At 47.4% G+C, this 144,179-nt stretch overlaps 1 protein-coding gene across 3 annotated transcripts; it reads left to right on the forward strand.

Annotated features, from left to right (window-relative positions):
• The first annotated feature begins 39,656 nt into the window (after nucleotides 1-39,656).
• ZBTB10 (zinc finger and BTB domain containing 10) lies at nucleotides 39,657-67,805 on the forward strand. 3 transcript variants are annotated; one of them, XM_045581541.1, is made up of 7 exons: nucleotides 39,657-39,670; nucleotides 40,823-41,125; nucleotides 46,935-47,829; nucleotides 59,978-60,076; nucleotides 62,461-62,637; nucleotides 62,806-62,978; nucleotides 63,245-67,805. In XM_045581541.1, exons 2-7 carry the CDS (start codon nucleotides 40,880-40,882, stop codon nucleotides 63,548-63,550), a joined length of 1,896 nt encoding a protein of 631 aa, XP_045437497.1. In that variant the 5' UTR covers nucleotides 39,657-39,670; nucleotides 40,823-40,879; the 3' UTR covers nucleotides 63,551-67,805. The 3 variants fall into 3 exon arrangements, with proteins under 3 accessions (XP_045437497.1, XP_045437496.1, XP_036293185.1); XM_045581540.1 differs by lacking the exon at nucleotides 39,657-39,670 and having other exon boundaries at nucleotides 40,111-41,125; nucleotides 62,461-62,480; nucleotides 62,517-62,637; XM_036437292.2 differs by lacking the exon at nucleotides 39,657-39,670 and having other exon boundaries at nucleotides 40,112-41,125.
• The last annotated feature ends 76,374 nt before the right edge of the window (nucleotides 67,806-144,179 follow it).

Here is a 144,179-nt window from a genome sequence, read left to right on the forward strand (position 1 = left end):
CCTGCGAGCCAGGGACTTTTCTAGGAAGTTCGCACACATTAACTCAGCGTCAACACTCCATCAGCATCCAGCGTTCACTCTGCAAAAGGGGCCATGAGCGAGCTGGGGGCTCCCTCCGCTGCCGCCGCCTGCCCTGCTCCGCCCAGAGGCGGGCCCTGTAGGTCAGTCAGGGGCCCTGGACCCCTCACTTTCAGTTCAGATGGGGGAGGCGTCAGCAAGAGACACAGAGCCTAAGAGGAGAGCGAGGCCGGCATTTCTGCCACTTCCTCTGGACTGAGCAGCTGTCCTGACGTGGGCGCTGGGGTGCTCCCTGACACCACCTCCTCTTCCAGGGGCTCCCCTTCTCCCCGGCCCGGTCAGCACCTCGGCCGCCTGCTCAGCCTCCTGGGGCGGGGACAAGGGTGGCAATGCCGCCTGCTGATGCGGGTCTCCTGGACAGCACCCCAATCTCTGTGAGAAGTCTCTTCATCGCAGGGTCTTGATTTGAACGCTGGGAGCGGAATGCTGCTTCTTGCTGGGACCCACGCTCCGAAGGGCTTTACGACCTTAATATTTCCGTCAACGGCTTATTACTGAGCTTTGTGTTTTTTAAGATAAATTGATGTGCTAAGAACCATAATCTTGTGTTTTAAAAAGCCAAAAGGTTTGTTTCTAATTGTACTAGTTCTCTCTCTCTCTTTGCCTAACAAACAAAACCTTCTCTTTCGTTTGGCTCACACTCAGGGAAAGAGTGTTTGGGGTTTGATGGGGTTAGGGCTTCACCAAAGGAGCCTGGTGCGCTGGGCCTCGGGTTCGCCATGCGTTCAAGCACAAGCCCTGGAATCCTGGAAAGGGTGGTGGGGCCAACTACTCTGCACACTCTAATCACAGGGATGCATCTTAGAACGGACTCTACACAAAAAAGCGATTCTCGCTTAAATGGATGCTGCTCAGCCCCTGGTGCCCCAATGGCCACCGCTTAGCTTCTGGTGGCCCTGAGCTGTGCACACATTCTCCAACTGCTGTTCCATTTCTCCGTCCCTTTTTCCTGAATGAGTTTCCTTTCTCCTTGGAGCACTCACTCTCACAGCGTCACCTGGTGATATTCCGAAATTGTTCAGACACGCACGCTGTCCCGGTGCACACTCTCTGCGTAGGGCCCCAGCCATCTGGGCATAACCACCCTGCTGGGCCTGGGCTCTCCTCGGAAATAGTGCCAGGGTTATTAGTTCCGTGTGTGTGTCTGTGACAAGATAATGGGAACACCCGACAGAGCGGCCGGAGACAGAGTGACGGCTGCACCAGTGCTTCAAATCGACACTCCGGCTGCAGAGCGAGCTCCTGGCCGCCGCACCCGCTGCCTGCCCAGGGCCGCGCGGAGCCGGGCACAGAGGCCGGAGGAGGCCCCACGGGCACAGGTGGAGAAGTAATATTCGTAGACATCTGCGAACCCTCAAACGTCCCTAAAATCTGTTTAGAATAACACGCACTTGCTTCATTATTCTTTACCCGGTAGAAAGAAGTCACGATGAATCCAGCAGCGGGGGTGGGTGGGAGTGGTGATTTCCCACCGAGCGGCTCCCTTCGTTGGAAACCGAGATGTTCCGTGATGCGGGCGCAGCTTTCCTCACGATGAATAATGTACCCGCAGTGGTTTGGAGACGTATAATAAGAGCTCCTGCGTGCCAAAGCCAGCAGTTTGGGATTTATGCCGTTCCTCACTTTCTCGTCCCCGAGCACCAGCCCATCACCAAGCCCTGTGGACTCTGGCCGGCATCCTCGCCCCTTGTTTCCTTCCCCATCTCATGCCAGGGCCTCAATTTAGGACCTAGACTCCCCATGGTCCTTTCCCCGCCCATTGTCATGACAACGGCTTTTCTGAATATCGTTCTGTTCCCGTTTTAAATGTTGCCAACCAGCTCCCAGCCCCTCCTGGTGAAGCCCCATCTCTTCCCATGGCTCCATGTATTCCCGCGACTGCCCAGCTCTGCTCCAGCGCCTCCTCCGCCATCCCCTTCCTCCTCCTCCTCGGCCGGAAGGAACCACACTGCGTTTCCTCCCAAGCCTCGTTCCCGGTGCCTCGGATGGGACCTCACCGCCCGTCACTGGCCATTGTGGTCACTGTCTGTACGCCTGGCTCGGTTTGACTCCCAGGCATTGCCCACCCGGCCTGGCACAACATGGCACGCATGCTTTCAGGACCCATCGCACTCATCAATGCTGCAGAAATGGGCTTTGGCTGAGTCCGACGGTACTCGGCGTGGACACTCTGGAACGTTGCCTAGCACTCATATCGATGCTTCTGAAAGCAATGCTGGGAGTCGAAGCTGTCTCGTCCCCCAGAGCCCTGTGCCGCTGGGGCATCCGCTGTCCGTCTCACGTGCAGAAGTGGCTCCATCTGCCCCTCGGCCTCCTCCCGCGGGGGCGCTGTCTCCGCGTGGCGGGAAGGCCGCTCTGCAGGGTGACTTCCCCCCGCAGCGCAGGGCCAGCTGTGGCCTCTCCGTGTGGCGCTGGGCCTGCCCACTCCCACCGCCTGGGGTCTCGCCTGCTGTTTTGCTTTGTTTGGACTCTGAGTGAGCAGCGTGCCCTCACCCTGGACTTTCCCAACCACCCGGCCGCCTGGCCTCTCCCTGGCCCGGCCGGCCATCCCAGTCACTTCCTCTTAGTCACCCTCCAGTAGGCCAGCAGCGAGGCCGTCCCCGATAAGATCCGGCCGCAGCTCCGTCAGCGCGGTGACGTCTGCCTCTCTAGGGAAGGCACGGCTGGCCGCCAGCTCTGATGTTATTCTGAGAAGAGCGTTCTGGAGGCGCCCCGCCACCGTCCCCAGGTACCGACCCTCCTTGGCACCTGGCGGTCTTGGCACAAGTTCCCGAAGAGGAAGAGGAAACGTAAACACGAAGAGCTGCCTTTTCCTCACACTGGCCCTTCCAAACACTCCCCTTTCTGCGGACACTCAGAGGAGCAGAAGTGGGGTGGCCTCCACAGTGACATTGGGTAGAGAGGTCCGGCTAAGGCAGCATGAGAGCCCGTCCATGCCTCCCTCGCGGTTCCCGTGGCCACAGCGGCTCAGAGCGGCGGGCACACAGGCTTCTCTCTGTGGCCACACGCTGGCTGCGTGTATTGTCTAAGTCCACTCTTGAGATGCCTGGCTTCTTGCTCAAGGTTGGCCACGATTGTTGGCCTCGAAGGGCATAGCGTGGCATTGTCTCATTGTCTCTCACACCTCAGAAGAGGCCAAACAAATCACTTGGTCCTGTCCTAGCCGGTTTGGCTCAGCCCACGGACTGAAGGGTCCCGGGTTCGAGGGCACGTTCCTCGTTGCAGGCTTGGGGCAATTGATGCGTGTCTCTCTCTCATTGATGTTCCTCTCTGTCTCTGCTCCTCCCTCCCACTCTCTCTAAAAACCCAAGGGAAAACACCATGGCATCCTTGGGAGAGGATTAACAAAACCCCACAAAGCACCCTGGTCTCGGTCCGCCACACAGCACAGCTCTGCGGAGAAAGCACTGGCCAGTGCGTTGTTTCATCCCGGCTTTCGCGCTGGTCCCAGCCTTTGGGCCCGGCCTGTGGTTCTAGTTAGTTACTCCGGCCTCGTCACACCTCCCTGGCTCTCTCAGTGAGTGACAAGCTCCCTGCACCCACACAGAGCTTAACGTCCTTTCGCACCGCACCAGCCTGTTTGGGTGCGTGATGACCCTCCAGCTAAGCCCCTGGACACGGCTACACTCGCGTTGTTCCTGGAAGGATCCTTATTCTGTGGGTTCTTTCCAACAGCTTTACTCACACCTGTCCCCCAGCCTTAATTCCTGATCCCTCCTCCTCCTCGGGCACACTCATCGTCCACCCATCGGTGCGAGGGCCCCGGAGACCACACAGGAAGCTCTCCTGCGTCCTGGTCTCCAGTCCGCTCACAGTTCCCGAGTTCACGCTGTGGGACAGAGGAGCAGCACGGTCATTTCTACCCAAAAAAGACCATTTTGGGTAAAATGCATAAAGGAATTTCTACATGGTGGGGACAGTGAGTCACTGCAGAACCAGCAAAGTAGACTCAGCATCTCTGTGCTGGGGAGGAGAGTAGATGTGTAGGTAATAAAAGTAGATGCACAGGTAACACTGACTTCATGGCTGGGATGGGCGGTCTTTGAATCCAGGGGTGAAGACCCGGGCATCGCAGCCAGGCAGGCTGAGGTCCCCCACTCACCTGTCAGGCGACTCACTTATGTGACTGCATCCTTCGGACCTTTAGCATTGAACTGATCTAAGCCTCTGCTTGCTCTTCTATAAAATGGGATTAATACCTTCTTGTTTATTGATTAAATACATAAATCACACACCACACTGAGCACAGGGCCTGAACAGAGTGAGGACTCGATGAACAGCTGTTTCAGAACTAAGGCGCTTTCAATTCATTCAGAGAGTTATCAGACACAGCACCTTGAATGGACCCAATTCGGGAGAGAAGATGAGGTGGGTGTATACACACTTGCGCTCCCCCCCTGACCCCCCCCCCCCCCCACACACACCCCTTCCAGTTCGCTGAGGAATCAGGGACAGAGAAGACAGAAGTGACCTCTCTGGGGAGGCCAGCACCGGCACAAAACACAGAAACTGCCTAGGGCCTCTTCCTGTGTCTCACGGAGTAGGAGGCACAGTCAAGGGCCTTCTCGGGTCCAGACCAGGGCGTCCCGCAAGCAGTGCCCGTGCCCTGCAGCCTTGGAGCCTCTGCAGCGAGCAGGGGAGGCCTCGACGGAAGGTGGGGAGGTGGGGGGGGGGGAGGTGGGGGAGGTGGGGGAGGTGGGGGAGGTGGGGGAGGTGGGGAGGTGGGGGAGGATGGGGGAGGTGGGGGGTGGAGGTGGGGGAGGTGGGGGAGGTGGGGAGGTGGGGAGGTAGGGGAGGTGGGGAGGGTCGGGGGAGGTGGGGAGGTGGGGGAGGGGTGGGGACGGTGGGGGAGGTGGGGGAGGTGGGGAGGTGGGGGGAGGTGGGGGAGGTGGGGGGGTGGGGGAGGTGGGAAGGTGGGGGAGGTGGGGAGGTGGGGGAGGTGGGGAGGTGGGGGAGGTGGGGGAGGTGGGGGAGGTGGGGGAGGTGGGGGAGGTGGGGGGGGGTGGGGGGTGGGGTGGGGGGGGGGGGTGGGGGAGGTGGGGGAGGTGGGGGAGGTGGGGGAGGTAGGGGAGGTGGGGAGGTCGGGGAGGTGGGGAGGTGGGGGAGGGGGGAGGTGGGGGAGGTGGGGGAGGTGGGGGAGGTGGGGAGGTGGGGGAGGTGGGGGAGGTGGGGGGGTGGGGGAGGTGGAAGGTGGGGGAGGTGGGGAGGTGGGGGAGGTGGGGAAGGTGGGATGTGGGGAGGTGGGGGAGGTGAGGGAGGTGGGGGAGGTGGGGGAGAGTGGGGAGGTGGGGGAGGTGGGAGCGTGGGAGGTGGGGAGGTGAGGTGGTAGGTGGGGGAGGGTGAGGAGGTGGGGAGGTGGGGGAGGTGGGGAGGTGGGGGAGGTGGGGGGAGGTGGGGGAGGTGGGGGAGGTGGGGGAGGTGGGGGAGGTGGGGGAGGTGGGGAGGTGGGAGGTGGGGGTAGGTGGGGAGGTGGGGGAGGTGGGGGAGTGGGGGAGGTGGGGGAGGGGGGAGGTGGGGGACTTGTGGGGGAGGTGGGGAGGGGTGGGGGAGGTGGGGGGGGTGGGGGTGGGGGGGTGTGGGGGGTGGGGAGGGTGGGAGGTGGGGAGGTGGGGGAGGTGGGGAAGGTGGGGGAGGTGGGAAGGTGGGGGGAGGTGGGGAGGTGGGGGAGTGAGGAGTGGGGGAGGTGGGAGGTGGGGGAGGTGGGGAGGTGAGGAGGTGGGGGAGGTGGGGGAGGTGGGGAGGTGGGGAGGTGGGGGAGGTGGGGGAGGTGGGGAGGTGGGGGAGGTGGGGGAGGTGGGGAGGTGGGGGAGGTGGGGAAGTGGGGAGGTGGGGGAGGTGGGGGAGGTGGGGAGGTAGGGAAGGTGGGGGAATTAGGGGAGGTGGGGAGGTGGGGAGGTGGGAAGTGGGGAGGTGGGGGAGGTAGGGGAGGTGGGGAAGGTGGGGGAGGCGGGGAGGCGGGGAGGTGGGGGAGGTGGGGAGGTGGGGAGGTGGGGAGGTGGGGGAGGTGGGGGAGGAGGGGAGGTGGCTTGCGGCTGAAATGAAGACCTGGTACGCAGTCCTGGGTGGGGACAAGCTAAGGGGTAGGTCCTCCGCCTGAGGCATTTTAATCAGATGTGCCCATTTCTCCTGTAGATGGAGGCTCTTGCCCTCTCACATACCGCAGTGAAGATTAAAATTGGGGGGGGGGGGCGGCGGGGGGGGGGGAAGGTCAGGGAACACAGTCAGGAATACTGCGATAGGTTTGCACAGTGAGAGTTGATCACTCCACTTGGTGTGGCATACAGTAAGTTACATACATGTTGAATCACTGTATTGTACCCTTGAAAGTAGTATAATATTGTTTGCTACATTTTAAAAAAATGACCATTTTGGGTAAAATGCATAAAGGAATTTCTACATGGAGCAGTTACAGAACCTGAGGCTCTGGAATTGGGAAAATAGGAAGAAAAAAAATAGACTATTCTTTCTCCCTCCAGTGTATCCTGCCCCAACCTGGGCAGGAGACTCCCATACGCTGGAGCGCCCGGTTCCCATCAGGTGGGGTCCAGGCAGCCAGGCTTGGGACGCTCACAGCTCTGCAGTTTCCTTCCCGGCCAGCCACGTCAGGCCCCTCTGACTGCTTCCTGCCTTCGGAAGGACGGCGAGGAGCCGGAGAGCTTGGCCAGGAGAGGGGGCAGTAATGGAGGGGTAACGAGCAATTTGGGGAGGATGCAGTATTGGGCCCAACCAACTAGTGGGTGCCCAAGTGACCCGGGAGCACAGGGTTCAGGTAGAACCCCACAATCATAGAGAAACAGTTTTCCAGCCCTGGGCGTAGGTCCGGAGAAAGCATGGCGCTGCTGTTCTTCTTCACCTTCCTCCTGCAGAAGGAGCCTGGCTGGCGCCTCCTGTGGCCATACCTCCTGGCACCTCCCACCACTGACTGGGCACTGGGTAAGCAGAGAGTGTGGGCTGGCCTGGGAGGCGGTGTAGTGGCTACAGGAAACGAATTCCCGGGGTGTAAGCAAGCCGCACACAAATGAAACTTGTGAACTTGGGCCGTGCCCGTGCTTATATTGTACATATTGATACAGCAGGCTGATGTCTTCAAGTAAGAAAGAGGCAGCTAGAACATCGTTATTCCTGAACTGCCCCCAAACAGAGTACGGGTCTGGATTTTCTACTGCCATTGCCAGAGTTTCTCCTGTATGACTTACAAAAGGTAATGAAGCCCTGGCCGGGTGGCTCAGCGGGTAGCTCAGTCCCGATAGGCCAAGGCTGGTGGTTAGAGCTTTGGGCAGGGCACATACAAGAAACAACTAGTGAGTGCATAAATAAGTGCAACAACAAATCAATGTCTGTCTGTCTGTCTGTCTGTCTCTCTCTCTCTCTCTCTCCCTCCCCAAAGCTATAAAAATTTAAAAAGAAATGAAATGAAAAAGCAGTAGAAATTGATATATCTTGTATTTTTCAAGGATAGTTTCAGTTGTTATTGCATCAAAATGGTTTAGAGTTGTTTAAAGTCAAGTGACCATGCCCTAGCTGGTTTGGCTCAGTGGACAGAGCGTTGGCCTTCGGACTGAAGGGTCCCAGGTTCAATTCTGGTCAAGGGCATATGCCCCTGTTGTGGGCTCCATCCTCAGTAGGGGACATGCAAAAGGCAGCTATCAATAATTCTCTCTCATCATTGATACTTCTATCTCTCTCTCCCTCTAACTTCCTCTCTGAAGTCAATAAAAAGAAAGTCAAGTGACCAATCCCTGAAAAGATCTGATGCAATGCCCCACAAAATAGATGGTTGAATAAATTCACATGTTTATAGAGCTGGACAGCAACACCTATTGGAAATCCTTGCTAGTTATCCAGCTATCCTAAAGATACGTGCTTTCTTTCTTCTAAGTACACCATTGTTTCTCCTTAACTTATTTAGGACAGTGACTGAAAATCCCCAAATGTGCCTGACCCCAAATCCAGCACAAAAATTTCCAGAAAATAATGACATTTATTCAGCATGACCTTTATATCCTGGCTGATCCCTTCATTTTTTTATTGAATTCAAATCAAGGTTACCAAATGTATTAGTTAGTCTGAGTCGGTTTCTAAAGCGCTGCATTACCATGGAAGGCACCTGAGCACCAGGATTTAGGCCAATACCTCACCCTCCCACGGGGCAGGCCTCCCTCCCCGGAGGCCAGGTTACCGTGATCTCTCACCTGGCATTTTGCAGCAGCTTCTGAAATTGGTTTCTTTGCTTCTGCAATCAAGTCTCCACACAATGGTCAAAGTGACATTTTCAAATAAATTAAATTGCACTGAAATAAAATTCAAACTCCTTCCCCGACCAACGGGAGCCCCATGACCTAGCTTAGCTCTTTCCTTGCCCTCCTTCGCTCATTTCCATATGCCAGCCCCACAGGCCTGGCTGTGTTTCTCAGGAAGCCTAGCGTGTCCCCTGCCCAGGCCTTCGGCACTGTCACTTCTGCCAGGAACGCCTGCCTGGCTCCCAGGCCTCACAAATCTGGGCTCTTCCCTGTCTTCTCAGCCATGCCCTGCTCATCTCTGACCCTGTCGCCGGGCCATCCAGTCCCTTTGAGGATGTGACCCCATCTTGTTTCCTTCTGCAATCATTTCACAGGTAGCTGTCTCTCTGTCTTCCCTGCCCACTAGAATTTCAGCTCACCTGGGACCCTGCTCTGTTCTTAGATACCATCCCCGAGCACTGCTCCTGGTGCATAGAGAGTTAATAGCAGTTGAATTCATGATATTTTTTAATTGAAGTTTTTTTGTTTTGTTTTGTTGTTTGCTTTGTTTTTTAGAGAGAGGAAGGAAAAGAGAGAGACAAAGAGAAAAATATTGATCAGTTGCTTCATGCATGTGTCCCGACCAAGATCAAACCCACCACCTTTTGGTGAATGGAATGATGCTTCAACTAACAGTCCATCAGCCAGGGCTGAATTCATGGCATTTTAACTCTTATAAATTACTAGTGGCCCCAGTGCACAAAATTCGTGCACCGGGGAGAGGGGAGAGTCCCTCAGCCTGGCCTGCACCCTCTCACAGTCCGGGAGCCCTTGGGGGAGCAGTGGGACATCCTTAGCGCTGCCACAGAGGCAGGAGAAGTTCCTGCCACCACAGCTGCACTTGCCAGCCATAAGCCTGGCTTCTGGCTGAGCAGCACTCCCCCTGTGGTCAGTGCACGTCATAGCGACCGGTCGTTCTGCTGTTTGGTCAATTTACATATTAGCCTTTTATTATAAATTATATTTTAGAAGAGAAAGAGGCCTTAAATACTATCCTATATAATAACGAAGTAATGTGCAAATTGACCATCATGCCCTCACAAGATGGCTGCCTATGGCCAGGCCTGCAAGGGGGTTAGTGAGGGACAACCAAACAACTGAACAGCAGGCTGCGTGGGGTGACCAAGCCAGCAGGTGGGGCAGTTGGGGCAACCAGGCCAGGAGGGGGGTAGTAAGAGATGACCAGGCCAGTGGGGGGAGGCAGTTAGGGCAACCAGGCTGGTGGGGAGTGCATTTGGGGGCAACTAAGCTGGCAAGGGGGCAGTTAGGGGTGATCAGGCTGGCAGGGGATGGGCAGTTAGGGGCCACCAGGCAGACAGGTGGGTGAGCAATTAGGAGCCAGTGGTCCAGGCCTAAACCTGCCGTCAGACATCCCCCAAGGGGTCCCAGATTGGAGAGGGTACAGGCTGGACTGAGGGTCCCCTTACCCCCTGTACACAACTTCCATGCCCCAGGCCTCTAGTAAAGTATAACTTTTCATGTTGTGGGAAATAAAATTAGATCACAGTAGAGATTAAAACACAGATTTGTAAATTCCAAGGCCAGCTCTAGAATCCCATTCCCCACAAAGCCCTGTTTCCCCTAGCTCTCCAGCTGGCCTGCTCATTTCTCCTTTTCCTTCCTTGTACATTTTTTTCCTAAGCTATTGTTTTGTTCAGGCATCAACACTAACATAATTCATTTTTTCTGGGGATGGCTTTATCGTGAACTCTATGAAGAGTTTGTGGTGCGAGCTGTGAAGAACACCTTATGAAATCAGCCATCGCGTGTGAGAACAGCCTGGCCGCAGTGGCGCTGATACCGGCTGCAGCCAGGAGGGCCGGGCGCGCAGAGCCGGGAATTAGGAACACATTGCTGAAGGTCTTTCTTGCATAATTTCTGTGTCCAGATGTCTATGACATTCGGGTTCTAAAATAGAGTTCCAAATACCACACATTCATGCACATTTTCCAAGAATAATTGGATGGTTTTTGAGTCTTTCTGCTAAGCAAACATCAGGACCAAAGATGGACCCCTCCCCGGGACCAGACTCACTCATTCAGACGCCCGTTCTGGTGTGGAATAAACACAGTTAAAAGGGGGTCGGATTGGGAGCCTTTGAAGTGCTTCTTTCGGAGCCGTCTCTTCCAACTTCGAGCAGCGTAAAAATGGAAAGCCATTTCCATAAACTCCTTCGGCTCCCGCGCTCTGGGAGATTAACCGTTAACAACAGTTCCCACAAAACCCGCTGGTGGGTCCCCACGGCCCAGGATCAAGTCCAGGCTCTCGTGAGGCACAGGCGCCCTGCCGCCTCGCCCTGCGCCGTCTCCCGCGCCCACTGCCTGCAGCCCTCCGGAATCGAAGGGTTGTAATTCCTGGAGCTCAGCACCGTGCCCCAACCCACTCCCACCCCCGACCCCGGCCCTGCACTACCTTCCTGTTAGGTGCCACTTCCTGTAGGAAAGGCTGGAAGCCCCCTGTTGCACAGGTCCTGCTTGGAGCATCCCTCCTCCCTGGACCGTGCTGACTGGAACTGTTCGTGCTGGTCCCGCTGGGCCCTGGACCACTAGACGGAGCTCATCTTTGTCTCCACAGCCTCTGGAAGGAGTTCAATAAAGGTTAAATCAGGAAACAAGGCATTTGCATAAGGAAATGAAATTACAGAAAAGCAAAGGTTCGACTTCAGTGACTGTTACATGCAAGTAACCTCAATCAATGAAAACCACCTAACTCTAAATTTGTTAGAATTTATGGAGAAAAAAGAGTTATACTGCTTATGTTTTTAAAAAAAAAAAAAAAAAATCTCAAGAAGGAAGAAAATGTTTTTACCAAAAAGCTCTTACAATGAATGAAAGATGAAAAGGCAATTTCTAGGGTATGTCATACCATACCAAGATTCCACACAATCTGCTGAAACCGGTTTTGCTCAGTGGATAGAGCATCGGCCTGCGAACTGAAAGGTCCCAGGTTCGATTCCGGTCAAGGGCATGTACCTTGGTTGCGGGCACATTCCTAGTAGGGGGTGTGCAGGAGGCAGCTGATCGATGATTCTCTTTCATCAATGTTTCTAACTCTCTCTTTCTCTCTGTAAAAAAATCAATAAAATATATTAAAAAAAAAAAAAAAAAGATTCCACACAATCTCCCAAACCCTCTATATGGCTTCCACCAATCCCCAGAGAGATGGGGTTCCTCAGAGAGATGAAAGTTGCCCTGGCCAGTGTGGCCAGTCAGTTAAGTCACATAATTCCTGCCTGGGTTGTGGACTCAATCCTCATTTGGGGCCTGCAAGAGGCAGCCCATCAATGTTCTTTCATTCTCTTCCTCTTCCTTCCTCCCTATCTAAAATCAATAAATACACTTTTTAAGCTCAAACCGGTTTGGCTCAGTGAATAGAGCGTCAGCCTGTGGACTGAAAGGTCCCAGGTTCGATTCCAGTCAAAGGCATGTACCTTGGTTGCGGGCACATCCCCGGTGGGGAGTGTGCAGGAGGCAGCTGGTCCATGTTTCTCTCTCATCGATGTTTCTAACTCTCTATCCCTCTTCCTTCCTCTCTGTAAAAAAGCAATAAAATTTATTTTAAAAAATCAATAAATACACTTTTTAAAACATATTTTCTTTAATAATTTCAGAGAGGAAGGAAGAGGGAGGGAGGGAGAGAAACATCAGTGATGAGAGAGAATCGTGGATCAGCTGCCTCCTGCATGCCCTACGCTGGGGATTGAGTTTGCAGCTGGGCCTGTCCCTGACTGGGGATTGAACCTTAGCCTCCTGCGCGGGGCTGACCGCAGCCCTGCAGGACAGAGAAACAGATTTAGACACAGCCTCACTGTGGAGGAGAGGGCTAGGGGTTTGACCAGCTCCAGGGGCCAGAGCAGCCTCGATTGCCTGCCTCCTTAGGCCTTTCATTGGAGTTTTTGTCTTTAGATGCAATCAGTAGGTGAGTAATCTTGGGAGGACACACGTGTTTACATTGTCTGGGGAGTAAGCGTGGGGTTCCGTAAACACCAGGGGGGTGGGAAAGACTGTTAGGAAAGGCCAGGGAACAGTTAGGGGGGCCGCCTTCGGCACTCCCCTAAGTCTCCCCGAAGTCGGAATTCCGATAAACAGGGCAGGCGGCCTTCCACACACTTCCCTTTTACCACAATGTTCTCCTCACAACTTTCCAGTCAAGCCTCCGGTGCTCCCCAGCACTCCTGGTTCATAGGTGGACGCTCAACCACTGAGCCACGCTGGCTAGGCAATAAAAACGTATTTTTTAAAAACTATTGAAATTTATCTTTAACCTTCTCCTGTAGCCTATCTATGCATGTCTAATTCAATGATGACACTATATTAATATTTTAATGTACAGTGATATCTGAGATTAATAAAATGGATATCCACTTAAAGGAATACTTAATGCACAGAACTGGTGTCATTACATTTATTTTCAATACACATATTCAGACATTCACTCAACAAATGTATATTGAGAGCCTCGTACGGACCAGGCCCTGGCATGTACCAGGGAGTCAGCGAACAGGTTAGATGTGGCTCCTGCCCTCGAGGTGTTTACAGTCCAGAGGAAAGACTCAACAGACAAATAACTACGACCAGGGTGAGCCCTGGGGACAGGAAAACAGAGCTGTGTTGGAAAACAGCAGCAGAGAAGGAAGCAGATCACACAAGGCTTTTCCAGGAAAGCTCTGAGGTCTAAGCAGCAGCCAGCATGGAAAGAGGTGAGGGACAGCATTCCAGAGACAGGCGCCGGCAATGCACAGGCCCCGCCAGGAGAGAAGCCCTGTGTGCGGACCTGAAGGGAGTCCGTGAAGGCGGCACCGGGGCAAGGAGGGGGGAGCAGACCCAGACCCCTCGCTGTGGGACTTCAGGGGTTTCCTTCTAATCACAGCGGGAGAACATGGCGAGGGGCAGGCTACTGTCCATCTAATCTACTCAGTCCTGGCTAACGGCGCTGCCTGCGAATGAGCACCTGTGCTTCTCATATACGCGCTCAGGCAATAGTTACACAGATACGGACCTTTCAGAATACAGAAAGAACACTGCCTGCGGAACATTTCCCCAGGCACGAAGGGTATTCTAATACTAGAGGCCCAGTGCGTGATTGAAATCGCATGAGGAGGCACCCTGTGCGGAGCCGGGATCCACGCCTGACTCACAGGGCCCCCGGGCTCCCTGCCTGTGTCCGCTCTGGGCTCCCCTGCCTCTGTCCGCTCTGGGCCCCCAGCCTGTGTCTGCTCTGGGGCCCCCTGCCTCTGTCCGCTCTGGGCCCCCAGCCTGTGTCCGCTCTGGGCCCCCAGCCTGTGTCCGCTCTGGGCCCCCTGCCTGTGTCCACTCTGGGCCCCCAGCCTGTGTCCGCTCTGGGGCCCCAGCCTGTGTCCGCTCTGGGCCCCCTGCCTGTGTCCACTCTGGGGCCCCCGCCTGTGTCCGCTCTGGGCCCCCAGCCTGTGTCCGCTCTGGGCCCCCAGCCTGTGTCCACTCTGGGGCCCCAGCCTGAGTCCGCTCTGGGCCCCCAGCCTGTGTCCACTCTGGGCCCCCAGCCTCTGCCCGCTCTGGGCCCCCAGCCTGTGCCCGCTCTGGGCCCCCAGCCTGTGTCCGCTCTGGGCCCCCAGCCTGTGTCCGCTCTGGGCCCCCAGCCTGTGTCCGCTCTGGGCCCCCAGCCTGTGTCCGCTCTGGGGCCATCTGAGCCGCAGCGCCGGCCCTGGCAGGCCTCCCTGCCTGGGTCTCGGTCTCCGCACCAGGCCTCACCTGAGCAAGCAACCTCCTTTTGTCCAGTCGTAACCCGTTACAGCACATGTGTCAAACACAAGGCCCGCGGGCCAAATCCGTCCCGCCAGGCCTTGCAATGTGGCCCGCACCGCGCTGTCATCACTGCACTCCGCTGCGTTTCCATCACAATGACAGTTTATGACTGTTCAGTAAACCATTCGGCCCGCGATTTAGGCTGGATTTTAGATTTTGGCCCCTTCTCTGATTGAGTTCGACACCCCTACGTTACAGAGTCCCAGCCTAATTTATATAATGCCTGTTTAGATAGCTTGTCTACTGTGTATCAGCAGAAGCTTGGGCCTTCACGGCACCCTTCTCCGCCAACCCCAGATGATACCCACAGAGAACATGGGGCGGCTGAGCTCGGACCCACAGGCAGTGCTGTTTCTCTTCAGCTGGAGGGCACCGGTGGGCACCGGTGCAAACAGCAGCATTTGTCAGCCGGCTGCTGTGGCCGTGAGACGTCCAGGTCTGACCCGAGACTCGGAGCACAAGGTCATGGTGCTGTGCGCTCTGGGTGTATTCTCATTGTTCTCACGTCAGCCCGAGGCCTCCCCACCGAGGGAGGCTGCTTCCATGTCTTCTGCGTGTGGGCAGCTCACACGTGAAGTGAGAAGGTGTGACTTGCATGGACCTTAACGGACACGTGCGGTTCTGAAACGCCTTCCCCCACGGGTGGAGCATGAGTCCTGCAGCCACAGGCCTTTCCCTCCGTGACCCGGGGGGAGAGATTGCAAAGTCGGCTGTCAGCGAAGGCTCGGGGGTCTCCGGAGCTTTGGTGATGTAAGCACTTTTTGGCCGGGTTAAATGTAGGAGGAAAGAAAAATCTGCTGAGTTCGTGTTTTTCGTGGCAATAAGCCAGTTTCCCGCTCCTTGCGCCATGTGCCCTGGGGCACTCGCTGGGACATGGGAATCACCTCCCTGAGGAGAGGCCTGTGGTCTGTGGGGTGGTGAGTGAGACGGTGCTGAGACTGGCCTGCACCCTGACATGCAGAGGATATAAAACTTGGGACTGGAGATGTGGGGATGAGGAACTCCCACCTGGTCAGGCTGGCTCCTGAATCATTATGCAAAGCAGGTTTCTGGAGGGTCCAGGCCAGGGCCCTTTAAGTGCAGGCCCTCCCTGAGCTCAGCTCCCAGGATTCACCCTGAGCGGGGACCAGGGTTCGGGAGGGGCTCTGAGGAGGTGAGCAGAGAGGACTGTGATAGCACACGGGGAGGACTGGGGGCCAGGGAGCCGGGGAAGCTTCCTGGGGGGAAGACCTCTCAACTGGTAGCTGCACAAAGGGATTCCGGCACAGGAGTGGGGGGGGTGGGCTAGAATGGGGAACAAGGAGAGAGAAGGGATGACGCAAAACAGTGAGTGGGAGGTGCATCCAGGATTCAACACGTGCCCTGTCTCCACAAGGTCAGGTGCTGTGTCCTCTAAGTTTATTCTCGTTGCTTGTTCTCAGGTCAGCGGATTTCTGTGCCCGAGGCATTCTCCCCAATGAGGGGGTGGGGGGCATGCTTCCTCATTGGACAGTGGACAGGCTAGAGGCTAGAGATGGGTAGCCAACTAGTTAGAGCTGCATCTGGCTGCCCCAGACAAGTTCAAGGTCAATCTGAGGTCAACGATTTTAAGGAGGAGAACGATCCACCGGGAGGGAGTAGGCACCAGTGTGAAGAAGGCATTGGAGGGTCAGGGGTACAAGAGAAGCCCATAGGAAACTGTTGCGATAACTCAGGGGACAGATAGTGACCGGAATGAACAAAGACAGACTGTGGAGACGGAGAAGTGGGTGGGATTCGGAAGTGAGAATGATGGGACTTGGTTACTGGTTGGGAGGAGCACAAGTGTCCAGGTGGGAAGGGCTGATGGGTGGCGGGTGAGCTCTCTGGGAGGGAGCCCCTGGGCTGGGCCCTCCTCACTGCAGACCAGCTGTGGAGGGAGCGGCGGGGCAGCCAGACGCAGCTCTGACCAGGTGCCACAGCCATGAATCCCCACAGTCCTGCTTTCTGTCTGTGCTCCTGGTGCCTCATCTGGTCCAGCCTTTTCCGGAGAAGAGCGTCCTGTCCGGACCATAAATCAGAGTCACTGTACAACCAGGAGTTAGTGCTTTTCTGGACACACTTTCCCGAGGTGCTGTCCTGAGCTGGGGTCAGAGGGAGGGGATACAAACATCTTCCCCAGCCGCCTCCTGCACACCTCCTACAGGGGATGTGCCCGCAACCAAGGTACATGCCCTTGACTGGAATCGAACCTGGGATCTTTCAGTCCCTAAGCCAAACAGTTATGGCTCCCATTGATTTTATAGAGAGAGAGGATGGGAGGGAGGGAGGAAGGAGACACACACACACACATACACACACACACACACACACACACAAGAGACGGATCGATTGGCTGCCTCCTGCAAGTGCACTGATGGGGCCAGGATAGGATCTAACCTGCAACCCAGGTACATGCCCTTGACTGGGAATTGAACCCAAGGCCCTTTGGTGCTTGGGCCAACACTCTAACCACTGAGCCCACCAGCCAGGGCCCCACTTTTATTGACAACATCTGCCTTTACTTTTCAATTACAGCAGCAATTAGCATTAGTATTTTGCTTGATGAACTACTCTGATTTGAACCCGTGAGGTATTATTCTTCCTTAACAGAGAGGACACTGAGGCTCAGAGAAGCCGAGTGTCTTGCTTAGAAGCATCAGCTTAGGCTGGAAGGAATCCCGGGCCTGAGACTGAGCCTGTGGCCACTCTGGCGGCACTGGCTGCCTCTCCCCTCCCCATGCTCCCCACACCCCGCTGCTGACATGGAGGCCCCGCAGCATCACGGTCAGGGGCGGGTGTGGAGTCAGGGCTTCAGTTCGGGCCTGAACCGTCCCCAGACAACCACCGCGGTCAGAAGGTAGAGCCACCGCCTCCTGCAAGAAGTGGTGTGAAGTGAGGTCTGATCAGAGGGACGGAGGAAGGGGGTCAGGAACAACGGGGAGTTTGGCACAGTCAAGGAATATGTGTGTATGCTTTACAGATAGATATAAAATAACGACGACCTTGCATATCAGAAACCATAGATCGATATCTACCGTAATTGTTTCCCAATTTCCCATTACGAAGGAGACAATGACATTATGTAGCCTATAAATCTCCGTGTTTGAGAGAACACTGGGAGATAGAGAACATGCACTCATCCAAATAGTCAAGCAATGGGGGGGGGGGGGGTGTGTCCTAATGCAGAGGCAGCAATAGCAGAGCGTAATCAGAATTAAAGTGAGGTCTGTCCAAATAAAAGCCTTCAAAAAGAGCATGTCTTTGGGAGAAAGAAGTGTCTTGAAGGCAGCTCTGGTCACGGCATGGAAACTCTTTCTGTCCCTGATGACGTGCTGGGGCCTGCTAGGAGAGTTGGGGCAGTTTCTTGGGGGTGGGGTGTGTATCGGGGACAAATCCAGCTGAAGAGCATAGGAAACACTCACACAGGAAAGCGGGGCTCAGGGTCCCAGCCGCAGCTCGCCGGCCTGTGCTGAGAAGTGCTCTGAAAAAGCCACAGGGAAGGAGCAGGAGCAACACATTAATTCTTGCCATATAAAAATTTTTAAAGAGACACCTGAACTTAAAAACACTACTAGGCAAACATTTATGAAAAGCTTCTCAACCGGAAAATACTTGGCAACTGTGTGAGGAAAGGCAGGTACCATCGCCTGCCTTTGAACAAATGAGTCACAGGATCTTCCTGGGGAGAGGAAGGGGTTGTGGGAGGGGAGGGGAGGAGGGACAGGGAGGGGAAGTGGGGCAGGGAGGGGAGGGGGAACAGGGAGGGGAAGGTGCACAGGGAGGGAGAGGAGGGAAAACTATAGAGGGTTGTGGGGGTTCTTTAAATTGCTGATAATCTATCAAACCTAGATTGCAGAAAGTCTCGATGTTGAAAATGTTAATCCGTGAACTTTGTACAAAGGCTGGGACCTGAAGTAGGCAGATAGGCTGGAATTCGCCATTATTTGGGAGTGGTTAGATATATCAACCTCCTGAAGAATCCAGGGGTAAATAAGAAGCTTTTTATTTTTTTTAATTTTGTTTTGTTTTGGTAGTAAGTATACCTGTTTGTATAGAAGCATATTTGGGTTCATTGAGGCATAGAAAAATTCACTGAGATTAATCTCCTATAATATAATTTATTAATAAAATATCCTAAAATTAAAAATGTATTTCTATGCAATGGTGTCTCTTTTTTTTTTCTTAATCCTTACCCGAGGATGTTTTTCCATTGATTTTTAGGATGGAAGAGAGAGGGAAAGATGGAGAGAAACATGGATGTGTGGGAGACACATCGATTGGTGCCTCCTGCATGCCCCGACCAGGGCCTGGGCTGGGAAGGAGCCTGCACCTAAGGTACGTGCCTTTGACCCTTCGTCTGCAGGTTGATGCTCTACCCGCTGAGCCAAACCGGCTAGGGCTGCAACGGTGACTTTAATCTTCTTTACTCAGTTGTCATTATTTATTTAGATGTAATATACTGAGTCTCAGTAACCTTCAATTCTAGTGCAAATTATGATTCGGTCTGACATTTTCCGTCAACACCTCTGCTTATGCAGCATATACCTCCCGTCGTCTCTTCTGTTGTCTTTGAAGAGCCATTGAAGAGCAAGTTCATCTCTGCATGAGAATAACATGTGAATTATGCTTTGGGTCAATTTATATTCAAATCTGTCACTGATTAAGATTTATGAGAAGAGCTCAATGTTTTTCGTTCAATGCATGTGTCTTGAGTACGTGGACTTCGTGTTGAGGTTTTAAGAACAAGGTAGAGCCCTAGCCGGGTGCTCAGGGAACAGAACTTCAGCTGCAGCCTGAAGGGCCCTGGGTTTGATTCCCAGTCATGCCCAAGTTGCAGGTTAGATCCCCAATGTGGGGTGTGCAGGAGGCAGCCAATCAATGATTCTCTCTCATCATTGATGTTACTAGCTCTCTCTCCCTCTCTCTCTTTCTTTCTGAAATCAATAAAAATATATTTAAAAATAAAGAACAAGGTAGAATTTGTGAAAGGGCTGATTTGGTTGGACAAGACAGGTGATGCAGTACAGACTCCAAGAGCAGATGCATGGAGTCCCATGGCCGGCAGCACGGCTCGGTCAGTGATGGTAAAAGTACAGGCAGCATTTTGTAGTTAGTACAAAGTTTGCTCAGTCTGTTATTTTGTAGGTCTTCACAATTTTTGCCTCAAAAATACACCGTAGATGTGTCTACATCTCTGTCTACACTGCTACCCCTCCGTCTAGGCCTTCATCATTGCTGTCTTGGGTTAGCCTTGGCTTTTGTTTTATTCCATTATCCACACCTCTGTAGAACAATTTAAATCAGATCATGTCACTCCCTGGTTCGAACCCTCTGCTACCCCATGAGCCTTAGATTAACATCCCTAAGTCTTATTATGGACTAGAAGGCCCACCTCCAGCATAAGCACCCCTCCTCCTCCCTTATTCACTTCTCTCTGACTGGGTGCTCAGAATTCCTCCAACAATATAAAGGCAGAATTCTGTACATGCTCATCCCCTACCACCATCCCTAAACTAGCTCCTTATCAGTGCTGGCCAGGATATTGTCATACACGCCCTTTTCTGATGTTTCCTTGTTCTCTTGTTCCCTTCATAACTATGGTCACAGTTTGAAACTGGTTTGCTCATTTTCAGTTTACATGGTCTTCCCCCACAGAGACCCGCTCATCTTGTTCTGATGAGCGTGTGGTACCCAGCGCAGAGCTTGGTGAGTAGTAAGCAATGAAAACTCATCACTTGAGGATTTGCAAATAGATAGGCAATAACTCTATGATAGGGGTGTCGAACTCAATCAGAGAAGGGGCCAAAATCTAAAATCCAGCCTAAATCGCGGGCCAAATGGTTTACTGAACAGTCATAAACTGTCATTGTGATGGAAACGCAGCGGAGTGCAGTGATGACAGCGCAGTGTGGGCCACATTGCAAGGCCTGGTGGGACGGATTTGGCCCGCGGGCCTTGTGTTTGACACATGTGCTCTATGAGGTCCTCTGGCTTTTCAAAGAGGACACAGTGATTTACGGGGATCACATGCCTGTGTAGTGGTAAACGAAATGGTTGAGAAAAGTAATAATAGGAGGAAAGCTGAGTGCATGAAGGGCACAAATAATGAAGCACCTTAAATCTTTTTTTAAATATATTTTATTGATTTTTTTTACAGAGAGGAAGAGAGAGTGATAGAGAGTTAGAAATATTGATGAGAGAGAATCATCGATCAGCTGCCTCTTGCACACCCCCTACTTGGGATGTGCCCACAACTAACGTACATGCCCTCGATAGGAATAGAACTTGGGACCTTTCAGTCTGCAGGACGACTCTATCCACTGAGCCAAACCAGTTTCGGTGGAACTGCATCATTTTGAAGCAAATCCCATACATAATTTCATTTCAGCCATACATTTTTCAGTGCATATCTTGAAAAATAATTTAAAAAAATATTTTTATTGATTTCAGAGATGAAGGGGGAGAGAGAGATAGAAATATCAATGATGAGAGAGAATCATTGATTGGCTGTCACTGACATGCCCCACACTGGGAATCGAACTATCTAAAGCACTTTTAACCCTTAATTTTTTGAATTTTTAAAAATATATTTTATTGATTTTTTTAGAAAGGAAGGAAGAGGGATAGAGAACTAGAAACATCGATGAGAAGAAACATCTATCAGCTGCTTCTTGCACACTTCCCACTGGGAATGTGCCTGCAACCAAAGTCCATGCCTTTGACCGGAATCGAACCTGGGATCTTTTAGTCCGCAGGCTGACGGTCTATCCACTGAGCCAAACTGGTTTCGGCTAATTTTTCGAATTTGAGTGATCATTTTCAGTCGCCCACAGAAGGGCACTTTACTCAATGACCATCTCCGAAACCACAAGTCTTGTGGCGAGATAGAACTAATAACTGGATGGGACCCAATGAACTGTTAACGTGGGGGAGAGGATACGCGTGTGTTTCTCCCCCCGCAGGGCCACCGTGGGTTCTAGTTTGCCAGATTAAACTCTGTCAAGGCATGGCGAGAGACCAATCCTCTTCCAGAAATGAAGAATCTGGGCCCGGGGACGCCACAGCCCCGGAAATGTGTCTTCCCTGGACCCAGACGGCCCCGGAGGGACCTGGGGAGTGATGAAGAAGCTGACGGCGGAGCTGAGCAGCTATCGGAGCACACTCACACTCCGCATCCCAGATAACTCACCACCCCTCCTTTTGTTTCTCTTGTGGTCCGTACAGTTGGAACTGGAGCTGGAGCAGGAAACACTTCACAGACCCTGACATTCTAAAGCAGAACGTTCACCACCTCCCTCTGGCTTCTATATTCAGCAAAAGAAAAAAAAAAGGGGGAGATGGTGGGCAGCACAGGAAACTTGGCTGGAAAGTTGTAAGGAGAACATTCTGGTAAAAGGGAAGTGTGTGGAAGGCTGCCTGCCCTGTTTATCAGAATTCCAACTTGGGGAGACTTAGGGGGACTTAAGGGAGTGCCGAAGGCGGCGCCCCGAACTGTTCCCTGACCTTTCCAAACAGCCTGTGCAGTGCAGACCCCGGGTGTTACTGGAAGCCTATGCCTCATCTCTGGGTGCCCCTGCCTTGAGGAAAATGCAAACACATGTGTCCTCCCAAGATTACTCACCCTGTTGATTGTATTGAAAGATACAAACTATAATAAAAGGCAGGCAATCAAGGCTGCTAGGTCCCTTCAACACAGCATACGTTGTGTTGGAATAATCCATTCATCCATCACTTCCTGAAATCAATAAAAATATATATTAAAAAATAAATCAATAAACATTTCCTCAGGTGAAGATTTAAAAAATCATGTCAATGGTTGAGTAACTTAGAACATAGGGTGCGAATTTTCTCTCTCAACTCATTCAGAAGGCTCATCCCCATCAGTAACTGTGAGCTTTAGATTCAGTATCTCCCGGGAGTGGGTCAACCGAGTTGATTTTGTCATTAATTTATCTTTGAGGCTGTTCTCCAAAGCCTGCACATGGAGCTCACGTTAAGGGAAGAAGCACAGAACAACAAAAGTGTCTACGATTGAAAGCACATTCAGTTCTTCAGGACTATTTCTTACACCCCAGGGGTTCAACCTCACCCCAACACACGCATTCTTCCATTTGTCTTACTGCTGAGTTCAGCTTTTATACCAATCTCTGCCTCTGTCAAGCAAATATGTCATTTACTCTTAGTGATCTAATAATTTCACTATTAATCATTTGACAATGTGATAACAATTAGCAATAGCATCATACGATAGATTTCTTGGGGGCGGGGGCTTTTAAAGTGGCAGGTGAATTCTTCAATTAATTTTTTTAAGTCTCTCATTTTTGTTGACTTTTAAGTCAAATCAAAACTATTTTCTCAGCAGCTTCAAGGAAGAACCACGAACCGATTGCAATGACATGTCAGAACTGTGTGTGGCAACCATGCAGATCAGCACTCACACCATTTCCAAGAGGAACTAAAAATAGACTGTGGGCAATTGTGCAAAATGAGTGGGTAGATAGATTTTTTTTAAGCAGGGTCATGACCTCTGAGGTTTTCTGTTGTCTTCACTGTGATCTGAACCAAATGCTGTTTTCTGTCTTATGGGAGTTGTCCATTCCTAGTCTGCGGCCGCGGCATCGCATAGGCACGAAGGCCTAACGCCTGCTGTTCCCAGTGGCCGGTATGGGCTACCACACCTCCTCGCCTATGCCCCACGCCCACGGCAAACCATTTGCTGCAGCAATACAGAATTCTGATCGCCAACAATTCCAACTTGCACTGGCATTTTTATGATGCAGGACTCTGCTTCAGAATCCTTCTAATCACCTGCTCAGCAACCACTGAATTACTACCAGCTCCTCAGAATGCCACTGCTGGCCACGACCTTCTTTGTCTGCTCGACTTAAGGCGGTATGGAATGGGCTTTCCGTGAATTAGAAGTCCACAGTGGAGTTCACAGTGGAGATAGGCATGCCAGATAAGTAAAATAAAGAAGGCTCCTTCATATTTACAGTGTAATCTGATTTTATAGTGAAAACAAGAAAGGGGAGATGGAAAAAGATACTCTGAACCTCTGGCGTCCTGTGCAAGCACCCGGAGCACAAGGCTCTCACCCGCTCCTGACGTCGACGCAAGTGCGGCCGGGGCCAGAGCACCTCAGCTCACTCCACCTGAGAATCCTCTCTGGATGATACTGAGCGTTATCTCCGAAATGCCATAGCCAACGGGATTTCACGTGAACAGTGCACACAAAAGCATAGCTGGTTCGACTTAAATCGACAAAATACACTGGTGTACTGGAAATCCTGTATTTAACATGGAGCAAATCCAAGCCCAGCACTGGGATATGTAAAACTGTCATATAAGACATTTAAGAAAATGGTTCCATGATACTCAAAGCGAATCTCAAAAGTACAGCCTTCAGAAACGGACTCTACAGCTTAGGGAGGGATGTGGGAGAGTGGAAGGGACGTAGCAGGGAGTCACAGAGATGATTAAAGGGTTGCAAAATAGGAGCCAGAAATTATTTAGACTAAGTTGGAGAAGACTACCAGGTTTCTTAATAACAGTATTCAGGCCTGGGGAGGGCGGTCATACACAAGATGATGCCCAGCTGCTTTCTCCCCCAGCTGGGGAGCGAACGGAGAAATTAACTTTGATCACCGCATGGAAGATTTAAGTTGGATGTAAGAAAGGACTTTTGAGAATGAGGATTATCGGATGAGAAACCTTCTCGTGTGCCTCTTCTTGCACCTGCTCATTAAATGACGCTGTTACACAAACTTCTTTTTTTCATTTGTTTTAAAAAATTTTTATCCTTACCTAAGTATATTTTCCCATTGATTTTATTTATTTGTTTATTTGTTTGTTTGTTTATTTGTTTGTTTATAGTGGAGGGGATGGAGGAGGGAGATACAGAAACTTTGATGTGAGATAGACACATGGATTGGTTGCCTCCCACACGCGCCCCGCCCCTGACTCCCTCACCCCTCACTTATCCAATGCGATCTCCTGTCACTCCCCAAATGCTGTGCTTTTCCGCCTGCTTCTCCAGATGACCCCTGCACTCTCCCCTCCTACAACACGACACCCCTTCGCAGCGCCCATGCTCACCGCCCTCTCCTGCTCCGGGACCTGCGCTCCGGCTTTAGCACTTGGGACCAGTGGCCCTCACTACGAGCTCACGAGTTTCCAGGAGAACGTCCCTTGAACGCTCTTACGGACCAGTTAGTGTAGATGAGAGCCTTTCCCGCCTCAGAGGCAGTAACTGACCATTGAGGAGACACCTGCGTGAAGGCGCGTCCTGACAGAATCTGGTGACTGAAAGTGGCCAGCGTCAGGCTGGACTGGCACTGCCAGCCCCTGCAGCCCTCCCTCCACACCCGCTGCCTGTTCCTGTCTCTGCCGACCCAGCTTCTCCCCCTCCCGCTGCACTGTGAACGCACTGAGAGCACATCATCTCCAGCTCCATTCTGACAGCATTCCTTTGGAGCGGGAAAAAGTCACCACATATATATAGATGTGTGTGTGTGTGTGTGTGTGTGTGTGTGCGCGCGCGCACATACAGTATATGCTTTCACTTATCATGTATTTATCCTATGAGCGCTAGCGGACTTAAGATGCCTCTTAAATAGCTCAAAAGAACTTCAGTATCCAATTCCCAAAAATGAATTCATAATTTTACCCCAAACTTTGTTCTTCTGATGTCACCTGTCACAGTGAATGATGTCAGACACCTAAGAATCATCCTCAACACTTTCCTCTTTTTAATGTCCGTAGCCAACCCATCACCAACTTCTGCAAATCTCCCCTCCCAAACAGCCCCCCAGCGTGTCCATCCTCTCCACCTGGGCCAGCGGCCTCCCAGGCCACGCTCTCATCCCCTCCGGTGGCAGCCTCCATGTCCTCTGGTCCTCTCAGCCATTTCCTACAACCAAGAGGATCCCAAAATGCAAATCCCTCACCTGGCCTCATGCAAAAGCCCTTCAGCAGCTCCCATGGTTCTTTTCAGAGACCACCCTAAAGCCGCTATAGGGCCGGCACACCCACGTCATCTCACGCCCACCTCAGGCCCAGCCTGCTCCCTCAGCTGCCCAGCCTCACACTTGCATGCCTCCTCCCAGCCTGTGCTGAGTCATTGCGCTGCAAGCCTCCCTCCGTTCCCACCCCCCACTGCCTCCCCCGTCCCACACTGCCGGAACACTGTCTTCCTTCTCCACGCCACCCAGGTCACTCCACCAGCCTCCAGAGGCCAGCGGGCACTTTGACCACCCTAAGGGTCCAGTGGAATCTTTCCATCGTAAGCTCCAAAGTGCCATGTCCTCCTTCTCCCCCTCCCCTTCTGTTCACATTTGCTTCTGTGATTTTGGGCTGGGCGCCCTCCTCCCTCAGACTGCTGGCTTCCTGAGAGCAAGAAGCGTGTCTGCATCCTCGTCACCACCCGGTCCTGGCACTGAGGAGGCCCGGGCATGCAGTCAGCGTTCGGGAAGGTGAGTTAACCGGCGGGTTTGTATTTGCCAGGCACTGAGCTGGCCAGATGTGCTTGGCAAAGATCATCTCATTCATTTTCACAACAGCCTTGCGAAGTTCTACCAATCTGTGAGCAACTCCGTTTTGCAGATGAGAGAACAGGGTCTAGAGATGTTGGGCTTTTTCCCAATCTCACACATGAAAACTCACGTCCTCCACAGTGAACTGCGTGTAGGCGGCTGCCGTGCCTTGTGGGCTTCCTGGGGGAAGCTAGCAAGTTAACTCCAGCACATGAGGAGGAAGAAATCTCTGAATCACAAACTGATCATTTGTTTACACCTTGTGAGTGACCCTGAAAATCCTGAAATGTGTAAGCATCACCCCAGGCCGTGCCTGGCTATCTCCGTCGTCGTCCTGATAAACCGAGGCTGTGTTTCCGTCCTCAATCAGGACACGCACGAGGCTCAACCCATGAACCTGTGAATAAGCGAAACAACAAACCTCTCCCTCTCCCCCCTCTCTTTGAAAGCTGTTTCAGAAAAAGAGCCAGCAGCAGGGTGCCACGGTGGTGAGGCTGGGCTGCTCAAACCGAAGAAACAAGGAGGCTGCACCCGGATTGTGCCTGTTCAGTGAGCCGCACTGATCCCGGCCGCCGCACGGCACACGCTGCCCGAGGCCGGCCTGGGACACACCTCTCCAGGCAGAACCTGTGACGTCTTTCACCGGCAGGAAAACATGCTCCGCTGTTGTCCACTCTCTACTGAGTTCCTGTGCATGAGCAGTCCGCCTCCCCAAAGGTACTGAGTTTTCCTTCTCCGCCCACCCTGCCCGGCCCTCCTCCGAGAGCGGAGGCGTCAGCGCACAGCCATCCCTGTGGCTCTTGTTGCAGGAGTAACGCCTGGAGGTTTGAGGACAATCTGAGGTTGGCTGACCTGACCCTGACTTTCAGGAAGAGCCTCGTCCTCGTTCTAGAAGCTGAGGATGTAAAATGGATCATCGCCATCATTTGTGAAATGACTGCACTGTGACAGTGGGACTCTCAGGACCCCCGAGAGGTGTGTGTGTGTGTGTGTGTGTGTTTATTTGGGGGGAGGGGGAGGGGCTGACAGATAAGCCGCCTTCATTTGGTCAAAGCAACAGGAACACATTGATATTAAACGGGACATAAACATCTATTGGAAACACATTTCTTAACTAGTTGAGTTTTTCCCATCCAATCAATGTGCCAAGAATCTGTTTGCCGCGGTGAGAAAGGGGTTGTCATACATTTCGTTCCCCTTTTTATTCTTTTGAATGCGTGCTGAGAACACTTGGTCATAAAAAATTACGGATGACGGGAATAGAAGGGTTTTGTGTCAGCTGTGCCGCATTCTTTAAACTCCTTCCAAGTTATGTGCCAAAGCCCTCAGTGGTCTATCGTCGAAAATTACTTTTAATGATCAACTGACCCTTCACCAGTTTTGTTGAAGGAAAAGCTGGAAAGGAACGGTGAGAGGAGAAGAACGGTGAGGGGAGGAAGGCTGCCTTCTCTGGGGGAGGTGGGAGCAGACAGACTGTGGGGGAGCAGCATTCCCATCAGTGCGGTCTTGGGGTGCAGGGTGCAGATGCAGTCGATCTTGGGGTGAAGGGTGCCAATGCCTTCGCCTCAGCCGTGAGCTGCCCGCCCTCGGCAACGCTTATGCTGCTCCAGGGCTGAGCCCCGTCTGAAGAGACTAGACTGACCCCAAAGTGTTTTCTTTGAAGTTCCATCCAATCCTACGTGCCCTCAGAGCATGTGGGAGAGTCACCCTAACCCTGGGATGGTGGATTTCTTCTGTAAAGGCCCATCTCGTGACTTTAGTTTCTGACATTCCCTCCAAATTCTGGGGGGGGGGGGGGGGGGAGTTACCGAAGGCAGAAGTGGGGCCCTGGTGAGGCTCCGCAGGAAGCTGCCCGGAGGCCCGAGGGGCGTTTCTCCCCAGCACGGGGCCTCTGGGCCTCTGCCCCTTCTCCCCCACGTGGTCCTGCTGAGGCTGGTTTGCATGAGAGTTTATGAAAAAGGTGGGTGAAGTCAAATCTGTGGCAACTGAACAGAGCCTCGGGAATGGACCACTCAGGGAAGTAAACCTGTGAACGCACAGTTCCTGCAAACTAAATAGCTAGATGGATCGCCTACAGAAATCAGTAATTTATGTGTCTTTTCAATAAGAAATAAACATCGAACCCTAACTTCACTGTTCTCATTCTTTGCAACCTATATAAAAATTCATTCTGCAATGAGAATCTATTTTTATACAACTCATATAAACAAAGGAGCTATTTTACTTTTACTTTATCTCTACAAATTCAAGGAGTGAACTCCTATTTGCAATGAACGGAATAGAGAAAAACTGCACTCACAAAATGGTTAGCTATTGTTAAATTTGGAATTTTAAAAGCATATCTTCACATATAAAGCAATGTTTATTCGTGTATATTATAATGGCCTTATAGAAGTTTCAATTGGAATTGTTTTTATTTAGTTTTAATTTTTAAATTTTTCAAAACAACCTTCCTACAACTGTACACTCCATGGAAATGCCTTACATGGAATAACATGCACACATTTAAGACACTTGAACTCTTCCACATTTCTGTGCTACTAGTTTATTCCGTAAAATTCTCATCTACGTTTTTCATCTTTTGTTGAAAGGTCAAGGTTGTGTGTCCCTGGTGGTTGCAAATTTGCGCACTCATTTACCGATTCACCCCACAAATCCTACTGGTCTGCTATGGCAGTCACCGTTACTAAACGCTGGAAACTCAATACTGAGCCAAATCAGAAATGGCCACTGCCCTCCTGAAGCTATCAGTTTATTGAGGGAGCGTGCAATCATCAAGTAATTAATTACACATGTGTAGAGACTGTAACTGTGACAAGTCCTGTGAAGGAGAGTTCAACAAGCTTAGGAGAATCTTCAGCGGGATGCCGGAGCGTGGGGGCCGGGGCGTGATCCTGGAAAGCTGCCCTGAGGAGGGGATCTAGGGATTAACCCGAGGGAGGGAAGAGCTTTGCAGACTGGGAACAGCTTGTGCAAAGGCGGAGGCAGAGGAGGAGTGCTGGGGAAGGAGGGAACCCATCCAGGGGGGCTGGAGTGGTGGAAGGCAGCCAGACCTGCTAGGCTCTGCAGGAAAAAGTGTTTTGATATGTAGACCAACAGGAAATAATTGAAACCTCTGTAGGGTTTTAAGTGTGGGTGGGGTGATAGGACCAGGTTTGCATTTTGAAAAAATTACTGGCTTTGCCATAGGAGTGGATTAGAGGGCAGAGCCAGAGTGTGGGGTTTATTGAGATAGAAACTCCCTTGGACACACGCATGGAAATGTAAGCTTCTGAAAACAGCGTTTTAAAAGGATTGGAATTTTCTAAGAAAAGAAACAACTGGTATTTATCTTTTAAATCTTTTTGTGTTTATTTGGGAGGGGTTAGGGCAAAGCTGCTTCACAGTGAGCGGAGAAAAAGAATGCACTGTATTCCTTCCCAGAAGTCCTGGAAAAACATGTCATCAGCGATCAAAGTTACATTTCCCCTCAAAAATGAAAATAGCTGTATTGGGGTTTTTTTGGATTATATTCAACATAAATTATATTCTGAATGCCAGACAGTACAGAAAGTGTATTAATAAAATTTTCTAAAAACTGCAGTTCTACTCCGGAGACCATGATGGCCTACATTCTGAGGAATGTCGCTGGGAAGCACCTTCAGTGCTTGCATTCACACCACCTATGCATATGCTCTAGGGACCACACCTGTTTTGTTCAGGATCTATGTAAGCCCAGTGCTCAACGAAGTAGGTGCTCAATAAAAATTAATTGGGTGAATTCATTATTCCAATTTTATATGTTAATATAATGCACTTTTCACTCAACAGTTAAGTCTTGGACTTAGATAAATGCCACATCAATCTTTTTTAATGACCAGTCAGTCAGCGATGCATTATAGGGCATGTTCCATATATGTAAATAACTCCACATTGATGGGAGCCCACGTGTTTTAGGCTTATAAACAGTGCTACAGTGAACATCCTTGCACAGACATCTTAACACACCTGTCTAGGATAAATTCCTAGAACTGAATGAAATTGCTGGGAGAGTATATATACAGGTGTCCCCCCAAAGTGTACCAGTTAATAATGCGGATTTTGTAATCAAAGAAAACATGATAATTTCGAGAGAATCATCAAAAGTACCTTATTCAAAGTAATGTCCATTGCTAGCTACACATTTCCCCCATCTTTCAGGAAATTTGTGGATACTGTCCCAATAGAACTTTTCTTGTTTTGAGGCAAACCATTCAGAGACCCAATTTTCCACTTTTGTACATTTTGAAGAGCTGCTCAGAAAGTGCGTGTGCCACTGATCAGAACAAGTGGTAATCTGGAGGAGCAAGGTCTGGTGAATACGGGGGTGGGGTGGGGGGGTGGATTAATACTTCCCAGACAAGATCTTTAACTGGTTTTGAAGTGTGTGGTGGTGCGTTATCATGAAGCAAAATTATTTTGCCATGTCTTCTGGCACATTCCGTTTTACCATCAAAGCGTGGTTCAAATTGATTATTTGTTGTCAGTAACCATCAGTATTAATGGTTTTACCTGGTTTTAGAAGCTCATAATACACCACACCTTTCCTGATCCCACCAAACACATTGTCTTCTTTCTGAAGCAATTTGACCTTGAAGTTGATGTTGATGGTTGTTGACCTGGATCAACCCATGATTTTGTGCATTTGGATTTTCTTTCTTTTTTTAAAAATTTTATTTATTTATTTTTTATTTTTACATATTTTGATTTTTTTTCCCTCCCTCCCTCCCACACATCCCCTCCCTCCCCAGAGTTTTATGTCCATTGGTTGTACTTATATGCATGTATACAAGTCCTTCGGTTGGTCTATTATCTCCCCCAGATCCTCCTCCCCTCCCCGCTGTAATTTGACAATCTGCTTGTTGCTTTACTGTCTCTATATCTATCTTTTGGTTCATCAGTTTATAATGATCTTTATTATCCACAAATGAGTGAGGTCATGTGGTGTTTCTCTTTCATTGATTGGCTTATTTCACTCAGCATGATGTTCTCCAATTCCATCCAGGTTGCTGCAAATTATGAGAATTCCTTCTTTTTAATGGCAGCATCGTATTCCATTGTGTAGATTAGGGGTGTCGAACTCAATCAGAGAAGGGGCCAAAATCTAAAATCCAGCCTAAATCGAGGGCCGAATGGTTTACTGAACAGTCATAAACTGTCATTGTGATGGAAACGCAGCGGAGTGCAGTGATGACAGCACGGTGCGGGCCTCATTGCAAGGCCTGGCGGGACGGATTTGGCCCGCGGGCCTTGTGTTTGACATGTGGTGTAGATGTACCATGGTTTTTTTACCCAATCATCTGCTGACAGGCACCTAGGATGTTTCCAAATTCTGGCTATTGTAGATTGTGCTGCTATGAACATAGGGGTGCATATATCCTTTCTGATTGGTGTTTCTATTGATAGTTTCTTGGGATATATTCCTAGGAGTGGGATTACTGGGTCAAATGGGAGTTCCATTTTCAGTTTTTTGAGGAAACTCCACACTGTTCTCCACAGTGGTTGCACCAGTCTGCATTCCCACCAGCAGTGCACGAAGGTTCCTTTTTCTCCGCAACCTCGCCAACACTTGTCGCTTGTCGATTTGTTGATGTTGGCCATTCTGACAGGTGTGAGATGGTACCGCATTGTTGTTTTGATTTGCATCTCTTGGATAATTAGTGACTTTGAGCATGTTTTCATGTGCCTTTTGGCCTTCCTTCTGTCTTCTTTTGAAAATATTCTATTTAGGTCCATTGCCCATTTTTTAGTTGGATCATTCATCTTCCTTTTATTTAGTTGTATAAGCTGTCTGTAGATGTTGGAGGTTAAACCTTTATCAGTGGTAACATTTGCAAATATGTTCTTCCACACAGTGGGCTTTCTTGTTGTTTTGTTGATGGTTTTTTTTTGCTGTAAAAAAGCTTTTTATTTTGATGTAGTCCCATTTGTTTATTTTCTCTTTAGCTTCCATTGCCCTAGGGGCAGTATCAGTGAAGAAGTTCTTTTGGCATACGTCTGAGATTTTGCTGCCTGTGGATTGTGCATTTGGATTTTCAAAGTAAGTCCACTTTTCATCACCAGTCACAATTCGATGCAAAAAAGACTTTCTTTCGTGCCATTGAAGCAACATTTTATTGCTAACTTTTCAGTTTTCCATTTGTCTTTCGTTCAGTTGATGTGGTACCCTTTTTCCTTCCTTTAAAAATCTTTCCCATTGCTTGTAAATGACCGGAAATTGTTTGCTGAGCAATGTTTAATCTTTCTGCAAGTTGTTTTTGAGTTTGACATGCATCTTCATCCAATAATGCTTGTAATTATTGGTCTTCAAACTTTTTTGGTTGACCTGGATGTTCGAAATCATCACGTTTAAAGTGTTTAAACTAGCGTTCACAAGTATCTTGAGATGGAGCATGTTCACAATAAGCTTCCTAAAGTACACAATAACTTTCAGCAGCACTTTTCTTCAAAATAATGAATTAAAACTTCCAGAAAATGCTCTTTTTTTGGCATGAAATTCGACATTTTTAAGCATAAAAATATCTATGATGTTAACACCTTCAGCAAATTTGACATATGAAGTTTTGAAGCTTGCTGTCAATACAACAAAATAGCATACATATCAAATTGCATATATATCAATATGTGTGTAACTCCAGCTACTGAAAAAAATCTGCATTATTAAACAGTATACCTGGTATATACACTTGAACAGCTGATCGCTCAATTTTGAAAATGAAATGTATTTTAATAAATACTGCCTTTATAATTATTAAAAGTGCATATATATATAAAACAAAACAACAAAAAAACTATATATACATTTTTTTGGGGGAAAAATATATATATATACACACACACGGAGACACACACTAGAGGCCTGATGCACAAAATTCGTACAAGGGGCTTGGCCCTTGCAGCCCCAGCTTGATCTAGAAGGTCGTCAGGCAATCCAGTCTAATTAGCATATTATGCTTTTATTATATACTAAAGGCTTGGTGCACGAAATTCGTGCACGGGGGTCTCTCAGCCCAACCTGCACCCTCTACAATCCAGGAGCTCTCAGGAGATGTCCTACTGATGGCTTAGGCCCACTCCCCATGACTCTCTGCTCTCTGCAGGCCTTGAGGTTTTGCTACAACCATGGAGATGAAGCCCCCATGCCCTGCTCTCCGCTCTCTGCCTGCCTTGCCACACGCCATGCGAAGGAAGCCCCAATGCCCTGCAGTGTGTTTTATCTGCCAGGCCTGGGGGCTTTGCTGACACTAACACACTAAGAAAGCCCCCATGCCCTGTTGTCCTGGCTCTGTCTGTGGGGTCTGGGGGTGTTCCCGCTGCCATCTTGCTAAGGAAGCCCCCAAGCCCTGCTGTCCTGGCTCTGTCTGCTGGGCCTGGGGGTGCTCCCTTCACTGCTGTGCTAAGGAAGCTCCCATGCCCTGCTGTCCAGTCTCTGACTGCCATGTCTGGGGTGGATCAAAAACCCGTCTGGAGGCAGATCCAGCCTCGCTGCTCCTGCGAACAGGCCAGACAATCCAGCAGGGGAGCTGAGGGGACTGGGCACCGCCATCTTGTGGCTATGGGGACCACCATTTAGTTGCGGAGTGATGGTTAATTTGCATATTATTCTATTATTAGATAGGACTAAAGGCCTGTTGCAGGAAGATTCCTGCAATAGGGCTTCCTGCTGTGGTCTCCGCTGCCCCGCCTGCTTCCCTCCCTTCCCCCCGCCCCTCCTGCTTCCCTCCTTTCTCACCCGTCCTGTCCACTTCCCTCCCTTATCCCCAGCCCTGATTTGATAAAGAACATTATAAATTGATGAACCAAGAGACAGATATAGAGACAGTAAAGCAACAGGCAGACTGTCAAATTATAGTGGGGAGGGGAGGAAGATCTGGGGGAGATAATAGATCAACCGAAAGACTTGTGTACATGCATATAAGTACAACCAATGGACATAAAACTCTGGGGAGGGAGGGTATGTATGAAAGGGAGGGAGGGGGGCAAAAAAAATCAATAAAATATATTTTAAAAAAAAGTTTTTTTAATTGATTTTTTTACAGAGAGGAAGAGTTAGAAATATCGATGAGAGAGAATCATTGACCAGCTGCCCCTTGCACATCCCCTATTGGAGATGTGCCCGCACCGATGTACATGCTCTTGACCAGAATCAAACCCATGACCCTTCAGTCTGCATGTCGATGCTCTATCCACTGAGCCAAACCGGTTTCAGCTCCTACTTCACTTTTAAAAAACCTTTGTTGCCATAGCTGGTTTGCCTCAGTGGATAGAGTGTTGGGCTGAAGACTGAAGCATCTCAGGTTCAGTTCTGGTCAAGGGCACAGCCCTGGGTTGCGAGCTCAATCCCCAGTAGGGAGCATACAGGAGGCAGCCGATCAATGATTCTCTCTCATCACTCACTCTCACTTCCTCTCTGAAATCAATAAAAAATGTTTTGTTTTGTTTTTTTTTAAAAAAACCACTATTTCAATAAATAAATAAATAAATAAATAACCTTTGTTGATTTTGTCTTTGAAAAACAAAGTTTTATCATTTATATAATCAGTTCTGTCAACCTTCTCCTTTAAGGTTTCTGGCTTTTGTGTTCTCTGTGGAACTAGGTCTTTCTCTTGCCAGAATAAAAACACCTTCCTAGTAGTATTCTCTTTGGATAACTTTAAAACTTTTAAAAATTTTTGTTGTTTTTGTTAATCCTCACTCAAGGATATTTTTGCATTGATTTTTAGAGAAAGTGGAAGGGAGAGAGAGACACACAGAGAGAAAAGCATCAATGTGAGAGACAACTTGATTGGTTGGGAACAGGGGATTGAACCTGCAACCGAGTTATGTGCCCTTGACCAGAATGGGATCCAGGACCCTTCAGTCTGCAGGCCATTGCTCTATCCACTGAGCCAAACCAGCTAGGGTGCTTTGACATGTTTGAAAGTGTTTCTGGAGGGCAATCAGGAAAAAAAAATATTTAAAAAAAATATTCATCCCCTTTGCCAGAAATTCTCCTTTTAGAATTTATTCCAAGGAAATAATAGACACAAAGTTTTAGTTTTAAGGATATTAATTAAAGAGTTGATTTTAATGGCAAAAAACAACAAAAAAACCCGCACAAAAAAACAAACGATCAAACAACCAACTGTTAATAAAAAGTTCAAAATGGAATGAAAATTGGTTAAATCAATTATGGTATATCCATAGCCATTAACCTGCTAACAAGATTTAATCATATTAAAACATGAATTACTAAAAACACAAATATGCTTTTAGCACAAATATCCAACATATCAAAAAACAATTTTAACTCGGCACAGAAAGAGAAAACTGTATTTACTTAATAGTGGTTAGTTCTGGGCATTGGAAATAATGGGTGATCTTTTCCTTTTCTTTTATGAGCATGTTTAAATAAAAAGTTTAAAATTTAGTGTAGCCCGTAATTATGCAGATATAACATTGTTAAATGTATCACACGTTTTAGTGGCCAGATGAGAGAGTATTACCTTTGTCTTCAACCTTATATCTTGTGCTTCATCCAATAACCAAGTCACTTCACCCTTTTGTACTTGGCTTTCCTCATACGTTAAATGAAAATAGTAATATCTACTTTGATTTCACTCACAGGAAGATTGTGTTGTTGTTTGTAATATACTGTAAGCTACATAGAAAACAGTGCTAATATATTATTTATACTCAACTATGACATCATTGCTTTTTTTTTTTTTTCTTAAACCCCTTACTGAGTATGACTGACATACAAAAAGCTGTACATCTTTATTGTGTACAACTAGATGAATTTGGAGATAAGCATACACCCCGAAACACAGTCTTTGCCATATACATACCCGTTAGCTTTCAAGGTTTCCTGCTGCCACTTTATTATTATTATTTTGTGATAAAAACACGTAAGATCTACCCTCTTAGCAAAACCACGTACACAGCAGAGTACAGCTCGCTCCGGCACCGAGCTTCGGGCAGACTCTGGGACTGTGTCTTGCTGACTGAACTCTGTGCCTTTGACTAATGCCTCTGGCTTCCCTCTCCCCAGCTCCTGCAGCCGCCATTCCCTTGTGCTCCTCTGAGTCTGGCTGATTCCTCACACAAGTGGAATCAGGGAGTCCTTCCCTCTGGTGCTTTCACTCCCTTCACGTAGCACAGAGCCCTCCAGGTGCTGCATGTTGTTACAAATGGCAGGATTTCCTTCTCTTTCTTTAGTTGCTTTCAATGTAAATGCAATGAAAACATTAGCTCAATACCTTAAAAATATTTTTAAATTAGCTAAGGAAAATTTAAAAAAAGAAAAGTTGCCTACCAAAATAGATTGTAAGAGAAGAGAAAATAATCAGCAAGCGTTTACTAACTGCCTCCTGTGTGCCAGGCTGGGGCTGGGGTGCTGTAAGAATAACACAGTCTGTTCTCAGGTCCTTCACCGTGGAGATGACACAGGCAGAGGCACAGGCCAGGCTCCCCAAACCCTCAAGAGGCAGAGAGCGAGCCTCTACCAGGGCAGTCAAGAACAGGCAAGTCTGCCGAAACCGGTGGCTCAGTGGATAGGGCGTCGATCTGCGGACTGAAGGGTCCTGGGTTAGATTCCGGTCAAGGGCATGTATCTTGGTTGTGGGAACATCCCCAGTAGGGGGTGTGCAGGAAACAACTGATCAATGTTTCTAGCTCTCTATCCCTCTCCCTTCCTCTCTGTAAAAAAAATCAATAAAATATATTATTAAAATTTAAAAAAAAAAAGAAAAAAAGAACAGCAAGTCTGAGCACAAAGGCCAGGGAGCCAGATATGGGAGCTCAGCCTCACCACTGAGTGCCGGGGGACAGACAGTGTCAGGGCGGCCTGCAGTAGTTTCTCAGCCTACGGAGAAATTAGGGGACACACTGGTTGGGGATGCCCCATTCTTGAGGGGTTCCCCTGGTAAGCATAAGGGGGGAATCCCCCTGAATATGGTGTAACCCCAACAGTAAAAATAGGGGCCAGAGGGGAGAACAGATCCCTGCTTGCTAGTAGAGGACTGGAAGGGGTGGGGGAATTCTTAAAAACTCCATTTACAGGATAGGAGATCCCCTCCTGGTCCTCAAAGTTCCCGCACGCGGGGTACTCCAAGACAGCTGTGGTTACCAGCCTCTTGAACTTTATTTCTGAGTCCCCTCCGTTCAGGGTTTGAGGAAGCATGTGAACATATATTAATACACCTAGGATGATAGAAGTAGAAATACACACTCACCACACAAGCACACTGCTTGGCTGCTAGGAGTTCAGTAGTCCCAGAATTTAAGTCATTTATTTGTACCACTGGAATCTAATGGTTGTTCATTTAAATATAATTCCAAACACAAGACAGTGTAAGATAAGACATGCGTGTGAGAAAAACTCACTCCGGACACAAATGCCATTGTGGAATCCAACTTCGTGGGTGATCCTGGCGTCAGCAGAAAACAAAAATAATAGCATTAGCATAAACTTATTTAGTGGCTATTATGCACCAGACACAGATGAGAAGAAGCAGAGATATGGATTTAACAGTTTTGGAATGAAATTAAAATTCTCAAGTCCATTTTCCTTTCCCATCACCTTAGCCCTAGAGAAGCAATTAACTTCAGGAACTCTTCCTTTGCATGGGGGAGGCAGTGCGGGTTAAAATAAACAATGCATTCATTTGCAAAGTGCCTGGAATTTTAAAAATGCATTAAGGACCAAGCACACTATTATTATTACACTTAGAGGCCCGATGCACGAAACTCATGCAGGGGGCTCGGACCCCCGCAGCCCCGGCTTCCTCCGGAAAGAATCCAGTGTAATTAGCATATTACGCTTTTATTATTATAGATTCTCCCATATATTCCACGGAAGCACATACTAAATGCATCCCGACAGGCGGAATTCTCTCATTTCTCCAAGGTACAAATTAGGTCAACGTCAGAGATTCTACTGCCCTAAGTGTCCCAACTACTAACATAAAACAGGACAAACCTTTTTTTTAACCCCACAAGCTGCACCAATCTGACCTGCACTGGAATTTCCAGCTGGTGGCCAGGTGACAATGTGAAAAGATGGCAATATGATTATTACGGGAAAATAACCCAAAGCCAAAACCTTCTTGTGGCAGGCTGGTAGGATCATTCTTTACACTAAAATTGCATTTTGTCTATTATATAGATACTAAAATTTCAGTGAATGAAGTGGAAGTTGCTTTGAATAAATCTATACAATCAATAGTAGGCTGGCTATGCCTGCATGTGTAGCTTGTTTAAAAACACTAAGATAGTAAGGCAACAAGCAGACTGTCAAATTACAGTGGGGAGGGGAGGGAGATATAGGGGAGATAAGAGATCAACCGAAGGACTTGTATGCATGCATATAAGCATAACCAATGGACGAAAAACTCTGGGGAGGGAGGGCATATATGGGAGTAGGGGGGCAATGGTAAGATATGTACACATATAATATCTTAATTAAAAAAATGAAAAAAAAACACTAAGTAGCATTTTTAATACCCATGTCCTCCCAAAAATCTGTTTTCTAAAGTTGATCTAAGAAAACATACCATATTCCATATTATATATTCAAAGCTTTACATACTATTATTTTAAAAACAGAAACTTCTTAACAGAATCATAAAACTAGAGGGCCTTAATATTGTAACATATGCTCTTTATAGAACATATGTAACTTTCCATTAATATATAATATAGGAGATTAAAACCTCTAACAGCCCAGCTGGCATGGCTCAGTGGCTGAGCATCGACCCATGAACGGGAGGTCACGGCTGGATTCCTGCTCAGGGCACATGCCAGGCTTGCGGGCTCCATCCCAGTGTGGGGCGTGCAGGAGGCAGCCAATCAGTGATTCTCTTTCATCATTGATGCTTCTCTCCCTCTCCCTTCCTCTCTGAAATCAATAAAAATATGTTAAAAACAAACAAAACCTCTAACACTTAGGTGAACCATACCTGCAAAGAACCTTTATACATGTCTCATTTTTTCTGTGCACATCCTAGTATTATATATATATTAATGTAACAACATAAACCAACACCCATTTCCACCCAATAATTATCTTGAATATATTTTACATGTTTGTAATTAAACTTTTAATATATTTCTTAAGAGTGAAAAGACCCTGTTCAAAGTTTGAGAACATCATTTTACCTGAACGAGGTTTGAATAAAAGTAATTGGACACTTACTTCACATTTAAAATTACTAAAATGAGTCTATACACTTTAGAATTTGCTAAATTTAGCATACTAAAAATAAATCAGTATGAGGGCTTTAAGCTGGAAAATTTATGAATTTCATTTCCAGCTCAATCTATTCTTCCGATCATTCTAAATTCCATAGGCAGGGTACTCCGGTCAGAAAGCGGCCCTGGAAATGGAGTCCGTGTGTGACAGGCAGCGATGGGCAGGCTCCTCCTCCCGGGGAAAACCCTGCTAATATTTATAACGTTATGACACGGGGTAATACTCACAAGGTGGTTGTAGGAGTATAAACACCGCCGCGGCCCTCTGATTGGCTGCCGGTGATGTAACGCCCATGTCAATACTTCCCAGCGCACGCACGTGTCGGCCTTTTATTTAAATTTCCATTTCATCACGGCGAGGACACACTCGGGGCGGCGCGTTGTCAGTGAAAGACTTTCGCCCGCGGCGAGGCGCCGCCCGGGAGGGGTCCGCGGCGGAGCCTCCGCGCCCGCGGCAGCCCGGCCGCCGCCTTTGTCGCGGAGCAAAATACAATACGTTCCCCTCCCCGGGCGCCGCCGCCCCGAGCCCCGGCGGCGGAGCGCCGCTCCCGTCCCTGCCCGGCCGGCGCGCGGCGAGGGAAGAACATGCGCGGCCCGGGCGCCGGTAGGTGCGAGCGGGCGGCGGGCGGCGGCCACCCCGGTCACTCCCGCTGCCCGTCCCCGCCGAGCCCCGCCGGCCGCACGCGCCCGCCCCGCCCGAGACCCCGGCCCGCCGCCCGCGCCCGCGCCCCCGCCCGGCCCCGGCCCCGGCCCCCCGCCGGCCGCCGCCGCCCGCCGCCGCCCCCCGCCCGCCGGGCCCGGCGCCCCCACCCCAGCGGCCCGGCCCCAAGCCCAGCCCCCTCCCCGCCCGGCCCCCACCCTTTCCCCTCCAGCGGTGGCGGCTACCCCGGTGCATTGTGGGCGCACGGTCCGTTGTTCATTTGCCATTCGACCTCCGCCGGGGCCTGGTCGCACGGAAGCGCTCCGCCCGCTGCATTGTCGGGCGTTATGTGGCGGCGCCCGGCGCCCTGAGCAGCCCGCGCCCCAGCGCCTCGCACCGGCGGCGGCGGCAGGCCCGGCGGGCGGCGCGGCGGCCGGAGGGCAGCGAGGGGCGCCCGCGCTCCGCCGACTCCCCAGGCCGCACGCGCCCGCCGCGCCTCGCTCCCCGCCGCCCCTTCCCCGCGCGGGACGCGGCCCGGAGCGCGGCGGGGCGGGGGCGCAGGGCGCGCGGGCGGCCGGCGGGAGGGCGAGGCCCGGCCCCGCGAGAGCGCGGCGGGGGGCGCGGGACGCGGCCCGCGGCAGGCCGGGCCGGGCGGCGGCGGCGGCGCGCGCCATGTCGTTCAGTGAGATGAACCGCAGGACGCTGGCGTTCCGGGGCGGCGGGCTGCTGGCCGGCGGCGGCTCCGCGAACAATGCCGCCGGCGGGGAGGCCTCGGCTTGGCCCCCGCAGCCCCCGCCGCGCCAGCCCCGGCCGCCCGCGCCGCCGCAGCCCAACGGGCGGGGGGCGGACGGGGACGCGGAGCCGGAGGGCCGGGCGCCCCGGGACCCCGAGGCCGCGGCCGCGGAGGAGGCGCCCGAGCCGCCGCTGCCCCCGGACGCGGGCGGCCCCGGCCCGCTGCTCGCCGAGAGGAACCGTCGGACGCTGGCCTTCCGCGGCGGCGGCGGCGGGGGTCTGGGCAACAATGGCAGCAGCCGCGGCCGGCCCGACCCCCCGGCGTGGCCGCCCCGGCATCTGTGCGGGCGCGGGCCGGCGGCGGAGCCGGAGCCGGACGCGCCGGAGGGGAAGGACTCGGCGGCGGACGGCGCGTCCCTGAGCGACAGCAGCGAGGACGACGAGGAGGGGGCGAGCCCGGGCGACGGCAGCGGCGCGGAAGGCGGCGGCCGGCGCTCGGGCGGCGACGGCGGGGACGAGGCGGAGGGCGGCGCGGGGCCCGGCGACGGCGAGGCCGCCCCGCAGCTCCCGCTCGCGCGGCCCAAGTCGCTGATGCAGAAGCTGCAGAGCTCCTTCCAGGCGGCCTGGCTGCGGGACTTCCCCTGGCTGCGCTACTGCCCCGACACCGGCCTCATGTCCTGCGGCTGGTGCCAGAGGACCCCCGCCGACGGCGCCGGCGCCGACCTCGCGCCCCTGGGGCACGACGAGCTGTCGCGAGGGACCCGCAACTACAAGAAGACGCTGCTCCTGCGGCACCACGTCTCCACGGAGCACAAGCTCCACGAAGCCAACGCCCAGGTACGGTGGACCCTGCCCCCGCCTCCCGGTCCTTCCCGGAGGGCCCGGCTCCCCGCGCCGCGCTCCCGGGGAGCATCGCAGGGCCGGGAGAGGTGCGGGCCCCTCGGGCTGGGGAGGTCGGAAAGCCCACGGACGAGTTTCCAGAAGTTAATCTGTGAGATGGGGAGGACGGGGGAATGTCAATTTATTAATCGTAGCGCTGAGCTTATTTCGTTGTTTTACAACAACTATTTCTTTGCCCATGTTTGAGTTAAAAAAAAAAAAAAGAAAATTTAGTAAAGCAAGGTGGAAGGTTTTAACCCGAAAAGGTTGACTTTGCGGTCAAAAGTTTCTTTGCCTGTGATTTTTGAAAAGCTCCGGCACAGTGTTTTATAGCATGCCGGTGGAAGTCAAACCTGGGACCTGGGAGCTCTTTGAAGAATGAATTACTAAACGATTTCCTTAACCTTTGACGCTATCCCTTTTCGGAAAACATCCAGCCAGGAAATTCTTTACATCAAGTCAGAATAGTTTGAAATATGAGAGCAGTATGTAAATGTAGTGGAAGCTATTTGCTTAACACTCCTTTCTCTTACATAGTTTTGCTAAATTCATCTTCTTTGAACTTATTGAACTTTCCTTTGGGTAAATTACTGCAGTTTTTGTCTGTTTCTTCTATCCAGATTTCTGTGTTGAGATTTTATATAATCCGCCTTTTTCAAAAGTTGATTTGACTGGTAGAGTACATATTTACCAAACTCCTTGAAAGCAAGTCCTTAGTTACAAAACAAGTAAGCTGCGCGCTAGTTCTTCCTTTTTTGTTTTAATATTTCCATTCTGTAGAGTAGTCCTGACGGTTTTGATAATCCCCTTTTAGGCCTAGCAGAGGTTGGCCAGTTCTCCTGTAAGGCTTTTTGGACAACCTGTGCTGGTGGGTGGAACTCGCTCTTGTACTGGGAGCCCCCTGTTTATTGGAATGATCTTGCTGCTCAGAACACTTGCGCTGGAGTTAATTAAGCAGCATCTAGTAACGCCCAGAACCTTCTCAGAAGTTAAAGCTTGAACTTTAAAGCCTAGGTTTATTTTTCCCAGGGGACAGTGGCAATAGTTTTTGCACAAACTTTAACTGCCTAAGCCCAGAAGGAAGGTTATTTAAAGATGTAATGCCCAGAAAGGTTAAGTAAATTGTCCTGAGCCTTGGAGCCCTTGGAGATAACTGAGACTAGAGCCTGTAAGGAATGTTGTAATGGGGAAAGAATGGGTTTTGGAGCAAATCTGGGTTCAGATCTCAGTGTTCTGCAGTTATTAGCTTTGTGAGCTTGGGCAATGGAGTGAAATAGTACTAACATTTCCTTGTTTTCCATATGCCAAATACCCATTTACCTTAACTCTGCAGAATAATCATTTTGCTCTCATTTTACAGAAGAGGAGTTTGAGGCTTTAAAGGGTTAAGTTATGTATTTCTGAAGTTAATTAGTAAAATGATGAGGGGGAAACTTGTGAAAATGAAAGTAGACTTTTCTAAATAATGGTAGGTTGGTTATTCAGAAAAATTAAAATAGACTATTAGAAAGGACTTTCTTAATATACAATACAATGGGCCAGTTACTCCTCTTATCAGCATGGTCTCTCTCTATAGGCAAAGCTGAATGGAAATGCAAATTATAATTAGCTGCTTAGTGAACCTGAAATCAGAGGAAGGGGAATTAGTTAGATCACCGAATGTCGGACTAGGTGTGGTGCGTGAATTCTCCCCCCAGGCATGCATCCGGATCAGGGAATTCACTCCTAGATAAAATCATTATTTATTAAACTTGATCTCTGAATCGTCCCTCCCTTCCCGGCTCCTTGGCCCCCTTGAAGCTCTCTTTATAGATCTTATATACAGCCCATCTTCTTTCTCTTGGGACATTCTTTCATCTGACCGAGGGGATACAGTTTACTTGGAGGCTATATATTGGTTCCCTTGGTTGGATTTTGGATGTTTGCACTCTGAACTGATCCTAACTATTTGTCTATTTTAATTCTAGCTAATCTTAGTTTGGGGTGTTAATTTGTTATTGTATGTGCCTTGCAGGTACCACCTACATTTCTCCTTGTTAAAGTGAGTGACAGGTTCAAGAACTGACTTATTACCCTGTGGACTGAGTTCACTTTTTTCTATTGTCCTGCAGTCTTTGATTACCAGTAGGAGGCAGTGTAACACCAACTGTAAGAGCATTTTCGGGTTTAAGGTTAGGGGGACCTGAATCCTAATTCTTTTTATTGGCTAGCAAAACTTAGCTTCCTCATGTATGCGAAGTATATATGCCAGCACATAATCACTTAGTAAATGAAAACTATCATTCCTATTTTCTTTGCAGATAAGTGTAACAAGATGCTTTTTTGTGGCATGGTGTCTCTCCTGTCTCAGTGTTAGCAGTTTTATCAGTTTGGAGGCCACTTTATCTCACCCAATCACACTGATTCTAGAGAGCAAACCAGTTCCCTTTTTTTCATACCTTCCGAGACCTTAGCCATCCAGTTCTTTGAGCATTCTGAGATTTCTCATCACACATGCAAGTTTTCCCAGCTTCATAAAAAATGCCTTATATTAACATTCTCCTATCTTAAAAACATTGAAATGAGAGTTTTAGAGTTCTTCAGGCAAGAATTCAGTTGGAGGTTGGGGTAGTTCACTCCTTTTATTAAACACACACACTTTTTTTTTGCTGTTTTAAGGAGGCCTGTTTTTTTAGAGGAGTTTGGCCAAATTTTAGTATGTCACTAAGGGTTACTTTTTCTTATTTTTCCTGTAAGTAAGTAAATTTCTTTTTCATTAATTTCATGCTGGTGACTAAAACATTATAGCACCTTCTTAAAAAGTTTGATATTCTTGTTAACTGGATGTTAGTTAAGGATTCCTCATGGAAGAGAGTCTGTAAGTAAGCTTTCAGAATCTGTCCTTGGCCTTCTATTTCAAAGAGAAGCCTATAGTTCTTTATAAGCTTATGTGAAGTATAGCATGTAAGGGACAGCATAGAGGAAGGGAGAGGGAGAAACATCAATGAGGAGAATCATCTATTGGCTGCCTCCTGCACGCCCCCTACTGGGGATAGAGCCTGCAGCCCCAGGAATGTGCCCTTCCCAGGGATCTAACTGTGACCTCCTGGTTTAGAGGTTGACGCTCAATCACAGAGTCACACTGGCCAGGCTATACCTTATATTTTGAGTAACAGCTGACTATGTCTGTATAGAATCAAGTTCAATAATTAGCTCATACAGGAATTGACCATTTGGCCTAGAGGACTTTAAAATTGTTTTAACTGATTATACCATATCTGTTGGTTCAGGTCACTTTCTACCCACTTGTGAAATTTCATAGCTTACATTACACATTCTGCCAAGCCTTTCCAGTTTACTAGCCCCAAAATAAGCACTCAGGTGTATAGGTATTATGCATGTACTTAGCCTTTCCAGAAAGTAATTACTGAATTCAGATCTGGTCTGGGTGACATAATAAGTGGACTATGTTGAGGTCATCACTAAAGCAAAGGTGAAACAAAGCTACCAGTCTTCTTTGAATTCAGCAAAAATATAGCTCAAGGATTATTGTTTTTATCAATTTAGGAGGAAAATCTGAAAACCCTCTCACTAAGAAGAAGAAACAATAAAGATGAAACTATGCCCATTAAAGAATCACTTTGTATATTATTATTTGTGTAGGTCCTAACATTGTGTTTGAATCTGTAATCATTTTTTGAAAGGGGACTATAATCCTGGGAAGGGAAGTAAATCCTAATTTCTTGTTGGTTTTTAGCTAAATAGCATTTTTTTATTTATTGATTAACTACAGATGAGTTCACTGCTTGCAACTGAAGTTATCTCTATCAGAGGGGGGTGTAGATTTCCCTACAAATTGGTGGCATTATCTAGCTCCTCAAGCTAGAATGCTGAAGACCCTGTGATTCTTTTCTCCCCAAACCCACAATCTAATCACTCAGTTCTGATTTTTACCTACCAAATATTTTTCCAAACTCTGCTTCACCACCTCTTCCCCTGTTAACATTATCCATCTTCCCTAGTTAAGGTGATTATTGCAAGGACTGTTAACTGTTACACAGTAGCTTCCGCTGGTCAGAGTATCTCCAGTCCTAGTTCCCCAGTATTAATCCTCTACTTAGCTGCCAGTCATCTCTTCTGCTAATCCAATCAGATCAGATCACTCAGCTTCTAAAGCTCTGGCACCTATAGAAGTGATTCTTAATCTTGTCCAGGAATCTAATCTGTTAATAATCTGATGAAAGCTATAGAAACTTTAAAGTGTTAGTAAATGCACATTTGCATACTTTGGGTTTTTGGATCACCCTGGAGTATTTTAAGAAATCTCAAATTATAAGGATATTGTAGCGATCTTGGTTCTTTTTCTCCCACTGTCTACTTTGCTTAGAATGCACATCCTTCCATCCTTTTCTTGCATCTTCTAAGGCTCTGCTCAACTCTTTCCTCCAACCCTCACCTCCGAGAAACCTGGATTAGATGCACCTCCTGTGTGCTCTTGTCATAGTCTTCAGTGCTTTTAAGAGTCTTGATCACTAGTGATAACTTTTTACCTTTAGTATAATAATTTATTTGGTTCAAATAATAATGGCCATTTATTTTAGCTATGTTTCACCCAAATTCTCAAGTAATACTCCCCTTGGAAAGCAACACGCACTTGACTTGTAAACCATTTGCTGCCAAGGGCACATTAAATAGGTGCTCTGATCAGCAGTGGAAAAGAAGTTGCTGGTGTTGCTTGTAAAAGCAGGGAACATCACTGTTACACAATAGTAACGAGAGAAAATCATGATTGAATGACTGTGCTTGATTTGTGCAGTTGGTGTTTAAAATAGAATGGGCAAATATTTTGGTGTACAGGCTTTTGTTTGAGTCATTTTTAAAAATTAGGCTATTTGGTCTGATAATGGTGGAGAATTTCAGAACTTGGGATTAGCCCAGGAAATTGAGGACACAGTGACCAGAGCCTGAAATGATCACTACAGTTAGACATAGCCATGGCCTTCCTGCCGTGCCAGCTGCGTATATGCAGATTTTGAAGCATTTCTTGATTTGCAAATGCTAATGCACCGCTGAGTGTTTTATTTTAACTTAAGTAATTCTTAATTCATGTTTTTATTTTACATTCAAGAATGACATGATACAGTTACTCTGTAAATGGAACCCTGCTGATGCTCATTCAGATGTTTGATTTTTCTTACACTGAGTGGCCAGATTATTATGATCTCTAAACACACAATAATCTGACCACTCAATCAGTGTATATCCTGTATAATAAAAGCCTAATATGCAAATTGTCCCCTCAACTAGGAGTTCTTCCAGCAGGCAGGTCAATCAACCGCCCATGTCCCCTCCCCCTGGCCAGGCTATCCAGACCCCACCCATGCACAAATTCTTGCACCGAGCCTCACACACACACACACACACACACACCCACACACACACACATACACACACACACACAAACAGTAGTGTACATTCAGTCCTCTGCACCTGCAGGCTCTGCATCCACCCATTCAACCAACCGCAGGTCAAATATGTTGGTGAAAAAACATTACATTGTTGCTGACATGTACTGTGGAGTTAGGCCTGTACTAAAGATGTACGGACTTTTTTCTTGTCATTATTCCCTGAACAACACAGTATAACAACTATTTACACAGCATTTCTATTGTAGTGGGTATTATAAATAATGTAGAGATTATTTAAAGTATACAGGAGGATTTGCAAGTATTACCCATTTTATATGAAGAACTTGAGTTTAACATTTATGCTTTCCATTCACTTACAGGAACCAGAAATACCTTCAGAAGAGGGATACTGTGACTTTAATAGTAGGCCAAATGAAAACTCTTATTGCTATCAACTTCTTCGACAATTAAATGAGCAAAGAAAGAAAGGTATTCTTTGTGATGTCAGCATTGTGGTGAGCGGAAAAATCTTTAAAGCTCATAAGAACATCCTGGTTGCAGGCAGCCGTTTCTTTAAGACTCTATATTGCTTTTCCAACAAAGAAAGCCCTAACCAAAACAATACTACCCACTTAGATATTGCTGCAGTTCAAGGTTTCTCCGTCATCTTGGACTTCCTGTATTCTGGTAACCTGGTGCTCACAAGCCAAAACGCCATTGAAGTGATGACCGTGGCCAGCTATCTGCAAATGAGCGAAGTTGTTCAGACTTGCCGAAATTTCATTAAAGATGCCTTAAATATAAGCATTAAATCTGAAGCTCCGGAGTCTGTGGTTGTGGACTATAACAATAGAAAACCAGTTAATAGAGATGGTCTGTCTTCATCGCGGGATCAAAAAATTGCCAGTTTTTGGGCAACACGGAATCTTACCAATTTGGCAAGTAATGTAAAAACTGAAAATGATGGTTGTAACGTCGAGGAGGGCCAAATAGAGAACTACCAAATGAATGACAGTGGCTGGGTCCAGGATGGTTCACCGGAATTACAGGCTGAAAACGAAGCCCCAGCTCAAACAAAAGTGTTCATTTGGAATAATATGGGCTCCCAGGGAATTCAAGAAACTGGCAACAAGACAAGGAGGAAAAACCAAACTGCCAAGAGATTTATTTATAACATACCACCTAATAATGAAGCAGGTTTAGAAGATTGCTCCGCGATGCAGCCACCTGCTGCCTATCCAGAGGAAGACATGCCGTTCGTTAAGGAAGAGCCAGGTAAACACTGCGTATGGAGTTATTTCCGTTCTCATTTAATTCCATTGGCTACAATGCTGAAGTATGCTTTTTAGGGGTTTTTGTCTTTATAAAACACACGTAACAAATTTAAAGCAGAAGAGTGAAATTATTCAGGCACCTAATTTTGGTATCAGTATTTTCTCTAGGCCTGTGGATGTGGGTTATCAAAGGCTGTGTTAATAATCAGGCATTTGCCCAGACTGCTGTGTGGCATGCCGACGCCGCTCACTGTTTAGTAATTTGACTTTCCTGCTTTGGACGCTGCTCACTTTTTTTGCACTCGGTGCTAGGAACGATAAATTCTTTAGTTGTAATATGTAGTTTGTCGTTTCATAACATTTTAGAGACCTAGTTAACATCCTTTGCTTTTTTAAAAATATATTTTTTACTTCAGAGAAAGAGAAACATCAATGATGAGAGAGAAGCATTGATTGGCAGCCTCCTACATGCCCTTACTGGGATTGAACCTGCAACCCAGGCTTATGCCCTGACCAGAATTAAACTCTAACCTCCTGGTTCATGGGTTGATGCTCAACCACTGAGCCACATTGCCTGGGCAGCATCCTTTACTCTTTAATGTTTTGGGTAAATTAAACATTTATAAGTGCTTATAGAATTTGCAAATGCTAGTAGGGTTATTCTCATTTGTGTAGAGCTGCTGTTCTTAGAATAAATATTACAGAAGCTGGAGTATTTTAAATCTGTCCCACTCTCACATCATTTTCCTTAGTTAAGGGAAGCCTCTGAAATTTTCCTTTGAACTGTGACTTTTCAATATATCCAAAGGAGTATGTACAAGAATCTTAGCATATCACATTTGTTGTGTGGGTTTTCAAAATATTAGGTCTAGTAATAATTAATGTCGTTTTCTAATACTTTTTTAATCGAATTTATTTAAATAATACAACAAAATTTAATCAACAATATAGTTGCCGTTGTTTTCTACTACTTGTGCCCAACGCTCAGGAAGCATTTTAATCCCTCTGTTGTAAAATTCTTGTGATTTTGATGCAAAAAATTCGGTCAATGCATTTTTGAGGCATTCTTCATTATTAAATTTTTTTCCAAGAAGAAAGTTTTGCAAAGAACGAAACAAATGGTAATCGGAAGGGGCAATATCAGGAGAATATGCAGGTTGAGGGAGAACTTCCCATTCCAACTGGCGCAGTTTTTCAGCAGTGATTCTTGCAGAATGCGTTCGTGCGTTATCGTGGTGAAGAATTACGCCCTTCCGATTAATCAGCGCGGGTTCTTTTTCTCTTAAAGCTTGGGCTAACCTTTCCAATTGGGCACTATACACTGCACTTGTAATGGTTTGGTTAGATGGTAAAAGTTCATAATGAATTCCTTTAAAATTCCACCAAACACACAACATCACTTTTTTCGCATGCAAGTCAGGTTTTGGCGTGGGCTGCGGAGCCTCATTTTTGTCCAACCATTGAGGCCGCCTTTTCAAATTAACATACAGCACCCATTCTTCATCTCCGGTAACAATTTGCTCTAAAAACGGCAAACGGTTTTGACGAGAGAGGAGCGAACTGCAAATTGTGACTCTTTGATTACGGTTGTTGTCGGTCAACTCATGAGGAACCCATTTTCCAAACTTTTGGACTTTGCCAAGTGCACGCAATTGATTGGAAATTGTTTTCTGTGAACAATTTAAAGTTGTCGCAAGCTCTTGTTGGGTAATTTGAGGATTTTGCACCAAAAGAGCTTGAAGAGCTTCTTGATCAAAATTGGACACACGGCCTCGACCACTCTTGTCATCTAACGAAAAATTTCCCTTGCAAAATTTCTCAAACCAACGCTGGCATTTTCTGGCGCTAACTGCATCTTGACCAAGAGCACTACAGATGTTTTTTGCAGCCTCACTTGCTTTTCTTCCTAATTGGAACTCGTAAAGCATGCAGTGCCGAATATGCTCTTCATCCGCCATCTTCTTAGCCCTAGTTTTGCAACAAAAACCAAACCAAACACAAACTTTTTCAAGCAAAACTTGTTAATTGCACTTCACACGTTCTGTAGATACCACGTGTTTGAAGGTTATGTCAATACTTACAAGTCAACGCCAAGCAAGATTTTAAACGAATGTTTAAAAACGACATTAATTATTACTAGACCCGATAATAGAATGGAGGGCATTATTGAGGAGTGGAAATAGGTTGGAACTTTTCCTTAACGTAACTTCACTGCCGGTGTCTACCTTTTTATTTGAAGCAGCAGCCCAGGGGTTGGAGGTTTTCTCTGCAGCCCCCAGGCTTGTCCAGCGCCGCACGTTCGATGTAATGCTTGCTTTGCCCCGAAGCTCTGTAGCTGTTCTGTGTCTGATTTCCATGATGGTGATCATGTGGGAGTGGAGTACTTTCTGTTAAAAAGAATTACCGGTACTGTTTTTGTTTCCTTTTCCCTTTGGGAAAGGGCAAAATGTCACAGTAATCCTGTGAAGTGGTTCCTCTGGCTTTTTAGGTTTGGGGTTAATTTTCATCAGTCGAAATTTTGCTGTTTGAATATCAGGTGTGTATATAGTGAACACTGTTTGCTGGTCTTCTCCATCCGGTTTATAAGAGTTAGGACATAATTGATATAAAGCCAGGGATTGGCAATTTTTTACTGTAGTAACTATTTTGGCTTTACTGGTCGTAAGGTCAGTTACTTAACAGCCGCTGTAGCATGAAAGCAGTCATACAGGATGGAAAATGCACATGGATGCGCTCCAAGAAGGCTGGATTGCCGGCCCTTCGTATAGAAAGTGGGTGTCCGTCGTGCCTGTATGTTGGCATCACTTGGGTCTCTCCATTAGTTATTCTAGCTAGTTGGTCTGGGATGTGGCCTGGTTGGTGGGATTGTAACAACGTATACAGGTGATTATAATGTGAGGCAAGGATGAGAAGCACTCAGAGGAGAGAACCCTATAGATTCAGGATTTGAAAATGAGCTCTTCTCCTTACCCTCAATTTCCTCATCTTTAAAATGTACGTAAAACCACAACAGCAATCATGGTCATTTTAATCCCTCTTAAAGTTGGGAGACTATTGAGGTTATTTAAAATCGGTTTTCCAGTACAGTGCAATTCCCACCAAATTCTATATAAAATGGTCCTACAGCTTCAGCTTGACTTTCGGTTTGAATACTTAGAATACTTTTATAAGCAGCCTATTCCAATATAGGATAATTAACTATGATTATTGGGAAGTTACTTTGTATTGAGCCAAAAATTGCTTTGCTTTAACTACTTAATTTTGTCATTTGGGTAGTATAACATGAGCCCAACCTCTAACCTGCCTGATGATAACTCTTCTGATATTAGCATTTAAAGAATTTCCCTGGAGTCTTCTGGGCTAAGTGCTATACCCTCCACCTTGTGGATTCTTCCAGTCATAGACATGACCTGGCTTGTTTCACCTGGAAGTTTTGGTGGACAGAATATACTCTTAGGCAGGTTCCAACCAGTAGAGAACACAGTGAGTCTGTGTTTACCGAGGGTCAGGTCTTGCTCAAGGTCATTCATCTAGGAGATAATAGAAGCAGGTCTCATGTTTTGTGAAGACTGTCTAGTATAAGCATGTCAAACTCAGGGGCTATCATGGGCCAAATAAGGTTTAAGTTTGTGTAGGACACAGAAAATCAAAAGCTTCAATTTTAATAGAAGCGTAGGTTTATTTCTATAAGGCAGTGGTTCTCAACCTTCCTAATGCTGCAATCCTTTAATACAGCTCCTCATGTTGTGGTGACCCCAACCATAAAATTATTTTCGTTGCTACTTCATAACTATAATTTTGCTACTGTTATAAATCACATGTAAATATCTGTGTTTTCCGATGGTCTTAGGCAACCCCCGTGAAAGGGGTCACAACCCACAGGTTGAGAACCTCTGCTATAGAGACATGCTGAATACAAAGGGCTGAAATAAATGAGATCTTTAACATAAAAGAACATTTTAATAAGAATTAATACTTTTTTTCTAGAATATTAACTTATCAGACACTGAATAACTGCACAAATTAATAAGCGTAACACAAATAAACCTATTTTTCTTGTTCTCCAAAAGCGGAATACTTCCTGTTGCGCACACCAAACAAGTCAGTACAAGACTAATGACGTGGCAGTCAGCTGCTAAAATGTTTGCTGCTAGTATTAGTGGAGAGAAATGGTGCACCTGCATGTAGGGCAAGTAAGGGAAATGAATGCAACACGATTATAGTAGTCATTAGTGAATGTAGTAGCTCATTATTAACCTGTTAATCGAGCGGGACCTATAAATACATCAAACATAAACACTATCGGGAACGGGTAGAACCTATGAATACGTCCTTGAAATATATGTTGCGCCCTGAGAGGGACAGTATATATTTTTTATAATTTTTAAAAATATATATTTTATTGATTTTCTTACAGAAAGGAAGGGAGAGAGAGAGAGAGCTAGAAATGTCGATGAGAGAGAAACTGAGAGAGAAACATCGACCAGCTGCCTCTTGCACACCCCCTACCGGGGATGTGCCCGCAACCAATGTACATGCCTTTGGCCGGAATCGAACCTGGGACCTTTCAATCCGCAGACCGATGCTCTACCGCTGAGCCAAACTGGCTTCGGCTGTAATCTTTATAATTGTTTGTAAAATTTATAATTTTTTAATTTGATGTTTCCATCTTTTTGTTGGTATTCTTTTCTATTTGTTTGTAATTTTGTATTTTCCTTTGTGCTTTATATATAAATATATAAATGAAAAATATATATTTCATTTATTTTAATTAAGTATAAATAAAAAAATAGTAATATAAAATTACGTCCGCTGGGTGTGACATACTGACACGTCCTAGTGAAAGAGTATGCGCCCGTTGTACGTTGCGTAATTAAAAAGGGAACTCCCCGGTTAACAGGTTAACAGTTATGTACAACAGAATATTGTAAAAATTAAGTGAGGAAGTTTTTATTAAAACATTTCTTGCACACCGTTATGTTGGCTGGGCCACAAAAATTTTGTTGTGGGTCGCATGGAGCCCGTGGGCCACACGTGTGACATGCTTGGTCCAGAAGACCTATTCTTTTTAACAAACAAGTCCCTTTAAATCCTTCAGACATTTTTATGAACCCTGAAACATGGATTATACTTTCATTTTATTAAGGAAATAGAGGAAGCTTCCAGTGAAATAAATGCTTTAAGATAACTTCGGTTCTATACCTAAGTGTCTGCAGAGTTGTGAGCTCTTCACTTTTTCTCCAAACATTGCTTGGCACCTTTGGGTTTCTTACGCCTACAGTTTGTATACACAGCTCTCCTTTGCCACATACTGTTGAAGCTGGTGTTTGGATGCCTCAAAAAATGCTGTAAGATACTGAGAGAAGACACGCCCGACACGCCCATAGATATCAGGAACTTGATTAAATTGGAGGCTAGCATGTCTGTTATTGGACTCACTACTCACAGTTGGTCCGCTTTGAACTAACATCGAGAATAATTCCACTGCCCAAAAAGTCCCACGTGCCACCTCTCTGCCCCTCCCTCCCGTCTTCAGACTCCTGGCAGCAGTGGGGCCTTTCACATCTCCGTTTTGCCTTTTCCAAAGTGCCATATAGTCTAAGCAGCTTCTTTCTAAGGGGACAGCCGTCCTGCAGGGTGACAGACTTCTGGCACTGAATTCTGAAAGGAATCTTCAGTGCGGTTTTGTCGAGTTGACACCGACCAGTGTGACAGACAGCATCCTGTGACAGTAATGCAGCAGTAGGCTGTGTAATTGATTTCTGTCTTTCATAGAGGCTGACAGAATCCTACAGCAATGACTAGATTTTCTTAATACTGTACCAATACTTGGGGACAAGGTGGTGGTGGTCAGTGGATAGAGTTCATCTAACAGCTCCTTTCTCTCATCTGTATTTCTGATGGGAAAACAACTGCACATTTGTGAGTTGAGTTGAATTGGATTTAAGCTTTATATTTTCAATTTTTAAAATGTCCCTTTGTCTAAAAAAACATAATTTGAGTGTTTATTAATTTTGAGAAAAGAAGGTATTAAGATACCTTAATGTGCCACATATACTTGAATTACTTCCTCTAAGTAGAGTAAACTCTGTAATTAGTTACCTGCTGACCACCACTAATGCCCTGTTGTGTTTTGGGTGGTATTTGGTACTTGGCATTATTTTCATGTGCTGCAGTCTAAAAATGCTTTCTAAGTGACCATATTTTTAAAGTCATTAAACATTTTTACACTTGAAAAATGGCCATATGATTTGAGACTTCTAATATTATGACCATGTCACATGTGTTTGCTGTATGAACTGTTTAAAATATGTTTAAAAACCATGGAGCTTGGGCTTTGGATTCAGTTTTGTCACTTAACTAGCCCTGAGTTTATCCCACATAATGTCCCTAATGGAAAGGAAGGAAGGGAAATGTAATAATTCTAAAATCTTGAAAGCTGTAAAACTACCTAAAGCTTTTTCTTAATCATTTTTATAACAAAACCTGATATCTAGTTGGCAGCAAAACCAGCTATTGATAGTCTTACTCCCTTAGATGTGAGCCTGTGTGTTTTGTTGCGGAAGTGCTGTTTTGATTACAGAATGCTACGTAAACCCCACCGGGAGGGCTGTAGTTGATTACTTTCTGAACCCTGAATTGTCTGCCTTCTGTACCTCACCTCAGGGGCTTTGGATAGCAGGTGATGGGCCTGGATCTTGGGCTAGTTTTCTTTCTCTAAGGATTCCAGATGTTCTTCCTCATTTTCCCAGCATCCTTTTGGTTGAATATAATTTAAGTGACGATGTTATTACTTTTGAAATAAACTGCTATAAGTGAGTTTTAAATAGTAGTTTGAAAGTCTGGTGCTCATTAAAAAACCTTTTTTTTTTTTTTTTAGGATATGTTTACTGATTTGAGAGAGAAACATTGATCGGTTGCCTCCTATATATGCACCAACCAAGGATCTAAACTGAAACCTAGGTATATGCCCTGACTGGGAATCGAACCTGCAACCTTTTGGTGTACGGGATGATACTCCAGCCAACTGAGCCAACCTAGCCAGGGCCCTGACACTCATTTAAAAAAAAAAAAAAAAAGTTGTCCACCAGTAGTTAATAGGCTATAAAATATAGTAATGCCTAAGACTCTTCAATATTTAATCTTGAAAAAATGCTAGTAGGCATCTATGTGGTGGTAAGCCTGTTCTTTCATCTCTTTTCCCTTCTTTATCTTTCCTCCACCTGTATTCCTTTCCTCTCTTGTCTGCCATATTTGTTTGACCCAAAAGACGGCTGTGCTAACCTAAGTGAGGGCCCCTGAGGACACAGACGGTGTGGCCAGCCCTGGCTGGGTGCTGAGGAGGCTCGTGTGGACCTGGGAGAAGGCCATCTTTGTGGTTTCCACCTGCCAAGGGCATTACGTTTTCTATACCCTGAAAACGTCAAATTGGAGTTTCAGGAACACTGAATGTTTGATTTCTGACACAACTTGAATATTCTGGGTGACCAGATAGATTTAAGTTTTCAAAGCTTTTCTTTCCAGCAAAGTTGTTATATCCAAATATTACATTTCTGGGACTCTAAAGTAGTTTTCCATATCATAACATGAGAAAATGTGATAATAGAAGTTTTATTTAAAACCCCAATAAACTAAGCAACATGCCAGATGATGCTGATGTAAGACTGAGCACATGTGTTCGCAGTGGGGTGGCGGGACGCCCAGTGCGGTGTGATGGGTGATCAGGAAGAAGAGGGGGAGAGCTCACTGAAGAGGCAGCATGGGGCTGGCCCTCAGATCGCAGAGTTTGCCAGGAGAGGGAGGACGACTGACCCACTGTGTCTGACAAGTTAGTGGGTAAAAAACAGAAAGGGACTGTCGCAGGGACATGAGGTTGGTGGGTAGGTTAGGGCCAGACTATGATTCTCTGTTTGACACGGTAACTACGAATTTTTTTAGATTCTGAGAGGTTTTAATGGGGATTCGGTTTGTTTATATTTGCCTGTAACACAAAGCATTTGTAGGGTGTTGTTCATGGAGCAGGAGCCCGGTGAGGTCTGGTCGTGGCAGAGATGCGCGTTTGGAGTGGTGCGAGGAACAGGAGAGCCTGTCTGGGAGTCGCAGTTCCACGTGGAGGGGAACTGAAAAACATGCTCTTTCCATTGCTTGTGAACCAGGTTTTTAAAAAGCCCATGACCAGCAAGAGGTCATGTTTTAAAAATGCAATACATGTTAATCAGAATTATTCTAAAAATGAATTCTGAGGAGGATATTGCTTTATTTATTTATTTATTTTTTATATTATTGATTTCAGAGAGGAAGGGAGAGGGAGAGATAGAAACATCAATAATGAGAGAATCATTGATCAGCTGCTTCCCACACGCCCTTCTAGGGATCCAACCCACAATCCAGGCATGTGTCCTCATGGTTCATAGATTGAGGCTCAACCACTGAACAACACAGGCTGGGCTGGAGGATGCTTTAAAGATGACAATGTATAACTGTAAGAACAGTGATAGCTGACATCTAAGGTCCACTTAAGATTTTGAAACAAAGTTGAATGCTGGTTTAGCTCAGTGTAGGTGAGGTTTATCTTTGCTCATTTAGCAGAACAGTATATCAAGTATTACTAGAAAGTGAGTTTAAGATGTTAGACAGCATTGCAGATTGAGCCCTTTTTGGTTGCTTGCTGTGTACCAGGCCACACAATACCAGTTCAGTCAATCAACGAGCAACGTAGCTGTCTGCCTCTAACTTAACCTTTGCTCCCGCATACAATAAGGATAAGAACATTCTTACTATTGTGACGAACACATGGGAAGTTGAGTTAGAGAAAGCATATACAAAAGGACTTACTACTTGATGCATAAACTGTTCTTTGTCTTCTTTGGGGGAGGAGTCTGCTAGTATCTGTTCATGGGAGAAAGACATTTGTAAAAATAAAAGAAATTATACATGGCTTATCATTTATTTTATTTTTTTTAAATATATTTTTATTGATTTTGTACAGAGAGGAAGGGAGAGAGAGAGTTAGAAATATCAATGAGAGAGAGTCATCGATCAGCTGCCTCTTGCACACCCCCTACTGGGGATGTGCCCGCAACCAAGGTACATGCCCTTGACCGGAATCGAACCCGGGACCCTTCAGGCCCCAAGCCGACGCTCTATCCATTGAGCCAAACCGGTCTTGGCAATGGCTTATCATTTAACTCTGATTATTTGAATCATTACACAGCACACATAATACCTGCTACCTTTCAGAAAGAGCTGTTGTGAAACTAACCTTTTAATAGTTCTTTAAAAGGTCTGACAATTGTAGAGAGATCTTAGCCCTTTTTGCTAAGTTTAAGTGAAGTGAAAGATTTCCATAGCAAAGTCATGAATGTTAGAAAAGCAAATATGTTAAAGAGTTTACTTTTTAATCTTACAGTTTTAGAGAAAAAAGCTGGTGAGGAAGACCTACTGCCTTTGCTTTCCAGCAAAGCAAGTTCGTCCCTAGATCATGTGAACAGTTGGTTTCCTGGCTTCTCTCCCACTCACATCAACGAAACTGATGAGAAATGAGTTGCTAGGCAGTTTGGCTGGTGCCACTTAAGGTCCAGAAGTGATGTGATGTATTGCTCATGCATTACACATGCTACTTAGGAAAACTGTTGTCAGCCTGGCAGAGCTCACCTGTGCTGAGGTTTGTTTTTAATACCAAGAACCAAGTAGCTGGGACCTCTCCAGAGAGATTTACCGTCCAGCACGGGTGTGGTTCTGTGTGGAGAGGAAATAGGCACACAGGAAGACTGCACTAGCCATCTATTGTTGCTGTTTTATACTTAAGTGTCCATTAGGATTAAAGATTACAAATTAAGTTCTAATACGTTGGAGATGAGGTAGAAGACAGGAGATGTCTGTTTTAAGAAACAGCAGAGGAAAGCTTTCAACAAATCACTGTAGAACTTTACATAAATGAAAATACCCCATATTTACAAACCTGTTGACAAAGCACCCTCTAAGCAGACTATGCTTCAGAATTACTGTTTTTAAAAGATAGTGAGAAACTTAATAACATTGTTTGGATAATGATTTGAATTTTATTTTTGAATTTCAAAATACATTTAACTTTTCATAGGAAAACAAAGTTACTGAGTTTCACTTATTTTTCAGTGTATGGATATGTTTAGTGCCATACACCTGAAAACTGAGAAATTATTCTTCAAACATTATTAATTACAACTAAACTAGTAATGTTGCAAAGGGCATATTATTTAATAGCATTTAACATTTCTTGAAAAGTTTTTTATTTGTTATGCATATTTTATACATATACACATGTGACATATAGTTTTATTCTAATAAACAAGAACATTTCATTATGGATTTCCCTTTTATATTTTAATATCAGGGCTGTTTTTTTAAACTTAATCACTTTTATTTTTTTTTAAAAAGATAACATATTGACTATAAACAATCCAGACAATAAATACAAAATGAATAAATACAAAATACAAAAATAAAAGGAAAAAAGCCAAATTGCTCACTCAGAAATTACCATCAACATTAGGTGAACATCATTTACAATATTTTAAAAAATATATTTTATTGATTTTTTTACAGAGAGGAAGGGAAAGGGATAGAGAGCTAGAAACATCGATGAGAGAGAAACTTCAACCAGTTGCCTCCTGCACAACTCCTACCGGGGATGTGTCTGCAACCAGTGTACATGCCCTTGACCGGAATCGAACCTGGGACCCTTCAGTCTGCAGACCAATGCTCTATCCACTGAACCAAACTGGCTTCAGCCCTGTGTCTCCTCTTGCCCTTCTTTAATTCACTCTTACAACACCAGGAATCGTTTATTTATTTATTTTTTTTAAAAGACAAATGAGATTAACAGCCTGTTTAAAACATTTTATTGCTCTTAGCAAAAAAAAAAAAAAAAAAAAAAGGCCAAATTCTTTGCTGAAGCCTGCAGGAGTCTACATGACTATTTGTGTCTACTTGGGATCAATTAAACTATTCTTCTCTCAGTCATTATGGAAGTATGTTATCCTACTGGCCTCTTAGTATGATGGTACCAATCTGGTGCGTGGTTTGGCTTTATAGCTGCACTAGCACCACTGCTGGGCGGTGTTTTATTGTATGATTATATTTTCCCACCATAAACTTTTTAACCTTTACTATTGGGAATCGGAGCAGTACAGAATGGTGATACCAAGGGTGGGTCTTGAATAGAAGATGGAGGAGAGACAGTCGATAGTAAGCAGCATTTTAACACTGTCTTCAGAAACGCACTTCATTTGAGGGAGTAGATTGTGCCAGTGGGTGAGTCTGGATTCCTAAGCAGGCACCTGAAACATTACCTCGGACTCTAAACTAAGGAGTTTGAAGATTATCGTAAAAGCTGTGGTTAACCATGGGCGATCTTAAGTAAAGGAGCAACGTAAAGATTGATGTTTTTGGAAGGTCTCCTGCAGTGTGCGGGAAGAGTGTGGTGGTGGCAGCACTGTATTTGGGAAGCAAGGAACTGGTGGAGTGATTTACTCACTAATCAGGAGAGTAAAGACTAGTGCCAGTTGCAGGCAGTGGTAGAGAAACGAACGGATGGAACAGATGGAACAGATTTAAAGGGGTTAACATGTTAGTGTGCTTTTTCTATGTATGCTTTCTATCACATCCTTTCCATAGTTCACTATGAACTCTTGGGAATGGCCTCTATTTGATAGCTTCCTTTTTATTTTAGCTTTAAATGGTCCTTCTCACCTCTGAGCCATACGATGTTTTATACATCTAGTACTAGCAATAGTTATCATCTGTTGTGTGTTAGATATCATAATTATAACAGTTGGTTTGCATTAACCTAATCTCTCCATCAAATCTGATACAAGTAGATGCATGTGAGGAAACTGTCCTGGCTCATGTAGCCAGTAGCAGATGGAGCTGGAGCACCAGGGCACCGGGCGCTGTCGCCCACACCTCTCCAGGACGCCGTGCTGGCTGCTGAGCGGCCTACTCCTGTGGGTGACAGTCACGGCCTGCCCTTCGTGCCTCATGGCGTTGAGCAGGTGTTTAGCACTGGCAGACAGCCGCTCTGTGTGCCCAAGAAACAGTTCCCGCAGGGAGTGGTGGTGGGTGGCGCTGTGGTGTGGCTGTAATAACAGATTCTTCTCCATGTCTTTCAGATCTGGATGGTGCTCTGCTCTCCGGGCCAGACTGTGACAGGAATGCGAACGCAAACGTGCTGGCAGAAGCCAGCTTGGGGCAGGATGGAGGCGATGCTGGTAGGCACAGCAGGTCTTGTTGTCGACAGTATTACAGTGTCCCTTTAACCCCCCTCCGCCCTGTACAGTAAGAATTTAAAAAGAATACATTTAAGAGGATTTGAGGCTTGGGAAGTGTTTGTATACATGTTTACTAAGGACCTACTGCAGTTTCTTTTTCTTAAAGGAGAGGATTATGTGTAAGTACTTTCATCTGTGGAGTCTGTGATTATGATGGACTTTGAAGCCTGGTAAATAAAAATAGATAGGTATTTCTCCTTTGTTGAGTGGACATTTTAAAACTCTCAGTATCAGCCGAAACCGGTTTGGCTCAGTGGTAGAGCGTTGGTCTGCGGACTGAAAGGTCCCAGATTCGATTCCGGTCAAGGGCATGTACCTGAGTTGCGGGCACATCCCCAGTAGGGAGTGTGCAGGAGGCGGCTGGTCGATGTTTCTCGCTCATCGATGTTTCTCGCTCATCGATGTTTCTAGCTCTCTATTATCTTTCCCTTCCTCTCTGTAAAAAATCAATAAAATATATTTTTTTAAAAATAAATAAAACTCTCAGTATCAAAAGTAATTATGATTTCTGTTAAAGTATAGATAGCATGAGGATGGTAATTATTAAAATGATTAATGTATTTGAATTAGCTTTGATATAAAATAATTGGTTGTTGCTGGCTACAGAAAATGTTAATTCTAAATAGTAATATTTACCTGGTATATCAGCTGTACTTTGGGAAACAACGAATTCATGAACATTCTACAGAATTACATGAATACATTGTGAGTCAATTAGAAAGGGAAAGCTTTCTTTACAGAAGAATGACAAGCTCATAAATATAGAAGGGGGCCCGGTGCACAAAATTTGTGCACTGGGGAGGGGTCCCTCAGCCCAGCCTTCCCCTTCTCACATCCTAGGAGCCTTCAGGGGATGTCCTGATCGGGAGCGGGCCTAAGCCGCAGTCTGGCCTCCCTTTTCAGTAAGACACCAGCCCCATCACCCCACTGCTGCAGCCACCAAGATATTTTCATCAGCACAGACTCCGGTCCCTTCACCATGAAAAAATGACAACTTTCTTTAGGCATTTTCAAGATGTGTCTTTCATAGGATATGATATTTCTTTGTTTTTCTTTTTATCCTCACCTGAACATACGTTTTCATTGATTTTTTTTTTTCCCCCCTTCCCTCCTATCCCAGGCTCGGCCCCTGTCCAAGCCTATAGCCTCCATCACAAGGTTTAGGCTTGCGAAAGGGATCCCTGGCACCTCTGATCCCAGGCTCGGCCCCTTCCCAAGCCTAAAGCCTCAGCCCAAGCTTTGGCTTAGGAAGGGAGACCCCTCACCCTTCTGGTCCCAGGCTCAGCCCCTTCTCCCCCCCCCATCCCTCCCCATCCCCTCTCTGATGGCCGGCTGGGAGTGACCCGGGTGCCGAGAAGGTTCCCAGGACCCAGATATGTTTGCAGATTAACTGCGAGCACGCCTCGGTACCTCTGCCTTTCACAAGTTCCTCCGAGTCTCAGTGTGCTTTTCTCTATCCTAACAGTCCAGTTGCACCACATATGAGTCTGGCTCCCCAGAGTCTTACCCAGAACTGGAGTTAAGCGCAGTCGGGAGCTTTTGTCTTCCTCCTGCTTGGGAAAACAAGCTGTGTACTCAGTTGTCAGTCCTCTGTGCACGCACACACATCTCAGTACCTCTGCCTCCTGCAGCTCCCCTGAGTGTCAGTGTGCTTTTCTCTTTCCTTCTAGTTGTAGAATTTCCACTCAGCCAGCCTTCCTGTGGTTCTGGATGATGTCCGTTTTGTCTTTTAGTTGTAGTTTTGAAATTGTGCGAGAGAGTAGTTTAGGTGTTTACCTATGCCGCTATCTTGGTTTTATTCTATGTTTATATTTTTCATCCTTCATCCATTTTTCTAAACCAGTTAGTCTAAAACAAGACTGTGTGATTGCTTGGGGGACAGGAGGAGACTGTCTGGTTCCGCTGCTGGGCTTGTGGGGGGTGGGGGGGGTCTGAAATGATGGGATAATTAGGAAGAGTAACTATTGTATTTTAAGATGGTTCTGTGTTGAATATGTTTGAAAGAGTATTTTCATGGTGGCCTCCACACACCATTAAATAGTATTTAGATTTACTTCACTGAATTTCCCCCTATGGTTGAATTGTATTTTAAACTTATTTTGTTTTCTGTTTAAGATGTCTGCCAATCAGGATATTATAATTAGGTAATAACATATAAAGACATGCCAGTTTTAGATTAAAATGTAGAGGTCTTTTTATTTAGCTATTTTAAATTAAGCTCTTCTATCTTAATTCTCATTTATCATGTGTGTTTTTTTTAATTCCAGCAAAAGACAGATCTTTATTACCATTATTACATTGAAATCATTTTTCAATTGTATTAGGTACTTCACATGATTTCAAGTATGGCCTGATGCCTGGCCCATCAAGTGATTTCAAATATGGATTGCTACCCGGTACTTCAAACGATTTCAAGTATGGATTGCTACCAGGTGCTGCAAACGATTTCAAGTATGGATTGCTGCCTGAATCTTGGCCAAAACAAGAAACCTGGGAAAATGGCAAGTATTAGTCAACTAAACATCTGAGTTGTGGTTTTTTGTTTTTGTTTTTGTTTTTAAATCAGTAGTAGCCCTACAACAATCCCTGTTCTCAAAGATAGGTAAGCTTTTGAGAGCAAGTTTTCTGTTTATTATAAGTGCTTTTCTGTGTGTTTTTTATTCTCAAAGGTGAATCATCTCTAAACTTGAACAAGTTGAAATGCCCTCATTGTACCTATGTAGCCAAATACAGACGAACACTAAAAAGGCATTTGCTCATTCATACGGGAGTCCGATCCTTTAGCTGTGATATTTGTGGAAAACTGTTTACTCGCAGAGAGCATGTAAAAAGACATTCCCTGGTAAGTAACTTTAAATATAACTGATCTTTGAGCTACACTATGTTAATGTCAGTAAAATTTAAGGCATTTTAACACTGTTACCTGCAGTTTTAAGGAAGGCTGATTATTAAATAGCTTTAAACAGAAAATATGATTTATAGTCTGATACTGAGCCTCATACAGCAAAAAATGGTATATTCACTCACGGTTCAACTGGTGATTTGAGTGGTTCAAATGCATTCAATTGTTTATACCGTCCTTATTGGATTTTTCCCCCCTTCAATTAGGTGCATAAAAAGGATAAAAAATACAAATGTATGGTGTGTAAGAAGATCTTCATATTAGCTGCCAGTGTTGGAATAAGACATGGATCTCGACGCTATGGTATTTGTGTTGATTGTGCAGATAAACCACGGCCAGGAAGGCAACAAATTGTAGTTCAGGGAGAGGATACAGATTTCCATCGGGATGAAGAGTACGAGGAGAACGAAGGGGGAGAAGCTGAAGAAGAGCTGGCTGATGATGGAGAAGATCCGAACCACCCGTCACAATGGGACGAGCTGGGAGACGTCTGTATGTCTCAGGATGATTGACTGTCCTACTCTACTCCTCAAGGATGCTGCATTGGGTCGTAATATGAAGCGACAATTTGAATTGTTGAACTTGAAGGCTTGCAAAATATGGTACATGCTGGATGGTAGTTAAGTTGCTGTGAAAACTGTAGGGTCAAAGCCTTATAGCAAAATTTTTTTATATTTGCACAGGACTGGACAGCAACCAACCTTGTGGTTGGATTACATGGAGTCCCCACATCTTCAGTCAGTTATCAAAGTAAAAATATTTTTTATTTATAGGATATACAGTAACTCTTTGGGTCCTAATGAAAATGGATTACCTGTCTGTAAAGAGCTGACGTTTACGTACCAGTTAACCGGAATGAAGAAAATCCAGTTATGAGAATACATTGACAGCTGGCCCAACTACTCTGTCCACCAAACCACTCAGGCTAGTTTGTACTAGTAGAGTTTTGTTTCTATTTTTATTTTTATTAATTTTATTTTTTTTAATACAGATTTTCAGCGAGGGGCCTTTTCAACCCCATTGGTTGTACTTTTCTGTATTTTCCGTTTTGATTTGCTTCATAAGTTAAACCAAGTCTCTTCTAGTCTTAGGTATTATTTCTCAGTTTTGTGCTGATGGGCATGTTTATAAGAACTGGAGAGGTAATTTATTGGAATGAACTAATTGACTTCCTCCATTCCCCCTTCCTTTTTGACATGAATTTTACTACTTCACAAATGAAGAATGATGTTGTAAAGTTACCGTGACGAAGTTGACAAATACCACTAAATGATTATGATTTAGAAGTCACTTCCTCTTGCTGCTCTAATCTGACAAAATGGTTCTATATGACGTTTTCTGACATGGTATTCGGTTTTGGGTATCTGTTACTTTGGCACTATTCTTGTTTGCCTTTTTTTATTTTTGCCAGTGTACTATACCTCAGTCCTATTTGAAAAGACAGAAATCTGATTGAAAGAAGAGTCATAGAAAAATAAGTAAAATGATTTGTTTTATGATTTATCCTCCATGTCCAGTTTGGTTAGCTTGTTATGCAATATAAATGAACTATCAGGTTTTTACTCTTGTGCCCTTTTACCATTAAAATTAACACAAAAATTGCATTCTCTTTTGTTTCATATTTACTGGGATATTCAGTGTTTTAAAATTATGATAGACAATTATTTTTTTCAATTCCTTAGTCACTACACCTTGTTATGCAGTCTTGGTAGTAGTCACCTTGATTCAGTGATCTACAAAAGTCTTACAAATAAAATATTGAGGCTTTACAATTTATGATTAACTGAATTTTTCAGGAGACAAGGAGTGATATAAAGTAGAAATTTTCAGGTTTACTTAGCCTGATGATAGATGAATTAGCTAATTGTAAGACAGCAAGATGTCACATAATTAATATGCACAACATTATCAGGAACATATTGTATATTATATCGAGTGAGGGATATCAAATTTTCAGCTTTCTTTTAAATAGAGATTGAGCATATTTTCCTGCTGTGTGGTGCTCCATTTGATCAAGGCCGAAACATTGATACTTTTCTAAGAGACCTACTTTCTCATTATCTTTGATTTCAGTAAAATGATGCTTAAATGCTAGACATTGATGTTTCTGCCCAGATAAATCAAAGATATAAAGTACAGTTACATGGTCAGATGCATCTTTCATTATCTAAACTTTATTATAGTTTCTGCATAACTATAAAATTGACACAAATAGTTTGGTTTGGTTTTTAAGACTGAAGAGTACACATCTTATTCTCAATGTTCTAGGTAAATAAGTAAAATGTAGTTCTGGTGGGGTCCAAAGTAGACGTTAGTTGGGTAAAGATACTATGAATGAAAAAGTATTTTAAGCATAAAATGTTCTGCATTGTGAATATGTAAGTATAGTATAAAGATTTCTTTCATCCCATTTATCCCCCTCCTTTAAAATAAACCATAGTTTACAATCGGTAGATCTGTCTATATATAAATATATATTAAAGAGAAAAGATATATATCTGAAAGTTGCTAAATCTGCTTTATTAGACTGCAGGTCACTTATTGCATAGAAACTGGACTGGGCTTTACACTCTAATGTACTTTTTACTTTTCCCAAGGTATGAATTTACTCTCGTTAAGTTGAATTTTCTTTACTACTTAATCATTTATGTATATCTGGTAAATTATGACCAAATTTCTGTTAGATTGCATACAGTAAATGGAAATACACATGTGGTACACTACGGGATTGTTGTGCTTTTGCTTGGTTTAGTTGGAGGCAAGGTTTGATGTAGATGGCTTGTTACTGTTAATTTAAGATATTCTATGATTGTCCATTGCGTTTTATGTTGTGTTATGACAGATCGGACTATATTTACTTTACCATATTGTTTTTAGAAAGGCAATCCAAAGGAAAAATGTTTATACTCTTGAATATATTAGCCTCAGCCTATATAAAAATTTCTTCAAGCGTTTCACAAGAAACAGAACTGACAAACTTTTCTACTTGCTGACTCCCTAATTTATTTGTTCCGTAATCTTGAGGGACTGCCTTTACCCTTCTAGATCATTTTTAAAAACTAGTTTTAGTACTAAGGTATACTACTGGATGTTTCTATTTTTTTAAGTATGTTCTTTTTCTGACTTACAGTACAACTTCAGGAAGTTGAGATGCTAAGAACTTAGGGTTGGTCTCAGAGGTAACACGGAATACCCATAGTTGGTCTGTGGGGCCCTGGCAGAACTGTGTGTTACACATTTGCTGAATTTTTTTCTTATTACTTAAAATTAAAAATATTTCAGAGCTTTTAATTTTAATGAAGGGGAAGAGCATGAACTGCCTCTTTCCTGTTCACTGTAGTACAGACCCTCTCAGCTAAATCAAGGTCATGCACTGTTTCTTAGGCTTCTGACAGTCACCGCCACACGGTCCCTACACTGTCGGTCAGAGTTTGGCCCTCATTTTTCATAGTCACTGGACGTTTTGCTAAATTTCAGTACCACAGAAACTAAAAGCTGAAAAAGAAGAGATGTTACAGGAAGGAAAACTGAACTGTCATGAGTAGCTTTGAAATTTGGGGGAAACATTCACTGGTTTGAGTAGAGCCATCCTGATGAGAAGAATGAGGTGATGCATAGACTCACGTCAGGTGCTTAGAACACTGGCAGTTGTTCAGCAATAGTCGGGAGCCAAGAGGGAAAGAAGGAATGAGGAAGGGGAGAGAGAAAATCTCGGGGAAGGACCAGGGCTTAGAAACTATCACTCCAACACAGTGTGAAAGGCCTGAGAAGAACTGGAGCAGTGAAATCATGGGAAAGGATGATGAGATGGGTTTTTAAAATCACAAATTTTAAAACTTTGATAAGCTTTACTTATATTTTTAGGACTTTGTCAACATAGAATGAAGAGTTTATTTTTCTGAATAATAATTCCAGAAGCTACCATTTTTTAGTGCCTCCACGTGCCGTTGCGCTTTATTTGATCTGTTCTCTCTAAGGTAGGTGCTATTGTCTCCATTTTACAGAAGGAAAGGCTCCCTGCGGGGCCAGGCCCAGGCCGAGCTGCTCCCTGCGCCCCCTCCGAGCCCAGCCCTTCTGGGGGCTCCAGTGGGCCTCATGCAACAGCTTTTGGAGTTCACTCTTAAGGAGTCCCCTGAGGAGACATTTCCCTTAGAACAGCTCTTAGGAATCGAGCGTCTCGCCTTTCTCCCCACGGTCCCCAGGTGCACGTCCTCCCCGCAGCCACTGCTGCGCCACCTGCCTCCAACCAGACACCCAGCCTCAGAGCGGCATTTCATTTTTAAATGAGGAAAGAAACATGAACCCCAGCTTTTGTGCCGTCAGTCACCCAGATCCTTAAACTTCACTATGGTACGGGCTTCTCTGCATCCCTTTCGGGAGTGGGGGGAAGCTTTGCTCCTGCCGTGGCCCCGCTCCCGGCGGCGCCAGCTCTAGGCAGCCAGGCTGTGGGGAGAAGCTGGGGATGGAGCTCTGGAGCACACTGGCTACCCGAAACACCGGGTTGAGGAGAGGGTGGTTGAGGCCGTTATGAAATGGGAGAGTCAGCATTTAACACTGTAAACATGAAAAGAACACTTTCTCTGCCTGCTGTTTGTAAAAGCTCTTTGGTAAGATCTTTTACGAAGACCAATTTTTAAATGTAATTTACCTACCTAGTATAAGTGTCCTAAGACGTGTATGTAAACTTCCAAGACTGTTTGTCCGTGTATTTAGAAAATACACAAGAATCTTTATCAAACCCAAAAATATAAACTTGTGAGCACTAAACTGCTTCTGGCTTGTGAATTTTGTTGACTCTTGATTTTTTCATTCTTTTTGTTTGTTGTTTGCATTCAAAATGTACACAATTAGGCTAATTGGGGTGGGGGACACCTTTGTAACTTTGACTTATGTACAATTCAGTTATCTTTGTAGTTGAGGTTTATAAGTTTGAACGGGTTTTGCTTGTGTATTTTTATATGAAGAGAAGCACATGTAAGCACCTCCAACTACTTCTCACACTGCGTGGAGAGCTCTCTGGAGCAGAGTGGCTCTAACCAGCACGTGCCCATCATGACGACTTGAAGGTTTCTCTACAGGTTTTAGAAACAAAGTATTTCCCCTGTAATTTACACTTATAATTTGGAGAATGGATTGAAAAGCAAAGCTCAATCACTTTATCCCATATTTACTGCATGTTATACTAATGGATTATAAGTAACTATGTAAATTTCATGTCTTTAAAACTTGAGTAATATGAGAAAACATACTAACTACAATAGTTATTTAGGTTTTTGTGGTGTTAACAGAACAAAGAAGATCACAGAAAGGACCGGATGGTCAGGCTTGGCTAAGGGATGAGAGTCACGATTTAGATAGTTTGGAGAATGGCGAGGTGAAGACGGGGTGGATGCCCATGTAGCATCTAAAGCCCCACCGCTTTGTCATGAGGCAGAAGAATTGGGAGCATTCCGTGTGGGTCCAGGCTTAAGCTGAGACCACTTCCCAAGATTAAAAGGCAGTTTTTAATAACGCCGAGATGAAACGGGATTGCTTCAGGAAAGTCCCCGTGTGCACGGAGCTGTTCCGGATGCGGTACTGTTCGTTGGCAGTATTGGCCAGCATTTCTGTGGGAGACGCTGTGCTTTAAACTCCTCAGACTGTGAGAGTTGCCAGTGGTTTGCTTTGTTTTACTAAAAACAAATATCCAATGGGGGATATTCTGACACCAAAAAGGGTACAGTTTACATTAGAAATCATGTATCACTTTATGGAAAAAATTGCTGCTTGAACTTTTTTCTTTCACTACAAGTCCTCACAGACAATGTGTGGAGGCTGGTATAGGAAATGGGATTCCTGGATCGATGGTTAGATGAGAAGCAGAGGTCCTTCCGGGCTCAGGCTCTGTCTTAACCCCCTGGGTTCTGTACTGAAGACGGAAAGGAAAGCGCACCACAGGTCTCTGTTACGGGAACTAAGGGAAGGAAACGGCTTCCTCGCTGCCCTGACCTTCAGCCGGACACTTTTTTCCAGCACAACCAGTTTGGCAGTATGAAAGCATTGATCTTCCCACACAGTTAGGTGAGTGTTAGGTTCTTAGTTGAAAGACTTTTATTTCTTAAGAGGAAACCATATAACATGGTTTTAAGGTAATGGTGGGGTTTTGTTTGTTTGTTTGTTTTTAGGTTGAAAGAAACTTTAGGAGTAATAAAGAATTAATTCCCAGACAGGTTGCTATGGTGACTTTGCCATGAATTTTAGGACCCAAGGCCCCTGAACTTCCATTATAATATTCTTCCCCTACATCAAACATATATTCAGTAAGCACTTTAGGTTAGGGAAAACTTTGAAATTAGAGACCACAAAGTATATTCAAATACAGTACCTGGAACATAGTCTGAGCTCAATATTAAGTGAATGATTATTTAAAAGATATCAGTAACTTAAGGATTTTGCCTGCTAGTATCTAATAGCTGCCAATACAGCTGTCAAGCTATATTTTGTCTAGAAGTAGTTTTATGTTGTCAAGCACATCCTGGACCCTCGGGACCCTTTCCCCCATACACCCCTAGGTGGCCATAGCCAGACACAGTGACCAAACCCAGTCTGGCAGTTACTAGAGAGCTCATTGCAAGGGTCTTAAATATGCACCATCTCCATAACTCGGAATACTTAAGTGACAAGATTGTTGGTTGTTTGCTGCAAAATACTTGTTTTGAAATGACTAGTGTGGCCAACACTAACACAGATGTCCAAACTCTGTGTGTATGCGAGGAAGATGTGGAAAGCGAAGGAAACCCGGAGGAGTGGTTCCTGACGAAGGTGCTGGGTGGAGGTTTAGTTGCCATGTTGTGAAGAGGCATGCGAGGTGATGGCATTTACATTTACCACATGAGACAAGCCTTTGTGTGAAGGATTTGTGGAGCTTAGAACTTGTCACCCCGCCCCCCATCTTGACTCACCCACTTGGTTTACTAAACTGGGATGGTGGTATTTACATAGAGACATGGACAATTCTCCGAAGTAGGTTACACGCTTAATTGTCAAGTAACTGTCTCCTAAGCCATTAGATAACACAGCTAGCTCATTTCAAAGAGCAGCAATTACAGGATGGATCAGCCTCCGAGAGGCCTGATCCCTGGCCGGATCTTCATCATGGCAAAGGGCACTGAAGACGTTATTTAAAGATGACATAAACAGCTAGTTTTCGATGTGTGTAGTTTCTCATCGGTGATCATAAATGTGCCTCCATGTAAGATTTTATTGAGTAAGTTAAAAGGTGGTGGTTAGAATCCTGCAGTTGCCTTCTGGAAGCCGGGACGCCCTAGGCTGTCTGTCGGCTCTGCTGCTGTTGGTGACACAGCACACTCAGAGCGGTACCACACCCTTTCCGTCTGTGGGCACACGTGTATTCAACGGACTCATGTTCAGTCCTTGGGATGGGGAATGAGGTCACGCTGAACACTGCTCTACAGGCCATGGGATGGGACAAGATGCAAGTTTAGCCACACAGGTAACTTGATCAAAAAGGCCCTTCATTTCAGAGGTTTTGAAAAGCAGGAGTAATTGGGAGGAGTAGACAGGTAGGATGACTAAAAATAGAACCGTGCAGATGGACGTAAGCTAGTGCACACACAGCACTTTGCATTCATTGTTTCCCCTTCGACATAATAAAAATAATTTCACCTTGAAAACATGTCTTGAGTCTTTGGGGGAAAATATTTGTTGCCATTAAATTTTTGCATGGACCGTAATATTTTTCACTTAACTGGCAAATAGAAGTGTTATATTACCCACTTGCATCTTTTCCTGGGACAGGAATATATTACTTTCTAGGTGCCTCCTCATTCTCGCTCTGCTGGACCACTCTAGGGTTACACAAGCTCTTTTTCAGAACCAGTGAGGACTGGGGAAGCTGACACTTAGTGGGGTCGGCCTGGATGAAGGGCCTTTCACTTCGCAGGGCTTTCCTGTTCGAGAAAGCAGTGCAGTGAGAGCTTTTTGTTCCTAAAGTGCCAGTCAGGAAAAGAACGGCACCTCCTCTCAAAGGGTGAAGCCACGCTGAGTCCCCATCCCAGGTGCTTATTAAGGAAAGTGGTAGCTTATGTACCTTTCCTTAATTTTCATGTGTTTTTTAGCAAAGCAAATTTGCACTTCACCAAAAATCTCTTATTAGCATTCATGTGAGTGCTCAAAATCCCACTCATCTCGTGTTTTTTGGGGGGTGGGGGTGTGTGTATGTGGTGTTTGTTTTATAGTTTGCTTTCAGTGGGATTCTAAGTCAGCTGACTGGAATCTAAGAAGACCAGAGAATAAATACTTTTGCTTTGTGGACGACAAGGTCTATCGCAGCTAGTCAGCTTTGCTGGTACACCACGAGAGCAGCCAGAAGCAGTATATGAGAGCATGGCTGTGTTCTGATAAAGCTTCCCTTAGGACTCGAGGCTGCGGGCTGGAGGCTGCGGGCTGCTGGCCCCGTCCTTAACTCCTGCCTGCACCATCTCCCCACCTTTCTGTCCTGTCCAGAGTTACAGGTGTAGAGGAGCAGTAAGAATTAATACCAGGGGCTCTGATTAAACAGTAAGACCTTCCATAAGAATGCCATTAAACCCCACATCCCAGTATACAAGGTGCCCCTCCACATTCCCTGGTGCCTAAATAATAAGAGTCTTCAGAAGAGACTTCACTTGCCAATAAAACTGTCTTTCTAATTCTAGACCCTTTATTGCCAGTGTATCCTGTGTTAAACGATATGCTGGCAATAAAGAAGCTCTTCAACCCTAATTGCACATGACATTGACTCTGGAGGCTTTGGGAGTCTCACTGATGCCTGCATTTATAAAAGGTGTCAGTGCAGTGGACTGTCAGTTACTCGGCCACAGCCTGAAAATGCTGAGCTTGTGAGGTACTGACCAGCGTGTCTGGTCTGAACAAGGTTCTTTTGAAACATTCCCAAGACCAAAGACTAGCCAATGGACCTGGGAGCCTGTGGCATTGTTTCAAGCATGTGACTCCCCGTTGTGACACACTGAGGACAACCTGGTGGCCTTTGTGTCACTCAGTCTCTCCCAATAGGAGGCTTTCAGTCACACATGTCACAATGCTATGGGGAGCAGGGCTGAGATCTTACTCCACAGCCTGTGTTGCCAGTTTGACTCATAAACGCTACAAAATTTCTCAAAGAAAAAATTTCTATTCAAGACAATTTAAGTGATCTAAAATAGTTTCAATAGTTTTTCAGGTTAAGATTGAAATTAATAAGAGCAGATGGTCCGATCCTAAGGGATTAGACAAGTTTTGTTGTTCTAACGGGATACTGCACAGTCGGGATGGCAGGTCTATTCTGAAAGGACGCCTGATGGGACTCAGAAGCAGCATCTGCAGCCCATCCACCCCATACACTGCATACAGGCTGAGCTTCAGTATCCGGAGGAACTACTCCCTTCAAGGCCATGAGTGACTCAGCTGGCTCCTCACCTCTTCGGCCTCTGGCACTGTTCGTGACTAATTTCCTTTGACTCCTCTTTGACCCCATAAGCGTTCTTTGAGGGGAACCCTCCCAGGTTCTTCCCGTTGGTGTTCTCATTCAGTCCCAAGTGACCACAGTGACTTCCACCTTGGTGATGCCATCACTGGCCACTCTTCGGAGTTTACAATAGTTGCATAATAACACCGTGCACTGATAGATGCACAAAGGAGTTTTAGTTGCAATCCTAATTAAAATCTCAGTTCTTTCATGAGCAGAAGGGTCTTTACATTTACATCTGCTGTATGGAGTCTCATCATGAGCTGAGACGGCCCGGCAAAGTCACCCTTAGAAGAATGAAAACTGATTTTAAGTCTTTCTCCAGCCATGTTCACGCTGCTTGATGAGGTGGTGTCTGGCTGCCTTATGCTGTAACATCGGCACGTATGTATCTCTGCTAACTACACACTCATGGACTGTTTGAACAGAAGGGCCTTAGAAACAAGGACATGGTGTGTTTATCCCATCTCTGAACTTATTCTGTTAACGTTCATAAAGCAGGTCATCTGGGCTTGAAACTCTCCTCCTCTTCCTCCTCCTCGCTCTGAGCTGTGTCGAGTTGAAATCACGGTGTCAGAGATTCATATCCTTCCACATTCTGGTCTGGATGATGGTAGACACTGGGAGGGGTGCACTGTATTTGAGCAGAGCTTAGGGCCTTAAATTTTTTTCACTCACAGTAAACAGTATTCTGTGTCTTCCTGTCTGTAGAATAACATCAGAATCCATACTGGACTACCCTTTTCCAGTTTAATGTTTCACTTTCATTTTAAGCCTAATACTAATATGGAAAACTAATGCTCAAAGAGAGTTTTTTAAAGAAAAGCATCCAGAAATATTTCTTAAAAGTAGAATGTTAATTTGCCTGCACTACCCTTAACATGAAATTAAACTTGCTTCTCCAAGACAATATTTTGTTCACAGTTTGATATAAAATTTTTAATGTTGCTTAATCCCAGGCTTTCAAGAATCTCATAATTGATTTTTATACAGTATAATTTTACCATATATAAATTTAATGACTCAGTTCTCTTTAGAAAATGTATTACAAGGAAGATGAGAGTTTTTTCTTCTAATTGCATTTTAGATCATATTCTGAAAGGTGTGAGAAATATTTCGTTTCTATTAAATTCTTATAAAACTTCAGGCCCCTCTGCCCAGGCCACTCCTCTCCTTTATGCATCAAGACAGATGTATATCATGGCTGCATGGTTATTGCTTATCCTTGTTTTGAAAAAGATGCAGAGCCCAGTGTTGGAGCCCGTCCTGTCCCAGAGACGGACAGTGTCCTCTTCAGGAGGCCAGCTTAAGTCCTAACAATTATTAAATGCTCATCAGCGAAGTATTTTGTTCTCAATGTTTGAACTTTAAAAATACGAGTGAGGGAATTTCATAAAAATAGCTACCAAAATGCTTTTTGTAAAGTTTACTGCATGCTGTGTGAAGTTACCACAACACCCTCACTGTCTCACCACAGCCGGAGCGCAGCCCTCCCACACTGTGCCCAGGGGACCAGCATTGCCACTCCAGCCGCTGACGCACAGAGAGCAGCAGGGATGGCTTTGCTCTTTAGGCACTTGTCGCTCACTGACACCAGGGCATTCAGGTCATATTCTGAGAGAGTAGTTAGAACTTTTAGGTTGAATGTAAGCAATTTCTTTATAATATGATTGTGACTGTAATCCAGACCTCAGAACGGCCATTTTGGGGAAAATAAGCAGACATAGTATTTTTTTGCAAGCAAAAAAGTGACTAAGTTGCATTAGCTGATTTTCCCCTGTAAAAGTACATTTTCTGCACATATTATATAACAAAAGTGACTTGAAAAATCAGATTTAAGAATTTTTCCAATATATCATACTGTCATTGATGTCCTACTTTTTTTATATACATATAATATATTTTATTGATTTTTTACAGAGAGGAAGGGAGAGAGATAGAGAACTAGAAATGTCGATGAGAGAGAAACATTGACCAGCTGCCTCTTGCACACCCCCTACCGGGGATGTGCCCGCAACCAATGTACATGCCCTTGACCAGAATCGAACTTGGGACCTTTCAGTCTGCAGACCGACGCTCTACCACTGAGCCAAACCGGTTTTGGCAATGTCCTACTTTTTAATAGAATCTTTTTCCTTATATTCTAGACTTTATTAACATAATTCGTTGTTGGAGATGATTAATAAGGCAGCTGCAAAGGCAAAACCCAGCGTTTTGTATGTCCTAAGAGATTGTCAGCTTTATTTTTGTAGCCACATATGCACACAGAAAGCAAACTTAACCCTGCCATTAAGGAGAAGCCATAAGCCAGTGAAACAAAAGATTAATAGACTGTGATCGAGTACCATCATAATCGTTTAGGTTTAAGTTTCCATTGTGGGATGAATTTTGGACTACGGGACATATTTAGGCCTTTGTATTTTAGTTTCAGAGTTGAGAGCCAGGCTTGGTGAGAAGTAAAGTGTTATGTCTCCTCAGAGCCACTGGAAAGGCACTTTTGTAAGTTTGCTGCACAATCTATTGACAAGAGTATTGATCTGCAAAAAAGTTTTCATGACACGTAGATGTAACTTAGAAAGTTTAAGAATAAACTACTGAATTTCATATAAACTTTACTTACTTGAGGAGGTATAATTGTTGAATAACTGAAGAATGAGTCCAGACCAACTGGGCATTATTTTTTCTGGCTGAATTTTATATCTATCTATATAAAAACCTAAGCAACTAACCAGAATGACCCGTTGACCAGTTGCTATAACATGTACTGACCAGGCAGACGATCAAAACAGGAGCTGCCCCCGGCTGATCAGTGCGCTCCCACAGCCACCCTCTCCAGCCCCAATGGCAGCTGAGCAAGACGGCCTAAATCGGTCCTGATCCCCAGCCATGCCGAGGAACCCACCTGCGCACAAATTTGTGCACCAGGCCTCCAGTATATATATACTGAGTGGCCAGATTATTATGACCACCCTATTAGTACTTCAGTTGGCCACCTTTTGCCTTCAATACTGTGGCTCTTCTTGGCATTGACTCCACGAGATGTTGAAAAGTGATGCGAGGAATCTGACACCATGCCTGATGAATAGCACCCATATCTTCAGAAAAAAATCACTTATACTGTCATGGTAAACAACCTGCTTCCCTATTTATAATGGTCTGGCCCTCTAACAACTTCAGCGCGAAATTATAGCTGATTTGCCTACAAACATCAGGTGGTCAAAATAATCTGGCCACTCAGTGTATATTGATTTCAGAGAGTAATGGAGACGGAGAGGGAGAAAGACAAACAACAATGATGAGAGTGAATCATTGATTGGCTGCCTCCTGCATACACCCCACTGGGGACCTGGTCAGAATTGAACCCAGGACCCTTCAATTCGCATGCTGACACTCTATCTACTGAGCCAAAGTTGGTTAGGGCTCTGCCTAACTTCTTTTAACTAAATCTAGCCATGTGTTAGATATAAATACAAAGCTAAGTAAGGATCCATTTTACCCTCAAGTTAACCTGAAGTGAATTTCAATCCTATTTTATTTGCCAAAAGTAATCTCGATGTAAACATTTTTATTCTAAGGTAACCATGTGAATTTACCACCTGCTTTTGAGTGTCTTACTTCCAGGGCACATTCTTTGCTGTGTTTTTCTGCCTTAAATGCGGCCTTTTCGCCCTGACTATGACCTTTCTTATTTAAGCCTAACTGGCTAACAAATGCAGAGCAGACCTCAAAGGAGGGGCATTGTTTTCACTTGTAAATAAGGTTCTTCAGGGGTTTTCAAAACGGGCTCTGGCATCCTAGGGGTTCTTTGAAGATGCCTCCTGGGTGTGGGGTTTGCTGGCAGAGCAGGTGGGGCCTGGGCCTCAGCCAGACCTGGAAGCTCCCCTTTCATCTCCTCGGCTGCCAGGGCCTGCGCTTGGAAAAATGTCTTAACCACCAACTTAATTTTAAAAACAGTCATGGGAGATGACAACAACAGTAATCGTAGTGTTTGAGTGCTTATCAAGTGCCAGACCATGCTTTAAATACTAACATTAATCCTTAAGGAAAAAACCGTAAGGTCAAGCATTTTTATGATCCCTGCTTTACAAATGAGGAAACTGAGACTTAAGGAGATTAAGGAATTTGGCCAAGAGGTCACAGCTACTGAGTGATAGACTTTGGACTCAAATCTGGATGTGCCAGTAAGCGTCTTAGTTGAAGTCAGGAATGGCACATCCAAGGTAAGTGTGCGCCACCCCGGTCGGCATTCGAGGCCTCTTTACTGCCCCTGCTCTAAGGAGAGACCTCTGTGACCTCACACTTCTGGTTAGAACGGCTCCCCAAGTCTAAAGGTGTAGCCAGGTGCTTGTTTGGAGATTGGTAGTAGAAAACCACCAAATTAGCATAGATCCCAGATGCACATTTTTATGATGAAGCTATTCTATGAACAAAAATCCCTAACTATCGATATAACTCCTTTCTCACCCACTACTAAGAAAGGATTTTTGTTTCTGTATTTATATATTTATTTGTAATTTATATACATTTATAAGCAGGTAATTATAAACACAATACAGGACAGTTAGATTTTAAGTTTCTCTTTGCATGCCTCCTGGAACAAAAACTTACTGGTGCAGGCGGAGAAAGAGGGGAGGGCGGGAAACCCGAGGCCTGGGGCACGTCTGCTAGTTTCTATTGCAGCAGAGAGCTCAGCGGTTTGAAGAACCTTCACTCTTCCCACTGCCAGTGTCCCTGCCAGGAACGTCACAGCCACAGGGCTGGGTGGATGCCCACACTTTTAAAAAAGGAACCCCCCCCCCCACCTCCGCCCCCAGCTGATTGCTCAGGTGCTCTTGCCAGGAGGTTGTAGCAGTTCCTGGGCTGTGCCGCCCTTACCAGGGAAAGCCGGTGCAATTACAGTGTTTCCTGTTCGGTGCCAGACTCTAAGTGACTCATAGTAGTTCCTGCTTAAGACACGTCAGAGGCCGAAGGCTCTATTTAGGAACTTGCTATGAAATTACCAGGCAGTTCCAAACAATTTTTCCAATACAGTATGTATGGACTTAATAGCAAGTCATTTATAATAATCAATACGTGAAAAAAATCTTGTCATCTTTATTGTCTACTGGTATTGAAATCTAGATTTCCTTAAATAGATGGACATCCCTTTTGTGAAATTATTTAACATTCATTCAGCAGACACATTAGTGTACAGTATTGAAATGATCTTCATGTGACCATTATCATAGAACACATTAAATCTTTTTTATAAAAATGTTTGAATATGACCTAAAATGTTCTGTATACGAATAAAAAGCTTCTTCCTAAAAGTATTTCTGACGCATTCTCTGCTCAGTTGTCTGTGAAATTAGACATCGCAGGCAGTGGGAAGGGGAGTGGGTCTCGGTGCCGGCCAGGATCACTGGGTAGAGAGTGCTTTCCAGAGTGTCAGGCACCTCCTGCTGATGAGGGTGTGGACAGGTCCCTGGTCACAGGGGACAGTGAGCGCCACGTGCTCTTTTCTCCTGGGTTTTGCTTTGTGAGATGAGAGAACAAAACAGCCAATTCTATTGCTAGCTATCAAGGCTTGCTAAAAAAGACAACCAAAGCCATTGATTCATTAAATGAATGAGTTTAATTAGGGTTAGCAGCCCACATGAAGTGGAAATATTTAGAAAAGCCAACGGAAGAACTCTGTGATTCCAAGATAAGACTCCCAGAAATGGAGAGGGGAACATTATCTGAGACTGGAGATTACACCAGGGTTATCTCTCGGTGACTGGCAGCGGGTGAGATTTGGTGAGGAAGGTTAGTGTGTTTGTTTCAAAAGCTTGACCTTTCTAAGTCATTTTGTTAAAGCATCTAACTCTAAACATTAAAAGTTAAAGTTTTGGATTTTTTGTTTTTTAAAAGTAAACATGTCACTGCCATTACTTGATGCTACCACATACACACTGTATGAAAAATATCCCACAGAAATAGTCCTTTTTTTGTTTATGTTTTTAAAAATATATTTAATGATTTCAGAGGGGAAGGAAGAGAGCAAGAGAGATAGAAACATCAATGATGAGAGCAAATCATTGATCAGCTGCCTCCTGTATACCCCTACTGGGGATTGAGCCTGCAACCTGGGCATGTACCCTGACCAGGAATTGAACCATGACCTCCTGGTTCATAGGTAGATGCTAACTACTGAGCAATGTGGTGGGCTCACTGGCAATGTATTTTAAGAGTTGTTAAAATTCATGTCCCACAATGCATTCCTAGGACACTGTCCCACAGCAGAGAGGATTTTCATACAAGGATGTTTTTGAGTGTTATTTATAAGAGAAAAATAAAAAGTAATGTAATTTCCAATTATGTAGGAATAAATAACGACAGTCTCATTGTATTAGGTACCCTATTTGTTAATCCTCACCCGAGGATATTTTTCTAATGATTTTTAGAGAGGGTAGTATGGAGGGGGAGAGACAGAGAGAAATATTGATGTGAGAGCAACACATCAGTTGGTTGCCTCCCGCACACTCCCTGACCAGGACCAGAGATGGAGCCTGCAATCGAGGTATGTGCTTTTGACTAGAATGGAACCTGGGATCCTTCAATCCATGGACTGATGCTCTGTTCACTGAGCCAAACTGGCTGGGGCTATCTTTGTGTAAATATTAAGAAAAAAGACACAAACTGTAAAAAAGTAAGTACACCAAAATGCTAACTTTTAGGATAATTTATTTTTTTATCTTTTAGTGTATTTTCCACTGCAACAAGCAGGTTTTTTTTTTATTAGAAAATTATATGATAAAAGTTAAGAATCAAAGTATTTCTTATTAGTTTAGAAAGCATAGTTACATTTCATGATTTATGGGAATGGTGTTATTTAGTTGATTTGGTTGCTATTTTCTCCTTGGCTTTATTTCATTGTCCAAATATACATATATAGCTTTTCTGTTTTTTGTTTTTGTTTTTGTTTTAATTTTAATTTTTTAAAAATATATTTTATTGGGTTTTTTTTGCCTCCTCCCTTCCATACATACCCTCCCTCCCCAGAGTTTTATGCCCATTGGTTGTACTTATATGCATGTATACAAGTCCTTCAGTTGATCTATTATCTCCCCCAGATCTCCCTACCCTACCTGCTGTAATTTGACAGTCTGCTTGTTGCTTTATTGTCTCTATATCTATCTTTTGGTTCATCAGTTTATAATGTTCTTTATTATCCATAAATGAGTGAGGTCATGTGGTGTTTCTCTTTCATTGATTGGCTTATTTCACTCAGCATGATGTTCTCCAATTCCATCCAGGTTGCTGCAAATGATAAGAATTCTTTCTTTTTTATGGCAGCATAGTATTCCATTGTGTAGATGTACCATGGTTTTTTGATCCAATCATCTGCTGACGGGCACCTAGGCTGTTTCCAAATTCTGGCTATTGTAGATTGTGCTGCTATGAACATAGGGGTGCATATATCCTTTCTGATTGGTGTTTCTAGTTTCTTGGGATATATTCCTAAGAGTGGGATTACTGGGTCAAATGGGAGTTCCATTTTCAGTTTTTTGAGGAAACTCCACACTGTTCTCCACAGTGGTTGCACCAGTCTACATTCCCACCAGCAGTGCACGAGGATTCCTTTTTCTCCGCAACCTCACCAACACTTGTGGTTTGTTGTTGTTGGCCATTCTGACAGGTGTGAGATGGTACCGCATTGTTTTGATTTGCATCTCTCGGATATTAGTGACTTTGAGCATATTTTCATGTGCCTTTTGGCCTTCCTTCTGTCTTCTTTTGAAAATATTCTATTTAGGTCCATTGCCCATTTTTTAGTTGGATCATTCATCTTCCTTTTATTTAGTTGTATAAGCTGTCTGTAGATGTTGGAGGTTAAACCTTTGCAAATATGTGGTAACATATTTGCAAATATGTTCTTCCACACAGTGGGCTTTTTTGTTGTTTTGTTGATGGTTTCTTTTGCTGTAAAAAAGCTTTTTATTTTGATGTAGTCCCACTTGTTTATTTTCTCTTTAGCTTCCATTGCCCTAGGGGCAGTATCATTGAAAAAGTTCTTTTGGCATATGTCTGAGATTTTGCTGCCTGTGGATGCTTCTAGTATTTTTATGGTTTCCCATCTGATGTTTAAGTCCTGTATCCATTTTGAGTTTATTTTTGTGTATGGTGTAAATTGGTGATCTAGTTTCATTCTTTTGCATGTATCTGTCCAATTTTCCCAACACCATTTATTGAAGAGACTGTCTTAACTCCATTGTATATTCGTGCCTCCTTTGTCAAATATTAATTGAGCATAGTGATTTGGGTTGATATCTGGGTTCTCGATTCGATTCCATTGATCTATATGTCTGTTCTTGTGCCAGTACCAGGCTGTTTTGAGAAAAGTGGCTTTGTAATACAGTTTGAAGTCTGGTATTGAGATCCCTCCTACTTTACTCTTTTTTCTCAGGATTGCTGTGGCTATTCGGGGTCTTTTATTGTTCCAAAAGAACTTTTGGAGAGTTCTTTCTAGGTCAGTGAAATATGCCGTTGGTATTTTAATGGGGAGTGCATGGAACCTATAGATTGCTTTAGGAAGTATGGACATTTTGATGATGTTGATTCTACCAATCCATAAACATGGTATGTTCTTCCATCTCTTTACATCTTCCTCTATCTCTTTTTTCAGTGTCGTGTAGTTTTCAGCATATAGGTCCTTTACTTCCTTAGTTAAATTTATTCCTAGGTATCTTAATTTTTTTTTGTGCGATGGTAAATGGAATTGCTTTTTTAGTCTCTGTTTCTGTAATTTCACTGTTGGTGTATAGAAATGCCATGGATTTCTTGGCGTTAATTTTGTATCCTGCTACATTGCCAAATTCATTTATTAAGTCAATTTTTTTAATGGAGTCTTTTGGTTTTTTTATGTACAATATCATGTCATCTACAAATAAGGATAACTTTACTTCTTCTTTTCCAATGTGGATGCCTTTTATTTCCTCTTCTTGTCTAATTGCAATGGCTAGTACTTCCAGTACTATGTCAAACAGGAGTGGTGAGAGTGGGCATCCCTGTCTTGTTCCTGTTCTTAAAGGGAATGGTTTTAGTTTTTGCCCATTGAGTATGATGTTGGCTGTAGGTTTATCATATATAGCTTTTATTATGTTGAGGTATGATCCTTATATTCCCACCTTGTTGAGAGTTTTTATCAGGAAAGGGTGTTGGATTTTATCAAATGCTTTTTCTGCATCAATTGATATGACTATATGATTTTTATCTTTCAATTTGTTTATGTGATGTATCACATTTATTGATTTGCAGATATTGTACCATCCTTGCATTCCTGGAATAAATCCTACTTGGTCATGGAGTATGATATTTGTGATGTTCTGCTGGAGCCGATTTGCTAGAATTTTGTTGAGGATTTAGGTACCTATGTTCATGAGGGATATTGGCCTGTAATTCTCTTTCATTGAGTTGTCTTTATCTGGTTTTGGTATTAGGGTGATGCTGGCTTCATAGAAGGAGTTTGGAAGTGTTCCTTCCTCTTGGATTTTTTGGAATAGTCTGAGGAGGATAGGTTTTAGTTCTTCCTTGAATGTTTGGTAAAACTCTCCTGTGAAGCCATCTGGCCCTGGGCTTTTGTTTGCTGGAAGCTTTTTGATGACTGTTTCAATTTCTTCCCAAGTCTATTTAGAAAAAATTTCTTCTACTGGTCTATTGAGATTTTTAGATTCTTCCTGATTGAGTTTTGGAAGTTTGTATTTTTCTAGGAATATGTCCATTTCCTCCAGGTTGTTCAGTTTGTTGGAATAGAGTTGTTCGTAGTATTTTGTAACAATCCATTGTATTTCGGTGGGGTCTGTTATTATTTCACCTCTTTCATTTCTGATTTTATTTGAGTCCTCTCTCTTTGTTTCTTGGTTAGCCTGGATAGAGGTTCATCTATCTTGTTTATCCTTTCAAAGAATCAGCTCTTGGTTTTGTTGATCTTATGTATTGTTTCTTTGGTCTCTATGCCGTTTATCTCCGCTCTGATTTTTGTTATTTCCTTCCTTCTGCTTATACTAGGCTTTTCTTGTTGCTGTTTTTCTAACTCTTTGAGTTGTAGAGTTAGATAATTTGTTACCATTTTTTCTTATTTTTTTGCAATAGGCTTATAGGGATATGAAATTCCCTCTCAAAACTGCTTTTGCTGTGTCCCATAGATTTTGGATTGTTGTGTTTTCATTGTCATTTGTTTCCAGGATGTTTTTAATATCTTCCTTGATTTCTCTGGTAACCCAGTCCTTGTTTAATAACATGCTGTTTAGTCTCCATGTGTTTGATTTCTTTGGGTTATTTTTATTGTAGTTAATTTCCAGTTTTATGCCACTATGATCTGAGAAGATGCTTGGTATGATTTCTATCTTCTTGAACTTGAAGAGACTTTGCCTATGTCTCAAAATGTGGTCTATCTTTGAGAATGTCCCATGTGCACTTGAGAAGAATGTATATTCTGTGGCTTTGGGGTGGAATGTTCTGAAGATGTCGATTAATTTCATCTGGTCTAGTGAGTCATTTAGGATTGATATTTCTTTGCTGATTTTTGTTTAGATGATTTGTCCAAGGGTGACAGTGGGATATTAAAATCTCCTACTCTGATTGTATTGCTATTAATCTCTCCCTTAATGTCCTCCAGTAGTTTTCTTTCTTTTTTTTCTTTCTTTTTTTTTTTTTTTTTATGTATTTGGGTGCTCCCATAATGGGTGCATATATATTTACCAGGGTTATTTCTTCTTGTTGGATTGCTCCCTTTAGTATTATGAAGTGGCCTTCATTATCTCTTGTTATGTCCTTCACTCTGAGATCTAATTGGTCAGATATAAGTATTGCTACTCCAGTTTTTTTTTTCATTTCCATTCTCCTGGAAAACCTTTTTCCATTCCTTCACCCTCAGTCTGTGTGCGTCTTTTTTTCTGAGGTGGGTTTCTTGTAGACAACAGATGTATGGATCTTATTTTTTTATCCAATCTGTAACCCTATGTCTTTTGATTGGAGCATTTAATCCATTTACATTTAAGGTTATTATTGATAGGTACTCATTTGACGCCATTTTTATTCTATACCTGTGTTCCTTCTTCGCTTCCTATTTCTTTATTTTTACAGTAGACCCTTTAGCATTTCTTGCATTGCTGGTTTGGTGGAGATAAATCCCTTCAGTCTTTTTTTGTCTGTGAAGCTTCTGATTTCCCCTTCAATTTTGATTGATAGCCTTGCTGGGTACAGTATTCTTGGAATCAGACCCTACCTTTGCATGACTTTGTATATTTCATCCCATTCCCTTCTGGCCTGATAAGTTTCTGTTGAGAAATCAGTTGCTTGTCTGATGGGGGTTCTTTTGTATGTAACTTTCTGTCTCTCTCTGGCTGCTTTTAAGATTCTTACTTTGTTGTTGTTGTTTGCCAATTTAATTATAATGTGCCTTGGTGTCTGTCTTCTGGGATTCATTTTGCTTGGGACTCTGTATCTTGGATTTGTGTGGGTTTTTTCTTCTCTCAGGAAAGTTTTTCTGTCATTATTTCTTGAAATACTTTTTCCATGTCTACCTCAGTTTCCTTTCCTTCTGGAACCCCTATTATTCGAATATTATTTTGTTTTGTATTGTCCCAAAGCTCCCATAGGCTCTCCTCCTGCTTTTTATTTTTTTTTTCTAAAAGCTGCTCTAATTGGGTATTTTTTTCCATTTTGTCTTCTAGTTCACTGATGCGGTCCTCTGCTTCATCTAGTCTACTCTTGATGCTTTCTATTGAGTTCTTCATGGTAACAATGTCATTTTTCATTTCTTCTTGGTTCTTTTTCAATTCCTCTTGGTTCTTCTTCAGTTCCTCGTGGTTCTTCCTCATTTCTTCTTGGTTATTGTCAAATTTCTCTTCCATTCTTTTTAGCCATCCTATGATCATTACTCTGAATTCTTGCTCTGGTAGGTTGCTTGCCTCTAACTCGTTTACTTCCTTTTCTGGTGATGCCTGCTTTTCTTTCATGTGCCAGCTATTTTTTTGTCTCCCCATGGTCTCTCTTTTCAGGATGTCTGGTTATGTGGTGTTCCTTCTTCTAGCATGCAAACACATTTGACATTCTGCTCAGGGTTTTCAAACAAGAGTTCACCACACCTTTTCCACCCAAGCAGAAATGAATCCTGTTGGAAGCTGCCCTTTGTCTTCAATAGCAGAGAGGTGTGGACAAGGAACCCGGAAGGCTGGAGACCTTGAGCTCCATATATAGCTTTTCTTCTGAGTTTAAGAGTAATAATGCTGGCCGAAACCGGTTTGGCTCAGTGGTAGAGCATCGGTCTGTGGACTGAAAGGTCCCAGGTTCGATTCCGGTAAGGGGCATGTACTTTGGTTGCAGGCACATCCCTGGTGGGGGGTGTGCAAGAGGCAGCTGATCGATGTTTCTCTCTCATTGATGTTTCTATGTCTCTGTCTGTCTCTCTCCCTTCCTCTCTGTAAAAAATCAATAAAATATATTTTTTTTTAAAAAGAGAGTAATAATGCTGTTAGTTTAAAAATATCTGAGCCCTGCCGGTGTGACTCAATGGTTGAGCATCTACCTGTGAACAAGGAGGTCACGGTTTGATTCTCAGACAAGGCACATTCCCGGGTTGTGGGCTCAATTCCCACTGTGGGACATGCAGGAAGCAGCCGATTAATGATTCTTTCTCATCATTGATGTTTCTCTCTCTCCTTCTCCCTTCCTCTGTGAAATAAATTATGTATCTGTAAATGCATAAAACTATGAGTAAATAATAAAAAAAAAAGACATGAAAAATTCCACCAGAGACAATCATTGTTAACATCTATTGTGTAATTCCTCAAATAATGTTTGCACATGGATATGGTGTCAGGGCTGGTCTTGAACCACATTCAGTATTTATAACTAGCAACTGTTCTGGTGGCCCAGGGTCCATGCCTACTGGTGGCAAAATAGATCACCCTTTTCTGATCTATCTATCAACTAATTGGTTGATTTAGTTTTTTATCTTTTTAAATGTGATCATATTATGCCCTTTTTTCATTTAGCAATAGAGTAACATCCTTTTATGTGAGTTAGCGTGGGTCCATTTCATCATTTTAATAGCTAAACTGTGCTTGATTGTGTGCTTAGAACACCTTCTCCACTTCTAAATTAGGGTAGCCATCTGTTTTGTCTTCCAGTTAAGCTCATTTCCAGCTCAGTGGTCAGTGTTCTTTGGTAAAGGGTTGGGTAGTAAATATTTTCAGCTTGTGGATCAGCCAGATTTCCATGACAATGATTCAAGTCTGCCCTGGCGCGGAAAAGCAGCAAGAAGATACCTAGCAAGTGGGTGTGGCTGTGCCCCACAGGCATTTATCTGTGCACACTGAAACCTGGCTTCCTATAATGTTCACATGTCACTGTCAGCCATTTAAAAATGGACAACCATTTTCCTCCTCTTTGTGATCACACAGACGGGCAGGTCTGATCGGGTCACACGCCCGCCTCCTCCGAGAGCTGGACGCTTCCCTTCAGAGCTGTGTGTCTTGCTGTGAAGAATGTCATGTCACCACTAAGTTTCCTTCTATTAGATGCTGGCCTTCTGGAAAATATGCTTTTGATGGTACAGAGAATCCCAGAGGAATAAAGCCAAAACTCCTACATCTGACCCAGTTTGCTGTTTCTGTCACACGTTTCCCACCCAAGTCCTAAAACTGAAACTGAGAGGCAGGATGAACCCCTTCATTTCCATTTTAGAATTACAACTCTCCCACTTCTCCAGAACCTGAATGCACCCCGTATGCCTGGCATGTTTTATCACTTCGCTTCTTTCTCTCTCTCTGAAATTTCCCCATGGCTTTTGTATCACACTGAGACAAAACTGTCTTGATGGTGGAGCAGGAGGCCTGGCCTTACTGTAGTCTTCTGGAAGCCATACCCCAAGCCTCATCGGTGCTTCTTTTTTTTTATAGTTTGTGCTGCTTAAGTACTGCTATGATTTCTTAATTGACAACTACGCCAAGGAGTACAGAGTATCGCAGTGACCATGTATAATATTTAGACATGTTTTGTTTGCCCAGTACTCTCCCCAGAATCTAATGTAGATGGCCGCACTGAATCATCATGTGGACCGTGTGTGGTGGGCACGTGGTCCACTGCACAGGCTGAGGAACTGTGGTTGGGAGGGCAGGGGACCTGCAGCCCCCGGGCCAACTGGGGAGTGAAGCCGCTGTGAGCCGCACAGCCACAGAGCACTGAGCAGAGCACACCTGCCTCCCTGTCATTTTTGTTGTTAATCCTCACCCAAGGATATTTTCCCACTGATTTTTTAGGAGTGTGGAGGAGAGAGGGAAAGACAGAGAGAAACATCCATGTGAGAGAAACACATGGATTGGTTGCTTCCTGCATGTGCCCAACCAGGGCCCAGCCTGGGGAGGAGCCTGCAACCAAAGTACAAATAAGACTTGGCCAGAACCGACCCCAGGATCCTTTGGTCCGCAGGCCGACACTCCATCCACTGAGCCAAACCGGCATGGGCTGCAGCCCTGTCATTTATTTGCCACCCGATGAGGTATAATTTTTGTTGTCAAGAAAACCCTGTGAGAGGTTATTTTAATATAATTGCTAAGGCCCATATTCCACCCAAAAGAAATTACAAGCTATTTGGCAGCATGGTCAGAAGCTTAGAATGAATTAAGCCCAACAAACTAATTAAAAACAAAGCAAACAGCCCTAGCTGGTTAGGCTCAGTGGATAAAGTGTCAGCCTGCAGACTGCAAGGTTCTGGGTTCAATTCCAGTCAAGGGCACATGCTCAGGTTTTGGACTCCATTCCCAGTAGGGGGCATACAGGAGGCAGCCAACCAATTATTCTCTCATCATTGATGTTTCTGTCTCCCTCTCTGAAACCAATAAAAAAAAATATTTTAAAAAACAACCCTGAAGTGTGATACTATACCACATGCAGACATTTTCAAGTACTGTTTTATGTATTATCCTTTTTCTGTATAGATTTTTGTATGGAAATATATAGATTTTTTTAGCATGGTCAAATCATTTTTATTTTCTGTATGGTTTCTGCTTTTGGTGTCTTGTATAGAAAGGCCTTCCCCAAACCAAAATTATTTTAAAAGGCATCTATTTTTCTTTCAACGTTTCTCTTAAAGGAAACGGGTCTCCAGGTCGTCTGTGAGACTGCTGGTCATTTGTTAGGAAGAAGTCCATGTCAGAGAACTCAAGCTCAGTACACCTGTGCCTTGACTGTAGTCCCCACAAGCTGGACAGTTTGACTGTCACATTCTCTTCTCCGGTACAGGTCTTGCCATCTGCATTTATCATGTTCACATTTAACTTCACGTTTGAACAGATTCAGTTCCCTTTGAAACTGCCTCGTGTCTGTAACTGCAGAGAAGCCGGAAGTGCAGAAGCTGTTCCTACTCCTAGAGATTAATCTTGATTACCATCTAAGTAATTAGCTCACATCTTAACTGAGCTCTTCAATGGTCTCATTAATTTCCCAGGAGAGGAAGTTTAATTCAGAAAATTGCCTGCTGTGTGGCTTTCTGTGCACGTGCGACACACAATGGCTGTTCCACACGTTGCTTACGGGGGATTGGCCAAAATGCAGGCTGTGGGTTTCATTCCACTCACATTCCCATTGTGTTTTCTGCTTGGAAATGGCAAGCCGTGGGGCTCTAAAGGTGAACGGGAGAGGCAGTATGCTTCACGGGCAGGGTCTGACCTTTGTGCAAAAGGAGAGAAGCAGTGTCCACAGAGAAAGGAAGCCCGCAAAGAGCATCGTGTGCGCGGAATCCTCCGAGCAGAGGAGGGATTATGGATGGTTCCCAGTTTCTTTACACTTCTTTTGCTTACTTTCAAAATTTTGACATGAACTTTCACATCAGAAAACATTTATTTGGAAAATAAAACATATTCCCTTTTACTAAAATATATAGAAATAGATATTATTTGATATAATTTTATTTCTGAATTAAAAAATAAAACAGCAAAATATTAAAAATAATTATCAAGTCATTGACTTATTCTATAGCATTGTAGGGAACAGGAAGCAAAGGAAACCCCAGAACACGAGAAAGGAAAGCACCTGGGTGATTGATAAATGAAGGGAAGACATACAGGTTCTGGGGATTGTTTCACATCCTTTTTCTTCCATTGGTTTTTGGAGAGAGTGGAAGGGAGAAGGAGAGACAGAGAGAGAAACATCGATTCGTTGCCTCCCACACATACCCAGACCAGGGCTGGGGACAAAGCCTGCAACTGAGGTACATGCCCTTGACCAAAATCGAACCCGAGACCCTTCAGTCCAAGGACCAATGCTCTGTCTGCTGAGCCAAATTGGGTAGGGCCCTTTTTCTCTTAATTTCTTTTATTAATGGAAATGCTTCTTATAATAGAAAAAAAATCTTGATAACCAAAAGATTTCTGTATTTATTATTTGGAAGATGGGGTTAGCTCTTTGATCACAAGCATGGGTAATTATAATTTTGCCATTTTGAGAAAAGTTATTTATTGAGTTAGCATATAGAGAAAACTGCCCCAAGAGAGGCTCAAATGAAGCCAGTCAAGACTTAAGTGAACTTGAAAACAAATTCAAATGGTATGTTTCATGTCTTGATTTTGGTGATAGTTATATGGGTGATTTCACTTTACAAACATTCCTGAAACACTATACTTAAAATTCATATACTTTCCTGTGTGTATTACATTTAAATTAAAATTTTTTCCTGTGAAAAAAAATCTCACCCCAACTCTGCTTCGGTCTTTCTGCAGGGCATTGTGGTAACCCCTGTGTTTGTTTCCCCAGAACACTTCCTTCACATCCCCAACTCAAGATCTGGCCAATCATGGCCGCCCATCTCCTGGGCTCAGTGATTGGTGAGTATGCTTCTCAAGCAGGGCCAATCAGAGTCCTTCCCTGGGCCCCTTTGTGTTTGTGGGAGGGACTCTAGGTGGTGGAATAGGTGTCAGAGGGTATGTTAATTTCTGTATATAATTTAGAAATGCGTTCTGCTACATTCTGTGTGGGTATAATCAGCACATCTGGTCTGGCTGCCTCCCATGAGCACCCACCTGCCTCTAACTTGGAGCAAAGCTGGATTGTTGTCAAGTATGGAGATAGGACTTTTAATATTTTAATATTTCCCTAAATTCCTCTCCACTGTTTGTTTGTTTTTTTCTTCTTGGTATTGTGCTATTTACAAATGTAATGATCCAGAGTCAGGAAGTGATTCCTAGCTATCTCATCCAACCTCTATCAGCTGGCCTGTCACATGGGAAGGACAGCTGATAGTCTTTCATAGCTTGCTGCTTTTCTTGGTTATACCAGGTTCTCTACCCAAGGATAAGGAAAATGTACCCCTCTTGCTTTATGGAATCCATGTGAGAGAAAGAAATCCATGTCTTACAAAGAAAAAGGAGCGAGATAAAAATTAGTTTTTACTGCTCCATTTTCAAGTGCCCAAACAAAACACTAGTCGCTAAATGTCATCTGTGTTTGTAGAATCACTTGCTTTAGGCAGAATGGAATTAAGTAACAGGTCTGAGCGGGTTCTGAAGCCTTGGTCCCTCCCACCCAGCCTTCTCTGAAGCTTTCCTTCTGAACCCCAGCCCCTGCCTTCCTGCGCAGAGGCCAGCCTGGGGCTGGCTTATGAGAAGAGGCCACCAGACAGGCCCGGAGCAGGGCACTGCTGTAGGCGGGCAATGGGCTGGTTCACGGTGGCTGTGCTTTGTGCTTTTCGGAATCCTCTTCCAAGGATTCACATCACATTCAAAAATATACTAGATAGCACTTGACTGACTCAGTTCCGACTGCTTCGGCCAGAGGAAAGAAAAAGGAGTAAAGAAGATAATAGACATAGAGCTACATGAGTCTTATTTATCGCAATTGTATTTAATATTATTTTCTCCTACACAAAAGCATCCTTTCTGGTCTTAGAAAAAGTATTCAGCCCTGACTGGTGTGGCTCAGTGGATAGAGCGTCGGCCTGCGGACTGAAAGGTCCCAGGTTCGATTCCAGTCAAGGTCATGTACCTTGGTTGCGGGCACATCCCCAGTTGGGGGTGTGCAAGAGGCAGCTGATCGATGTTTCTCTCTCATCGATGTTTCTAACTCTCTATCCCTCTTCCTTCCTCCCTATAAAAAAAAATCAATAAAATGTATTAAGAAAAAAGAAAAAGCATTCATATATTTCTTAGGCTTCCTTCACATTGCTATAGCTTGAATAAGTATAAGCATGGAATATTTTGTTGATGTATTGTGAAAGCACTTTACATCATTTATCTCAGTAAATGACTTACTTAAATATTTTAACACCAAAATGCCTGATACATGTATGTAAAAGCATACTCAAAATTAAAAATTATGTTGATTTATACATATGACTCTAAATATTAAAATTTAATATAAATATGTGTGACTTCATTTCTGACTTTTGTGTACCCTGTATATCTTTCTAATATTTCCACATCTAGCCCTCCATGGAATGGGGTTCAAAGAAATTCTGTGTACATATAAATGCATTTCTCCTAAATCACAGGAATGCATGCCATGAATAATTTCAAAGAGCATCAAAAACCATTCAGTCCATATAAACCTTAAAACTTCTAAATATATGAAAAGTCATCATAAAAGAAAAAATTACAAATTATGGCAAATAAAAATGTACTACTCTTTGTGTATAAAGAAATCTTACAAAACAGTAAGGAAAATCCAAATAGCCTAACAGAAAAATGGGTATGGGCCATGAACTGGCAACTTACAAAAGGAGAAATAAAAGTGGCCATGATATCGAGAATGCTGGGAAGCAAGCCCTCCCACATGCTGTCAGTATGTAGGAACGCAGTCAAGTTCATGCTTTTGACTAAGCTGCATCCAGTAATCACTTCTAAGTAGTCATAGGTTAAAACAAGGGTGTGCATACAGATACTGACTACAGCGTTGTACACTCGTGAGAATAAAAACCTCGGTGTCCACTGATCACAAATAAAGAAGCCAGGCTGAGGAGTTAAGCAAATTTTCCAAACGCACATCAAAGTGCAGGGTTGAATTCATACCCAAGTCTGTGCTTCCAGTCCTTCTCAGAGCCCCTGAGCCAGTGGCTCACCTGGAACTTTCCTAAAGTGCCCCTCATATTCTGGGATTAAGCGTTTGTTTCTGTGGTTTTCTATCCCCCACCCCACCCCCCGCCCCATGGCTCGGCTTCAGTACCCTGGCTCCAAGTAAGATTTTTTTTCACAGTTGACATTATTACTTTATATTAGTTTCAGGCATACAACCTAGTGGTTAAGCATTTATATAATTTACGAAAGATCCGCCGATAATCCAAGTACCCACCTGGCCCCTACATAGTTATTACAATGTTATCGACTGGGTTCCCTTTGCTGAACCTCACATCCTGTGACTGTTCCGTAACTGCCAGTTTGCATATCTATCCCTTCACTTTTCCCATCCACATCCCCAACAGCCCTCCCATCTAGCAACCGTCAGTCTGTTCTCTGGATCTACGGGTCTGTTTTGTGTGCTCATTTATTTTGTTCTTTAGATTCCACCTGTGAGTAAAAGCACATGGTATCTGTCTTCCTCTGTTTGATTCATTTCACTGAGCATCATACCCTCTAGGTCCATCCATGTTGCAAAGGGTAAGACTCCTGTCCGACTTCTTGGGGGTGGGGAGTGGTGGGGCAGTGGTGTGAACACAGAGCCTCGGATACCCTCCTTCCATGGCCTCCATGCCACTCAGCACCCAGGCGGGCGGGCACGCTGCAGAAGCCTCAGCCCGGTGCGTCACCAAGACCAACTACCGTATTTTTCGGACCATAAGACGCACCTTTTTCCCCCCAGAAGTGGGGGGGAAAAGTCCCTGCATCTTATGGTCCAAATATAGCCTACACATATACTTAAAAAAAAAAGTTTTTTTACTTGCCCGGCTCTGTGTGGTCTCTGTGTGTTTGCCCGGCTCTAAAATGGTTCTAAATGCTGCTGTTTACTTTACAGGGTTGATTACATGTGTTTATGACTGTGATGTTGGGTTTTAATGCACATAAAATATTTTAGGACACTATTTGTTTCAGAATCTTTTTTTCTTCATTTCCCTTCTCTATAAACTGGTGCGTCTTATGGTCCGGAGCGTCTTATGGTCCGAAAAATACGGTAGATTTCATTGCCGTAAGCCAGTGGTTTTCAGAGAGTGCATCATCACCCAAACTTGTTCTATATACAAGATATACAAGATTCTGGGCCCCACCCAGAATCCACTGGGTGCACTGGGCCAAAGGACCAAAGGGTAGGGCCCCTAGTCTGTGCTGTGACAGGCCCTCGGGGACGCGGATGCGCTAAGACAGATGGCTGCGCTGAGCTTGAAGTGTACAGTCCAGTACGCGGTTTCCACAGCCACGACTCCACCAACCACAGATGGAAAATACTTGGAAAAAATGTCATGCTGTTGCTGACTTGCACTAGGTAGCTAGGCAACATGGCTTGCCCTGTACTGACCATGCACAGACGTTTCTCTGGTCATTATTCCCCAAACAACTCAGCATAACCACGATTTACACAGCGCTGATCACATTGTATGGGTTATTGTCCGCTACCTAGAGATGATGTACAATACACGGAAGGATGCAAAGGTTGTACTGCCCATTTTATATGAAGGACCTGAGCACCTGTGGATGTCGGTATGGGTGGGGGCCTGGAACCACTGGCCCACAGGTACCCAGGGACGACTGTCTCCTTCCGTGTCACCAGACCACACGCAATATCTGCACCATACGCTGACCTTTGAGAGTCTTTTTTTTTTTAAGTTGTTTCCTACGAGCCCCAACCAAGGGTCCTGCAGATTTCCAGGTGAAGCCAAGTAAGCTTCTGTGGTGGCGTGAGCAGCCACATGAGATTAGCTGGTAGGCAAAGCACAGACTACCATCAGCCACGGGCTGTGACCAGTGGCCCAGCGAGTGCGGTGGGGGAGGAGGAGGGGTGAGCACGGACTGCAGAGCCCTGTGCCAGCCTCAGGCCTTCGGAGCCACCTTAGGAAGCTGGAGAGGCTCATCGGTGTGTGTACCCCTCTTCTCCAGCTGCTCATGGTGTAGACAGCAATTGATGCCTGCAGACTCCTGATAACCTGTCAGTGCCTGGTGGGTGGAGCACTCACAGTACGGAGTCAAACAATGACTGATGCTGTGTTGATACTGTTTCCACGTGACTGGAAGCGAGTGTCACTGTCATTTTTCTACCCGTGGTCCCTGTACTGCTATTCCTGGGCTGAGATGCCCTCTTTCACACCTGATTCTCCCGATGCAGTGAGTAAGGAGGGCAGACACTGAAGACAGGCAGTGGTGGGCAGAGATCTGGTCCTGGAGCAGCGGTGGTGAGACTCCAGGTAAAGGGGCCGGAACTGGCCTGGGAACGTGCTTCCCAACTTGCCAACCCGCTTTTCTATCAGGACCCCTTCTGCCGACAATGACGATCCAAAGGTGCGCGTGCGTGTGCACACACACAGGTCAATGAAACATCACGTGATGTTATGTATGATGCGTTTCTTTTTTCTGTTGCTTAGTTTTTATTTCATAACCATCAACTTAACTCTGCAATCCAGCCAGACTGGGAAGGAGTGAGGAGAATAGGAACTGAATGAACTGTAGCGAGAGCACGAGGTGACAGAACATTCCAAGCAGGTGGGGTACAGGGTGCTCTCCTAGGCAACAAAAGGAATGGTCTGGTGGTTAAGATAAAACGCAACGTCAGAGTTCTTAGAGTTATTCACGGTCAGCAGTGGTGGCCTTCAGTTGGTCTTGTCATTCCGGGACCCAGCTCCATGGCTGCCACACGACCCAGGCCTCCTTTCACCTGGCGAAGGCCACACGCTCACCGCCCGCCCACTCAGGCGTGGCGGTGCAGAGGAGAGCTGGGAGCCTTGTGCGGGGTGCAACATTGGCCAGGACCTGTGTTTTAGGATGAAATTCTCATCTTCAAATTTCTCCCCATAGACGGACTTGCCGCCTGTGCCATCATGGGTGTGAGGTCACCACCCGGCACATAAATCTGGAATGTTCTGTGGAAGCAGGAACCTGTGCAACCAGATCCTCTCTCCCCAGAGCTGAGTGCAGGGAGTGTTCTGCTATCTTTGGAACTTTTCTGCAAACAGCTCGAAGGAGACATGGCCCAAAGGCTCGCCATCCATGGTGATATCAAAGGACACAGTGGGGTTCACCATGGCTGGGCACAGTGACTCTGGCATTGTCGTCTGCAAAGCCTATGATGCATTTCAAGTGCCTGCTACAGTGCCTGGTACATGACAGGTCCTATTGTTGTTATTACTAGGGGCCCAGTGCACAAATTTATGCACCTGGAAAGGAACTGTGGACCGAGAGGCTGCAGTAGGCACAGGAGTGGACCTCAGTCCATCTTCCGTGTCCCCACCCAGCCCCTCCCACCACAGCCCCTGGTCCCCTGTCTGCTGGCAGCACCATTCCTGCCACCGCTGCAGCTACCACGTGCTGACAGCACCAAGGGAGCAGGGCTCTGGTGCTGGCTGTGGGTTCAAGCGGGGCCAGTGCCAGCAGCAGGTGAGAGCAGGGCCATCACTGGCAGCGGGTGCGAGCAGCAGCTGCTGCCCCTATCGCCCTTCGGGAGCAGGGGGAGGTGGAGAAGCCCTCAGGGGCGATCAGGGCCAGTGCCAGGTGCCTGCTAGTAGGTGTGAATGGTGATTCCGGTGCCAGCAGCCAGTGAGCGGGGTTGGCGCCAGTAGCAGGAGCGAGCGCTGGGCAGGACTGTGGCACCCGGGAGCAAAGATTTTCTGTAACCACCAGAAGCTGGCCCCAATGACAGCCACTGATACCCCATTTTGGGCTGGTGTCCCAACTCACCTGCTCCACCATCCCACCATGGCCAACGCCCACCATGTCCCACACACTGCTGCCTGACACCTGCCATGTTCCCCACGTGTCCCCTGGTGGTCAGCGCATGTCATAGCGACTGATTGTTCAGTTGTTCCACCATTCAGTCTACTTGCACATTAGGACTATATATATATATATATATATATATATATATATATATATATATATATAAATTAATATTATTACTATTTTATTTTAAAAGTAATATTTTTTCTTTCCCCTCTCATTTCTCTTTTCTGCTATTTAGTTATCTGCCTGACAAATGCCCACTCCCATTCTCTGGGAAGCCCTTGCCACGCCTTCCACCCTCACACCCTCCTGTGTGTGGCCAGCCACACCGCGTTCCGTCCTGCTGTGCTGTGTCCCGATCACATTATGCGGCTTCATTGTGGTCAGCACTCCCCTCTGTGAGACCTTCAGGGACAGCTGGGCTCCGAGGGCTCACATCTTCAGGGCAGGCCGGCCTGCCCTCAGGAAGCGTGTCCGTGCATCCTGAGCAAGGTGAGCCACAGAGGACGGGAAGCCTGAGACCCTGAGACTGCTACCTTCGTGCAAGAACAGCCAACAGCAGCCCATGCCCCCACCCCACGCGCCCCGGGCCCCCGCGTGCCCTTGTACGACCTTTCACAGGTTTCACCGTCCTTCTTACTGAGTCCACATTTTTTTGCAACAGTTTCCTCGTGGGTAATACCTTAAGCTACGATTTGTTCCAATTTTGTCAGTTTTCTCACATTTTCCATAGAAACCTCTTTTTTCTTTCAGAAATCTAAGATATTGTCAACCAACATTTACTGAGCCCTTACTATTCACTTAGTTGACAGGTATGTATCGGATATCGACTACATGCCAAGCACTGCTCTGCATATGTTATAAAACAGCAGAGGCAGAGACTGGCCGCCTGGCTCTGTGTGGGATGGTCTCTACGTGTACCATCATTAGACCACGTGGTGACAATGAACTTCCCAGTGTCCTGGCGCTCTAGACCCAGAGCACTGGGGAGTTTCCAGTTTCCAGTAATCTCTTTACTCAGTGCTGAGTGACAGGAGGCTGACCAGAGCTCTCTGACTGTGGTGCCTCGCTTTATGGAGTCTACACGTCCTTCTCTGCCCAGCCCGCCCTGGTCAGCACTGGGGAGGCGCTCAGGAGAACTGCCCGCTACCCCAGGGCATCCGGCTCCCACTGTGCAGGGGAGGGACTCGGAGCACTTCGCACCCGGCAGCGTGGCAGGACCAGGAGAGCTGTGCACTGGTCTCACAGCCAGCATTACTATTGGGGTGACACCACATGGCACGGAACTCGGGGGCACCTGGTTTGATTTGCAATCCCTTGTTGAATGGAGGACTATTGAAGAGTAAAGAGAAGAGAGCTGATCAAATTTTCCTACTTACATAGTATTTAAAAGCATGCACAATGACAGACGGTTTCACCCCGGGCAAAAAAGACATGAACTCTCCCGTCTGAGCCATCCTAACTCTGGGCCACTGGTGTTCCACATATTCTCGTGGCTGTGGAGCGGACCTCCAGAACTTTCTCACCTTGTGGCCAGTAAACAGCGCCCCCCTTCCTCCTGAAGTGTGTGTGCGCAGCTTACGTCAGGAAGCTCTAGAGTCCGCCCTGGCTTCCACGTGGGTCCCCTAAAGCCCAGGAGAGAGGAGGAGGCCCGGACTGCTGTCCGTGTCTGCCTGGGACCATGTGTCCACCGGACCAGTGGCTGTCCGAGAGCCTTTAACAGGGGCTCTGACCTGAGCAGCACCAGGAGTTGGGACACCTTTTGCTTGTTTGTGTGCTTTGGAAGAACTTCTAGAAACTGTTCTAGGAGAGTAAGGGGCCTCGGAGCTATGGACTCACCCTCCACCCCAGTGCTGGCATTCTCTCCGTCCAGCTCAGGCAATAACCACGGCCTGTACAACACGTCTCACCCACCTGAGTCCCTGCTCTGTCCTCCCGCCGCCTGCCGCAGCTGCAGACCTGTGTGTGTTTGGGCTCCGTGTTGGGTCCGGTTCCTGGCTGGACTGCTTCGGCTGGTGTCCTCTCCTCCTGAGCGCCAGCTGGATTGAGGAAACATGAAGAGACTATTTTAATAGACAGAATATCAGCATGAGGCGGCTGAGCCTCCCACATCAGTGTGGCTCACCCTGTATCCCAGTCAGCAGTTAGAGAGCAGCTGACTGTGGGGTACAGTCTGGGAGGGAGGTACTCTACTGGGAACGCCCTCTCTTCTGTTTGGTCATTTCTTTGTCACAAAATAAATCAAAATCTGTGACACTAGTCCACCTGGCTCTGCCCAAGCACGGCAATGATGGGAGCCACCATGTCACCCTCATCTGCTGCTTTGTGCACACACGCATGTGCAGAACAAGCTCCAGTGCCGGGTGCTACCATGTAACTTTCACCTCTAGTGTAACACGGTCAAAGAGAATCCAAGTGACCGGATCACAATGAAAGGTCACCAGTCCAATCTGATGGAAAGGATGGCTAGGAAATGAGATCTATTAAAGAATCTATATATTAAAGCCTAATATGCAAATTGTCCCCTCGGGAACTCGACCAGACCAGTAGTTAGATCGCTCACTATGACATGCGCTAACTACCAGGGGGCAGTGCAAAATGAAGGAAGGCCTGGGCTGGCAGCTGGAAGGCCCTGATCGGCCCTGATCACTGGCCAGGCCTAGAATTTCATGCACTGGATCTCTAGTCTGACAATAAAATGAGAGTTTATTAAGAAACTGCTAATAAATTTGGAAAATGTAAAGGCAGACCCAATCCTGAAAACAGTTTGAGAATTTAGCCAAGTAAAAATATTCCTAAATTTTATTAAATGTAATAAATTAAATTATATCTGAAATATACCAAAATTTATTTTTACAAAGACAAAAAGTAGCACATGCAATTTCCACACTGGACCCTATATAGAGTGTTTTTGAAACATTGGTACATTAATATATTCTCTACAGAGAATTGATTTATCCTCCTCCTATTTCAAAAGTTTCCAGACAGTTTGAGTGAATGGTGCCTCTGAGGTGAAGATTAATTTGTGTAGAAGACTTTGTGCTGCAAAAAAACCCCAAAAGGTTACAAAAATAATAAATAAGCAACTCACACTTTGCTGATCATAACAATAACCTAATTTCTCTTGTGGCTATCTACCTACTAATACTCTAAAAAACAGGTAATTAAGTGTAAGTGTGTGTGTGTGTGTGTGTGTGTGTACATCCCTAATTGAGAAAAGGTTTTATGAAATGTAGCTTTTCTTTAAAAAAAAAAATTATGATTTTTTTTTTTTTTTTTTTTTTTTTTTTTACAGAGAGGAAGGGTTAGAAACATCGATGAAAGAGACACATTAATCAGCAGACTCCTGCACACCTCCTACTGGGAAGGTGCCTGGAACCAAGGTACATACCCTTGACTGGAATCGAACCTGGGACCCTTTAGACCGCAAGCTGATGCTCTATCCACTGAGCCAAACTAGTTAGGGCTGTTGCTTTTCTTTACAACTATTTCCCCCCCTATTTCATTCCACTCCACCCCCTTCCATTGTCTTCTAGTCCTCTATCTGTTCTGTTCTATCCTAGTCCATTTCACTTTAAAATGTCAATTGTGGCTCACAAAGTGTGCTAATTGATCTGTGGAGTAATATGAAGAACACTGCTCCAGTCTAGGGTACAGAGTGAACAGAAACAAGGAATGTCTTCTCTCTTTACCAGTCCCAAGAACATTGCCCATCTATGTCAGACTCGCTTCCACACTCCTTTTTCATTCATTCATTTATCCCTTCATTTATCAGAGGAAGAGCTGTGAAACCCTGCGATGGGCTGGGTGCCTGGCCGGTTGTTGGGAATGCAGTGATGGCAGGAGAGACTCTGGCTGTAAGGAAACTTGAGTCAGAGACATCCAACCCCAAGGGAGGGGCAGTCAAGTGAGGAAGGAGGTAGATGTGCTCTTGCGTCACAGGACCCAGCGCTGGGGGTCATTTACTCAGAGCTCCTGGTGCTCACAATGAGTGTGGCTTCTGAGAGGAAGGCATTGCTCTGGGCTCCGTGGAGGTGAAGATGAGTAAGCAGAGTCCCTTCTCTGCTGCTAGCCTGAGAGCCAGGGTGGGCGGCACAGGAGTAATTACAATGCATATAATAATGCATCAGACCAATGTAACCACTTCAGAGCCGCACGGAGCTGAGGAACAGTTAAAAACAGAGGAAATGGAGACTGTGAGCAGGGGAGGAAATGACTGTTGGGGGCAAACTTTAGGTGTAGGGAGAGGTTTTCTGGAATAGGAAGAGATCTGGAAACTTCTTACAGGTCCAGGGAAAGATGGAGAAGCAAAGACAGGGCACGATTAACTGATGCAGGAGGTGATGGATTTGGGAGTAGGAATGGGGGGTGGTCAAGTACATAGTGGAGGGACCCACCTGGGAAAAGTGACTAACATGGTGACCTCTTTCTGACTAAAACAAAGGAATAATAGTCAAAGCCTGCAATAATATTACATTTATTATGAAAAGTAAACATTGTTTGACATGGCGGGAACTGTGTCATTAGGTACCTTTCCTGTTTTTTTATTCTATTTTTTTAAGAGAACATGTATTGGGTAAATTACAGAGGAAGAAGTCATTCCTAGGAGAAATGGGCTGAGGAAACAAGTTATGGAGGTGAAGGAAGGGCCCTTGGAGCTTGGGAGTGAGGAAGCTGATGGTAACATGCCTGGGGGTGGGGGAGCACACGGGGTCCTCCATCCCAGGGGTTTGGAAGGTCCCAGGAAAGATCTTAACAGGATATTTAGTAACTTTCCAGGTGCATCCATTCAGGGTTGTGGTCTCCACTGGTTGATTGGCAGGCCTTCAATGCAGCTGGTCCTGACATTGGCCATGGCTGGTTTGGTTGCTTATCTGGGCCTGGAGCTGAGATACAACTGAGGCCTAGTTGTCATCTCTAGGGAGGGAAGGTCAGGGGGACCAAACCACATGACCAGCATAAGCTAGGGGAGGAAAAGCCACGCTGGGAGCCAGGCTCCGCCCTGCAATTAACTGTCCACTGCTAGGCACCTGGGCCTTTCCATCCTGGTGATCTTCTGCACCTGGCCCATCGTCCTTGCTCTGCTCATGTCTGCCAGAATCTAACTGCCTACAGCTCCCCTCCTCAAGGATCTTGGCTCTGAAATCTTCCTGGGACTCATTTTCTTGAATGATGTGTAGCTAGCATTTTGTCCTGAAAGTACTCTTCATGTTGCAAGTCTCACTCCTCAGCACTTTATTTCATTGATTTCTGTGGGAACTGCCAAAATGACATCATCTTTCACACCATGGCCTTTTGTTAACGTGTGATTAAAGAATAACATGCACACAGCAGAGTACAGGAAACGAAAGTAAGGAGCCTGATGTTCTCACCAGTGAGCACCCCCGTGTGTAACTTGTATCATTCCTAAGAAACAGCACTGCCCATACCCAGAAGTCTGCCGGTTCAGGGATCCCTACCAGGGACTCTCTCCACCCAAGAGCGACCCCTGTCCCGACTTCTAACAAGGGGGACTTTTTCAACAAGAATCTAAGCTCTCCAACAGATCAATCCATATACAAGAAAGTATTTCTCTAAACGTTATCCAAATAAGGATACTATTTCCAATCTATTCCTTCCCAACTGTTTACTCAAAATGTTTCACTCACTCCTAGTTTGCCTAGTTGGAGTAAAGTGGAATGAAGAATAGGACAATCATGATATTACACCATGTTAGAATAGTTTTGGTAATATTATTATTTTTTTAAAAAGAATAGGCCAATCAGAAGATATTTTTTTTTTCTGGAAGGCTCCCTTCAGAAAACAAGTATTTTAAAATGAAATGGGAAGAATTAAAATGCCATAAGAACGAACCATGGATATAAGTAAACTGTCTCTGGCTATCTTATGCATTTGATTCATTGTTGTATTTCTATTTAAAAAAAAAAAAAAGATAATGTTTTTATTGATTTGAAAGAGAGGAAGGAAGAGGAAGAAACATCTATCAGCCACCTCCTGCACGCCCCCTCCTGGGGATCAAGCCCACAAGCCGGGCACGTGACCTGACTAGGAATCTCACAGGTGACATCTCGGGGCACGGGACAATGCTCAGTGAACTGTGCCTCACTTGTCAGGCATGTTTGTCCTTTTAAACACCAACATATGTTTTCATACTACTTACAAAATGAAATTTTAGAGGAAAAAAAAAAAGGCAAGCCAGACTGCAGCCAGAGATGTCACTGAGTGTGATAGGGAAACACTGCCATGTCCACAGGAGGGAATGGTTAGGTCACGGCACACACATACTAGGCACCCTGTATGTGTAAGTGATGAAAAAGAAAGTAGAGCTACAGAACTGACATGGAAATATCCACCAGCCACCTGTAAGTAAAAAGTCTCAGAACTATGTGCATAAAATGATGTCTTTCATGATATAATACACACATGAAAAAGGATTTGAATGTATTTTTTTAATCCAAAAACACCTTCTTTGGTCTCACACAGACATGCCTTGTTTGTGTCAGGAGTCATCAAGTAACACTGGATATTCCTCGAGACAATGCTATTGGAGGACAGTGACAAATGGCTACTTAATCACTTATTCAATGCACATTTTTCGGTAAATAATGGTTTGGAAACCAACACAAAGCATCTTGTGGAAATGTCAGGTGTTTACCATGTCACAGAGATAGCACTCCGTTAGTAATAATCCATGATTTCTAGCATTCCATTCTTCCGTGAGATGGTGAAATCATCCAGCCAAGCACGCTTCACTCAGATCTATGACGTGGGAAGCTAACTTCGAGATGCAACCAGGACACTCCAAGGACGAGACCGCCGATTGCCGAATGCCTTGAAGTTGGTTCCTCATCAGAAACCCAGCTTCTGGGCACCTGCTGCCACCACTGCCACTGGCTCCCTCCCCTGGTTTTTGCTCAGAGCCCGCCCCTGGATCTCTGCACAGACCTGCTTCACCGACGCAGCACGATGCCGTTTTCTTTTCACTTTATTACCCCTGATCTGCACGCTGCTTTTCACATCTAATTGTAATCATTCCTTCAGGCTCTCCCAGGAGATGGCACACCCTCCAAGGCGAGGTGGTGCTGTATTCTTCTTCAGAAGCCTCGCCCTGGCATAGTGCTCAGTCCTGCCTGTGTTCAGATTATGGTACTTACATAGCAATGGTGGTCTCTAACAAGCAGGTCCTCTTTTTTTCAATTTTTATATTTTTTTAATTGATTTCAGAGAGGAAGGGAGAGGGATAGAGAGGTGGAAACATCAATGATGAGAGAGAATCACTGATCAGCTGCCTCTTGCTGGCCCTCTCCTGGGACTGAGCCCGCAGCCTGGGAATGCCCCCTGACCGGGAATGGAGCTGTGACCCCCTGGTTCATAGATGGACGCTCAGCCACTGAGCCACGCCGGCTAGGCAGAGCCTCTTTTAAATGAATATTTCCAACTGAACCTGTGGAAGATTTTATTTTCCAAAGTGGTCATCACAGGATATCCTGTCCAAGGGGAAGGTGGCACTCTTCCCAGGAAGTAGTGTGGCCTCTGTCCCCTCCTCCTGCAGCTGGGCAGAGCTCTGTGACTGCACCATCCAGTCAGCACAGGTGCGAGTGATGCCACGTGACTTCTTTAAAGTAGGGCTTAAATCCATGCGCCTCTGCTTTGTGCCCCTGGGCACCTGCTCTGCCAACCCAGCCACTGTGTGAGGAAGCCGCCGCCTCATGCAGGGGCTCCAGCCAAAGTCCCAGCTTTCAGCCCCAGAAGGGGAGACATGTGAGTGAGCCTTTGGCTGATGGCTCCAGCCCCTAGCTGTGGTCACCTGCTGTTGCCACAGGAAGAAGAAAAAGGCTGTGGCTGTGAAGTGCTGTCCGGATTACAGGTCCATGAGCAGATAAGCAGTGGCTGCTGTGTGAAGCCTCTGAGGATGGGAGGTGGCTCGTTACCCCAAAGGGCCCCATTTGCTCACCAGCCGGGGAAATGCAGGCGGGCTCAGCCCGGAGCCCTCTCTTCTGTTTCCCTCTTATTCCAGACGCAGGAGGCAGCATGGTCCACATGATTAGAAGGATTAGAGCTGGCAGGATGACCCCAAACTAGGACAAAAGTCCCTGGAAAATCAAGGGGCCATTAACTTTCAAACAGAAACACTGAAATGTATTTGTGATGCCTGGGCTTGTTTTTTGAAAAGTCAGAGAAAAATATGGTAAGTGACTACAGAATGACTGTGGCACACTCGTAAAATCTCACTGAGGTGGTAAAATCCTGGTAGAGGTATGGGAACTGATTCTCAAAAGCTGGTGTTTGTGATCTGTGATGGAGAGCCTGTTACTGGCTGCGCCGAGATCTGCCCCAAGTCACTGAGCAGTGGGCAGGAGCGGAGTGCGGTTGTGGACCTTGTCAGCGCTTTGACACGTTAAGCCGCATCATGATGAAAAATCACACAGGAGTGAGTGTGCAATGCAGACAAGTTAACTGCCTGGCCCACAGGCTTTCTTTCCTGGGAAATTACTTGTGACAGTTAAATTAACCTAAGGACGGGAGGCTGGCAAAGATTTGCATACTTTCTCCCATTATTTGTGAACTGCCAAGTTCTTTTGAGAGCAGAACAGTGCACTTTTCTATTAACAATGTGACACATTATTTGGGAGGAAGCAGTGAGGAACATGGGGCTTATCAAGCATTTCCATCTGAGAAAGCTCAGCACGTGACCCAGCAGCTCTGCCTGGGTCTTTAATGAAGAAAGAATGTACTATTCTTATTAAGAAATAAAAGGTATTGGATTCTAATTTTTTTATTCCCACTTAAGTCGAATTACCTATTTTTGTCTGTAAAATTGGCAGAAGAGGGTCCATGGAGCCTGACTTTGCTAAGGAGGGCCTTCCTTCCCAGCCACGTGGGCAGCCCCGAGTGCTGTCACCTCTCGCAGGTGACACCCTCGCTGATGCAGTTGGAAGAAACAGACGCCCACAGCTCTGCTCTTCCCTTTAGTGTTTTTCCTCTTTCCTCTTTCACCTGTCATCTCCAGTGGTCGCTGATTTAAGTAAACAACAAATCTGATTCCTAAATACACTTCTGAGGTTTTGAAATCGGGGCAGGTTTCTAAAAGGAGGTGGTTAGCATCCATCATCATGTGGATGGCCTCCGGAAACTCCACTCTGCCCTACTGCCTGCGTCTGGGGTCTCAGAGTCAGTAAATATAATTATTAAACCCAAAATATTGATAGAGTCTACGCAGAAAGATGCTCATCTCGGTGTTGTTATCTTTAAAATGTCAAAGGGTTAAAGACTGTCACGTGCCTTGCATGGTGCAGAGCTTACACGTTATGGTTACGAGAACCAGGGAGCAATTGGGGGATCTTATCTGACACAGGCCCGTGCAGTGTGGCAAGGAGACTGTGATTACAGCTGTGGGGTGGAGTTTATAGAAAAAGGAAGGAAACATGTTCAAAGGCTAACAAAGTGCACTAGGGCAGTGGTCGGCAAACTCATTAGTCAACAGAGCCAAGTATCAACAGTACGACGATTGAAATTTCTTTTAAAAGCCAAATTTTTAAAACTTAAACTTCTTCTAACGCCACTTCTTCAAAATAGACTCGCCCAGGCCATGGTATTTTGTGGAAGAGCCACACTCAAGGGGCCAAAGAGCCGAATGTGGTTCGAGAGCCGCAGTTTGCTGACCACAGCACTAGGGTGATAGAATAATGGGGAATTATTTTTTCTTCTCTCATTTTTCTTTATATCCCGCATAGGTGCTTATGTTATTGACATAAAAGTTAAAAAAAAAAACACACAAAACACACACACACACACACACACACACACACACAATTGTTAAATACTTAACAATGCTGGGATCCAGCAGGAAAGATTAGGGATCATTTTAAGCTGCAGCTAAATATGGAAGAAGTCTTGTCCTGTTCCCCAGATCACACACAACACACAGGTGCCATCTGTCAGGGGACACAGTCCCCTTGCAAGTAAGCCCTGTTCCCTTTCCTAATTTTCCTCAGGAGTCTTTGCTTGACTTCTCCATGTAACTCTTCCATATCCTCACCCGCACACAGCTTGCAGGGAACCAAGGCATTCTGTTTATGAGTAGGAGTGAGAAATATTTTTCTTTTGAATTTCGAAAACAGCAAAGTGCATGTCCGGAACTGCAGAGCTGTTTTTTGAGAAAACAAGACCCAGTGTACATGAAGAGATAACAATGAAGAATATACAATGTGATGCGATGCCATCAGAGGTAAGCCTGGTTTTGAGGAGAAACCTTAAAACTCGCATAGGAAAGCCAGTAAGAATAAGAAGTGGAATTTGCAAAATAGATGTAGTTGAACCATAAACTTTACAGGCAAGTGTTGGTATAAACAAAAGTTAGATTATAAACAAAACTTATTGTACATTACCGGGGCGGGGTGGGGGGGGGAGGGTAGGGGAGTTCCACAGGGTCTGGGTTGCACCCTGCAGGCCTTTGGCTTGCTCTTCAGTTAGTGCAGGTTACTAAGCTGCAGTTCCCATTGGGCTTGGACACAGATGCAGACCTGAGGGGTTCCCAGAAAGCTCTGCTCTCTTTCCTCCCCTTTACCAGGAGAGTTTCTTTTGCCTAAACAAGTTTAACCGTGGGTGATTCTGGTTTTCCTGTGCAATACACACTTTTGTTTAAAATATTATTCTACTTACAAGTAGGTAATAATAGACTAATGCAAAATTTATTTAAAAAATGTATTTAGAATGTTCATTTTGCTTTTACCCTGCATGCGTCCAAAATATTTCATCAAAAGTTTATATTCACTTCTCAAATATGAGACTAATATTCCCAAAATTCTGGCTGATGTCTTTTGGTCTCATGAATATCATTTTTATTTGCATATATTTGAAATAAAGGCAAAGGGCTAACATTGTCCGTACCTTCCTTGAAGACATTTTCCCCAAAAAAGAGTTCCATTAAAAAGCAGCATTCTCTTAGCAAATGTATTTCATAATTCTGTCACATGGCTATCATAGTTCTTTGTTGATATGGTTATAAGAAATTCTCCGAAAAGCAATCAGTTGGGTATAAGAGGTGAACTAACTTTCCTCACCACTCAACCCCTGTAGAAAGCGACAGACAGTCCTGGGGGGCCTCCATGTTCCCAGCAGGAGCCCCATGATCTGGGCTCCATGTGGACAGGCTGCATCCACACTCCCAACTAGTGCCTGTGGAAATCAGTGAGCACTTGTCACTCAGCTGTCACACGATTTGTGCGTGAGTCAGGTACTTGAGTCACACCTCCTCTTCTTTTGACAGTAATCCTTCTTACTGCTCTATTTTTTTAATGTAATTTTAGTGGATTTACTGCATCAACTCAAAATGATGTAATTAATTATACTCAGCTTCAAATATAATTACTGTTTAATCTCAGCCTGTCAACCCGACACCAGCAGAAATCCAAACACAACGGCAGGCATGGTGGGTGGGGACACGTTCCGTTTGCTGGCTCCTCCCAGCTCACTAATCATATAAGTTGTATTTGTTTTTGCTTTAAAAAAAATCTCAGGAATTAATCAAGTTTATGCCATTAACTTGGACCTGAGGCTTGGTGAAGTCAAGGAATAGCAATCCTGAAGTACGTTTCCCTTAACAGTCATTTTGAAAGGGTTTAGTTGGTGTAATGTATTAAGTTCCTATGGTCACATAAACTTGGTCTATGCTGGTATAAAGGATGAAGTAGGCTTTTTTACCATAGGGTTTCTGGGTCTTTAAAATGTTAATATATGTTGCAAATAACCTCCCAGAGGTGGGGTATAAAATGTTTTCAGATTACCTTGAACAGAAAGCACGCTTTCCTTAAAAAACACAACAGCAGCTTTGAGATAGAACTTCCATATGAAAACCCTGGTTTTAAAGGCACAGTTAAATGACTTTGGTGCCTGTGCAAAGTGAGCAGTCATCACTAAATCCAGGTTCAGAACACTCCATCGCCTCAAAAGCTGTTCCATCTGCCGTCATTCTGACTCCCCACCTCCAGCCCAGGGAACCACAGCTGACTGGCCTTCTGGACAGATTGGCCTCTTCTGGAAATTTTATCTGGCTTCTTTCACCCACAGAATGTTTTTGAGGTTCACCCAGTTTTAGCCTGGGTCACAACTTCATTCCTTTCCGGTGACAAATAGTATTGCATACAGATGTGCCACACTGTTTTCTTATCCTCTCGTGAGTCTGTGGACATTTGGATCGTTCCCACTTCTTGGCTACTGTCAGTTGTTATGAGCATTCATGTATAAGTCTTTGTATGGACACATTCTTTTGTTTTTAAATATATTTTTATTGATTTCAGAGAGGAAGGGAGAGGGAGAGAAAGATAGAAACATCAATGATGGAAGAGAATCATTGATTGTCTGCCTCCTGCACACCCCCTACTGGGGATCAAGCCTGCAACCCAGGCACGTGTCCCTGACCTGAATTGAACCCAGGACCCTTGAGTCCACAGGCCAAGGCCCTATCCACAGAGCCAAACTGGCTAGGACTATATGGACACATTGTTATTTCTCTTGAGCATGTACTAGGAATGAAACTGAGAATCACATGGTAGATTTCTGCTTAATTTTTTTTAAAAAATATTTTTTTATTGATTTTCAGAGAGGAAGAGAGAGATAGAAACATCAATGATGAGAAAGAACCATTGATCGGCTGCCCCTTGCACACCCCACATCAGGGATTGAGCCAGCAACCCAGGCCTGACCAGGAATTGAACCATGACCACCTGGTTCACGGAGCAACTCTCAACCACTGAGCCACACTGACCGGGCTCTGCTTAATTTTTAAGGAAACTTCCAAACCGTTTGCACTCCCACAGTGTATGGAGTTCCAGTTCCAATCTTCACCAACCAGTGAGTGTAGTATTCTCTGGGTCCCTGATGGCCAATATGTGAGCACCTTTTCATGTTTATTGGCCACTCATATCTTCTTTCTCAAGTACCCATTTAATTGTCCATTTTAAAGTTTATTTTCTTATTAGTGTGCTGCAAGAGTGCCTTGTACTCTAGATAGAAGACCTTAATCAAAGATGATTTGCACGTATCATCTCTGTGGGTTTTCTTTTCACTTTTGAAATGGTGTTTTTTAAGCATGAAATGTTTAATTTTGATGAAGTTCAATGAATGAAGTTTCTTCTTTTATCACTCGTGCTTTTTTCATTGTAGCTGTGAAGATTTTAAAAGTTTATAGTTTTTGCTTTTACATTTACATAGATGATTCATTTGGAGTTAGACTTGATTATGATGGAGAGAAGGATTTAAAGATATCTTTTTGCAAATGGATATCCAGTTACCCCAGCACCTTTTGTTGAAGACTATCCTCTCCCTACTGAATTGCCTTGGCACCTTTGTTGAAATTCAATTGAGCATAAATGTAAGAAGCCTTTAATATGTTAACGATGTTGTGACTCTCCAACAGGGAGGATACAGAATGTTTCCCAAAATGTTTTTAACGAGGAATCCTACTCTCCCCTCCCCCACCCGCCCCCCTTTAAAACGGAGGTCCTCCCTGAGCACACTTTAGGGAAAGCTTCTCTAACTGCTCAGGACTCTAACTCTGGCTTGCAACTTCATTGCTTGCCTTTAGAGCCAGAGGCTGTGTTGTATTTGAAACTGCAACACCAAAGACTTAATTTCTAATAATATGCTTATAATCAACAGAATAAGAAATGCATGTAAGGGATGTGGAAAATACTTGTTATCGAATTAGATCCATCTCTCTCTCTCTCTCTCTCTCTCTCTCTCTCTCTCTCTCTCTCTCACACACACACACACACACACACACACACACACACACGGACTTTTTTTATGGGCTTAGTGGGTGAAACTTTGGAAGTATGGAGAATTCTGCAATTGTATTTAAAATTTTAGGGCAATATGTCTTGCTTGATCATGACATCTGAAAGTATCAGTAGTAAGGTGTTACAATAAAGAATACTGCCGAAACCAGTTTGGCTCAGTGAATAGAACGTCGCGTCGGCCTGGGGACTGAAGGGTCCCGGGTTCGACAGGTCAAGGGCATGTTACGTTGATTGTGGGCACATCCCCGGTGGGGGACGTGCAAGAGACAGCAAAAGTGCATTGTCTGCGCGGAGCCTGGTGCCTGGGTGACCCAATGACAGGCACAGGAGGCCCTAGCAAACCACAGAAAACAACGCGGAATGCTGCTCTCTCAGTATTTCAGGCGGCACTATCCCAGCTCACAGATGAGAAGTGGCCGCTCAGCTGGTTAGACTGAGAACGTCCTCCCTGTTCCCCAAGCCTGTGGGTTCCATCCAGGTCAGGGCACGTACAAGCAGCAACCAATGAGTGCCCCAGTGGGTGGAACAACAGCCGATGTTTCTCTCTCTCCAAAGCCAAATTTAACAATTTAAAAAGAGAAGTGACTGCGCACACAAGTTCCCAAACGGAAAACGACAGTCTTTGGATTTTGACGCCAAACGGAATGTAGAGCGGGAACTTATTTCCTTGCGAAACGTCAGCATATCCAGGGCAGGATTTGGGGTGTAAAGTATCTCTCCCCCCCCCCACCCCCCACCCCATACACGCCTCGGTCAGGGGAGGCATTCCTCTGTGTTGAGGCCAGAGCCCCGTCCATTTCCAGCCTCGCCATACGGTACTTGTTAAGGGCCTTGAGTGCTCATCTGAGTTTAAATCTCACCCCTTTCGGCGAACGGGCTGCGGTAATGGCTGGTTTGGGAAGATGTCCTCAGCCTCTCGGGCCTAGTCTGTGTTCGTTACCTGACACCACGCTGGAGGGTCGCTCAGCATTTGGGGCAGTTTCCCCGGGCTGGTGGGATACATCCGGGCTCCTCCCCGCAGGAAGGCCGTTTGCAGAGGTGGTTTCTGACGGTTTGTCCCCGGCCTGCGTGTGCGGGCTCGTGTTTCCCCCCGGGGCCGGCCACGCTTCCCCGCGAGGCCCGCGCCTCCAAGCAGAGGCGCGAGGCGAGGCCGCACCTCCTCACACAGCCGCCGCGCCGCCCGTGACCATGGCAACCGCGCGGGGGCGGGGCCGTGACGTCACGGCCAGCTGCGCCCCAGGCGGCCGCCGGGTCTCGCGAGGGCTGGCGGGCGGCGGCGGGACAGAGAGGGCCGGGGTGCCACGCAGGCGTCGGGGCGCCCCGGTTCCCGCACCGCGCGGGCGGCGGGAGCATCTGCTTTCAGCCTCGGGCGGTTCTGCCCGCCGGGCAGTGGCAGGATGGATGGGGCCGGGGCCGATGGAGCCGGATGCAAACGGGAAGCGGCTCCCGCGAGGGCCGGGCCGCACAGCTTTCCCCGGAGAATCCGGGTCTGGGAGAGCCTCCCCCCGGAGGGAGGCCGCCGCCCGAAATGGAAGTGGGGAGGCTCCTCCCGGAGCGAGCGGCCTGCCATCCGGAGACCACCGGTCGCAGGGCCAGAAGGACCGCGCAGTGGTGGGACCATGCAGCTGTCCACCGCAGTCATCTAGAAACCAGCTGCTGTGAGACGTTTTTGTGAAACCCGCAGTGTCGGTTCCAGCAGCGGCACACCGGTTCCTCCTTTTGTCTGTCAAGCTCTGATGCAAGCCACCTACGGGGTGGTTACACTCCCTCCCACATCACTGCGGGTGACCACGAGCAGCCTCTTAGCCTCAGGGCTACTGCATCTCGCACATGAAATAGCAGATGTAGCCAAAACCGGTTTGGCTCAGTGGATAGAGCGGCTGAAAGGTCCCAGCTTCGATTCCGGTCAAGGGCATGCACCTTGGTTGCAGGCACATCCCCAGTGGGGGGTGTGCAGGAGGCAGCTGATCGATGTTTCTCTCTCATCGGTGTTTCTAACTCTCTATCCTTCCTTCCTCTGTGAAAAATCAATAAAATATATTTAAAAAGAAAAGAAATAACAGATGTCGTCGGTGAGGGATGACATGGGTAGGAAATGACCCACCAACCTGGAAATTCCAGCTAAATAGGTGACTTGCATTCTTCACATGCCCATTTCTTCTATTTACTTTGCATTTACTTTGCAAAGACAAACGCCCTTTGAACCCAAACATTTATTGACCCCAGTCCCAGACAAGTCATGGAAGAAGCCAGAGGGGATGCGAATGATGGACACGTAGGTACATGGCGATATTGTACCCGGTCCTCCAGGGGCTGCAGCTCAGCAGCCCTTTGGAAGGCACCAGGGGAAACCAGCCCGAGTGCAATCAGCAGGGACTCACTAATCAGCTTGCCGCCCCTCCCTCCCCGCTCCCAAACCCTAGTTAGCTCTGATTGAAAACCATCTTCCTACAGCCGTTCCAACTGTAAGTACAGATATATTTACCAAAGTGAATGCAAGTGATTTTTCAGCTGTTCACACCACTGCTTCCTGTAGGTTGACTTTAATTATCTTAATACATTCAATCATTTTGATTAAATTAAAAAGAGGGGAGAAGAGGTGGGTTGTAAAATGACCGAAAATAGACAGCTATCCTCAAAGTGTCTATATATATATACATATATATATATATATATATATATATATATATACACACACACACACACACACACACACACACACACACACTGTGGGGAATTTCCCAGAGGAAGACAATGTTAGCTTAAAGCAGGAAAGGTTCATGCTGGGTTAACAAACTGTGCTGTTCATTTGCTTAGATATGTTAGAGGTGGGAAAAATTCCCCCCATTTATTTAAAACCAACTTCTAGATACTTCTGGTGAATTATAACCTGTTCTTTTTTTAAAACATTTTTTTTTCAGAAGTGTGGAAAGGAACACCTTTACTGATTAGAAAATGAATTTTATTTTCTAGGAAAGTAGAGAATGTGAGAGCGCTTACAAAGGGCGGTTCGTTGTCATAAAACTTGGCTTTCAGAGTGCTGTTTGAAGGGCAGTATTGCCATGGACCCACGTGCCCATCATTTTAGAATCCCTGCTGCCTGTCTGAACCAGCTCTTCCCCTCCGTGTGGCACTGATTTGGGGAAACATCACACTTTTTATACTCAAGGAACTTACGTTTATTTCAGAGAACGGTAAACAGGGCTTGAAACCCTGCACAGAAACTAATAGAAACCTCTTGTGTGGGAAACTGTGATGGCTGCAATTCTTTGTCACCACCTCCCCCTGAGTCCCCGACTTTCCCAAGGTGGAACTGACTTCCTCTCCCCTGGAATCTGGCTCTTGGGCTGCTGAATCAGTAGAAAGCCTGGGAGGTGGTGGGGTGCCGCTCAGGGTCTAAGGCTTAAGACGGCCTGGAGGTTTTCATTTTCTGTCTTTTTGGGGAACCCCTAACTCCTACACCCAGGGGCCACGTGCCTGCCTGGAGGGGGAGGAGCGGGCTGCGGGGTCTCCTGGGATCCTCCAGGGGCTGCAGCTCGGGGGGGCCCCCCCCCCGCCCCCGCCCCGCCCCTGTGGAAGGCACCGGGGGAAACCAGCAGAGCCACTGGCTGAGCTGTCAGCCCACAGAAGCTAGAAAGCAAGCAAAGTGGTTGTCATCGTAAGCCACTAAGTTTGGGGTAATTTGTTTCTTAGCAAGAAATAACCAAAATAGAAAGCAAACCGTTCGCTGGCACCATCTCTTGGTTAACAGGGAAGAGCTTTGCTTTATTGGAAAGACAGCTGGACTTGCTTCTATGGATTGAGTTTTGGCTGATGATTTCTTGTGAGTTACAGAGGGTTTAGGCAGGGGTTCCTGTAATTAGCCGGGGGTGGGGAGGAGAGATGGACTCAGAAAACACGGAAGGGGTAGGGGACAAGGAGTGACCGTGGGGCCTGGGCTGCTGGTGGCAGACATGAGGAACCAAATTAATGCTGTGAATAAAACCAGTGACCCCAGGCAGTGTTGAGGAGTGGGGAGGAGTGATAAAAATAAATGCACGCTTATTCAAATACACATGTTTCTTCATATGCCACACCAAATTACCTTCTCCACTGCATTGTGGGAAACGCTGCCTAGAAAGAACACCCTTTCATATCTCCTGGGTCCTTTTAAGAAGACCTTCAGGAGAAAGTAGGTACATAGGGATTTTCTCATTAAAAAAGAACAAAAAACTGGGACATGTTTTCTTGCATAATGAAACTCAGATCTTTCTTCATTGCTTTATGTGAGTGACACTTGGCCCCATCAACATGATTACACAAACACATTCACACAGAAACACACACACACACACACACACTCACACACACTCACAGACCCACACTCTAATAGGATGTTGTTCAAACTGGCAAACATGAAGAAAAAATTTCAACTTTTATATTTACGGAGTTTATTTGATACAAATGTTTTGGTATACTTGAAGGAAATTATTTTATTCATGTTTTCCAACATGTAAGAATAAAACCATAAAACTAAAATTACATCTTTGATTTGTATAATTATCTTAGCATTTAACTATTAAAATGAGATTTTTGTTATTAACCTTTCTTTAAAAATAAAAAAGAAAGTATGCTCATTGGGTAAAAGGAAAGCTTCCCCTGATTTTGAAAAATGTCAGTTTTCCCACCTCTGGAAAGCTTGGGTTACGGTCCCATGAGCACGAATTTTCGTTCTGTGTCTTCCTTTGCAAAACGATGGGTCCCTGTATGGAGCTTTGTAAGCTGCAGAGGGGGATCGCTTAGCTGTGTCTTAAAGATGGAATACGTTGAATTGCACATAATTTAAAAAAATAACTTATTGTTGCAATTGTTTCTTTCCTTACCCAGGAGTTACAAGAGCATTTTCTTTCTTTAAAAAAAAAAATTTTTTTTTTATTGATTTCAGACAGGAAGGGAGTGGGAGAGAGCGATAGGAACATCAATGATAAGAGAGAATCATTAATTGACTGCCTCCTGCACACCCGCTTTTGGGGATAAGCCCAAAACCCAAGCATGTGCCACTCTTGTTGTCCCTGTTCAGCTTTTCTGCCAAATCCCTAAGCAGTTAATTATTTGGGCTATTTTTTAAAATGCCTGAGGTTAAAAAAAAAATGCATTTAGTTAGAGGACTTCCTAGATATTCTTTTGTGGTTTATTTATTTTTTATTGAGAAACATTGATTGTTTGCCTCCAATTAGGGATTGAACCTGAAACCTGGGCTTGTGCCCTGACCCGGAATTGAACTGGTGACCTTTCAGTGCAGGGTACGATGCCAGCCAGCTGAGCCACACTGGCCAGGTGCCTCGTTTGTGTTTGTTGTGTGATGAATTTCTCCTGTTCTTCCTCTACGTTTCCATGGACTTGGGAACTGTGGGCAGTCATGGAAGCCACTAAGTTCTCATCCTCCCAGTTCAGCTTGATAACTGGCTGGGAGAGCTGTTTGCAAGTGATTATTCATATGGGCCTAGCCAGTGGCCATGACAACAGGGGGGGGGGGGGGCATATGTAGGGAGGGGGCTGGGATGGGAATGGGGGGATAAGGACAATTATGTGAGACCGTAATCAATAAAATAAATTAATTAATTTAAATAAATAAACAAATTTTTAAAAAAGAAAGATCTCATCTCATCAGCTTCTCCTGTGGAGGCGGGTTCATGGTGCCTCCAGGCGGCAGAGCTGACACTCTAGCCCCGCCTTCCCCGGGAGAAGAGCCTCTGCAGGTGCAGGAGCCGTGCTGGAGCCCTGCTCAGCCACAGGCCTGGCAGCCATCAGCATGGCAGCACCCGGGTGCTCCCTGCGCTCCAGGTGTTGGGGAGCGCGTGAGACTTGGCTGGACAGTTGTGAGGAGGACATCTGGTAAAAGGGAAGTATGTGGAAGGCCACCCGCCCTGTTTAATGGAATTCCGACCTAGAGGGACGTAGGGGCGTGCCTAAGGCGGCGCCCCTAATTGTTCCCTAACCTTTCCAAACAAGCCTGTGCACGTGAGACCCCCCAGGTGTTTACTGGAACCCTTATGCCTCACCTCTGGGTGTCCTTGCTTGAAAGACACTATAAACACATGTGTCCTCCCAAGACACTTACCCTGATGATTGTATGTAAAAGATAAACTTTATCGCAAACTGCTGCAACAATAAAAGCCTAACAAGGCAGATGATTGAGGCTGCCTGGTCCCTTTGGCCAGGCCGTCCCTTAGCCTCTCTTTCACAGTAGCAGAGTAAACCATTTGCCATTGCTCAGGGTCTGCTGGTCAGCCTCGGCATCCGGGCACCTCTGAGCTGAGACCTGGCTGGTGGGATTCCTGCCCTTCCCTTCCTTCCTCGGTGCCTCCATCCTTACACGGGTCGGGGGTACCTTACAATGGAAAACCCCCTGTACGGAGAGTCCTACACAAACGCGATGTGTGGCCCAGGCAAGGCACTCAGACCTCCAGTTATTAGTGGACCAATTCATCGATCTTTGAGATAAGCAAGGACAAGCAACAGGTGCTTAATTTGATAGTAAAAAGAAGACGATTTTCCCACGTCCGTTTTTAAAAGAATATGCTGTCCTTGATTGCAAGACAATAATCTAATGTTCCTTTCTGCCCCTTGATTCAGAAGCGAGAAGAATGGGGGTGGGTGTCACTGCAATGTTCCTCCCCAGGGCGGGTTGGAAAAGTTGTGACATTGGGGGCTGGGAAAACAAAGAACACTGTTCGGTATTATTTTTATGTGTTTATTTGTTGGTTTGTTGATCCTCACCTGAGGATATGTTTCTCATTGATTTTTAGAGAAAAGGGGAAAGAGAGAAACATTGGGAAAGGGGAAAGAGAGAAACATTGATGTCGTAGAGACAGATCAATTGGTTGCCTCCCACAGGCACCCCGACTGGGGCTGGGATCGAATCTGCAACCCAGGTACATGCCCTGGATCAGGAGTCAAACCCAAGACCCTTCAGTGCATGGGATGGTGCTCTAACCACTGAGCACTGACCTGGGCCATTGAGTGCTGTTTTTAAAGGAATAGGGATGAACAGCAGTTACCAGGGGACAAGGAAAGAAACTTGTTAGGGAACCTGGAAGTCAAGGTGTGTGGAGTTAGGTGTGCTGGGGAGACTGCCTGCCCAGCCCCCATCAGGCCCTTTCCCGCAGCGGGACCTGGCTTCCCACTTAAAGCAGCTTCTCACGCAGATGACCGGCTCCAGGGCACCACGGTGAGTGACATCAGGCCGATTTCACCCTGTGTCTGGAGATGAGACCAGAGATGGCCAGTGAGCAGTGTTCCCTGCTAAGGTGACCTGAACACGCCCTTCTGTGACCTCACAGGCCACGTGTGCAGAGGAGCTGCAGAGCGGGTCACAGAGCTGACAAGGTGGGAGGCTTCGGGAAGGGAAATAGAGGCAAAAGGCGGGGGGGGTGGGGGAGCTGCCTTGCTCCTGGGGCCAGGCTGCAGGCAGCATACCCACCTCCAGGGCCCTTCCCTCCAGTGAACTGGTGAGCATCCTGAGGCACCCAGTCCAAAGCGGCAGGAACACGCTCTCCTGGTGGAGGCTGACGAGGAAGATCAGTAAAGAAAAGGTCTTAGACAGCAGCAGGAAGGTAAACCCCGACTCTGGCAGCCACGCAGGGTCCTTGCACAAGCTGGCCCATGCCTGCACCCCCTCCCCTCTCTGCTCCTCCAGGTTGGCTTCGTAACCAGCATCCCCGATCCCAGGCCCCTCATCCCTGACATTTCCTTCAGGCCATAAAGAAATTCACTAATGATTTCCAAATTAGCACGCTTCATAAAACAAGGATTTTCAAATAGATTTCATAGCAGCAGGACCCTTTATCTTTATTTCAGGATTCCACTAGTCATTTTGCTAAGAAAGATTCTCTCCTTCCTCCTTCACTTCACTGGCTGAGCCACGATCATCCCAGCTTCGCTAGGCTCACACTTCTGGTTCAGAACCAAAGGCTGCAGCCAGTCCTGGAAGTTCTGAGTGAGCAGAGCCTACAAGCCAGTCTCTGCTGTCCCAGGTGCGACAGCCTTTCCTCCGGGGTCCCTCCTGCAGGCTCTCCCAGTGACCCGGTGTCAGAGCAGCAAATAGGGCACTCAGTCTGGCTGGCGGGGTGTCCATGGGCACTGGTGTCTGGGAGTAGCGGGAGCGGGAAGGGGGTTCCCCACCCCATTCATGGATCACCATGATGGAAAGATGAAGAGGAAGAGTGGAGAGGGAATCCCACCTTCACCCTTTATGATCTGGGGTCAGTCCTTCGGCGTCTCCAGTTCCCCCGCTACAGGTGGGCCTGGCAGGGCTGGTGCGGAGTGCAGAGGCGTGTCTAACCCCGCTGCACGCAGAGCATCAGCCGGTCTTTGTTTCCAGGCAGAAAAGCCTGTTGGACACCTCAGCCCGTCCCTCTTGTCCCCGTTCAGCTTCTCTGCCAGCATCGCCCTCATCCCAACTCCTGTCTCCTCTGCCACTAAATGCGTGTCCCTCGGACACTTGTTTCTCACGTGGCAGGCAGGAGTCCCGCTTTATACGGCCCCTCTTTCTTCTCTCATGCTAATGAGGTCCAGATATAGTGTTGCAGCTTTTATTTTTCTAAGAAGACATATTGCTTCCTTCCTATGTAAGCAGTACACATGCTTAGAATTACTTGGTGATCAATACTAATTAGGCATTCTGTTCAGTGGATGCTTAAAGTTTTCATTCCAGACTTCCACCAAGTCACTTTGAATTAGCTAATCCAAACTCTGTATTGATTTAATTGTCATCTTCTTGTTTGACCTCCTTTGTAAGAAAAAACAGAATAATTCAGTTGTATTCCTTTAAATGTCAGACCTAAACATCAAACTGTGGGCATAAAAAAGAAAAAGCCAGGCATGTAAGTATGTGACAGCAAAATGCTGCTTATGAATTCCATTAAAATGAACTTTTGTTGAGACAAAAACTGGAATCCTATGAAAAATGGTTAGAGCCTCTCTTTCTCTTTCTCTCTCTCTCTCCCTTCCCCCATTCCTTCATTCTTATCTTCTAATAAATCTTACTCAGACTGGGACCCCACTGGGAAATTTTACTTTTAGTTTGGGGAAATGTCAAATACCAGTGTGGGAATATCAGCATGATTAAGTAACATTGTGAATGATCGCTTCTCTGTCACATGTGCTAAAAATAGTCCAGGGTATTTTTTCCTTTAAATTCTGTAAAAGGAAAAAAATTACCTTAGGACGAAAGCACGGAGGGAGGCTTTCCTGAGGGGAAACGCGGGGCGGGGAGCTCAGCAGGCAGGGCAGCGCCCCTGCCCCAGCTCTCGGGGCCTCGGGACAAGCACACAGGCCGCCAGGGACAGTGGCTCTGGAGGGGAGCAAAGGCCCTTTGGCTTTCAGGGGGAGTGTAAGTCCTCTCTCTGGAACTTTCTGGGGGCCTCGCCTCAGGGGCAGGGGTCTCACCCTGTCCCCAGTAAGGCAAGTGAAATTCAAACTTGACCCCTCAGCCCAGTCTGAAAAAGCAGCTCTTCCCTTTAGTTCTCAGCCTAAAAGATGGGCCTTAGCAGCCGTAGTGGTTCCCATCCATCTTCCCGTCTGCCCCCCTGTCCTGAGCACCCTGACCTGCAGCCCGGCATGAGGACCCTGCCTAGGGAAACCTCAGCCTGGTGCTCACTTTGGCCCCAAAAGCTCCGCTCCTGTGTTCTCAGCACTCCTTCCGCCCCAAGCCGAGTCAGCAGAAGGACTAGGACGGATTCAGGCAGAAAAACGGGGAGAGATGCAGGTCAAAGATTTCAGGGGAGGGTAATTCTAATCTATTTCTGGAGGCCAAATTCAGCAGGAAACTCTCAGCCTGCACTTGACTTGGAAGGTGCAAACTGACGGCAGGGGCAGCTTAGTCTGTGCCTCCTCACTTGCAGGTGCCTAAGAATTCAAGGTAATAAAGAAACAGTCAAAATATAAGCAACAGGACAAGTTCAAACCCAGGAGGCAATGGATCGATGTTTCTCTCCCCCCCTCCCCCTCTCTCCTTTCCTCTCTCTCTCAAATAACATAACGTATCCTCAGGTGAGGATTAATATATATATGTTAAAAAGTAAGATGGGTTATCACTGAATTAAGAATATGCATTTTTAAATATTGCCAGAACTCTAAATACTCATGTGAACATATGGGAACAACTTGTGCTGAGTAGATTTGGGCCTGGCAGGTTGCTGTTTTTTCCCCCTGTATTTCTAAGGTTTACAATATTGCATAAAAATTTATTACAGGAAAACTGAAAAAATTGGAAAGTAATGACTCATAAGTTCACATGTCTGCACAATGCCTCAAAAACTGGATGACATCAAGAAATTCAGTTAATCTGTAAGCATATTTGACTCACGGTTAATTCAGAATTATTCGAGGCAAGATATAAGGGAGGCCCCACCCTGTGGGGTGTGAGGTCACGGAGCAAAGGACCTTGCTCAGTGATGGCTGCTTTGGGCAGTGATGGATGCCCGCTGACTGCTGCTGTGTCAATCTGTGCAGGTTGTAGGTCCTCTCTGAGCCTCAGTTTCTTCATCCATAAAATGGGATAATACTGTATTAGTATTTGCCTTCTAAGTTGAATAAAGTGAAGTAAAACGCTAACATCTATACATCTGCCAAGAATAATGCCGGGAACCCTCTAAAAGGTCCCACATCAGCTAGCTGGGCGGCAGAGGCCCGGCCATTCACTTCGTGTCCAGGCGAGGGAGCATGTACAGCTTTACAGAGGCAATGTGACCTTTGCCTGCGTTTTCCTTCTTTTCTCTTCCTTTTGGTCAAAGATAGAGTGGAAACCAGATGGGATGTCATGTAATTACAAACCTACAGCTTTCCTGTTGCTTTTAGATTGGTACCTAATTTGGGAGCGTGTGGGTAGATGAGACCAAAAAGCATTTCTTTGAGTGATACCTGCAAACAGGAATTAGGGATTACAATTTTCAGAACAAAAGGCAAAGCGAAAGCCCTGGCTCCACACAGAGAAATCCTGTTTTAAAGCTTGGAGGGTGCTTTGACCTTTACTTTATGAAAAAAGGACAATCTTGCGTTCGTTTGGCCTATTTTCTGCTGGGCGTGTGTTTTTTTAAAACCAAGTCCCCTGCCTGAAAGCTCAGCCTATTTATGGTGAGCACTGTTTTTTCAATTAGGTTTATTTTCATTTTCCCATAGGCCATGTTAGCTGAGAATGTCTACAAGTTTATTTTTCTTTCCTTTTTTCCTTGCTATAATAATTTTAAAATAAAATATACAGCACTTAAATCCACTGGCTTTCTTTTGAAATCCTGAGCCTGAAATTGTTTGTTCTCACACATTTAGGAGTGTGGTCTAGCCCCAGATTGTGGGGAGATCACCCCGTTTTGCCCACTTTGTGAGGTGCCCGCTAGCTGATGCCAAACAAATGGCCCTGAAGAACCACGAGGAGTCTGTGACTCCGCTTTTCCCAGAAACCGTCCCCTGGACATCAGATAATATCGCTTCAGTTTCCAAGCTCAGTGTGGGCGATGCGTCTTCTCCACCGGCCCCTCAGTTTTTGGGGGGAGGGTGGGATTAAGACCAAACCCTCATCACCTTTCTAAGAGTCCGGCCTGCAGCGGGGGGCCGGCCTGCAGCGAGGGAGAAAAAAATGTCCAGCCTGCAGTGAGGGGTCTGGCCTGCAGTGGGGCGTCCGGCCTGCATTGGGGGTCCGGCCTGCAGTGGGGGGCCGGCCTGCAGCGGGGGAGGGGGGGTGTCCGGCCTGCAGTGGGGGAGGGGGGTGTCCGGCCTGCAGTGGAGGGTCCGGCCTGCAGTGGAGGGTCCGGCCTGCAGTGGGGGAGGGGGGTGTCCGGCCTGCAGTGGGGGAGGGGGCGTGTCCGGCCTGCAGTGGGGGAGGGGGGTGTCCGGCCTGCAGTGGGGGGCCGGCCTGCAGTGGGGGGCCGGCCTGCAGTGGGGGAGGGGGGTGTCCGGCCTGCAGTGGGGGAGGGGGGTGTCCGGCCTGCAGTGGGGGAGGGGGCGTGTCCGGCCTGCAGTGGGGGAGGGGGGTGTCCGGCCTGCAGTGGGGGAGGGGGGTGTCCGGCCTGCAGTGGGGGAGGGGGCGTGTCCGGCCTGCAGTGGGGGAGGGGGGTGTCCGGCCTGCAGTGGAGGTCCGGCCTGCAGTGCGGGGCCGGGCCGAAGTCGGGGCCCAGAGCCCGGGGGCGGGGGAGGGGGGGACGCGGAGCGGCAGAGCGGACTCCAGCCCCCGCGTCCCGCGCCGCCCACTCCGGGACCGGCCGGAACACCGCCCACCACCGCCCGGGGCGCGGTGCCCCGAGGGCGGAGCGGGGCGGAGCGGCGGCGGCGGCGCGCCCTCCCCCTGATCGCCCTCCGGCCTGGCCTCCGTCCCTCCGGCTCCCCGCCCCCCACCCACGCTCCTCCCTCCTGGCCCTTCCTCCCTCCAGAACCTTCAGACCCCGTCCCGCAGCCTCTCCCCAGGCCATCCTCCATCCTCCATCCCCCCCCCCCCAGCCCCTCCCCTGGACCCGCCCGTCCTCCGGGCTCGGAGCTCCCACGCGGTTGCCATGGAGGCGCCGGCGGGAGCTGCCGGGGCCCGGGGACAGCGGGCTCTGTCTGCGGCCGCCGCGCCAGCCCCGGGCCCACGAACAAAGCGCCCCCGCCCGGCCCCCCCGCCCGGGGTGCCTGTGGCCCCCACCCCCCGCCCGGGGTGCCTGTGGCCCCCACCCCCAGCCCGGGGTGCCTGTGGCCCCCACCCCCCGCCCGGGGGGCCTGTGGACCTCCCCCCCCCCGCCCGGGGTGCCTGTGGACCTCCGCCCCCCCCGCCCGGGGTGCCTGTGGCCCCCACCCTCCGCCCGGGGTGCCTGTGGCCCCCACCCCCCGCCCGGGGTGCCTGTGGCCCCCCCCCCCCGCCCGGGGTGCCTGTGGCCCCCACCCCCCGCCCGGGGTGCCTGTGGCCCTCCCCCGCCCCCCCTTCAGGGTGCCTGTGGCCCTCCCCCACCTCGGGGAGCCTGTGGCTCTCCCCTCCCCACCTCGGGGTGCCTGTGGACCTCCCCCCCCCCCCCCGGGGTGCCTGTGGACCGCCGCCCCCCCCGCCCGGGGTGCCTGTGGCCCCCACCCTCCGCCCGGGGTGCCTGTGGCCCCCACCCCCCGCCCGGGGTGCCTGTGGCCCCCACCCCCCGCCCGGGGTGCCTGTGGCCCTCCCCCACCTCGGGGTGCCTGTGGCCCTCCCCCGCCCCCCCTTCAGGGTGCCTGTGGCCCTCCCCGCCCCCCGCCCGGGGCGCCTGTGGCCCTCCCCCCCCTCGGGGCGCCTGTGGCCCTCCCCTCCCCCCCTCGGGGCGCCTGTGGCCCTCCCCTCCCCCCCTCGGGGCGCCTGTGGCCCTCCCCTCCCCCCCTCGGGGCGCCTGTGGCCCTCCCCTCCCCCCCTCGGGGCGCCTGTGGCCCTCCCCCCCCCCCCTCGGGGCGCCTGTGGCCCTCCCCCGCCCCCCCGGGGCGCCTGTGGCCCTCCCCTCCCCCCCCCGGGGCGCCTGTGGCCCTCCCCTCCCCCCCTCGGGGCGCCTGTGGCCCTCCCCCGCCCCCCCGGGGCGCCTGTGGCCCTCCCCTCCCCCCCTCGGGGCGCCTGTGGCCCTCCCCCGCCCCCCTCGGGGCGCCTGTGGCCCTTCCCTCCCCCCTCGGGGCGCCTGTGGCCCTCCCCTCCCCCCCTCGGGGCGCCTGTGGCCCTCCCCCGCCCCCCTCGGGGCGCCTGTGGCCCTCCCCTCCCCCCCTCGGGGCGCCTGTGGCCCTCCCCCGCCCCCCTCGGGGCGCCTGTGGCCCTCCCCTCCCCCCCTCGGGGCGCCTGTGGCCCTCCCCTCCCCCCCTCGGGGCGCCTGTGGCCCTTCCCCGCCCCCCTCGGGGCGCCTGTGGCCCTCCCCCGCCCCCCCTTCAGGATGCCTGTGGCCCTCGGCGCCCGGCCGCAGCTGAAGGCCACGCGAATCGCCGGCCCCACTCCTGTGCGCAGGGCCCCTGGGGTTGGGTGGCAGCTGCGCGCCACCAGGCTACCTTCCTGGCCCCCCAGGATCACCCCGCTTCTCCCCTTCCCCATCCCCACCCCGGAGGTGCCGCTGGGGCCGGGGGAGGGCCAGATGGTCCCTTGAACAGGACTCTCTGCCCCTTTTGGTTGGGGGCTGGAGCCAAGCCCAGGCCGGTTTACATAGGGAAATGGGGTTTGTGTCCCCAGTTCCGTGCGGCGCCCCACAGCTGGCGGCTCTCCTCCTGCTTTATATGCGGGTGTGGGGAGGATCGGTGGGAACGGGCAGCGATGAGGTCGGCTGGCAGGGCTTCGGCTGGCAGAGGGGCCTTCCCTGGGCGTGGGATGCTCTGTTCTGGGGTGCAGAGCTCGTCACCGACCCCAGAGCCCAAGCAGCCTGGATCTGAGGGCGGTTCCGAGATCCTGACCGGGTACAATTTGACCTTTGGCCTGCTTGTAAAAATTGGGAGGCTAAGCATAAAAAGAGGCAATAAAGAGGGCTGGTGGGACTTAAACATTATTGGTGAAAGATCGGATCTAATTCTTATGAGTAAACCCTTTAACGCGGCCGGTGTGAGCCCCTAGCAGGCAGAAAGCGGCCCTCAGTTTAAATCAGTAGCTTAAGGCGTGTATGTAAGTGACAGTGTCCGGGCTGGGAGGAACTTCATTCTAGAGAGGAGGTTCAGCGAGCTCCCCAAGATCAGACGCTCTGGGATTTATGATCCCAATTGTGCGGATCCATGAAAGTTGGGAGCTTCCCAACACGAGATGGAGGAGCTGAGAAAATACCTTCATCTGGAAGGAAGGCCTGAGCCCTGCCACCAGCGGCTGGGGCCACCCGCAGGTCACTCCCTAGAAGACAGGGAGTGAGGGGAATTTTTTCCCTCAGCCTTTGTATGTACGTTCATTCCCTTCAGCTGCATCGGAGCCAGTTCTGACCCCTAGAATCTTCCAGAACCCTTAGCTGGAACTGGTGACTTTGTGTCCAGCAGAGCAGGTGCTGTGTGACAAGATGGAGAACGCATGGTTAGGATTTGTGGAAACTGGAAACCAAAGCTAGGCTGGGACCTTGTCATGGCATGTTTTTTTATTTTATTTATTTATTTATTTATTTATTTATTTATTTGGTTAGTTAGTTATTTATTTGTGTGTGTGTGTGTGTGTGTGTATGTGTGTGTGTTTGTTTTTTTCTCAGGCGAGAGGACAAGTGACTATGAGGGAATCTGCATTCACCTTTTAGAAAGTAAGGTGGCTAATTGGAAAGGCTTTGATCTCCACAAAACACCACTGGCTATCTTTATCGCCAGTAAAAAGCATCCTTTCCCACTCAGTGCTTGAGTGTCCACCGATGAACCAGGAGGTCACAGTTTGATTCCCCGGTCAGCGCACATGCCATGGGTGCGGGCTGTGGGCTCAGTCCTCAGTGAGGGGTGTGCAGGAGGCAGCTGATCAATGATTCTCATCATTGATGTTTCTATCCCTCTCCCTTCCTCTCTGAAATCAATTAGAAATATGTATTTTTTAAAATCCTTGAAATGAGTCTCCTTCCTGGGAGTGTGTTGCAAGAATTCTGTTGGCTAACCCCCCCGGCCTTTAAGCCCTCAGCGAGTTTGTGGTAAATTAGGGAGAATTTGGGGGAGCTGGAGCAGTCACAGGGTGCCACCCTGAAAGAGAAGGAGAACTCACACACAGCACCTCAAAGAATGTAAACTGCACATGAAGTGGAAATTGGTTCATTTCAGCTGTGCCTCTCAAACCAGATAAAGGCAGTGAGTTTTTTCTGCCTTCCACTTTGCTTGGGCCCGTTGAACTAGGATAACAGTGCCAACTGAGTGATGAGGGCATTAGGTAATCACCACAGAAACTTGCTATTCTTGGAAGGGGAGTTTCTAGAAGCACTAATAATGTGTTACGTGTTTAAAATAACTGTATACAAGGAAATTATTCCAAACTAGAGGCCCAAGGCACGAATTTGTGCACCGTGGGGTCCCTGGGCCTGTTCTTTGGAATTGGGCTGAAACTGCTCTCTGACATCCCCCGAGAGGTCCCAGATTGCAAGAGGGTGCGGGCCAGGCTGAGGGACCCGCCAGTGCAGGACCACAGAGGAACACGGGGGGTTAGCCAGCCAGGGAGGGACTGGCCCATCTCACTCAGTCCTGATTAGCCAGACCCCAGCAGCAAGCTAACCTATCATTTGAAGCATCTGCCCCCTGGTGGTCAGTGCACATCATAACGAGCAGTTGAGCGGCCTTAGTATAATATATCATTAGCATATTATGCTTTGATTGGTTGAATGGCCGACCAGTCGACCAAACACTTACCATATTGGGCTTTTATTATATAGGATAGACTCCCACCCCTAGCACACACACATACTGCTTTCTCCCCTTTTACTGCCCTTTAGCTCTTGTATTGGTGAGCTATTAAGGTGTTACAAACAACCCCAATCTCAACACCAAGACGAGTCATCTATTATAGCTCATGCATCTGGAGTCAGCAGGTCAGCTGACCCCAGCTGGGCACCTGCTGACAGCTTATTCAGGCATCTCAGGGGCTCCTGAGGCGCTGCCTTGGACTGAGCTGGCCGGGAAACTCAGCTGGCACCTCTTTCCACGTTGTCTCTTGTCCCCTGGGGACCAGAGGAACAGCCTGGGCATATTCTCCTCACGGCAGCAAGAGGGCATCAGAATTACCAAGCCCCTGAGGTGTATGTGTCATAGTCAGGAGCGGACACGCTGTCATCTCGACCTCATGCTGTTGGCTGAACTGGGTCACGGGGCTGAGCTCCAAGTCAAGGAGAAGAGATGAAGCCCAACTCCCATCAAAAACAAGAACCAAAACAAAAACAAAAAGCAAAACAAAACAAAAAAACGGGAGGGGAATGGGTAGAGGAAAGGTAAAGAATTAATGCCATCAAGCACAGCCCTTGCAAACGTGTGACCTCTATTTTCCTTGGAAGTTCCCTCTCTGCCTGCCAGGCCGGGAGCTCTGTGTGGGGAGGGGTCTGGGCTGCTTACTGCTCTCCTCAGGACCCAGACGGCGGCACAGGATCAGTGCTTCCTAAACACTGATGAGTCCTTTAGGGGGATCACATCGGTTATGTTTACAGCCCAATTCCCTGCCATAGAACATGGTCTCATTAGTTCGTCTTCATCATCTGGTTGAAAGAGCATTGTCACGTTTGCTAACTGCAGACCCTGCTGCTGTTTGGGATAAACATCACTTCTCAGACTTCAAAAACTTGCTAGATTTCAAGATAGCTGAACATTGCTCTGGAACATATATTGATAAACAGGTACCATTAAATGGAGATTACTCTATAAGCAGAAAGCAGCAGCAGGGAGAGAGGGGTTTCACATATATATTTTGGCAGAGAATAGATTGCTTCTTTTTGGGGGGTAATATGGATATAAATCTCAAATTTCCAAAATTCTCTAAGAAGTTCTGAAGACCTTTGGATTTGAACCGTTCCAGGCAGTACGGACCCAAACTACCGTTCTTTGGCTTTGAGTCCACAGACTCGCAACCATTTCTCTCCCCCCCACCCCACCAAATCCAGAAGGGGTTTTATTGAGGTCAGGCTTGAAAGGGGAACTCCTGTGCAGTCTGCTATGTAACCCCTTGAAGTTTGAATTTGGGCTGCTAGTTCCTGATGGTGACGGATGGCGAGGTGGGAGAGAAAGCAGGTGCAAAGCCCAGGTACACAGGGAACTGTGCATCCATTCCTCCCGGCAGCAGGCTGCTCCAGGATCCAGGAGGAGCCAGGGCGTGGACACTGCAGTGAGTACCCGAGGCCTCATCATCCAAGCAACTAACTCCAGATGGGCAGCTTGATTCCAGTGGATATCTTATTTTGGATAGAGAGGAATCTGGAAAGTTAGAAGCCTAGAGACATCTTGAATTATAGTCTCTCTCTCTCTCTCTCTCTCTCTCTCTCTCTCTCTCTCTCTCTCTCTCATACAAAATGACTATTACAAGTTATAAATATTGCAAACATTTCTCAGAAAAGTTTCATTTACAAACACATTTGCCTTATTATTAGTGAGACCCTAAAAGTGCTCAGTGAGTCTGGTTGAACTCTCAGTCTTGTGTGTTGGAAGTTTGGAGGTTTAGAGGTTCCTTCACTCAACAAACATTCATTGAGGGTCTGCGGGGTACACCAAATGCAATTTGGCAAAGCTCTTGGCTCTAGGGAGCTTGACATCTGGGGGGGGATGAGCTGTGTGTCGGACAATTTCAGCCCAGGGGGACAAAGGGTGTGATTGGGGAAAGAGTGGGGGTGGAGTGGGGGGTTCTGAGGAGGGGTATCAAGAACAAGGGGGGGCTCAGAGAAAGCAAATTAACATTGTAATTGCATCATGACTTCCCATTGGCAGGAGTCCTTTGACTTTCATTGTCCCCTCCCCACCTGTTGGTTTCCCTACCCATAGGCTCAGGCCGGCATTATTTCTCTGATAGCCAGCAGGGGAGACAGCGAAGGGTGAACAGCCTCAAGGTCAAGCACATATGGCATGGACCCTGCATCCCCCTTGGGTCTCTCTGCAGGGCTGATCTTTCCTCTCCCTTTCTGGGCCAGGCTTGGGTGACTTTCAACACCCAAGTGGAAAAGGAGGACATTGTCCAGGAGGACCCTAAGATCGGAGCCTCTGATGGTCTATGATTCCAAGAATCCCAGCCTCTCTAGTCCGTATGAGGAAGTGTGATGTGGACGCAGTGTCCGTTTCTGTTCATGGTTTGCAGAACCCCATGGCAGGTCGGTCTTCAGTTCTCACAAATGTCTGTTTCAAGATGAAGAATTGAGGAACCAGAGTCCCGCCACTTCTCTGAGGCCCCGGTCTCCGGGCAGGGTCCGCACGGACACGTCTGCCTCCTGATTCTTGTTCCTCTGGGTGAAGTGTCTTTCCGAGGACCTTTCTCTCTCTGTTAAATATAAGTTTCAGGTATACAACATAATTTTACATCTGTACACACTGCAAAGTAATCACCCCCCAAAGTTTAGTTATTACCCATCGCCTACCCCCACCCAGCTTCCCATCTGGTAAACACAATCTGTTCTCTGTATCTGAGTTTGATTTTGTCTTGTTTGCTCATTTTTAATTTTTAAAAATTTTTTGTTAATCCTCACCCAAGGATATTTTCTCATTGATTTTTAGGGGGAGTGGAAGAGGGAGGGAAAGGCAGAAAGGAATATTGATGGGAGAGAAACACTTTGATTGGTTGCCTTCTGCAGGAGCCCCAACCAGGAGAGGAGCCTGCAACCAGGTCACTATAGCACACACCAAGGGGCAGATGCTCCATGTGGGAGCTGGCCCCTGGTGGTCCGTGCGATTGCACAGCCATCCTCCCATGGCTGGCCGACCTCCCTTGCCTGATTAGGACTAGGTGACACGGCCCTGATCGTTGGCCAGGCTGAGGGACTCTACTCATGCACAAATTCGTGCCCTGGGCCTCTGGTGTTGAATCAGAGTGGGGAAAGCAGACATCTGAATTTTGTTCCTGGTCTTAGGGAAAATGGTTTTAGTTTTTGTCCATTGAGTATGATGCTCACTGTAGGTTTGTCATATATGGCCTTAATCATGTTGAGATATGCTCCCTCCATTCCCACTTTGCTGAGAGGGTTTTTTTTTGTTTGTTTGTTTGTTTGTTTTTTCCAAATAAAAAATGGGTGCTGGATTTTGTCAAATGCTTTTTCTGAGTCTATTGATATGATCATGTGATTTTTGTCTTTCAATTTGTTTATGTGATGTGTCACGTTTATTGGTTTGGGAATATTGTATCAGCCTTGTATCCCTGGGATAAATCTCGAGGATGTTAGCACCAGTGTTCATCAGGGATATTGGCCTGTAGTTCTTCCTTTGTAGAGTCTGTATCTGGCTTTGGAGTTCGGGTAAAGCTGGCTTCATACACAGAGCCTGCAGGTGCTCCTTTCTCGTGGAAGCTCATCGATGGGCCTCTGCCAGCCCCACCCCGTCCTCATCACTCGCATCCTGATCGTCACCTAATTCCCGGTGGCCCTGCAGACGTGTGTGTTCTCACTGCTCACCTCAAGTGCTTGCACACTAGATGTCCGGCCCCCAGCGCATTAGCTGCTGGACCCAGTGGAGGAAGGCATCTCACCTGCAGCTTGAGGACGAAGGTGGGTGGAGTCAGACAGACCTGAGGCCTGAGCAGAAAACACCAGCCAGGAAAGAGGCTTGGGGTTGCCTGGGCTATTTGTTTTCTGGACAACAAACAACAAATAAAACGGGGAACCAACGCAGATGGAGAAGAGGTAGAACAAGAGGGCTGGCTCCTTGGAGGACAGAGGCACAGAGGTGGCAAATGGAAGAAAGACATGAAATGGATGAGATGAGCAAATCCCTGAGTAGTGTCTGCCCGGGGGCTAGCTTGCTTGAGAGCAGCGGTGGGGAGAGGCCATCCAACCCAAGGCCCCGGGCACTGCCTGGCCGGGGCGGAGCTGAGTGTGGCTGTGGCTGTGGCTGCTCAGCACATGCTCCTGGGAGCACAGAGCATGTCACTTCTTTTTGGGCATAATTGTGGTGTTTTAATAGAGCGTGTGCCCCTGGGTGTTGAAAAGCAGTGTGCGAGCATAGCAGCATTTCTTCCCCAGTTACCTGGGGGCCTCCTGGTCCCACAGCAGTTATGTGAGGACTGCAGAGTGGGCACCGGAACAGAGGGGTCACTGCTCTCCTCCCGGGTGCAGGGGCCACAGCTCTCATAATCACAGCCTGTGTCTTGGGCTTGGAGCTTGGCTGTGTCGGGCCTAGCAGAGGGGTGAGCGTCTGTTTGAACATATTTCTTTCTTTTTTTTTTTAAATATATTTTTATTGATTTTTTACAGAGAGGAAGGGAGAGAGATAGAGAGCTAAAAACGTCCATGAGATCAACCAGCTGCCTCTTGCACACCCCCCACCGGGGATGTGCCCGCAACCAAGGTACATGCCCTTGACTGGAATCGAACCCGGGACCTTTCAGTCTGCAGACCGACGCTCTACCACTGAGCCAAACCGGTTTCGGCTGTTTGAACAGATTTCTTGGAGGCATTGGCAGAGCACAGCATTCTGGCCTCCTCCTCCAAGCCTGAGGGAAGATGGCACTTGCCATTGCCGGGGGTTCAGGTTGGCCCTGGGACTTGCTTTGATGAAACGGTTTAGAGGAGATCTAAGTCGCATCGAGAATCTGCGGGGCCACAGAAGCCAGGGGGAGTTGTCTAGTTACTTTGGCCTATGGAGCTTGGTGTCCTGGGTGACTCGGATGAGCAGACACGCCCTTCCCCCCGCCCCCCCCACCTGCACAGAACACACAGGAGGCATAGGAGTGACCCTCTGTGTGCTCAGCGCTCTTGCCACTGTGACTGCCGCGTGGCCTCCCTGTCCTGATGGATGGAGCTGCAATCCAGCGGCAAGGACAGGAAGGCCTGGCTGCTCTCCACCGGGCCCAGGTCCAGTCGGAGCCCCGTGGAGAGAGAGTTGAGCTGGAAGCTGCAGAGCACTCAGCGTGGGTGACTGTGTGACTGTCAGAGCGGCTTCTCCTGAGTGACAGAGAGGTGCTGACATCAGGAGGGGACCGGGCCCCCGGCCCCTTCTCCTGGCCGCAGCCGTGGCATCTCCGGCCTGGGTGAGGAAGGATTTTTCCAGGCTGGGTGTTTCCACACCGCCAGCGGGGGCAGGTAGGACAGCCGGCAGCGAGCGCAGGAGAGAGAACAAGGGTGGGTCTGTGAGGGCAGAGGGACATCGCCCTGGAGACGCCCAGAAATAGCCGGGGCCGGCAGAGCGCGGAGGCCTGACGTTACCGGCGGCCAGGAGCCGCTGTCACTGGGAATTAATGTTAATGGGCTGGTGTGTGAGTGAGGACAGGCCTGGGAGAAGCGGGGACAGTGAGTCAGGGAGGATCAGCTGCTTTGGTTCTGTCCGGCCGGCAGCTCGGCTGCAAATGGTTGCTCTCCACCGGCCCAGGACCAAGCCCCTCGCCGGGGCTCCTGCCGTCAGACTGAGTGTGTGAGCTATTCATTCTCGAGGAAGGAAATAGAAATACAATATTTTTTTAAAAAAAAAAATAGTGTTGTTTAAACCACTTTGATCTCTAGACTGCATTACAGGACCAGTTTGCTTTATTCTTTTGTTGTTGTTTTCTTAATCCTCACATGAGGATAATTTTTCCATTGCTTTTCAGAGAGTGTGGAAGGGAAGGAGGAGGGGGAAAGAGAGAGAGACATAGATGTGAGAAAGACACATCCACGGGTTGCCTCCCTCATGCCCCCTGACTCAGGGCAGGGAGCAAGCCTATAACCCAGGTAAGTGCTCTTGACCGGGAATCGAACCCATGACACTTTGGTGTGCCGGCCAACACTCCAACCACTGGGCAGCACCGGCTAAGGCCCTTCATTCTTTTTATGAGATAATTTTCTTTTGATTTTGAGGAGAGGGCCACACCACACCGGCCTTGTCTGAAATGACTGACTAAGCCACACGGCTCCCAAGTAGGGTGAGGGGGCGTGAGAGAGTTTCCGAGGACGAAATAGGAGCCGAGCCATGTGGAAGCACCGCCCTCAGCTCTCAGTGTGAGTCTCTACACACAGAGACCGTTAATTACAATTACACCTAAATGGGGCTGCGGATTCCATTTTAACACCCTCCGCAGACCACAGCTTCAGTCCCTCTCACTAGGGAATGTTGCCAGAAGCCTGCTCTCACCTCAACACCTGACCCTAGAGGCACCCTGAGAGAATCCTCTCTCTCTCTCTCCCTCTCTCTCTTTCTCTCTCTCTCTTTCTCTCCCCTCTCTCCTCTCCCCTCTCCCTACTCCCCTCTCCCCTGTCCCCTGTCTTCAGGCAGTGGTGGGGGATTTCCTGGGAATACCTGCAGTGAGTACCTGGCTTTGAGGATCTTCCATTTTCTGACTCTTCCCTCCCCCCTCCCCACCCCCCAGCAGAGCTATCTTTCTCTTGTCCTACAGTGTGCACTTCTGGGACAATGACAGTGCGACAATAGCATTTATTCTCTTCACTAGAGGCCGATGCATGAAGTTCGTGCCAGGGACTCTGCCCTCAAAGCCCCAAGGCTGCCCGGGGGCCCTGCCCACTGGTCCTTCTGGAAGGTGGTTCCACCCCCCGGTCTAATTAGCACATTAGCTCTTTATTGTATATCGATAGGACAGTCAATGGTGGATTGTTATCTCTGTTAATAATGTCACATTTCTTTCAAACATTTTAACATAAAACTTCGAAAGGCCTTTCTAATAAGTCACCACAAGTCCTCACCCCACATGGGCAGTGAGTGCTGGCTCAGGGTCACCGGTGGGCAGCAGCGCTGGGACTCAGCCCCGGACGTCAGCTTCCTGCCCGGCCCTCCCCTCCCCTCCCCTCCCCTCCCCTCCCCCGGGGCATTGCTCACTGACGAGGGCCTGGAGAGAGCTTAGATCCACGCAGACACCAGGGCTCCGACAACTTAGGATAAACAACTATTAAGAGAAAGAAAGTAGTTGCCTGCACATTACTTAATCCAAACCTTTCCTGGTTACTTCTAGAGAGAATGAGAGCGATGAGCTCCCAGCAGCTCCGTTTCCTGGCGACTGTGCCGGTCCACCTCGCCGGGAGGAGCTGCGGGAGCAGGCGGCCAGCCCAGGGCGGGCAGCACAGCGGCTGCGCCTCCACCGACACCACTGACTCCTCTCCTCCCAGGGGAAACCTCATTAAAAAAAAAAAAAAAAAAAAATTCCCGCAAATTGAAAAACATCTCACCCCACCCAGAAGCAAGCTGAAGAAGCGAGAGAGCCATGCCACAGCCCCTGCTCTGCTTATCGGGAGCCTGGCTTCCTCGGGGACGTGCTCATTTTATCGGTTTTCCCAGAAAATCAGTTTGCTTTGCAGCAAGGCCTCCGAGTGTGTGTGCGCCCGGCCTACCCTCAGCCAGGCCATCGCAGGATGCAGAGGGGACCAGTGCGCGAAGGCGGAGCGCTGTGGAGAAAAGGGGCCTAGAGGGGGGCAGCTGTGGAGGGGTCTAGAGGGGGGCAGCTGACCTATTGTCTGTCCAGCTCAGGGTCCTGCCCCCCGGGCTGCTGAGAGGAGTGGCAGGATTGATGGAGAAAAGGGGAAGGGGAGGCGGCGGCAGTCCTGGCTTCACTGGCTCCGATGCCGGTCCCCCTGCCTCCCGCCAGCGGCAGAGTCATTAGAGGACGCTCTTAGCGAAATGGAAGCTCTGCCGGCCAGTCTCCCTCCAGATGTCCACACGCCGCCGCCTGGCAGCCAGGTTCGGGGTGATCAGGGGAAACGTGTCTCACAGGGGGATGGCCAGAGCACTGGGAAATATTTTATTTCCTTTTAACTCAAAAGGACAGAAACAGCTGGCAGATGGGTGATCTGTGTCAGGACCCACAGGAGACACTGTGCTCTCCCGGTGGAGCCGGCACTCAGCAGGTCAGATGGGCCTTCCTGAAGCCACAGGAGGCTGCGGTCCCGTGGGAGGGGCCTGGAGGGGGGCAGCAGGGGCAGTGGGAGGGGCCTAGAGGGAGGCAGCAGGGGCAGTGGGAGGGGCCTAGAGGGAGGCAGCAGGGGCAGGGGGAGGGGCCTGGAGGGAGGCAGCAGGGACAGGGGGAGGGGCCTGGAGGGGGGCAGCAGGGACAGGGGGAGGGGCCTAGAGGGAGTTAGCAGGGACAGGGGGAGGAGCCTAGAGGGAGGCAGCAGGGACAGGGGGAGGGGCCTAGAGGGAGGCAGCAGGGACAGGGGGAGGGGCCTACAGGGGGGCAGCAGGGACCTGCAGGGGGGCAGCAGGGACAGTGGGAGGGGCCTAGAAGGAGGCAGCAGGGACAGGGGGAGGGGCCTAGAGGGAGGCAGCAGGGACAGGGGGAGGGGCCTAGAGGGGGGCAGCAGGGACGGGGGAGGGACCTAGAGGGGGGCAGCAGGGACCTACAGGGGGGCAGCAGGACCTACAGGGTGGAGGCAGGGACGGGGAAGGGGCACAGAGGGCGGCTTCTGGGACAGGTCACGCCTCCTGGTGAAAGGCAGCCTTTTCCAGTCGGAAGGTCCTGGAGCAGCAGCCCCTCCCCGGGCACCTCAGCTTCCGGAAGATGTCTTCGTGCCGGCCGCTCCGGAGGACGCCATTGGGAGGGGCTGAGTGACAGCCCCAGCGGGCGGGAGCTGTCCTCCAGGGGCCAGCAGTGTCCCACCTGGGTGTGGGCTCTGGTTCTGAGGTGAGTTAGGGCGGCACCTAACCACGGGAGCAGGGGCACAGGGGTCAAAGCAGCATTGAGTTGCTCCAATCTCTTACTGCAGCGTTTTTCAACCGCTGTTCGTGTGCCGCGAGATGTTGCCTGGTGTGCCGTAGGTGCAGACAAGACAAGAATTTTATAATTTTTCACTATTTTGTTTACTTAATATTTCATAATAAAGTAATTATAAAATACTTTGTGTTTATTTGATTCCTATTCAAGAGAATTACTTTATATATAGTCAATATAGGCACAGAGTTAAATTTTTTAACATTTTCTAATGGTGGTGTGCCTCGTGATTTTTTTCATGAAACAAGTGTGCCTTTGCCCAAAAAAGGTTGAAAAACACTGTCTTACTGGATCATAAGCTCTGAGAGCAGGGATGGGACTTGGTTAATTAATACCCGCCTTCTAGTGCAGGACTTGGCTCATGAGAAAAACATAAATATTTTGAATGAAATTACAAACTTTGTTTAAAAATTACTAACGTTTTTACTGAAGAAGTAGAGTGAAAATCGTAATCACAGATTCCAGTTACACCCCCTTCATGGCAGTGGAACGCTGACAGCTAACGCGAAAGGAGATGGCGAAGCGTCTGTTCCCAGAGAAGAACATCCTGGCGAGGGGGTGCAGCGAGGTCGTGTGGACGCTGGAGGGAGCGCCCGATGGGCAGAGCCGCCATGGAGGCCTCGCGGAGCCGGGCACCAAGAATTAGGGAATGTTAGATGTGGCGGGCACCCCTCTCCAGCTCACAAAGCCCGGTCTGGCAGGAGGCTGTTTCTGTTTTCTTAGGGAGGGAGAGGCGAGGGAGGGCGGGTAGGGCATGGGTATGGGAGGGCGGGAGGGCAGGAGGGAGGTGGAGGCGAGGTGAGGAAGGACAGGAAGGAAGGACGGCAAGGAAGTAAGGAAGCAAGGAAGGAACCGAACGTAAAGAAAGAAGAAGAAAGAGAGAGAGAGAGAGAGAGATGAGAGACAGGAAGTGAAGGAAGGTAGGGATGGAAGGAAGGACGGGAACGAAAGCGAATGAAGGAAGGACAGGAGAAGAGAGAGAGACGAAGAGAGAGAGGAGAGAGTGAGAGGAGAGGAAAGGAAGGAAGGAGGAAAGAAGGAAGAGAGGAGCGAGTGACGGAAGAAGGCAAGGAGGAGAGAGCGCAGACGAGATGAGGAGAGAGAAGGAAGGTAGAGCGGATCCTGGAAGGCAGGAGAGAGAGGCGATAAGTACGGAATTCCTGCGGAATGTAATAAGGAATTTCTCAGAAGAGGGTTTCATAGCTCCTTCTTCCTCCTCTCTCCGTATTCTCTCTCAGGAATTCCTTCCGTCCTCTCTCCTCTCTCTCTCTCTCTCTCTCTCTCTCTCTCTCTCTCTCTCTCTCTCTCTCTCTCTCTCTCCTTCCTTCCTTCCTTCCTTCCTTCCTTCCTTCCTTCCTTTCTTCCTTCCTTCCTTCCTTCCTTTTTCCTTTCTTTCTTTCTCTCTTTTTTGAAAATATATTTTATTGATTCTTTACAGAGAGGAAGGGAGAGGGACAGAGAGTTAGAAACATCAATGAGAGAGAAACATTGACCAGCCGCCTCCTGCACACCCCCCACCAGGGATGTGCCCACAACCAAGGTACATGCCCTTGACCAGAATCGAACCTGGGACTTTTCAGTGCGTAGGCCGACGCTCTATCCACTGAGCCAAACCGGTTTCGGCTATTTTTTTCTTCTTCCCATCCCACCTGGTTATTTTTTCTGCTGCGGAGATGCTGATGTTTGATTGTGGGCGGCCTCTGAGCTGCCCTCCAGACATCGTGCTGTCTGTGCCTCAGAAACAGCCTTTCAAGATTCTCTGTAACATCTCTCCCCCGCCCCTCAATTCTGGCGGAAAGCAGGCATTGCTGCTCTCTCAGGATTGCACCCAAGCTGGGGTGCGGACGGAGCCTGCCTGGGAATGGGCAGGACCCCCGGGCAGCATGCCCTGTGCCTCCACGTCCCTCTTGCCCGCTTTTAGGATTCTGCTCCTTTTGTCTTCATTTAGAGCTCGGTGGAGAACTCCCCAGTGAGAAAAAGAATTCTTTCCCATCCAGAAAACTTTCCCATCCAGAAATAGGAAGTCCTTTTAGAGTCTATTAATACAGCGGCGTGGCGCTGTCCCAGCTCCGTGCTCCTCCGGGCCTGCTGCCACCTGGGTCGCACCTGCTGTGTCTCGGCGTGGCCGTCCTGGGCCTCCCTGTGAGGCCTCTAGCACACGCTGTGTAACATAGGAACGCAGTGGAATATTCTATGGAACATGCAATGAGTGACCTTGTACGTGATGCAGTGAGATACAATAACCCACGGCCTCCGCCTCCCGGCATTCTTTTAAAACTGCGTAACCTGCACAAGCACGGTGACATGGTCATTGTTCACAGACCCGGGACCTCCAGGTGGCCTTGCCATTGTCCTGTGCTTGTTTCCCTCCCAGGGGCCTGGGCAGGTGTGTGCTCTCTGCTGTGGGTGCTGGGCCTCGCCAGTGGGGCTCCCCATTCTCCTGGAGCCCCCAGGATGGCCGATGCCCCGCTTCTCCAGGTCTTACCTGGTGGCATCCCCATCCAGGTGGTGGGCACAGCACCTCCCTGGGTGCACCATCTCACAGCAGTGCGGAGGGAGCAGGCCTCGGGCTCACCCAGCAGAGTGGACGTTCCTCTCCACAGATGGCCACTCTGACCTCCTCTCTCTCTTCCAACAAATCCGAACTCCGAGAACACCCACATGCACAAATTTGCCTGCCCGCTTGACCCTCCCAAGAGCAAATTCAGAAGATGAGAAACCTTTGCTGTCCCGGGAAACTTTGTATTATTATTATTATTACTTAAAATATATTTTATTGATTTCAGAGAGAAAGGGAGAGGTATTTAGAGATAGAAACATCAATGATGTGAGAGAATCATTGATCGGCTTCCTCCTGCATGCCCTCTACTGGGAGAAGCTGATGGGGTGGGGATAAGCTGATGGGGTGGGAAAAGGTGATGGGTGGGAGAAGGTGACAGGGTGGGAGAAGGTGATGGGGTGGGGAGAAGCTGACGGGGTGGGGAGAAGGTGACGGGGTGGGAGAAGATGACGGGGTGGGAGAAGGTGACGGGGTGGGAGAAGGTGACGGGGTGGGAGAAGGTGACGGGGTGGGAGAAGGTGATGGGTGCGAGAAGGTGACGGGGTGGGAGAAGGTGATGGGGTGGGGAGAAGCTGACGGGGTGGGGAGAAGGTGACGGGGTGGGAGAAGATGACGGGGTGGGAGAAGGTGACGGGGTGGGAGAAGGTGACGGGGTGGGAGAAGGTGACGGGGTGGGAGAAGGTGACGGGGTGGGAGAAGGTGACGGGGTGGGAGAAGGTGATGGTGGGAGAAGGTGACGGGGTGGGAGAAGGTGACGGGGTGGGAGAAGGTGACGGGGTGGGAGAAGGTGATGGTGGGAGAAGGTGATGGGTGGGAGAAGATGACGGGGTGGGAGAAGATGACGGTGGGGAGAAGCTGATGGGGTGGGAGAAGGTGATGGGGTGGGAGAAGGTGACGGGGTGGGAGAAGGTGATGGTGGGAGAAGGTGACGGGGTGGGAGAAGGTGATGGTGGGAGAAGGTGACGGGGTGGGAGAAGGTGATGGGGTGGGGAGAAGGTGATGGGTGGGAGAAGATGACGGTGGGGAGAAGGTGATGGGTGGGAGAAGGTGATGGTGGGAGAAGGTGATGGTGGGAGAAGCTGACGGGGTGGGAGAAGGTGACGGGGTGGGAGAAGCTGACGGGGTGGGAGAAGGTGATGGTGGGAGAAGGTGATGGTGGGAGAAGGTGATGGTGGGAGAAGCTGACGGGGTGGGAGAAGGTGATGGTGGGAGAAGGTGATGGGTGGGAGAAGGTGACGGGGTGGGAGAAGGTGACGGGAGGGGAGCAGAAGCTGAGAGAAAGCTCGGGAGAGAAGTGATACACTGGAGACTGAGTGTGAAGCTGCGGGGAGCCCGGGCTGGGGAGGGAGGGAGGGTGGGTGATGGGCTTGAGCAGGGAACTTCAATTCTCTCCTAGTGATTCCAGCTTTAACTCTAGGATGTGAAAATCAAGATCTCCACACAGTGGGGGTTTCCTGTGCTATTTACCTATGCTTTTGTCATTTTAAATGGCCCCTGGTGAGCGCAGAGAGCCCCTGCCAGAGGGAGGGGAAACCTAGTTAGGGGCGTGCAGCTGGGAGCTGAGCTGGGGAGAGGTTGTCAAGGTGACCTTGGGGAACCTGCCGAGCTCAGCTGGGTTCTCACCCCCACCCCGACCCCCATCAGCCCGCCCTGCCCCCCTTGGCCAGGCCGAGGCGAGCGAAGGACAGCCAGGCCAGCTGTCGGGCAGCAGGGCTCCATCGGGCACTGCGCTTGCAGAGGCAGGTGGAGTGGGGCCTGCGGTGAGGAGAGGTTAAAAGTGCTTTTCTAACCGTCTTCGGTGGGTGGGTGTCAGAGCCTGGGGACAGATGACAGGGCACAGCGGGGCCAGAGGAGGATTAGGCCCCAGGTCCTGCAAGGATGCTGGCCCTGCTGTTTCTCTCCCCAATTTGCAGGGATCAGGCTAAGAATTGCTCTGTGGACGTCTGGGCAAAGCCTCTGACTTCTCACAGGAGAAGGTATACAGAGAACTGTGACCCGGCTGGGGAAAAGGAATTTTTAAAGCTCAGAGAGCTTGGCGGCGTGTGTGTGTGTGTGTGTGTGTGTGTGTGTGTGTGCGCGCGCGCGCGCGCGCGCGCGCGCGCGCGCGTGTGTGTGTCCTGGGTTCAAGTGAAGAAAGGCTTCCAGCCAATGAGGCAGAGGCTTGCAGGAGGGAGCCCGTATGTCCAGAGCAAGGACCCCCAGCCCTGGCGGGCCACTGCTTTCTTGCTAAATTGCCCGTACACTGTGAAAGTTACTCTTCTTTTAAGCTCTGGCTTAACCATCCTAAAACCCAGAGCAGGGCTGCTGACACCTGATGTACGTCTAGAATCAATTTTATGCATTAGTATGCATTTAAACATTTTTTGGGGGTATTTGCATGATTTTTTGGAGAGGTGTTTGTGGGAATCAAACCAGCAACATTTCAGTGCATGGATATTTAACCAACTAAGCCACACCTTCAGGGGCTGGAAATCTGTTTTTAGCAGGTTTTACTGAATAGTCCACTAGAGGGCAGCATTTGATAAGGCTTTGATAGAAATCTACATCAGTGTAATTTGTAGACATCACAGACGTTTAATTTGTTTTATTAACAATGAAAACAGTCAGAAGTCCTTATCTTGCTTCCATCAGCTCAGCTCCAGGAAGCTCTGCAGGCCTGGCCTCCCACCTGGGGCAAACCGCTCTGAAGCAGGTACCCTAAGTGGGAAAGGGCGTGCTTGTTTACAGTTTTCAAGATGAAAAAAGCCATCAAAGGCGCTGAAGCAATGTAAGCAGTTCTTTACAACCCCGGGTGGATCCCACTGGTTTGCTAGAAAGGAGTCTGTCTGTTTTATCTCAGTATCCAACACTCGATGTTCTCCCTGAAACTGTCCCCATTTGGCTGCGTGCCGCCCGGTAGGACCGTGGGGTCCGGGGCTGCTGGGGTTTGCCGGAGGTGGGTGAGCAGCAGGAAGCCAGGTGCAGGCTGGTCTCCTGGGGCAGCAACCTCACAGCCAGGTGTGGGCGCAGTGGGGGAGGTAGCAGGACAGACACCTGCCTGCCGCAGACGGAGTCTGTAAACGCTGGTTTCTCCTCTGTTGACTCGCTATGCAGTTATCTCCAGACTTGTGGTGTTGCTAATCCTTTATCTGTTGTATCTACAACCTAAAACATTAAGGAAATACATGCATGCGGCAAACATACCATGTAAGATGAGGCATCACGATCAAAACGGCTTTCTGACCCCACATACCAGGCTCTCCAGAGGTAACCAGTGACCACATCTCACCCACACATTGTCACTCAAACAGGAGCGGGCAATCCAGGCACTGGTCTAGGTCATGCTTGCTTATTTATTTACTTAATTTTTCCTAATGTATTTATTGGATTGAGAGACATCAATTTGTTGTTCCACTTATTTATGCACTCACTGGCTGATTTTGAAAAAAAATATTTTTATTGATTTCAGAGAGGGAGGGAGAGGGACAGAGAGATAGAAACATCAGTGATGAGAATCTTTGATCTGCCACCTCCTGCACGCCCCCTACTGGGGATCCAGCCTGCAACCTGGGCATGTGCCTTTGACCAAAACTGAACCCATGACCCAGACATTCTATCCATTGAGCCAAGCCGGCTAGGGCTATATCCTGCTTTTTTAAATTGTTGTTGTTCAACAATGCATCTTGAAAATGTTTCACATCTTACTGCTTAACTTTTTCAATTTTATTTCTCAATGGTAGCAAATTCATTTTTTTTTTTTTTCCTTTCTCCTTTGCCTCAAATGAGAGAGAGAGAGAGAGGATTTGCTGGCTGCCTGCTGCTGGCCAGGTGGGGCATGGGAGGGGGGAGGGGCAGGGTCCACTGAGGAATCTGTTTTGTTCTTACCCTAAAACCAAGAACTGGGGATAACACTGGGTTGTGGGTCTAGTGCTTTCCTTAGCCCCGGGGACTGGAAATTCACTGCAAAAGCCGGGCATCCTTCCGCCTGTGGTTATCCCCCTGCCGTCGACGTGTTGTCAGCAGTGAGCTGTGCCTTTGGGTTGGCAGGTGTTCATTACGCCATTATCATTTTTAAAAAATATATTTTTATTGACTTCAGAGAGGAAGGAAGAGGGAGAGAGAGAGAAACATCCATGATGATGTTTCACACAAGTCCCCCACTGGGGATTGAGCCCACAACCCAGCATGTGTCCTTGACTGGAATCGAACCTGGGACCTTTCAGTTTGAAGGCCGACGCTCTATCCACTGAGCCACACCGGCTAGGGCTCCTAACGCCGTTATTGCTGACAGGCTGCTCTGTGACGGCAGAAGCCACAGACGGTGTTCACAGAGGCTCGAGCTCCGCCAGCGAAGGCGGCCTCCCTCCCTCTCCCGCCCCAGGCCTCCACGTAAGCTGGTGTGTCGGGAGAGTTGGGCTCACAGACAGCGCTGTGGGTACCGGTAACCGTGGCCTGTGGGGGTGACAGATGTCTGTCCAACGGGTGAGGCACGTGCGGAAGGGGCCGGAGGGAGGAGCGTGGACTGTCGAGATTCCCGAGACTGACTGTCCTGGGGTGAAAGCCAGGGAGGAAGGCCGTGCCGGGACAATCGGAGCGGCGACCGTGGGATCCACACGGGGGGGGGGGGGGGGGGGGGGGGGGAAGGCACTGGGAGTGGCGGGGCGGGAGGAGAGGGTGACGTGGGTCCTGGACATACGGAGTTAGGGGCCTCCCAGGTCGCTCCCTGGTGACTTCGGATGAGCTTTTGGGAACTCAGTGGGGTCAGGAATGAGGTGTGTGAGTGAAAGGTAAACAAAGCATTTTGTCCTGCCTTCTGTAACACACACACATACACACACACACACACACACATGCACACGAAGACACGCACACGCAGACACGCAGACCTTGAGTTAACTCTCTAGCTCCGTGGCCTGGACAGCAGACGGAGTGAATGCTGGCGGGCTGCAGGTAGGCGGGATGGGTGCTGGCGGGCTGCAGGTGGGCGGGGTGGGTGCTGGCGGGCTGCAGGTGGGCGGGGTGGGTGCTGGCGGGCTGCAGGTGGGCGGGGTGGGTGCTGGCGGGCTGCAGGTGGGCGGGGTGGGTGCTGGCGGGCTGCAGGTGGGCGGGGTGGGTGCTGGCGGGCTGCAGGTGGGCGGGGTGGGTGCTGGCGGGCTGCAGGTGGGCGGGGTGGGTGCTGGCGGGCTGCAGGTGGGCAGGTAGGCCAGGCACGGCGATGGTGCCGGTGAGACGGCACAGCTGTGGGCTTGCTGAGCAGGTGACATCAGGCGCCCCCGCTGGCGCCCCTGCTGGGACTGCGACAGTGAGGGCGGTTCTCGCTGTTTGGGGCGTCGCACCCACTGTCTGTCCTCAGGTTCTGCTCTCCGGCCTGCGGTGGGGACCTCACATCTGAGCAGGTTCACCGCGTACTTACGTGGTGGCTGGTGTGCAGCCCTGGGGGAGAGCTTTTTCCTTCGGCAAAGCGCCCGGCTCCTGTCCTTGGATGAAGGGCTGATGTAGTGAAAATGCCCAGTTCTCATTGGCAGACCTGCTCAGTGAGAAATCACACCAAGTCCCAGGTAGGACTTAAAGTCACATGGACACATGAAACAGACATCCCTCCCCTCCCCACCCTGATAATCCGGTTTTTAAAATGGGTAAAGGACCTGATTGGACATTTTCCCAAAGAAGCCACCAAAGGACAGCAGGGGTAGGAAAGGTGTCGACATCACTCACCACCAGGGCCATTCCAATGAAGCCACAGTGACATCACCCCGCACACTGGGTGGCTGGTGTGAAAAGGCCGGGAGACAGCACGGCTGCGGGTGTGTGTGTGTGTGTGTGTGTGTGCTGGGAATGTTAGTTGGTGAAGCTGCCGTTGATCACAGAAAGGAGTTTTCCAAACAACTACAAATAGAATTACCACGTGATCCAGCCACTCCTCTTCTGGGTGTAATTCCAAAGCATGCGAAGCCCATGTCATGAGGAGATAGCTGCCCTCCTACGTTCACGCAGCAGGACCCCCGGCAGACGGTACGGGAGGCAGCCTCGTGCCCGCTGAGGGCATCTACATCCACACGGTGGGAGCGTGCCAACCCTGAGAAAGCAAGCAAGCTTGCCCCTGTGACAACGTGGACGGAGGGCATCGTGCTAAGGAAGAGAAGCCCGACAGAAGGACAAACACTGTGAGATCTCACTTACCTGAGAGATATTAAAAAAAAAAAAAAGGTGAGCTATGGAAGCAGAAGGTGGAGAGAAGAATGGTGGGCTCAGGGCCAGTAGGTGAGGAAGCGGGAGGCACTACTGTATGGTTACATACTTGAAATGTGGTAAGAGAGCAGGTCTTAAGCAATCTCAACCCCGAAAAAGAGTAAAAACACACAAACAACCCGAATGCGGGACCTGAAGTTGGAAATGAGTGCCTACTGTAACACGTGGCTTGGTGACTCTTTAGGGTAGGGGTGTCGAACTCAATCAGAGAAGGGGCCAAAATCTAAAATCCAGCCTAAATCGCGGGCCGAATGGTTTACTGAACAGTCATAAACTGTCATTGTGATGGAAACGCAGCGGAGTGCAGTGATGACAGCGCGGTGCGGGCCACATTGCAAGGCCTGGCGGGACGGATTTGGCCCGCGGGCCTTGTGTTTGACACATGTGCTAGGGGAAGACTTTGTAAATTATGTGAATGCCTAACCACTGTGCTGCACACCTGCAAGGAATATAATATTGAATGTCAACTGTAATTGAGAAATTTATAGAAGGAAAAAAAGGAGTGGACGATGGGGTGATACTGGTGGGAAGTGCAAAGGTCAGATGGAATGACACTGACCTCAGCCACAGACAGCATGGGCTGTGCGGGCCCAAGGGCTGTGCTCCCGGCCTCTGGCTGACCAGGGCCCAGCGCCCACAGGACAAGGAGGGGGAGAGGACGTGGATGAAGGAGTTTAATCAGGAACGAAGGACTGTGAGAAGATGCTACTATCCCCACACGTCAGTGGAGAATGGCCTTGCAGACCTGGAAGACTGGCTGCGGTCAGCATTAGGGAGACGGGACAATTAGCCAGATATTGGGGGAGGAAAAGTACATTCCAGCTTTTCCTATACCAACATGTTCTAGATAGTAAGAAAAAATAGTGTAAATAAAGGCAGAAGGAAAACACAGGGGAATGTTTTCTGATTGAATGTGAGGAGTGTAAGATGTGACATTT

This window comes from Pipistrellus kuhlii, unplaced genomic scaffold (assembly GCF_014108245.1).
Source record: "Pipistrellus kuhlii isolate mPipKuh1 unplaced genomic scaffold, mPipKuh1.p scaffold_m20_p_14, whole genome shotgun sequence".
Classification (NCBI taxonomy): domain Eukaryota; kingdom Metazoa; phylum Chordata; class Mammalia; order Chiroptera; family Vespertilionidae; genus Pipistrellus; species Pipistrellus kuhlii.

What these genes read in the sequence shown, in the direction of transcription:
- ZBTB10 (XM_036437292.2), top strand. Translation starts at nt 40,229, where the DNA reads ATGTCGTTCAGTGAGATGAACCGCAGGACGCTGGCGTTCCGGGGCGGC. An exon ending in TCCACGAAGCCAACGCCCAG is followed by an intron (nt 41,126 to 46,934) that starts GTACGGTGGACC and finishes ATTCACTTACAG; the next exon opens with GAACCAGAAATACCTTCAGA. An exon ending in GTTCGTTAAGGAAGAGCCAG is followed by an intron (nt 47,830 to 59,977) that starts GTAAACACTGCG and finishes CATGTCTTTCAG; the next exon opens with ATCTGGATGGTGCTCTGCTC.